Here is a 118440-nt window from a genome sequence, read left to right as displayed (position 1 = left end):
AAAGGAGTCAAGCCTTGAGCATGTCACCACACAAACCAAGCGCAACTCCCCAGAAACAATCATTGCAACACAACTCCAGGCAAGGAGCTAAAAATTCCCCTCGGGGGGGGGGGGGGGGTAGGAAAATCTCTGCAGTTTACAGAAGGGAAGCTTTGCTCCTGGTGATTGTCTGTTGATAAAGACAAATGGGCTTCATTTTCCATTGAAAGCAAGCTGCCAAGATCTCATCCAAGATATTGTCCCATGGCTCCAGAGACCCAATTTGAGAACCCTTTGAAGGAGCTTAGAAAAGGTTGCAGAAATGCTTGCAAATAATTTCTACCACTGCCTTCCCTCATCACACCCAGGCTTGCACACAGCAAGCAATACAGTGGCCAATTATATTGACAGCGTTTGTCTAGCAGATGCGTTTTCACTGAGTGAGCTGCTGCTTTCTAACAAAAAAGTCCCTCTAACTCGGATACGAAAAATGCCTGGTTGCTTATGCAGCTTATTTGTTGTAGCCTACGCCCTTTTCTGCAGCTTTTTTTCCATAGTGGCGCAGTTAAGTGCATTTTGATTCACAGTATTGAAACTTCACCCGGATTAAAACTAAATAGTTACGGCAACAATTCGTCTCGAGCCAAAGCAATGCACCGTATGCTAACGTTGGCCCACGGACCATTTGTTCAATACACAGGTAGAACACAGGAATCTTGCTGCACACTCTTTGCTCCCTGTATTTTCCTTTTCCCTAAAGAGGATTTGTAATTTCTTGTATGCTGCTTAAAAAAGAAATCTGGAAATAACAGTATGTTTTCTTGGTTCACAACTCTAGCAGGAACGGAGGAGCGTCTGCTGTGACAGGAGGTGAGCATGGAGAAACCTATGTCAAATAATTCAGACACGTTTGTGCTCTGTGTAAAAATGAAGACAAAATCCCTATAATAGATACTAATTTTCCTTGTAGGGAATAAAGATCCTCTGAAGGCAGGACAAAGTCTCCCACTGATTTTGGTAATGGCTTGTGATCTAAGCTCCCCTCACCCAGCAAAACAAGACATGAATAGAAACGTTTTTGCCTGGAGGTGGGGAAAAAGCACTGATTAGGAGTAACGAATGCGATAGCAAGATAGCATCTATTCTTCTGCCTCAGGGAGTGCTGTAAAATCAGTGCCCAGAGCCACAGCCAGTCAGTTTGATCCTCAAACTTAAATTTAAGATACTAAGGGGACTCCCATAACTACCATGGAAAATTCTTTGAATTCTATTTTGTAGTTTCAGTTAAAGCTTTCAGAAACACAAATAAGGATATTTTTCCTGGACAAATCTAGGAATCCCAAGACAACCGTGAAAAGAATCAGAACATGAACCTCGTCGTAACTGCAAAATGAGCTGACAAACATAAGATCATAGAGAAACAAGCAAAAATTGTATGAATTGCTGTCAATGGTAAAACATTTGTTTGACTTTGAAGATACGTGTTAACAAGAATAACTCTGAGGATGATCTCCCCTCCTCTTCCAGAATGTGCAGACCATAACGCAGGGTTTGGCTGCCTCTTCTAACTATAATTTTAGGGCAGCATTTTTAAAGATGCTGCATGTTGGCTTCATTTCGATTCTCATGGAGACAATGGAAAATTTCAATGGGGTCTACATGTGACTAACGTGGAAAGCATTTCAGAATTTCTTTGTTAAATTTCCTCCTTTTCTGCCCTATTATCCTGGCTGTCCAAGCTTTGAGCACACAGATACATTGAACCAGCTCCAAGAATCTTTTATACCTTTTGGCTGCTGGCTGTTGCCTTCCAGCAGAAGTCAGGCATCTGGAGACTTTGCTGATCTGAGCTTTAGCTCAAGCTTTGGAGACTGGATTTGTAACTTTGTCTGAAGATGAAAAGGATTACTTTAACAGTGTAATATTCAAGAGCAATAGGCATCTTTGCTCAGTTTGACATTGCATTGATTGGTGTCACTTAATTTCATCTCATCCCTGTGGAACGGTAGCAGTCAGGATGCCAGATTTAATTTTGTATTTGGTTTTGCCAAATATCAGTTTGAGCTGATATTTGAGCCCACAAATACCAGCTCTGGTGAATTTGGAGTCAACAGTTGTCACCGGTCTGCAGTCTCCAGGTCTCTCAACCCAATAGCTAATTGTACTGAAAGCATGTAGAAATTTTTGTCTGAAGTCTGCCAGAGCAGTTGGGGTTTAAGCCATATCCGTAGCAGGGCTGCCATGCTGGCTCTCCCAGCACTTCCCTGAAACAGGGAGCTGCTGAAACAGCATTACAGACGCGGCAGGCGCAGAACCGCTCTAGCCAGCCCGCGTAGTGGGCAAGTGGGGTAAACAAGCCCAAACTTTCCCCAAACTTGTAAATACTAAATCATTAATAAGCAATAGCATAAAACTACACAAAAGAGGAAAGATGCTGGCAATGTCTTCTTCGCTCACGAGCAGAAGCGACCCGAGGTGGCGAGCCAAGGTGGGCAGGTGGGAAATGCTACAGAGCAGGGCACAGCGTGGCAGCCGCGCTACCCCGCCAGGGTGGCGCGAGCCCAGCGCGCGGCCTCGGAGCTGCCTCCGTGGAGTCACGCCGGGACGCCTGCGGCTCGGCAGCACCGTGCGGACTGGGAGGGCACCGAAGAGGAAGGCTGCCAGCGAGGAGCAGGGAGGTAGACCTCAGCTGGTCACCGAGTGCAAGGATAACTGAATCCAGTTTTACCTGTGATGATGTTGATGCACTTGTTAAAAACAAGCATTTCATTGCAAAGAGATTCCCTGCTTTCCTGAGAACACACAGACAAGAACATTTCTTTTCTTTCTGTTTTCCTAATATTTCAACAATACTTAAATTAACAGTGAAACAGGTTATTCTTATTGAATTTGTTTGTGAAGCAAATGTCATGGCCTCAGCTTAAATGTCAAATGTCATGACCTCAGTTTTCAGTAGTTTAAGAAAAAGAGTCATTTACTCCAGTTCATAAGAGCAAGTGAAAAATTGTAACGTGCAATATTTCTGGAATACGGGGCTGGTAAAACCAAAGGATTAGTACTAGAAAGCTGTGCCTGACCTTTGAGAGGCTTTTTTTTTTTCCCAAAGATGAACTAAATCTTCAAAATGTACATCAAAGCAATAAAATTTCAAACCACGGAAATGCCGTTTTCCAGCAATTATGTTTTGCTATTTTAAAAAAATCATGTAAACAGTATTAGTTTTCTATTTACAGCACATGATTCTGTACTCTTTTGCTTATCCTCTTTTAAACATGTAATTATTGTATATTATAACTGCACATTAATATCCTCTATTGTACATAGTTCATTTTAACAAAATAAATGTGTTACTAAGTATTTTGACAGCATCATTTGGAAAAGGCGTTCTGCTCTATTTATTTTCCCAGATGCGATGCGAATCGCTTACATCTTGCAGGATGTTTCAGGTAGGAAAGATATGCACAAACATGTAGGATTGCTTCTGGATAGTCCACGAACCAGCTGCACCTTCCAGTGTCCCCCCACAACAATGCAGGAAGTTGAACAAGAGGTGACAATGCCGAGGTCTGCTTGGGCTCAGATGTGCTCTTATTGGGAAACTGATGCTTAGCCAAATCCTCCGCAGCTCAGAAGCATGGGAACATGCAACTGCGGGACCTGCTGGTCCGGTTCCCCAAAGGCACCCAGCCTGCAGCTCCACTTGGGTCCCAGGGTGTCTGTCAACATGTGGTTGGAGATTGTCAGTCTCCCATTCTCCAGCAGTATTAAGATAGTTGTTTTGTTGCTCCTTCAAGTACAACATTACTGTTGTTTTTTTTTTAATAAAGGGTACTTAGCAGAGGATACTGTCTGAGGTCTCCACTGTCACAGCACCATCAAAGGATTTTTTTTGTCCCCTGAGTGAATATTTAAAGGCTTTTAGAGAGGAGCTAGTGTGAGGCAGCCTCGGAGATGCTGGAGCTCTCTTGGTAAAGCAGCTAGGAAAAGCATTAGCCCAAGCACTAGGAGTTTTGAGGGTAGTTTGTTACTCTCTGACAAACCTAACACCTGGACAATAAAAACCTCCCACAAATGCTTACTGATAGCAAGGAAGACGACAAGTTACATAACTTTCAGCCAGACAGACAGGGCAGGGGGAGGCTGGAGAGGAAGTGAAATGCTTAAAGGGATGAAGAAATGACAGAAGGAAAGACAAGTCCTTAAGTGCTGGACTGGAATCAAGAATATGACCTGCTCCGTTTCTCCAGGGATTCAGCACAGAGATGTGGCTCTTGTTTAAAAAAAAAAAAAAAAAAAAAAGAAGAAAAGAAAAAGAAAGAAAAAGAAAGAAAAAGAAAATAGGCTGCCTTTGTTACCCAGCTTTTCCCTTCCATTGATTTCAAGATCAGAAGCAATCATATTGACCAGTTAGTCTGGTTTTCAGTTTAAGACCATAAATCCCATCACTGCTGAATGAAGTCTCTAATACTGACTGGGCTAAAGCAAATTTCATCAGAGAAAGACCCGCTTCAGACTTGCCACGCTCCCCCAGCTTGTGAACCTCAGCAGGCTTAGTCAGCTTCTCCTAGGGCAACTCGCTCTCAGAGCAAGGACAAAAGGTTGCAAGGTCTGTTCCTAAAAAAAACAAAGGCATCACAGCCCAAATCCCCAGCTACTATAAACTGATACATCCCCAGAGGAGTCAGGACAATTGACAAGAGCAGAGCATGAGGCCTGGAATATGTTTTATTTACCTGTCCCTGGAGGAAGCTGGCGTTAGTCACCACACTTACTAAGGCCACACCAGGTCCACGAAGAAGCGGTGTGGAGGACAGGTCCCTCTGTGGTTAATAACAAGGTGTCAAGTGCATCCTCCAGAGCACAAAGTCCTTAAACTGCTGCCTGCTAAAGCCGGGCGGCAATAACTTGGGAAGGACACCTCTGTACAGGCCCAGATGTTTACACATTTCCTTGAGCATCCGCTACCGGCTGCTGTCTGGGACAGGATATTGGGCTAGATGGCCCTTTGCTCCAACCCAGTACGACAGTTCTCATGTTTTTAAGCGAGGACAATGAGAACGGGAGGGAGCTGCCTATCCCATCCTCCTAAAAGAAAGCCAGTCAAGGCAGGAAACACTGGTCCAGAGCCTCTTCCTGCTCTCCCTCTCACTGTGAGTAATTCATCTTTGAGGACGAGGTTAAAATATACTCCTGGCTGATTTCTGACATGCTCCTAGCTGGATGCAATATCTGCTGCAAGGGAAGAAGGGGAGTTGAATCTCAAGACCCGGTGGACCCCCAGCAGGAGTAAAAGCACTATCATTTTCAGTGTCCAGAAGGGAAACAGTGGCACGAAGAAATCCACTGAGGAGCCACTGCTCATCCGGCAGGTTTATGGAAGAGCCAAGACCTGAATCTGAGTCACACAACTCTTCTCCATATCTGCACCTTCCCCTTTCTGAGCAGGCAGACATAACCATCTCCCCTCTTACAGAAAGCCATTCGCTGCAACAGATGTTTCAAGCCAGGGGTTGCAGCTCTGTGAACGGTTCAACATGAAGGCTTTGTGAAGGAGGTAGAGACTCTCTGGTCCCTGCTTTGCAAAGACAGTTCTCCCAGGGAAGTCAAGTTCCCTTTATACATTCTGGAGTAAAATTTCTTTCCCTTGTTTCTGGGTAGTAAAAGCAGAGCCAGATTAAGCATGTAAGGGCACATTGCACTTTTAAGAGGTTCACATTGCAATTTGTGAGGATTTTTGACTGGTGCTTGTGGTCAGTGTCCAGGTGAAGGGGATAGCCAAAGTGCCACACACAAGCACTGGGGAGATGTAATATCTCCTTGGCAGACGTAATATCTAAGGTCTGATCGCCTCTGTGACAAACACTCCTCGCAAACTGGTACAACACAGACAGAAGGGTCGTTCAATTGCCTTGGATAGGTGGGAAGATGGAGTTTAAATCAGTGGCTTTAAGGAGCATTAAGGTGCCCCTGAGGAGATGAAGGCAGCCTGGGAAGGGGTCTTCTCACCCCTTGGACCACGTGGGCTCTTTTGATTGCCCTCAAATTTTAACTTGGATGTAACATCCCAGCTGCAGCATAAAAGAATGTGGAAGTCAAAAGAGCTGATTTCAAGTGCTGAAATTGGTGAGAATTTAACAGAATGACTCTGTAGGGTAAAAACTTCTGAAAAGAGCCCAGATTTGCAATTATTGGCAGCAGGAATGAAGTTGGCTCCTTGAAGCTTACTGTGGTATGCCCCACGTATAGGAATCCAGCAGAGCTCAATGAAGAGAGATGTTCAAGTGAAATGGGTTGGTGGTCTCTGGCATTCATGGTACTTTTGTCACCCACAGCAAATCCGCAGCCTCCCCATTCACTTTCGCTCTTCTCCTTAAAAGATCGTCTAGAAGTGTTAGCTTGGTTTCCGGCAATACATTCTTCCCACTCCTCCTCTTCTGCCTCCCGGTCTGGCTGTTACCGCATCAGTCAAGACCTTCCTTCACATGTAGCAGAGCTTTCTTCTAGGCAGTAGACAAGTTTCTACTGCCTCGCTATATCTGGGTACGGTCCATATTTCCTGCTGGCTGCAAAGGAAGTTTGCCACTCTCTAACCCTACCCCTAGTCCTGGGACCGCAGCGCAGCCAGACTCTGTGAGAGAAATTCAGCAAAGCAAATGACTTCACATCAGCACTGAGGAGATATTTTGCAGGTGTTCACATCTCTGGCAAAGAGTTTGCAGCAGCTTATACATGTTCTGAGTGAGAAGCCTCTATGCATAAATAAAGAGGGACACGTTGCTTTAAATTGCTTTCATACTACGCTTTTGGGGTTTATTAAGGACACAAAATAATTTGTAGGTTTCCCATGATAGTTGTGATGCCAGTAAGGTCAATAACAAAACTGGAGAGATTGTGAGATGCAACATGACACAAAATGCGAGGACTCTTTAAAAGGCACTTAAAATCACTATCAGCAGAAAACTGCTACTGCTGCTGTTTAACACTGCAGTCTCTATTCAGGAATTCCAGAAGGCAGAATTATAAAATCACCTCCTTCCTACCCAAACACAGTGCAGCTTTCACAATTCCACAGACAAAAAATTAACAGCAACTAATACATTACAGTTTACATTTAAAAATCTGTCTCAGTGAGCACAGGACACTTAACGGAAATTTCAAACGTGCATCCCTGGAAATGAAGGAGACTGCTTCAGAAGAAAAGGCACTTAACCCGGGTGCGAATGCAGGTGCTGATATTATTCTTAGCAGGAATCCTCTTCTTACGGCTATCTGAGAAGCCATCTTTGTATTATAGGCTCCTGTGAGCCTCTCATACTTGGCAAAATTTTCATGTTTTCCCAAGATTCCCATAGTGTTCAGGGGAGAAATTGGGGAAGAACGAGGATCTGTCCTCCTCCAGCTGGGAACCAGAAGACAAAGCACTTATATGGCTATGGCCACTGAGGGGCTGTCATAGCAGCTCCCACATGTTTCCTAGTTTATAATACTGGGTCTGGAAAGATGTGAACCATCCTTTAACATGTTTGGTGTCTTCCCTGCCCTGGGCCTGTTCCGGGCCTGTCCCACCTCCTTTGGCCACGTTTTGGGATGTCAAAGACACAACTCCACAGCTCTCCTGAGGGAATTCCTCGCTCTTCTCTGGCTTTCTGTGCATGTTTCCTTCTGAAGAGCGGGCATCCACGGAGCTGAGCAGCACAGGGAAGTGTGGGAATACCCTACGCGGACCCTTTTTTCCTGCCACCTTAGTCGGGCCTCACTGAAGCCCAGCCATGACAACTGTATTTCAGGTTGATTACCCTTTAGCTCTGGAAAAGGTCAGGAAAGAATCTCTGGGCTATGCAGAGTCTCTGATTTTACATGAAGTCAGTTCCTCTCTTATCCATGGACAGAAGCGGGATGAGAAGAAATGCAATATTGATTTTACAGATTGAATGCATTTCTCTCTTTTTTTAAGGAATTTTCTCTTGCAAAACAAGAATTTTTCAACATAATAGCTCCAGTGAAACCACTGAAATATGTGCTCAACTGTAAGTCCACAGATACTAAGCAAAACACTTGCTCGTGAGCTTAAGTTCTTGGCTGAGTCAAGGCTTAGGTTGCATTCATCCTACTTTCAAGGCTGTAACTTCGACACCGATTTCCATTTCATTGGCCCTAAGGCCTTTTCTCTGACAGCTACACCTGACAGACCTCAGTCTAAAAAGAAGTGATAAGGAGGGGGGGATGCTGCTTTTTGCGTTTACATTCCTTGGAAGCTGTTAAAAACTGAAACAAATAAAGAGGTTGTTACATAGACCATAATGCCTTTGTAGCCAGTTTCCACCCCTCTGTGACCGGCTAGTCCACGTGCACGTTGCGCATGAAGAAAAGTCACATACTGCAAAATGGGTATAAGGAAGGGAAACTGCATCCATTTTCTTCCATAGGATTTGCTGTTGCAAGGCTGTATACTACATTTCTACATCAGCAGTGCTTTACACAACAGGATGGGGAGAGGTGATTAAGCCTCATCTGACCACAAAAGCCAGTGAGTAGGAACATTAGATTTGGGGATCAAATTCCGGACTGGCTCACACCCTCTGTAATGCTGGAGGTACCAGGGGTATAAAACCAGGGAAGTATTTGGCCCATCCTAGCCAGACCTGGGAAAGGAGAAGTCAGGCGGTCTCACATTCAGTAGTCGCCGTGGAACAGACATCGCAGTCGCAGCGGATGGCCACCGGGTACGTGTAAAACGGGTCCACGTTGGGGGCACACCTGGGCAGCTTCACCGTCACCAGCTTAGTCTCGTTGTAGGTGCAGACACGATGGTAAGCCTCAATGTAAGGTGGCTCCAGCACCGGCTTCTGTGGAGGAGAAGTGTGGCAGCAGGCAAGAAGCAAGACAAACATCCAGAGTCTCAGTACCCTCAAGACGATTTAGTGTAAATACAGGAGTCACTGGATCAAGATGGAAAGGACTATGGAAATAATTCTTAGGTTGCATCCTCAAATACCTGCTTCTTGGGACCCTGCCATAAAGGGGATTGGGTGTAAGCGTATGTGCGTGCTTGTTTAAAGCGTGAAGTTCCAGTCAAGGCTGCCTGAAGGAAGACAAAAGCCTATCCAAAAAGCTGGGGTTTAGCAGAATGCTAGTGTTTCAACCAAATGCACATGCTTGCCAAAAGCAGCTGCTTCCTTCCAAAAGCATTGATTTCCCATCAAATAAAGTGCTTGCAGCTGGAAACCCTTCTATTTGCACAGGCTGCCATAAGACATGAGGTGCATCCAGGTGCCAAAAGGCTGGGGGTTTTCAGCCAGACCCGTCTTCCCGGTCAGACTGCACGTCCTACAAGGCACAGCGCCTGTGTGCCTCGGAGGATGCACTCAAACAGCACCAGCAGAGAAGGCTGTAGCTCTTCATGAGAAAAACAGCTTGGCCAGAGACCTTAGACAGCAGGATAGGATAGGAGCCTGAAAGCCCTGAAATCCACACTCTCGTGCATCGTCACGGTGGCATTAGTTTCGATGAAAAGTGAGTTTTTCCAAACACTCCAAGGAGGGACAAGACAGACAGGAATGGGAGCCACAATAATCCCTTGCACAGATAGGGAACAGCATAAGGTAACACAGCCAGGATGTATTTTAATTTTTTTCTTTCTTTCTTTCTTTCACTCTGTGCTGTGTAAAGGGCCTACCCTGGGAACAGAGAATGATAGTAGAGGAAAAAACAGAGAAATGTCCCAGCAGGAAGATATCCAGACACCCTTCCTCTTATCAACCCCCCATTCATGCATATTGCAGGCCTTTTTAGAAGCTGTTTGAGCCTACAACCAGATGCATTTAGCTAAACTACCTCCTGATAGTATTTGCAGCGCAGTAAGGGATTGTGCTAGGGTTGTGCTGTCAGAGGAGCTCAGGGAGCGAGTGCAACGGGGCAACAAGGGGGCCCCCGAAGGACCCTTATTCAACCGGGGAAATCTGGCAGCCCGTGGCCTTTCCTTGCTTCCCACGAAGCAGTGAAAGAGGAGGGTGAGAGCTGGCACACAAGCCCTGGCTCCTCCTCCTCTGCTCAGCTACAGACAGTCCTTGCCTTTATGTGGACAAAATCCCTCTGGAGTCACTGGTAGTTTCCCTGAATACTTTAATCTGGGTCGGGCCCCTTGAGCCTTTCGGTGGAAGAAAAATGAAGTTAGTCAGAAACTTGTTCTCTGAAGTGTGTGCAGACTTACTTATGCTCGTTCTTGCTCTCTCTCCACACCCCCAAATTAGCTCCTTTGTATTTTTACAGGACTATGATTTAAAACAGGACCAAATTAGAAACTAGACATTATCTTTGGGATTTGCTTTTTGGAACAAAATATATTACCCATCAATTGGGAGCTCCATCTTAATCTCAAAGGAATTTTCTTCCAGTAAAGTAATAAAGGCCTTCTCTCCTTAAGTGTTTAAGCTGTAAGAGGCTTTCAAAATGCATAATAAGAGTATTACATAACTGCTTCATTAATACTGTCACATGATGCACATCCCTCTCTGAGAAAGTGGAAGGAGGGAGGGAGCAATTTACAGCAAAGTGCTCAGACGCTGACAGCAGCGACGAGACGGGCACTGAGGGGAATACAGCCCTTGCCTTCATTTGCACCTCTGGAAAGCCCCACGCTCTCTTGCCGTTACTGCTGTTTATGGTTGGCACAGCTGCAGCTCTGGGATATGAAACCAGGTCCCATCTCGCCCCTAGGTGCTGCACACACATGCACGGACCTGTCCCTGGAGAAGTTCTCCAGCGGGCGCAGGGATGTGGTAGTCATCCAGCTGGGTGCCGAGGAAGCCTGTGGCAGAGCCAGGAACCCAACACAGCTCCTCTGGGAGCAGAGCCCTACCACAGGGCCACCTTCTCAGCTGCTTCGTAGGTAGCTGTAAGCTTTAAGGGATATCACACCCCACAGGAGTTAGTGCCAGCCAGCTACCCTCACCCCCATGTCCTGGGCAATCCTCACCTCCCACGTCTGGCAGCGGCCCCAGCAAGCATCCGTGGTGATGCGCAGCCCCTTGCAGCCGGGCTTCTTGGCCAGGAAGGTGAACTCCCGCACGGCGCAGCCAATGAACGTGCGCAGGTTGATGCCAGAGGTCCTCAGGGCACTGAGGCAGCCCACCAGCAGCAGGAGAGGCAGAGAGCCCAGGACCAAATGCTGGAGCTTCATCCTGAGGCAGAAGAGAGGCAAGAAGGGAGCTGTGAGAGGTGGCACGTCTTTGCCCCAAAGGAGGGGCACATGTAGGAATGAGGGGTCATCTCCTCCCAAAAGGCCAAAGGCTCAGTGAAAAGGTCTGTAACAGAAAGCAGTGTCCGACAGACTATCCACACAGGGCAGTGGGGTCTGAACCAGCCAACGCTTCAGACACGTACTGCAAGTATACCGTGCAACACATGCCTTCCTCGAGTCCGAGGTGGGTTGTCCTGAGCTTGCACCAGGCCAAGAGGCCTTTGGTTGCCCTCTCCAGGCACGCACACCTTGTTGGTGTAGGTCTCTGGCAGGACCGGCCCTGGTAGTGGCAGTCTAGAGGGTTCTGTCCATCGTGCACACTTACAGGGAGCTGGCAGGGTCCCTATTTTGCCTCATGGGGAGAAAGCACCACGGCTGCAGCTCTGTCCATTTAGCAGGGCTAGGCCTGCAGATGTCACGTGCACTATGACCAGGGCATCTAATCCTAGATTTATCCTACTTACCTTTTAGCCTAAGTTAGAAGCCAGCCGCTTCCGAGTTCCAGCTGTAATCTCTGGAGAGAGATAAGCACCTCCAAAGACTGATTCAGATACTGGAGTTACCATTTGCAATACCTTGAGTACTAGACTTGTGCCGGGTCACTCCCAGGGCTGCAGCCAGAGAGAGCTGAAAGCAAGCATCAGTTTTCCGTCTGGCACACACCACCTTCCCAGCAAGCTCAGACCCAGCCAGAGCTGCTAAGCTGTGAACAGAGCCGGCTAGACAAGGAGAGACATGGCCAAGGTGACCAGAAAAGGATCACATTCCTCATACTTCCAGGTAGCCCACCCCTGGCCAAGTCCCTCTGATATTTGCTGTTTTTCTATTTTAAACTTTTGATGAAGAAAGCAACCAGTGTCTCTGGTACAACTTTCTCTATCAAAAAAAAGACATGGGAAGCAGCTCAACCCTAAGCCACGAGATCATTCTGTACCTCACATACTTGCATTGCACTTTAAAATGTCCACATACAAACCCTATACTTGACGTTTAACTTGGAGAGAAGATCAGCTACTGAATATGGCACATAGGCTTTTGTGCTTTGGGCTGTGTCCTCAACTGATACGTTTAAGTCAAATGAGCTTAGCCCCCCTTCTGCTTTACTGATGTTTGTGTCTCTAGGCTGCTATTAACACAAACACTTAAATTTGCTAAATCAGAGTTTTAAATCAGTACATGGAGTTTGCTACAGTGAGCCCTTCATATATGCGGCCATGCATACACTATAGTCTCACACATGAATAAACCAGTATATGTTTACATATGAGCTTCAGAGTAGAAAAATACTAAAAATCCCTAATTTTAATAAGAGACATTTGAAACCAAAAGAGACAAACTTCAGAACAGATTGAACACTTACTCTTTGCCACTTTAGCAAAACTCACTGCTTTATTCATGAGCAGGAGCCATGACATAGAGCAAACACAGAAACATACTCACCTAACTTGTCAGAGTCAGATCGCCTCTTGCGGTTTTAAATTGCAGGTGGTGTTTCAGAGTCAGAGGACGAGCAGGAGACCCACACGGCAATCTTTATCAGGTTTGTGCTCAGTAGATCTCCTTAGCAGCTGCTACTGGGCTGCTTAATTGCTCACATTTATAGACAAGGTCTCATCAGTCAAGGCAAGATAGAGACAGATCCTTACATGAACTACCCAAGACATCAAAGACATTCACCCAAAATCAAGTCTCTCTTTTCCAATGGTGGTTAGCTTAAAGGGTATTGTTTCGTAACATAAGACCTGGAATAAAAGGAGCATCTTGGCGAGTGACATAATTTGAGTGAAATAATGAGCATGCACTGGGGCAAAACGGATCTTCTTTTCCATACTGGAATTGCAACACCTTTGTAAGGAGACTGTACGCTGGCACTGAAATAATCATTATCCCCTATTTAACAAGTCATGAGTGAACACCCTGAAGGAAGACTTTGCAAATATTTGTGTGATCAAAACCCTAAAGTTATGTCAACTGCATAAGACCTTCTTTACTCAATTGCTCTGTACAAGCAAGGGCAAGGGATGGGGGGAGGAGGCGGGAGTTTGCAAGAAAAGGAAAAGTTTTCTCGGCTAGTCAGGCAGCTGTCACATAAGTAAGCAGCACTGCGCAAAGGAAATCTAGAAATCACGTCCATTGCCTTCACCATGCAAATAAAATTTTCAGCTATTTATAGGGCAGAAAGAAGCCGAGAAACCTTGGTACTATGAAGATCTTACTGGCAGCAAGTCCATGAAATACAAGTGGGCCTGAGAAGTGCAGCCATATGCTCAAGCAGAGACCTCAGCCAAGTCCCCTCACTGCCCTGCCACCAGCTCCCAGCTGTACTGTGATTTCCCATTGCTGCATGCTCCAATTCCCAGGCGCATCAAGAAAAGGTAAAATAAGTGTCAGGGATTATGGCCCCCTCAGGATCCTGCTGTTAAAGAATAAGTCCACTGCGATACAATCCAACCCTGAAAACAGAAAACATTGGGGGAAACCTTGATTTAAACAAACTTCATCCTACAAAGGTCAAGAAAAGAAAAACAAACAAAAAAACCCAGCACCTGCTTATGTCCAGAAAATGAATTTCTCCTCAGACATAAAAAAGTGACTTCTGTGAGTCTGTTAATTTACTTTATGAGAATTAAATGTATATTTTTGGTGAGTTATGCTCCTGCTGTAACATCACCTAGAAACCAGTGAACAGACATTGAATAAATGCAATATTGAGACATTCAGGACCAGACAACGTATATGAAAGAGGTGTTCTCCCTTTTTCAGGGTGGATACTTGATCTCTCAGGGTACTTGCTTCACGTCCAAGGTCAAGAGCATAGATTTGGTGCAGTAGCAGGATCCATATTCATTCGAACTCCTGGGAACCCACAGAGTGCTTGCTTTGCTGTGCTTCCCAGATTTAAGCAACCGCTGCCTGTTTGTTTTACCTTCTGCTATGTGGCCCTGGTCAGTAAATTACACTGGTTACAAGCACACACACTGACTTGTAACAGACTTCTCGTTCACCTCTGAGTTGTGCCTTTTCTGTCTAAATTAGGAAATGGTGCATGGACGCAGTGGAAAAGGGAAGCAATTCTTATTGTCTACAGTCAAGCAAGACTCACATGAAATCTCTGGACGTTTTGTATAAACAAGAGATGAAACGTAGCAGCAGAGTCTAAACTGGGCTTATGAGATGCTGGTGTCTGTGCCAGCACAACCCAACCAGACCATTATCTTAATTCTTCTCCTTCTCTCATCCTTTCCCTCCCCAAAGTTACCCCTTTTAACCATGTACTGTTAATGCGGCAGCGCAGGAGATCCCTACCGGGGCTCATGCTTTATCATGTGAGAGAGGGAGGAACAAAGAAGAGAGATATACAATTTTTCAAAAAAATAAATAAATAAATAAGAAATTAGGGGTGTAAGGGAGGTCGGTATTCTTGCTCATTATTATTCAGAGTCTTGTTAGCAGCAAAGGTGAGGAAGACCCATCAAGCAGGATGCTGGAAGAGAAGTACTGAACGGAGTCCTGGGCTGCGCTCCCATTTATTTTGCTTGCTACTAAAAACAAACAAAAAAAAATCAAAGAAAAGCACTGTGTTCTTGCAAGGGCTCAGTAAATAGGCCTGATCACCAGACATGTCCTGGACACCTTTTCCCCAATTGAAACAAAGAGGATATGGGAGAGGCAGTGGGTCCAAAGTCAGATCATACCACAGGGAGACCAAGAGGAGCAGTCAAATTCTTGTCATTGGTCTAAAAATAGCAGTGATTTTTCCATTGAAAATTAAAGCTTTTTTGGCTGGCATCCTCCAGCATGCATCAGAGTTCACGTTGCCTGTTTGGCTGTGCAGCTGTAGTGGTTACAGGCTCTTCACTGCCCTCTGGGTGCAACTCCATGCTCAGACTTTCCCTATCTCCTCCCCCCTGCATGGAAAACAGAGCAATACCAGATGCTATTCACTTCTACACCACATGAAGCTCACACGTTAAAATTATCCAGACTGATTAAGTAATATCAACACCCAGATTCTCTGCTATGTAGGGGATTTTTAATTCCATCTCTGTCTCTCAACTATGAGCCCTTCAGCCTCAAGCATGCCCTAACACATTTTGCCAACTGTTAACCATCTGCAAGGATTATTTATATTTCAGTAGGTCTCAAGATATTCCAGGCACCATGTATCTGTCTGTATTCTGATTAATTCACAATTCAAAGAGAGATACAAGCAAACAGTGGGGGCAAAGGGGAGAGCTGATACACAAGCAGAGCAATATTAAAAATGATTATGTTAGTACTTTGTGAAGTGTTTGGAGTAGGTTAGAAAATTTAGCAGCACTATTCTGAAAAAAAAAGTTTTCCAATGGAAAAAATAATTTTTCATATTACGTGTTGAACTTCTGGTTTCAGACTGAAAACAGACTTTTTTTTTCATCCCAGCACCTCAAAAACCTCTGGGTTTTGCCCCAGATTTCTCATTCTCTCTAACAGAAATAAAATTTTTCACAAAATTTTAAGGGAGCAGGTGGAAAAATAACCAACAAAACATGTCAGCTCTTAGTTCACCAGTTCTCTTAGTTAACAGAGCTTGTGGAGATCTTGCAGGTTATCTCGAAAAGGGCATTTGTAAGTAAAGAGGTGGAAGACAGCATGGAGAAGAGAGGCTATTAGGAAGCTGAAATAGTACTACTCTGCATATTGAGGTTGAAGGAAGCAGACCATAAAAGTAGGCAAAGAGGAACAGTAGGAACAGGCTGTTAATGGACTAGAAGTTTGAACTGGATCAGCCACAGGAAGGAAGCAGAGATGTGCTATCTAATGAAACAGACCAAGGGAAGCAATAATTTTGCTTGGCTCCATATAGCAGAATCACAGAATGGTTTAGGTTGGAAGGGACCTCTGGAGATCATCTAGTCCAACCTCCCTGCTCAAGCAGGGACCTCTAGAGCATATTGCCCAGGATCACATACAGGCGGCTTTTGAATATCTCCAGCGAAGGAGACTCCACCACCTCTCTGGGCAACCTGTTCCAATGCGCTGTCACCCTCACAGTCAAGAAGTTTTTTCTCAGGTTCAGATGGAACTTCCTGTGGTTCAGTTTGTGCCCGTTGCCTCTTGTCCTGATGCTGGGCACCACAGAGAAGAGGCTGGCCTCATCCTCTTGACACTCCCCCTTCAGATACTCGTACACGTTGATGAGATTGTCTCTCAATCTTCTCTTCTCCAGGCTGAACAGGCCCAGCTCTTGCAGTCTTTCTTCAGAGGAGAGGGGCTCCAGTCCCCTCATCATCTTTGTAGCCCTTCACTGGACTCGTTCCAGGAGTGCCATGTCTCTCTTGTCCTGGGGAGCCCAGAACTGGGCACAGTACTCCAGGTGAGGCCTCCCCAGGGCTGAGGAGAGGGGCAGGATCACCTCCCTCCACCTGCTGGCAACACTCTGCCTAATGCACCCCAGGAGACCATTGGCCTTCTTGGCCACAAGGGCACACTGCTGCCTCATGGTTGTCTTGCTGTCCAGCATGACTCCCAGGTCCTTCTCAGCAGAGCTACTTTCCAGCAGGTCAACCCCCAGCCTGTACTGGTGCCTGGGGTTATTCCTCCCTAGGTGCAGGACCCTGCATTTGCCTTTGTTGAACTTCATGAGGTTCCTCTCGGCCCAGCTCTCCAGCCTGTCCAGGTCCCTCTGAACGGCAGCACAGCCTTCTGGTGTGTCAGCCACTCCCCTCAGTTTAGTATCATCAGCAAACTTGCTGAGGGTGCACTCTGTCCCTTCCTCCAGGTCATTGATGAATACGTTGAACAAGACTGGACTGAACAAGTACTGACCCCTGGGGGACACCACTAGCTACAGACCTCCAACTAGACTCTGCACCACTGACCACAACGCTCTGCGGTCTGCCATCCAGCCAGCAGTTGTTGCAGAGAACTACATAGGTGGTTGGCAGGCCAAGAAGAAACTGGTAGCTGTCCAGACAGGCCAGGCCAGAGATATTTAATGCAATGGACACAAGAGAGATCACACAGAGAAAGCGGTAGTAAAACTTGTGGTCAGTCTTAGTATGTGAAATAAGGAGGAGTTAAAGATGGCTCTCACCAATATCTGGAAGGGCGACCGGGGGTTAAAACGTAATGGAAAAGGAGAAATGGAGGAGGAAACAAGGTTTGCTGTCCACATACTCAGAGGAGCAGGCATCCGAGAGAGGCTAGGCTTCGGGTGAGAATGGAGCGAGTCAGAAAGTCAGCCTTGTGACTATCAGGGAGGAGAGGAAGCTATATATGCTAACTGTAATTTGATGAACTCACCTATAAATAAATCAAGACCAGACTCATATTTTTCTATACCAGCTTTATCTGCTTCAGACTTTCCTGCCTCAATAGTTTGTTTACTTTTTGCCAGTAGCTCTGTACAAAAGATAACCTTTGTGTCCCAAGAATAGCGTTACAAACAAGTACATTGAGATTCGTTAATCTACCCTCACAGCTGTTGCGTATTTTTCTTGGAATGTGACTTTCTGTCATTTGCTAAATTTCTAAAGAACATGAAGAATTGATTTGGAAAAGGACAGACAAAGTAGGTTTAACCTTGAGAGGGCACGGCTGCTCTGTAAATTAAAATCAAAGGAAGCAAGTAAAGCTCTTACAAACACTGTGACAGAAATACTTTCAAGCGTTAAGTACAGAAAGCACAATGCAGCAATCAGGAAATGTATTCTCAGACGGTAATTAGATAAATGTTGACTGGCCCTGCTAACAATGGGACACCAGCCCCAACTGAAGGTCTCAGGCACACAAACCCACTCCTCCTGCTTTAAAAGACTTTTGCTCATTTCCCTTCCTGAGCTTAACACAACACAAACTGGCAACAGCTGAATGAGCCTTCCGGGTGAGAAGAAAGAAGTCAGAAAAGAGGATTTGTCAAGCCTGCTGTGGAAGTAAGTCATGCCACACTTTGTACTTAGCAGAATGACCCATGTTACAAAAAAGCTAATTATTTCTTGCTGCTTGTCGGGGTATCTGTGTTATGAATGGCAGAGTGGTCCAAGGAACACATAGCAAAATCCAGTCCACATCTGGATTGCTATGAAATAGCACTGCATTGACTACAGCAATATTATAGTTGATCCAGTACTGACACCAACTTACTAGCACTGCTGTAACAAGGAAACTGCCAAACACCATTCATCACTTCCTAACATAATACCAGTGAAGATAAAACCATAGCAAACAAAGTTCAGTTCGATAACAACCTGATTTTATCCAATGTAGGCAAGCAGAAGATAATCTGTTTTATAACTGGTGTACATCTACTAAAATTGCTGTTTTATATATTTATACATTTGTAAATTGACATATATATAAATGTATATATTTATATTTTTGTATGGTACTTCAGAAGGATGAATCTCTCAAACTTTAAATACTGTGCAAAGTGTTTTGGAAGAAAAACTCAGAAGGAAAGATGTAAAGGAAAACTGGAAGTTAAGAATTTCCGTGGAGAAGAAAAGGACAGGTTTCAACAAAAGACACCGTGATTCAACAGTGCAAGGATAGCCACAGTTAAAAATTTAAAAAATGACCCAGTAGACCAGTTTGCCTGGCATCTGTCCCAGTGCCAATATTGATGCAGGAGCTTGTTAATGAAGAATGAAAGGGTAGAACTATCAGAAGTGCTGGCTAACATGGTTTAGCAAGAGATAGGCCTTTACAAACAAACAGGATTCAATTTTTTTGCACTATCACAGCTTTGACCAATACTAATAACTGCACAAAGGAAATTTTCTGAGATTCTGGTGAGGGCTAGGATGGTCTGACTCTATAGCTCACCCCTCCACAGTATCAGTAAGTCACATGTCGCAAAGATTAAGAGATGGTTAACTCACATTTCCCAAAAACTGACTGGCAGGAGTTAATTACCTGAAACAGGGAAATTCCTGGGAAGGTCCCTGAATACTTAGGAATTGTCATATATACAGTGATATTAGAAAAAAAGGAAAATAGGTACCTGGAACGGATGACGACAAGAGTGAAGGCACAACTCCAAACGCAGCCTGTGGAATTCCTTAATCGTGGTCCTTAGGAAAGTAAAACAACTTCTTAAGGTTGCCAAGCCTTTTCTCTGGGTAGATGTATTTGTCAAGCATAGTTTCTAGTAATAGAGAATAAAACACAGCTTAACTGAGGGGGAAGTGGATTCCTCTCCTTGTTTTACTAATGCCAGATTTACAATACGATTAGAGCTGGGAAAAAACGTGGGGGAAAAAGTGTCAGTTCTCCAGTGTCTAGTAAGCGTTGCAATAGTACCGCAGCCTTTGCTCAGTGAGGTATTAACGTGAACCCTACCAGGCCACCTGTTTCCACAATTCCTGAAAAATATTAAGCCCTAGCAATCTGTCAACGTTGCTATAAGCAATGAAAGGATTCAACAGATATAAAAGGAATTAAGGTGAATAGACTGACAGAAAGCCCCACTTTTCAATACAACCAGGACAGAAGTGCTATAAGCAGCAAAATAGATGATGATTACTGTTGAGAGATGATAGCATTGTGTTGTGCTTTATATTTCTAAGGATCTGGAATGCAAGTTTTAAGCTCTATTGCACTTATTCTTGTGCTTTGTTTTTGCCTTTATCAAACCCGTACTAATAATTAACTGTGAATATCACACACTATTTGTAACGAGCTTCATGGTTTTCACACCCTCTTTGGTTAGATTAGTCTGTTAGGCTCATCGTGTTCATTTATGGCCACAATTCTGATCTCATTCAGTTCAGTGTAATTCAAGAATTCAAATCTACTAGAGTCGCTAAATGTTGACACGGGTAAGAACTGGGCGCTGTAATTGTGCACCTTGTAATTATCTGGAGATCTGCTCTAATTTCACTGCTACGTGAAAATGATTCTCCAATAAATGTAGATGCTATGTAAATTATATGTGACTGACAATAACCAATTTAACTCAAATCACTTCTGCATTCCATAGCTTTCCTCTAATGGTCTTCTGAAAGCAGATTTTAAGCTTCTATGACAGTCTGGTGGGCAATGATATAACCCCCTTGATCCCCTCCTTTGAGCTCAGCAGTTGAAGATGAAGCTTCTTATTCAAAACTAGCAAAGTTCAAAGATACATTAGCTTAATGCATTAATTTCCCTATTGTTTGTGTTCAGTGCACTGGAAAAAAGACACCTCATTCAAACATGCATCACCACCAGTGTTACTGCTCAGCAACAAGTTAAGTTTACAAATCAGACAGAGCTAGAAGTGAAATCTCTTGAAACAAAATTATTTTCTCCTCCTTTGAATCCTGTTACAATAAACTCATAGAACTATTGAACTATTCAAAATCCAGTCAGGAAATGAGCAGGGCAATGAGTAGGATTGCAACGCTGGACTTCAGGAGAGCTGACTTTGGCCTCTTCAGGGACCTACTTAGGGGAATCTCATGGGGTAGGGCCCTAGAAGGAAGAGGGGTCCAAGAAAGCTGGTTAATATTCAAGCATCACTTCCTCCAGGCTCAAGATCAGTGCATCCCTCTGAGGAAGAAGTCGAGCAAAGCGGGCAGGAGACCTGCATGGATGAGCAAGGAACTCCTGGCAAAACTCCAACAGAAGAAGGAAGTACACAGAACGTGGGAAAGGGGACAGGCCACTTGGGAGGAATACAGGGACGTTGTCAGAGTGTGCAGGGATGCGACAAGGAAGGCTAAGGCCCAGTTGGAATTAAATCTGGCAAGGGATGTCAAGGACAACAAGAAGGCCTTCTTCAAATACATCAATAGCAAAAGGAAGACTAGGGAAAACGTGGGCCCGCTGCTGAATGGGGCGGGTGCCCTGGTAACGAAGGATACAGAGAAGGCAGAGTTATTGAATGTCGCCTTTGCTTCAGTCTTCACTGCTAAGGCCAGTCCTCAGGAATTCCAGACCTTGGAGGCAAGAGAGGAAGGCTGGAGAAAGGAAGACTCTCCCTTGGTGGAGGAGGATCGGGTTAGAGATCTTTTGTCCAAACTTGACATCCATAAATCCATGGGCCCCGATGGGATGCACCCACGAGTGCTGAGGGAGCTGGCGGATGTTATCGCTAGGCCACTCTCCATCATCTTTGAAAGGTCCTGGAGATCAGGAGAGGTGCCTGAGGACTGGAAGGAAGCCAATGTCACGCCAGTCTTCAAAAAGGGCAAGAAGGAGGAGCCAGGAAACTACAGGCCTGTCAGCCTCACCTCCATCCCTGAATGCTGCCATTCAGAGGGACCTAGACAGGCTGGAGAGGTGGGCGGAGAGGAACCTCATGAAGTTCAACAAAGGCAAGTGCAAGGCCCTGCACCTAGGCAGGAATAACCCCAGGCACCAGTACAGGCTGGGGATTGACCTGCTGGAAAGCAGCTCTGCAGAGAAGGACTTGGGAGTCCTGGTGGGCAACAAGTTGACCATGAGGCAGCAGTGTGCCCTTGTGGCCAAGAAGGCCAATGGTCTCCTGGGGTGCATTAGGCAGAGTGTTGCCAGCAGGTCGAGGGAGGTGATCCTGCCCCTCTCCTCAGCCCTGGGGAGGCCTCACCTGGAGTACTGTGCCCAGTTCTGGGCTCCCCAGGACAAGAGAGACATGGCACTCCTGGAACGAGTCCAGCGGAGGGCTACAAAGATGATGAGGGGACTGGAGCACCTCTCCTCTGAAGAAAGACTGCAAGAGCTGGGCCTGTTTGAGCCTGGAGAAGAGAAGATTGAGAGGCGATCTCATCAACGTGTACAAGTATCTGAAGGGGGAGTGTCAAGAGGATGGGGCCAGCCTCTTCTCCGTGGTGCCCAGCAACAGGACAAGAGGCAATGGGCAGAAACTGAACCACAGGAAGTTCCATCTGAACCTGAGAAAAAACTTCTTCACTGTGAGGGTGACAGAGCATTGGAACAGGTTGCCCAGAGAGGTAGTGGAGTCTCCTTCCCTGGACATATTCAAAAGCCACCTGGACGTGATCCTGGGCAATATGCTCTAGAGGTCCCTGCTTGAGCAGGGAGGTTGGACTAGATGTTCTCCAGAGGTCCCTTCCAACCTAAACCATTCTGTGTGATTCTGTGAAAACAAATACAAGAAGAGTCCCAAACCTCAGATAGATAGGCACATAGCCAAATCAAAGTTTACACAGCCTAGACCCAGACAGTAACAGGCGAGAAGTCTCAGCAGCAGAATGAACCAAATCTTCCAATCTGACCCCTTTGTACCCTCTACAGAAATGTGGATCTCAGCCAACACTTTAAGTTCTCAGACTATTTCCAGTTTAAGCTCCTCACTCCATTCCCACCGACTTTAACAAGGTCTCTGCGGGTGCAGTCATCCCACTTCACGGGACCAGCAGGGCCACGGGGGCATACGGCAAATACAGGTTCCAGCAGGCCTCTGAGAAACAAACTCTGCTGGACCTACTTAAGATTTTCTTGGGCTTCTCTTTCATCCTTTTGCCAGAGTTTTCTCCTTCTAGCAGGGAGCAGAAGGGAGCATGTGTTCATATTTCAGCCACTGCAGTTCGCCAACCCAGCCCTCAACTGGCAAAGCCACCACACAAGAGGCTGAGCAGGCTGAGGCGCTGGCACGTTACCCTCAGCAGCCCTGGTTGGGGAAGCAGCAGAGAGGGCAACATCTTCACCCACTGGGCACAGAAGCCAGACCCTCCTCCCCTTTCAGTAGAAACTAATGTTTTCTCTACATCTCAAGGATCCTGTGGCAATGAACACATTAACAACTGCAAAATAAAAAGTTACCTTACTAATGTGAGGCCAAAACCAATATATTAAGTATGTTCTCACCAAGGGGCTTGGAAGGTTTTTAGCAGATAATCATTTGGAATATAGAATTTGGCAGAAAACTTTTCTGCCACATTCCGAGGTCATCCAGTGAAAATCTTGAGGGCAGAGATCATCTTAAGGACGTACAAAGTCATTAAAAATAAAACCACAAAAAGATTCTCTAATATTGCACAACAGAGCAATAGCTCTGGCAATAGCCAGCACCAGCTGGCTGCCTTTGGTCAGTGGAGACTGAAGGATGGCAAAAATCAAATGTCACCCTCCTATAATCCATGAGAGGTTTCAGCAGTGTACAGGTTACTTATGAGACAGATTAAAGACCAAAGCTGTGGTATCTGTCATAGCACTGGTCAGGGCCAGCAGGACCATTGCCAGAGGCAGCGCACCAAGCACACCCAACCGGGTCGCTTCCAGGGACATCTTAGGTGCCAGTGGGGTTGCCAGCTTGCTGCTGCGTACTTTAGCTCACAGTCCATCTCAAAACCCATCCTAGAAACCAAGCAAAGAGCAGACACCCTAGCGCAGAGCAAACCGTCCACGTCATCGCACGTTTCATGGCCTGCAAAGTGCCAACTCCAGCACAGAGTGAACAAATCCATGGCAAGATGTTCACACACAAACATACAGGCTTTCTGGAAACAAAGCTCTCCCCCAAAGGGGAGCAGCTCTATGTGATTGGGAATACTCTGCTCATTATAGTTCATAACTTACTTACCAATTCAGAAATTATATTTTAGTTCTGATGTCACAATAATAAAAGATCTTCATCTTCTACTTGAACTGAAAGTTCAGGTAGGAGCCAGTAGTCTTCTGCATACAGATTAATCGATACAGATTAACTGAAAGAGAACCACAAATGCAATTTCATGGCGCTATTGCTGTACATCTCTGCTTTTCCTCAAGTATACTTTATATTCAGCGGTCTCGGTAAGCTATGTCTAATTTAATCAGATTAGACAGATAAATCCTGATAAAAACAAAATGCTTTTGTTAGTTGAAAAGACTTCCAAACCAGAGATTAATTTATAAAGATCCGGTGGTCTAACAGGATAAGTTTCCTGCTTCACAGGGTTTTGTACTGTATTTGGTTCTAACAAGTTCTGCTATGTTCTACTATGTTCAAAGGTCAAATGTTTAAATCACGACCCAGTGTAATAATTTCTTGTTTTGCTGGCAGCTAGCATGTGGCAAACAGACAGCAAAATCCAGCTGTTTAAATCCTAAATCAGCCGTTTGAGTTGAAACCCAGCAGTGAAATTACTAAAAGGTATGTTTTCACAGTAGTGGCCAAAGTATACCGCAGGGATCCCCACTCAAGTTGAAATATTGAAAGACTCTGAACCTCTTTGATAAGTAAAGAATACAACATACAGATGTTGCTTTATACGGAAAACACATTACAAATGACTCACAGAAAAAGCTGGAAAGATAATAAAATGTTAATTTGGAGCCTATACATAAGTCCAGAAAATTAAAGTTATGCCTCACCTTTTTAATTAGCATCAGCAATGAGTATAGTAGGGGACCAGATGTCCTTCAGGCTCCAGAAGAGCATGTGCAGTCACGTAGAACTGAATTTCTGAACCCACGGGCCTTTCCTATTGCTCAACAGCAGCACGCACTAGAGGTGAGATTTTCCGGAGTTCAGCATTGGCCAGACCTCCACTGACACTGAAAAGGGAAAACTAGCCTGGCTCACCCCACAGAGATTGGCCCTGGGGTGCTGAAAAGGTATCATTACATGTACAAACAAACTGGAGGGCTACAGTCAAACAATTATCAATTTTCCTGCTTTGGGAGGTCCTCTCTGCCCAGCGTGGAGAGTTTTGGCGGAACTAGCAATGTCTCTCTAAAGAGATCTATCACATTAACAATTCTGTACAACAGAGTTTCTGAGTCTCTTTCAACTGAGAAAGCACCTAACAATTTTTTTTAACGCAAGGAGCTTCTCGTAACAGTGATGCCAGAATGATTAAAATTGGATAAACTTTTATTTTTCCCCATTTTGTTTGTTTGATTACATGTGTAGGATTGTGTCCGTGCAGGTGTTGGTTTGAGGCAATGGTTTCACAAACCTCTTTCTAATGTATTAGAAACAGACAGTGACTCTAGGCTGATCAGCAATGATTTCACCCAGTCTCTCTCCCATACCAACCCAAAGGCAGGACTGGAACGAGAAGGATTCTTCGTATCACAGAAACGTGGGAACTTCAACCCACAGTCCAAAGAACTCTGCTTTGGAAGTCGATCTTGCATCATTAATGTCAAGGAGATTTTATCAGTGATGCCACTGGGCGCTGGATGAGGATCTTGATATGTGCCTAAAGAGAGATCGTGACATTTCATCCGGAGATGCTTTTATTCAGAGTCTCTCCTTTGCCAAATTTGTTTGCCACATGGAAGCAAGAAATGATGGGAGGCACAAAATACAGCTCCCTGCCCCTTTTGTTACCCTGTCTTGCGCATCAAACAGGAGGACTCCAACCTAATCCCTCCTCAACACACACACACACACACAGGGCTGTTCAGAGGAACAATGCACCTATGGAGAAAGGGGGTAGGAAAGGTGACTTCTCGCCACTTCTCAGCAAGCCCTTCCCTCCAAAGTCCTATTACCTGGCATCACATTTCATTTGGGCTACCACTGAGGAGATGTCAGATGCGCTAAACTCGCATCAGCCAAGTGCTTGGCCTCACTCAAGAAACTATTAGCCTGAGACATGAAAGTAGCGTCCAACCACCAGAACGGTATGACGGGTAGTCGAAGCGAGAGATCCAGACTTAGCCTTTGACTGACACGGCTACGACAACTCCATCCTGCCACTCTTGGGAGAATGAAGGAGTAACGACTTTGCCTGGATGTAGACTGATCCGACACGCTAAAAAATGACTCGTTTCCCTAAATTCTTAAGCATCTGAGCATCCCTGAAGGAAGATAAATGTGCAGTAGATTTTACTTGGTCTTTGCTTTAACCTCATCGTAGCACTACCAGTTATAAAACTTTGTTCCAAAAACCTCATTCTTCCCCAGTGTCCCTTCTCCTCTGCAGGTATGGTACAGAGTAGCGCGTTTCATGCAGACTAACTTCTTCCATGGTCTACAAAATGTCAGTCCTCTTCCATTACGGTATGCCAATACAGACAGTATGTACCCTGCTTCTTAGCACCATGCTGTTAAGTTACATTGGTTAATTTCCACATTTTTCTCACACCAAAAACCAAGTAAGCAGGTTTTGCTCAAGACAGTTTCTTTTAAGTACGTAACAATAACCGAACGTCTCAGAGGGGAAACAGTGGCTTAGTAACATTGGTCATAAAATAACAACTGCCTGTGCACCAGAAAAGGGTACTTCCCCTCACTGAAAAACAAAAAAGTTCCTTTAAATCTCCTCAGAGCAGAACATCATATTTTTAACAATGGTGCCCTGTTCACAACCAAATTCTTTTGCACACAGACTTTGTGTCTAGACAGCCGTAGAAACACTACCTCCACTTAATGTCAAGGGAGTTTTTTGTGTGTGTTCTTAAATGTTGAACTGCGTGTTCACCTACTATTCTCAAATAATGCAGCATAAATTTATTCAGGTTTTCTCTAGAGGTGCTGGGCGCATCTCTAAGACACGTGGGAAGTGAAGTGGGATTCCACGTTCCCTCTGAAGCTTAAACACATTAAAGCTTCCTACAGGTCATACAGCTAATATGCACAGAAGAGCAGATGAGATTAACAGGGCAATTTTACTGCAGGAGGAGGAAACCGAGTACACATCACTCCTGTTTGTACTGTCCAGTTTCCCATACAGACATGGCAGATTCGTCCAATAACCTCACAGACCTTTATTTCACTCTTGTTGACAGCAATGTGACTTCATCACTGACTCCAGCAGGAACAGAATTAAGTCCTGCAGCTTCGAGAACGGCTGTACTTATCTGTCTCATCACGTTTCTGTACTTTGGTGTCTCTGCTGAGGCGGCCTCCTTCATCCAAGCAAGCATGAGTGTGCCCAGGGTAAAAACATTAACATATTCCTTTTTTTTTTTTTTTTTAAATCTAGCTAGTGCTTTGGATTTTTGAGATTAACAAACGGAATCCCCTCCTGCACAGGGCCAAATTCTGTTCAGGACTAACTCACACAGAGTCACAGAACAGTTGAGGTTGGAAGGGACTTTTGAAGATCATCTAGATCACTGGTTTCCTACATGTTCTCTTTTCCTCATCTCTGAGCATCTGGTTGATTTTGGATCATTACCTACTTGCTACGTCCAGCTCTTTTAAAACCTCATGTCAGCAGAGCAGAGGACTTCTTCCTTCTAGGAGGGCCAGGCAAGAGGCATGACTTGACCTGTTGGGGGTCCAACAGGATTGTGGCTCATGAGAATATGAGACCTGGAGGACAGGAGGAGCAGGCTCAAAACGAGACAACTACAGCTAATAGGTACATGGGGTCCAAATTAGAGGCACATGGTTTGGGGCTGCAGTGGATGTGGCAATGGGGAGCAATTGTCACCTCTTGAGGGAGGGGAGAAAGGTTGGGGTAGGGTGAATTAAAGATGCTCTCTGATAAGAGGAGGAATGGGAAAGCAGTGAATGAGAAAGGTGCATGCCAGTTTGGGACAAGGAAGGTTCAGGAGGTGTTAAGATGCCAAAGAGCTTGGGGAACAGTTTTGGGAGGGGGACAGTGAGACCTGAGGCACAGGGGTGGGTGAAGACTGCCACGTTCGGACCCTGGGCCGGGGCGGGGGAAGGGGGGGACCAACACACCCACCTGGAGATGTCTCCCCTTTTCCCTTTCCCACGCTCCCAACCTATGGGCACAGTGCTGCTTGATACCCTTCTTCTCCCCATACCTGCCCCATCCTCTTTTTGCAGGCAAAAAGATGACCACCCCACCTCTGCAGACTGCTAAAGAGATGTTTCCAGGCAATAAGAGGTTACTTGGCAAATGTATTGCCGTGAACGAACCGACAAGGATAACAGAGGGGCTGGACAGCCTGTGAACACACGGAAAACAGTTCATGATTACAGTACGGGAAAATATATTTCAAAGCTGTGTTTTGGGGACTTCAACCATTGCCAAGCCAGGCAGCATAGACGGAGAAAAGCCAACATGGAAGTAAGGTCATACAACTTTAACTGACTTTCAGTATTTCCAGGGCGAGCTTTAAACTACTGCCTCTACACCTTACCTGTGTTTTGCACCTCCTGGGGACTGGAAAAGAGTGTTGCAAGGACAATGCTTCTGTTTCATCTGATTTTTCGTTTAATAAAGCCCCGAGACCTAATACTTTTCCCAGTTCTGCCTTAGAACTACCCTACCACAAGGTATGAACGTTGGTCAAACAGTTATCCCACAAAATCAAGCTTGTGTGAAAAAGACAGCGTAAGCACTGGAATTTGAATTATTTATTACCGCAAGACTTGATTTCATGCTAACACTCCCTGCTGCATTACTGATGCAACCAAAACAGGATATCCTTCATCAAGGACTAATCGAAGCCTGATCAAAAGAAATTACCAGACTGGTTTGGTAATTTAGAATAAGAAAAGAGAAAGAGAAAGCTGTTTCATAGCAGCGGATTTAATAGGGATATAAAATATGCTCAACTAAAAGAAAAAAGGAGTTTCTCAACAATCTAACTAATTTAGTTAATCTTTTTTCCTAGGCACTGAATTCATAAGCTAAGTAGGCTCCGAACACACCTGAGTACCTTCTGCAAGATACAGTGCTCCTGCGGTTAAATGCTTGGGCCTCCTTTGGTTGAGTCAAGCAAGTCCGAAGCTCTTAATATAAACAACAGGGGTTTGCTGTTGTAATAGCATTCTCATAATCCAGGAAAATAGCCTAATATCCCTTTATGGTAAAGTTTCCTACGGAAACAAAGCCTGTGTTATCCTGCCATGTGTACCTGCCTGCCTGCAGTTCTCCTCTTCTCTCCACAGCTTCTGCACTGGTTAAGTTCAACTGCATGTCAGAGAGTCCCTGCCTTGGACACAGCTCCTGCAAGCCGTTCTGAGAAGCCGTACCGGAGAGGGACACCGGACACCCGGCTTCATTAGTTCTGCTGCTGTTGGACTGCCTTGGAGAAAGTTAATAACGCACGCCCTTTGCGACAAAACCAGAGCAAAACTCAGAGAAACGTACACTCATGGGAAAAACCTGATGGGCTAAAACGCCATCAGACACAGGCAGCCACCTCTGCTCTCCCATGTTCTGCAAAAAACTACAAAACCAGCAAGAATTCTTGCACACGCTTCGTTTAAACTGTGCTAGTGGGAGTGAGCTAGGATTCAAAGGGCTGAGAGAACTTATAAGGAGCTAATCTTTGCTGATATTAATCTCTGTCACCTCTAAAATAAGGCATGGCATATTCTAGGAGATTTGGGGAATATCTGGACGTTTACTTCTGGAGGGCACAAGGGAGGAGCACTAAGGATTTGGCTGTAAGGGGAACTTACCTGAACCTTTTCTGGAAGCTCGGAGCCTGAAAGCAGTTACTTCTTTCTCTCATTTGGCTTCCATGTTGCGCCTATTCAGATTTACCATCAGCAGAAATATCTCTAGAACAAGAGAAAATAGAAATAGGTTGAGGTCGAGGGAGTGGCGGGGGGAGAAAAAATCATTCCACGTGTAATCTTTATTACAATAAACTGCCTCTTATCTCCTACAGCTTTAGCTGGTCTGTTGCATTTATTGAAGCAGTGTTTCTAAATAATGGAACAAATTCATAGAGCATTCATTTACATAGCATAGAGCATTTTCAAAGTATATTAACAACAAATTTTCTCTCAATCTCCCATTTTGCACCAGCCTGACTAACCAAATAGATAGCAGTGGGACCCAGGTGATGAGTCTTAAGTCTTAACACCTTAAGGTGATCATTTTAGAGGAAGTTAATAGATTGAAGGTCATCACGGAAATAGCATTTCAACTGAAAAGCTCCATCCCAGTTTCTGCTAAAGCAGCAAGAGCTCTGAGGTCCGGTTAGAACAAGGCTCCAAAGAGCCACCCAGAACCTCTCAGCTCTTTAGCTAATACCAACATAGTTGCATCTTATGGGAAGCAGGTTGTTCAGATAAGGCCAAAACACCCGTTATTCCATGGCCACCAACCCTGGTCCCCTTCTGACATGTTTGAATAGAACACCAAATTTCGCTGAACTTTAGGTCACTGCGAGTCTTCACGCTTGAGTCTGAGGAGCCTTGTGGCGGCAGGTTGGCATCACTTAACGGCACGACGTTAAAGGGAGGGCAGCAGAGTTGACTGCTTTACAGAAGACAACTTTGTTTCCTCTGTAGTCCTAGGAGCTTCTTTAATCTGGTCAGAATTGACATTTGGAATCTACGGTGCAATCACTAACCACGTGAACATTTACTATCTGAGCAGCGTCACGTATGCTTGTGAAGCAGCCTGTGGACTAATGACTAATTACCACCGTCTGAATTCCACCTTTCCTGGCTCCAGCAAAAGCACTGAGCGTATTTTGCCAAATTTCAGTCTGCTTTGAGATCCAAGAGCAGACTTTAGCCTGACTAAGAAGCCTGAGATAGAGAGTGTAAAAAGCAGATGCTCATCCTTGTTTACAAAAAAAAAAAAAAAAAAAAGCCATCACCACCAAAAAAACGGTGCTGGTATTGATATTTAAGTTATACAGCTATTTTTCTCTTATGCACATTATCTGCATAGCCAAAGCGATTTCTGGAAAACATATAGGAGTCATCCCATCGTCTTATGGGCAATAGATGATCACAAGCTCCAGTTCTACGCAGTAAGTTTTGCAGAATTAATATTAAGAGATATCCAAAACTGCACTGGACTGTTTGACCAGCTTTATGCCCACAGATAAACCATATCTGCTTGATGAGAAGTGCTAGGGCGAATGCAAAATTTCATCCTAAATGGCTGAAGGTCTAACAGACAAAACCATAGTTGTTACAAGAAAATTGCTCCTACTACTAGAAGGGTCCAGATCAGCTGTGTGACTGCTGGGAAAAACACAATGAGGCAATGAGAGACATTGAAATGAGAGATTTTTTTTCAAAACTGACCATAGCCTCGTGTGTCCAAAAAGGCTTTGAAGGTAACTGCTGCCTTTTGTTGCCAGCGGCTTGTACGCATCCTTGTACCAAGGCAATGTCTTTCCTTCCTTAATGTCAGGCCAATTATGCTTGAACTTTGTTGTGCTTGGGTTGGCAGGTTGGCATATCTATCCTCAATGCACCACTCCACTGTCCAGATGCTTTCTAGAAATATTGCCTCTTGGGTTGTTGCTTTCTCTGGAGGTGAAGTGCAGAGTCTTCAGACACAAACAAAAACTTGCCTCATTTCTGTAACAGGATTCAGAAGCAGTATAGAACATTTAACTGTGCTCCCGTTCTCGTGCTCTCTTCTGAAGACCGCCCCAGATTCAGGGATAATGCAAAAGTAGTTCCCATGCATTTTCAAACAGGTATCAGAGGTATGAGTCACTGTCCAGTAATGCAAAAGATGTTTGTTTGTTTGTTTTTACCAAATATCGTAAACTTTTCATTCTTCCAAAATGATCCCTAACCCCTCGTGCTATCTGCAATTTGCAGGAAAAGGTACTGAATAGACTAAATTATTGAGGAAAAAAAAAAAAAAAGAAAAAAACAGGAACAAAAATATAAAGTGTCAGTATGACATTTTTCATGTGACAGGAGCTTCCAGAAAAGTGTGCAGTGGGGTTAGTTATGTTTCCCTTCAAGGTTTTTATTAGCAAATCCACTGTATTTGCTTCGGCTTCAGCATTTAATCTCTAAATACATAGCTTTGAATTCATAATGCAAGACCGTCTATCAGTTTCTAATTTAATACCTAAAGTACTGCTTTACCGTACATTAAAGTGGTAATTGAATCCAGACGTGGGAATAGCTTTTATCTGCATACAAAAGCAGCTTTTGCAGGCCACAGACCTCTGATCCGGGATCCAAATTCAGTTTAAGATAAAACCTGAAGCTCTGCTATTATATGAGAAATCAAAACATTCCTTAGAAGGAAACACATAGGCAAAAAATAAGCAAAGAAATTATCATTACGAAAATTAGGAAACTGCTTTTCAAATTCTGAATTCCAATCCTTTAAAGGTTGTTTTCTATTTTCCAAGTACAAAAAACAAAACCTACCCTGAAGGCCAACTTAGTGCAAGTTCTAATGTTAATTGTTTTTAAGCAACTTAATTGGAAAATACTTGCCTTGCAATAAACTAAACAAACTTTGATTTATACATGAGGGTGTTAAAAAGTGATCTGAACATTGTCTTACAAGTACTAGAGGGATTTCTGATAATGAGCTCTTCTAACAAAGGCATGCAAGATCCAATTGCTGAAGAATTAATTTGGTAAAATTCAAAATTGAAATAATTTTTAGTAAATAGGTTACCGGAATAATTCATCTAGACAACTGGCATTTTAAAATCAAAAGCAGATGTACAGAACGTACATTGTCTCCAGTTTTATTGCAGCATCCATGCCTATTATGCTCCTGTTGAAGCTGTGCATGAACACTATCCCTTACCAGGCTCTACTTGCAGTTCTCTCCAGAGGGTGTTTCCCACGCAAGCGACCAGCTCGGGCATCTCTTGATGAGTCTTGTTCCTTTACCAGCTGCAAAGTATAAGGCTGAAAGGGTTCAAAAGGATGCTGCAGACCTAGTGCCTGTTTTCCTCTGTCCACTGCTCCTCACTTCCCTCACCAGTTTGGTTGCATGCAGTATAAAGATGCTCATCATCATAGGAGGGCCTTTAAAAAAAAAGCCCTTAATGAAAACTGGGAGTTGACAATGGTAATTCTGGCAGAAACTTGAATTAGCACCTCATCGTTTAGGTGTTCTTCCTCACACAAGTATCCTTTCACTTAATACATAAGAGCAGATATCTGATAGCTGGAAGTTCACTGCTGAGAAGGTACATGGAGTTTAGATGGGAGGAGGTAGAAAAAAAAGCCAAGCACCTGGAAAACACTTCATTGCTTCTTTATTTAGATGCACCCACAGTACAGAGCCTCTTGAGCATGTGCAAAAGAGGAAGATTACACATTTATAGCTGGGAGCACCATTGAGTTCGAGTTTCTTTGATACCATTTTTAAGAAAGTAAACTATTTCCAAAGAATTGACATTTGAATCCAAGAGCTTAAGACCTGCTTGCACTTTATCCAGAGGTGGAAGATACCTTTCTTTTATTATTACTTTGATGTAGAGTAGAAGACATTTTCACAGTCTGGTTAGACCAGTCTATATATTTTCATATGCACCTTTTAATATATATAAAAAAATGTTTCATTTTTCCCCCCTACCCACAGATAGTTAAATGCATCAAAGTTTAAAAACAATAATGGACCAGAGCATTCCTATGGGGAAAAATGAACTTTTGCTGCCCTCTCCTGCTTAAACAATGAAATGCTAAAATATTAAGAGATCTATGACTCTAATGCTAACCTTTAAACAAAAAGCATGACAGGTCATTCGCTATACTACAATCAAAAATAGGACAACAACAAGAAATGAATTGGTACTATTTATATGTGAAAACTCCTCATCATTACATGAGGTTATGAATACAACATATTTACAAGTAAGTGATCCAAATAACAAAAAACCTGTATTCAGAGAGGTCATGATAAAAAGTGCGTGCTCCTGTGGATAGGAAGCAACACTTGGATAGAAGCTTTGAATCAATATTAGTTTCATTCTGTTTCAAGATCCTGTTTCACACACTTCAAAAAATGAAAAACTAGGGAATATAAAATCTGCTGTGGATACCAACTAGAAAAATCTAATTTGTGGCTCAATAGCTGCTAAGTGAAGCAGGTGAGCAAAAAAAAAAAAAAAAAAAAAACAACCAAACACATGTAAATAAAAACATTCTTCCATTCTCCAATCTTGCACGCTGTCACCTTTATCTTGTTTTAGGGCAACTGCTCTGCGGTGGTATTGTTATACAATTAAGAAAAAAGGCATCTTTGTTTTCTAAGATAGATCTAAAACCAAATTATTTGGGTTTTATTTGGGGGGAGAGGAATATATTCAGTTCTTTCCCTCTTCTCACAAAACAATAAAGAGGTTTTAAAAAGCTCCTAATATATTTTTATTCCCATAGTGTGTAAGAGAGCCTGAGGCTATACTTACACATGTGTAAGTACAGCTGCTGCAATTCTTACTCAAGCAGTTCTTAGTTAACAGCCTGCATTTTTCCATATATAGGAGATAAAAAATAAATTAAATCCTTTTATCTCTGCTAATAAAACCAAGATTAAATTTACTGTAACCCCGCAAGTGAATGCTCCAATGGCATCAGAATACTTTTATTTAAAGCATTCCAATGTCTGGAAGGGAGACAAAAAACACTCAAAACCAATGAGAAAGAAAAACAATAAGGGAGACCTGCAAGATGAAGAAAGCAATGTGTGCTTGATTTAAAGTATATGAAAGTTGTTTTACAGTTGTTATATCCCCATGACCTGATGCAATGCCCTAGTATTGAAAATGTAACTCTTTCCTTTTACCAAACAGTATTCAGTCCTTTCTCCTGAAACCAATATGGTACAGGACACGAGCGACCACCCAACAGCTGCTGTAAGAGCAGTTAATAAACACATTTACACAAATAAAAGGTAGTTTCTGGAACTCAGGAAGCAAAACGGAAGCATAATTAAATAGATGCACTGATCACACTTGGGCCCATACGCTGCCTTCTTCTTTGCCCGAAACTCCCATCGATACCAATGGGAGCTCTGTACACAACACAGCGGCAGAATATTGCATTTGGGTTGCAGCAAGCAGTGGATCCCGGGGGTACAGTCATATTCTGGGGCAAGTGCTTCTTCACACACATCGCACAGTGCAACCTAACGTCACATCAGCCTTTTAGAGTCTTGTGACTAATATCACATTGTCTCATTCCGCTTAAAGAAACATTCCTTCTCGGAAGTGATAAATCATCTATAAACTTTAGATACTCCCCACTATCCCCACATCAGAGGTAACATCAGAGGTAACAAAATATTGCAACCCATCAGGTTCTCATCAGTTTTGTATGATCAATACCAGAACGTCATGTCAAAACCAAAAACAGTTATGAACAAACAACACTCACCTAAACTCTAAGTACAGGACAAGGTGCTTTTTCTAATGTCACATTGTTGTGTTTTACGCCACCAGGTGGAAAACATTAAATTTTTTTCCTCCATTATATCTCAATACTTGACAATTCAACACAGTCTTCAAGCATGAGTTTAAGTCCACGCTCTTATAAAGCATGGTCATTTCACACGAAAATCACACTAGCAAATATTTTTTGTAACAGAAATAAAAGACTGTCAAAATCAATGGGCTAAGGGACATGATTTGTTATAAATTTATTTAATCTTCAGTATTTCAGCTTGCACCTTTGCTTCAGCAATTTAAAATAAAATGTTTCAACTATGACAGTAACTGCCTAATTTACATTGCGTCCCAGTCAGTGTTCTTAAAAGAAGCTCATATTAATCCCATTAAACCATGTTGTGTTTGGTGTTGCATATGACTAGTTCCACTTTTTTTCCCAGAATTAACAGTGTCAAGTTTTTACAAAATTGTTGAGTTTACAACATTCGTGTGCGCAGACCCAGGAGTACAAACTGTGACCTGATAATCCTGAAGCAGTCAGTAGTCTAGAAGGGAATTCTTTTTTTCCTCCTTTCTGTGCCTGGAAACAAGAAAACTTCAAATCCTACTGTATATTTAAATGGTAAGAAGAAAAAATATACAAGCTTGTATCTATATTGTATTTCTATCAATGGCAACAGGTCATAAATTCATGTTTGCAACTATCACAAAGACTCATGAACACCAAATCAGTTTTATACTGTAAATACTGCTCGATTGATGGTTTCGGATTATCAATTCACTGTTGTCATGTCTATAACAGTTCAAAAACATCCTGGAGAAAAATCCTGAAACACATACCTTTCGGTATATAATAATGCAACTGCATTAGCTAAATATATACTGTACATAAGTCTTATCAGCATTTTAACCTACCAAAGATGTAAGATTCCACTTTCAAATACAAAGCAGATAGCCAATAATGTATACTTATAATACAGCCCTCTTCTTTTTGTTTTTTTTTTTTGTCTTTTGTTTTAAACAATTTGGTCACAATGCACCTTTGATATAAAAGCATTTTAAACTTTATTATTAATACTCAGAACATTAGGATTTCCAGAATTTTTTTCAGTAGCATTTGTAGAACCACTTTTGGTAACAAATACAGTAGTTAGGAATGAGCATCCAGATGAGAATGCAGAAGTATATTATCCAGAATCCTTTCCAGCTAAGACCATAGGGCTGGTGCTGTGATGAGTAATAGTACTAGAACCACAAAAACACTATAGTATGTTTCTTAGAGGCTACATCCTCTTTTGCTGGAACACTTTATAAATACATATTAAAAAGTAAGGCAACAACTCCAAACAGTCCAAACTGCTCGCTCACTTCAATTTCCAATTAGATCCATGACCACTGGAGATCAATTTCACGCTTGCACTGTTTAGCGTTTGTCTTTATTCTTTCAGAATGGTCCAATAAAACATACTAATAATTTAGCAATTAGTATTTCTAAAACAGCTCTGGTATGCATGTCCAATGCCATTTCACTAATACTGGTTAGGTACTGAAATCCTGGGTGTTACCACTGCCCGTTTTTAAAGGATTGCGGACGCTAATTTGGATTTGCAATAAATAGGTGCATGAATCCAAGGCTCCCTTTCCTACTATGTTTATGACCTATTGGTTTCTCAACTCCTAATGTTCAAATTAAAGAAGCACCAGAGATAGCCTGGTACTAAGAATGCTCACACCAGTAAACAAAACTTTATTCAGGACCTATATTTTTCAAGGCCCTGATTTGAATGGACATTCAACTTATGACGATGTGCAAAAGGAAAAAAAAAAAAAAAAAAAAGTCAAATTACAGTAAAGTTATCCAGAGAAGGAGGATGTTACACAAACTCATAAGGAAATGACAGTCTTTTTTCTCTTTTACTATAAATACACTTAACAGTTTAGCAGAAAGACAAGCTAAATTTTAAGATTGTTCACATTTGAAAGTTGTATTATACTCTCTGCTAACGATAAATAAGGAACAGGTCCTGACAATGGAATTTGACATCGCAATTTTCATCAACAGATCTTTGAAGACGGGTTTTAAAGAAGGGTTAAAACAATGATTATGTTTGCAAAGTTCTGAGAAGTCCATCTGCTGTCCAAACTTTGGATTAAAGTCCTTATTTTTTTCCTTTACTTAGAGACAGGTATATACAGTGCTGTTGTAATAATGAAACAAATGTGAAATCTACTGTAAAGTTGCACAATACAGAAAACTGTTGCTCCATCTTCTACTACATAAATGTGTGACTCCACAGGTTAATAATGCTGTTTCGTTTTTTCGTTAAGTTGGAATTATTCCATCACGTCTAAGACCTCTCTTTAATTCCAAATCCTCCAGTTTTTTCCACAGTTCTTCACGCTCTTTTTCTTTCTTCTTCTCACTGACAGATGAAATAAAATGAAGAGTTAGGAGAAGACTGTAAAGTATTTATGTAGCAAAAACATAGTTGACGTTAATTAGCAGCACTAACTTTGTTCAATACATCTGCAGTTCTCCTAATGTATATTTAATTTTTGTAAATTGTGTTCACTTAGTTCTCTGCTTTTTGCTACCTACATGAATACTGCTAAACAAAGTAGCAGGAGAAAAACGTAAATGTAATCTGGAAAAATAAGAGCGCCCATAGTCAGTACTTTGCAACACAGAAGAAAAAAAATGCAGTGGAATTTTACTGTGGATCAAATATATCAAGATTACTAAAAACTAACATTTCCAGGATTAACTTACATTAAATTATTTTCAAGTTTATTTAAGAAAGCTATTTTTAATCTTATAAATGACAGCCGCTTTCCAGAATGAGTGCTCCCCCCTTATTGTTTTAGAACCACTTATACTGATTTGACGGGGCTTTCACATAGCTCAGGCATTAGCCAAAGGAAAGCTCAGTTACAGGATGTCCTTCGATCAGTGCTTTACTCTTTTTTCCGTAAAGAATTCCTACAACAAAATCTATGTGGCACTTGCTTTAACGGCAGACTTTATTGGCCGACTGGATTAACAGCAAACCCAATGGTTGCTTTACCTGCATTATTTGCTGTTTAAGTTTCCTGTCTTTGCCACAGCTTGCTTAGAGTTAATGTTCCTGATACTGCAAGTTTAACAAACAAAACAAAACAAAAAACTTTCCATTTCTACTAAATCACCTTGCAGGTTCAGGTCCAATGCAAACCTAACAATTACAGACATACAGATTCTCTCACCTTGTCACATTACAGAATTTCTGAAAGTATTTCAGTAGATTAGAAACTTTATTCCTACACATCTTGATTCAGTCATAGTGCCAACAACTAGCTCACTCAATTTGAAAATTCAATTTCCCAAGAGTATTTTAAACATATAAAAAATATGAACAACTCACAAATAAGTCCCTGAAGGAATAGTTTAAAAAAAAAAAAAAGAGTATTTAAATGTAAATGTAAAAGAATAAGTGAAATGGCCCAATATTTTCAGGCTACTTACCAGTTATTTATCATCTAATCATTATGATGTATAGGCGTGCTTACTAAAAAGCGGTCAAAGGATGATAACCTCAGCCAGCTTACCTACTTGACCTATTATAGTCGTTAATACCAAATATACTTATCCACAAGCTTTAAACGGTATAAAAGCTACACCTTGTAAATGCCGTTTTACTGAGACGACCGAGGTTTACTGGATGCATTAAGGTAAACGTCCCATTTTATACATTCAGATATTCATACATTTTTAAATGATTATTAGTAAATAAAAATGGTGAAACAGTCAGCACCAGCCTTTTTAGAAGAAAAGATGTCAGTAGGTGCTAGAAAAATTCTTTATGCCATTCAGTCAATAAATTTCAGCCGTTATTTATATACAGGACATGCTACAGCACTGTCTGATCCTGTTAAATGCAGAGTGCCTCATCTAAGGTGCAGGGTAAGGGCAGCATCCACTGATTTATTTAACTTGCAGCTGAGGCTCCTCAGTACATGGCTGGATTAGATGCCCTGTCCTAACATTCTCTGCCTTTTCCACCAGAAAACCATGCAGCGTGGTCTCAGCTGCGTTATCAGACTGAGCCGTATTTGTCAAGGCCTATTTAGAAATCATCTGCGACTTAGCTCACATATAGATCTAAGCCTCTGAGAGTAAAACGGTATATTAACAAACTAACCTAATCATTGCAGATTTTTCCTGGAGAAAACTTCTTATTTTACAACAATAAAGCAGAAGGATGGACAGTGTGACTCCAGTCACACAATTAAAAAAATACCATGGCCTCCAAGAGACTTTAGAGGCTATACTAACCTAACAAGGTCTGATGACATACAGTACCCTTCGCTTTGCTTGTGGGAACCCCAAGTCACACAAAAGGTATGACTTAAACGAAGTCGCAAACTCCCCAGAGTTCCCAAAGTTTCCTCATTTTTTTCACCTGCTGCTTTGGATAAGCTGAAATTTTAGACAAAGGTTGACGCGCTATAATAACAAAATGAAGATCAAGGAGAAGAGACAAAAAACATTTTACTAGAGCGCAACTAATGACTGTATGAGTGGTACGGCTCTAACAGGTCCTGCACGCTAGAAGATTCAAATACAGCAAGACCTCTGAATTCGAATAAGAAAAACTGAACGGGTTGAGAGGTGCCTCTTTGCTTTAAGACCACATCTAGCCTAAGAACAGTATCTTGGAAAACCGTATCTTAGGATTTTCCCTCACATCTCTTTCCTAACCTCAGTGTGACTCTTTTGAAGTCTTTAAGCAAAATGGTATCCCTAAACCCTTGTTTTTCTTTCATTACTGAAGATCTTGAAATGTTTAAGCGTTTCGGAAGGTGGAGCCAAAAGGAATTCCACAGGGAATGCAGATTCACAAGCTATGCAATGGGTACTGTATTTCATAAGGGATAAAGAACCATCTATACACGGTATTATCCTACATCTCGCAAGAAGGCAGCTAAAGAGCATGCAGAAAGAAAATGAGGCATTGTGTCAATTACGTGTGAGATTATGCAATTACAGCTGAGTGTAAGAGAAAAAGTAAACAGCAGGCCTTATGCACAGCTGACAAAAAAAGCTTTAAAAAGTTACCGCTGACGATCTGACTTGTAAGTGGCTGTCAGCTCGTCAAACATGGTGCTGTTCATTTCCATGAATGCCTTCAACACATTGTAGACTAAAGCCACAATAGCCCTGTGAAACATTACAGAAGAAAAAAGAAAGGAGGAGTCTATTAGTTTCAGCTGAAATCACATGGGAAAGTACAGTATCTTCTCTTACCAGCGTTTCTGGGGCTGATTCTGCTCTTTCAAGTATGACAATGTAAATCCTTCAATTTCAGTGAAACTACTCTTGATTAAAACATTTGAAGGTGAGAATCAAATTTCATTTCTCTACTGATTACGTAAATAGAACCACCCAAAACTCTAGGGCAAAAGATGACAGCAGAAAGCTATTACATAAAACTGCACTCTTCCCTCATGCTGTGTAGCAACTCTGAATGCAACCCCAAGGATAAAAATCATCAATGCTAGCGTAAATAATAGAATTTATACATGAAATGGGAATGATTCATGTTTCCTTAAGATTTTTCTATGAAGCTGAACGTTCAGTGCATCTACGCAAAATACAAGTTCGGATTTCAAGATTGATTTCTTTGTATTCATACCTTCCGTATTAATTTTTACTTTGGTACACGGAAAACAAAACAATCTTTAAAAAACACAAATCATTTAGGTGAGATATGGCAGTGTATAAAGCAGTGTATATATAAATATATACACAGTATCTACTTTGCTTATGGCTGTCCCTGATCCCAGGCAAGAGCCAATATACCACAGCTCATTTAATTCTAGTTGTTTAATTGCATAAAAGTGACAGGCATATAAGAAGAGAAGGTGTATAATAATTTTTTTAAGCATTCAAAGGCGTTCTATCTCAAAAAAGTTCAAAAAAAAGGAATAAGTGGATTTCTCTTTTAAAGCATCTGACTGGATAACTAACTTAAACCTACTGGAATTTCCAAAAGCAGACGGATCTGCCAATAGCCTTATTATCTAGAGGTCAAAATTTCCTTCTGGCAGTGCTGAAGATAAAGAAAAAACCGAAGCAACTAAAAGGGCAGCAGGGAAGAACTGAATATGAACAGCATACAAAGAAGCTGGAATGGATTATAAGTCAAGAGATCCCAGTTCCTGACCCCCTCCCCACTACGGTCCTTATGTCTGGACATGGGGCTGCTTAGGAAATGCCTTTTCACCCAGGAAGTGGTGAAGGAACCTTAGAGGAGACAGGAACCTTTGGAGCTAATCTAGATAGCAGATAAACTTGTGTCTGCCACCCCCTGCCCCGTCCCCACTATTTGCCTCTTTCTACATACTTCTGTTGTGTTGCCCGCATTTCAATACGTTCTTATAAGAATAAATATACTTGTAACTATCTTCTTTACTTTACATGTATCTTAACCTGGTTTGCGTTTCTAAGATACTCCTGGAGCAAGCACAGAAACTTGAGGGATTGGGGAGACGCAGAACATAAAGACAAACATTTTAAAGAATGAAACATTTTACAAATGCTTTACATTAAGGACTTAACAAAGCAACTGGGACCTGAATGTAGCACAGTTCATTAAAAACGCTAGGTTTGCTAAATGGTAACCACCTTGGCTCAGAAATACTCTTCAACCAAAGTACAGAAAATGCAAAATCAAACTGTAATAGTATTTTCCATTTAAAAAATTTCCACTAGGTTATTTCGTAACAAAAAAGAAGGCCAAATTAACTAGATTTCAATATGAAACAACTGCTGAGTAATACTGCGCTTAGCAGAACTGCTGTATTCAAATAAATTTATAAAAAACAACCCAACCTAAGAACATACTGAAATTTATATGCTTCATAAATGTTTAGAAAAATGTGGTATCAGAGGTCTACCAGAGGTACCAGCATCATCCACGATGCCACAAAGACTTATTAACGCCAAGTGATACTCATCTAGACAATTCATGATCAAGCTTATGACGTACCCCAGTTCATAAAACACTGCGTAGGAGAAATGCTTGATGAGCAACACTGTCTTCAATAACAATGCAATGTCTAATTTCTGTTCTTTCCAACTTACGAGAAGGTTTATTTTTATCCCATAAAGTACAAATCTTTGTGCACATATCATATCACTTACAACATTTGGAGCCAAGCTAGAGTATAGTCTAATTTCCATTGGCATTAATAGAGCTGCACCTGCTTGTGCCAGCTTTGAATTTCCATCATTCCCATTCAGATGTTCTTCAGCAGACACTTCCTAAGTTGACTAGTTGTTTGACAAGTGGCAAGATAAAATTTAATGCCAAAACTTACGGATTCCAGTGTTCTTTAGAAATCCTATAAAGACTGGAAAACATGATGGGAAGTATAACATTTGAATTCTCCTCTATCAAACTCATGATGTATTCATTATTCCAATAATACAGCGCTCTCTCAGCCACCTTTGAGTCAGAGGAATAAAATATTAATAGGAATTCAGATACCTATAATTTTTGTAATATTCTGAAGTAAAAACAAATCACATGAATTTAACTGCAATGAATTAACATGAAATCATTAACTTCGGAATTAAAATTCTATTTTAATCAGTAGCATAACATGCATTAATGGAATTAACTTTTTACACTCTGATTCAGATCCTGCAGCACCCTCTCTTTCTCCTGAACAATATGCCGTCTCCCACCGAAGGCCAGCTGCAGACACTGCAATACTGCTGCAGCTTTGGAGGGGAAGGGAGAGAGGAAAGACGTCTTGCCTCTCCATTCCCTCAATCATGTAACTTTGGAGTTGGAAGGAAGACAGCAGCAATGAGGGGATCAGAAGGAGGAGACAGGGAAAGCTGGGCTGTATATGGATGCCGGTAGCTGGGCTGTATATGGGGGAAGAGAGTGGGAAAAGGGAATCACTGATCTAAATTTTGCTGAAAACAGACATAGTCAAAGGAAGATCCTAAGAGAGTCACACCAGCCTTTGTGCCAGGGTAGGTCACACAGCTTAATAGCTTAATATGGAGGCACTGCAGACCATGAATCCCATCTCTTCTTCATATATGATTGAACCTTCATTCCTATTCACCCTCCCTTCTTTCTGTCATGCAACTGGGCCTGCGTGAAGAAGAGAGGCTACGGGATCCCAGAACACTTCCCCACTCTTAATTAAAACAAAATCTTGCATTACTGTCACCTCTACTCAGATATCCTTAGAGAAGGAAGCGGGAAAACAAGAACGCTGCACAATGCTGCACTGAAAAACAGAGCAAAGACGTTCTCCTGGGCCTATCAGTCCAAAGGCCATGGGGCAAGTACCTATCATCTACAGCCAGGAGGGCTCAGCATCTGCTTGAACACAGTTTAAGGTCTTATACGGCTCAGAACTGCAAATTCCATGCTGTAGCCCAAAATGAATCTAACCTGTCACTCACGGAGCTCTGAACTGAACTCTGAGTAGTTCAGAAAAGAAACCTCTACTACAACATACCTTTCCAGGGAAAAGCCAAAAGATTAGTATTTTAAAATCGTGTAACACAAACTAACATTTACATTTCAGGATTTTTTATGTTTGAAATTGAGACTATACATTCCTATATAAACAATAACCTCTGCTACTACTGACCTGAAAATGAGGGCTAGAAACACACTTGGCAATTTGTTTAAACAAGGGTTCCTGGATTTTGACAAATTGTGAAGGTTCAATCACATCCAAGATTTCCTCCAGCTCCCCTAGGAACATGACCTGAAGACAAAGAACAAAGTGTTGAATTTAAAACCTTTGAATTATCTTGATCTGCAAAACCCTGTGTACCCTCAATATTCCACTGCTTCAGGGAGAACTGGAAGCCCTCACTAGCTCTACAAGACTCTCTTTAAAAATAAGTGATCAGTTTAGCTTTTGCAGTTTCTGGACCTGACCTCTTATGGAGGGGAGGACAAGCGTGTGCAAACGCTGTATTGAAAGGTAAGTAGTAATCGTCTAGAACAAAATTCAGAATTGTACCAGCATACGCAGGCTGAAACCCCAGCCTTAAAGAGACAGAGACTTCGATTCATCAAGGCTTCAACTCTATTAATTAAGGATAGTCACTTAATTTTATCTCCTTTTTGGAAGTAACATTCAAAATAACAGTTCTGCTGTTCATCAGGGAAATTCAGATTTGCACAAAGAATATGAAATAAATATGCAAAGGTCTGACTGTATCCTTTACATGTTTAGTAGGTAAATGCCAGATAATAAAACATCCTTTCATCACCCCTGGAAAAATAGAATCCTTGCAAATAAACAGTTCCAAATCTAATAGAATTTTCCACTCTATCCTCACCATATTTATTTTCTCCTTTCTAAAACAAAAAGATATTATTTTCTTTGCAGAAGAACCAGTGTTTATTTTGCTAACAGAAACTATGGTTATGAGGAGCTTTTCTCTTCACAGTCTCTTCAGAGAAACTACGTCCAGAAAAGAGGATTCAAGCATGGACAATCGCCCATATGAATTAATAACAAGATCCACCATAGCATGTGGAATCTACCTGGAAATATCTAGAAATTCCCTGCATGTTGTTTTGTAGAATTATTAAACTCCCTCTTACTTCTTGTTAACATTAACATATCACTTACCTCTTTCTGACTGCAGGTTTTTGGCCAGAATTTCATTAAACCTCTAATGACCTAAATTAGAAGAAAAAAGTATTCATATTTTTATCTTTCTCACCAGAGGCTAAGCCAGATGTTTAAGATACAAGAAAGTATGAAAGAAATATTTACTGGTTCTGTGAGCGAGGGGTCTTTCTCCAGAAACTGTACTATGCAATATGCCAACTGTGAAAGAGTAAAGATTTAAGAAAATGGAGTTAGAACATTTTTTAATTAAAAAAAAAAACACAAAGAGACATTAAAAAAACAAGAGACTCAAGGCAAGATGTTATACAGCTTTCTCAGATTGCACCTGGCTTTAAACTGAGATGCAAAGGACTGTGCATATTCCAGTTTATAGCAAATTACTGATAACATACTTCAAAAAAAATTTAAGGTCACAAAGTGGTAGACACAATTTAAAAATCAGAGGAACTTGGAATTCTAAGTACAGTCATATAACCAATACTTTGAAGATTTTGTTACTCCTTGAAACTGCTTCTTTTACACTTTTTGTATATGGGCCAAACCATAGAAACTCTCACAAGATAAGCTGCCCCAGCCAAAATCTAGCATAACATATTTAGCAAGCAAGGCTGCGTCAGCATAAGACAGACTGCACTATGTGAGATCAGAGAGAAAGGCAACAGGTATCACTTATCAGAGGAAAAAAACGTCATGAAAGCAGAACGTACAAAAGAACAATGTGTTAATGTGAGGGAAAACACTGAAGATTAAGCAAAAAATGAGGGTGTTAGTATTCAGAAAGTTGTTAGAATGAAGAAGAGCCTAGAGAGCAGCATAAGACTAAGAAGCGCAAATATTCTTTTGGGACAGGGAAAGGGGCTGGATGGAATGGGGAAGGCAGCCTTCGGAAAGAAGCAGAGAACAAAATCTAAGGAGAGAATTTAACTACTATACACAAAACCCAAAAATCTTACAGATATACAGAGGTTATGCAAATTTTCATTTTTAATTATCTAACCAGAATAGAAGCAAAACATTTTTAATACAAAACACATTAAAGGAATAAAAAACAGCTATCACATTTTTCCACTTGACAAAACTTTTCCCCCACCTTTTTTGTGCTAAGCAATTAAACTTCCACAGCAACTAAAATAATACATCATTCTAACTGAGCAGAAAATATTTTTATAATTTCTACCTGTGCATGGAAGAGTGATAAACTCCTGACAGTATGTAAAGGAATCAGGACCTTCACCAGAAACTGTTTATGCTCTGCCTTAAGAGGTAAAGCAAAACCATTGATAATACTAGAAATTAGAAGAGAAATATTTGTTAGTGTTATCATCATAGAAAACATATCTGAGGTCTGAACAAGTACTTTCTAGATTAAAATAAGACCAGCTCATGCTATTTGTGCTGACTTTTGTCCTTCTCGATATTAGCAATGCAGTATATGTCTAGGTAGCAATTCAGCTCTGACCCAAGAATAATTATGTAAACAGCTGCACAAACCTGTTGCCAAACAGATAAGACACTGTCTGTGTGGTCATTCCGTGTATACAATGTGTTCTCGCATGATTAACAATTGAACTTACCAGAATTAGATTCACTTGAGATATTCACACTGTTTAGTGTGCTTAAAAAAAAAAAAATCTGCAGCACGTTAAGGATGAAGTCCGCAGGATGTAACACAAGGAAAAAAAAAAAAAAAAAATCAATCCACCACTTTATGCTGTAAAACGCATTCAGCTATATACTCCTGGCAAAGACCTGAGAGAGACTGCGCATGGGCTTACAGATGAGCACGTGCACACATCTTTTTTCAGAATCAGGGCTTAGAGTAATACTTTTTCTGAATCTGACGCTATTCTGACGTGTCCAGAAGGAAAGTTTGAGATAATAAATAAGGACTCTTTTACCTTCCTAAAATTTCCAACAGTTCAGCTACGCCATTGAAGTGTTCAGTTTCATAAACAAATCTAAAAAAAGAAAAGTTAAATATAAGTAATATATCAGTTTCCCAAAACGTTCCTAAGAGAAAAGTATCTTCTCCCACAACTTACCGTAGAAAAATATTATTAATCTGTTTTCGGATAAATGCTCTAAGACCGAGAAACTTGCCATAAATTCTGTGCAAGACTGTTTTTAGGTAGTCCCTTTCTCGAGGGTCTTCACTGTCAAACAGCTCCAACAGCTGAGTTTAAAGATAAAGAAAGAAATGAAACAGTGGCTTGACTTCATATTTGACAAGTATTACCCACAGACCTCTAGATAAAAGTTATGTTCATGCAATCATATGCATGTGTGGATATGATATTTATGTTATCTAAGATGTAGAAATACGGTATTTAATATCTGATGTAACCTCAGTACACCATCACGCAACTCAGCTTATTAACCTCCATTTCAAACATAACAAATCTTTGGCAATCTTCAACCAACCAATATACTTCAGATTAATTAGCACCTAAATGTTGCCTTCCTTCTCCAAAAACATAAAATGAAAACAAATAAAAACAATTATTTGCTCTCACACAAAGGAAGTGAGACAATTTGCCTATTGCAACTCCATCATTCCCTTACTCTGTAGAACTAGAGATTCTCATTTGCCCTAATAATTTGCCCGCAAAACTTTACATCAAGGTCACATTTTTCTAGTTGTTTGTAATTTATATTATGAGCTCTTAAGCCTTCCAAGTAACTGCACGGCCTTCATGTTGTGGAAAGACTTGACACTAAAGTCTGTGCCAGCAAAGGATCTGCTGTCATAGGATCTCCGGCAATCCAGATGAATCAAAGAATTAGGGAGGACTAATCTTGCATGTTGAACAAAACGTTAACTTCATTATCCAGGGAAAAAAGCCTGTACTAAGAAACTCTTAAGTAAGACTTTAAAACAGTGAAAAAAGACTTAAAAAATAATAATGAGGTACTCAGTCAAACCAGAATACCATCCAGTGTCTTTGTACCGTACAAAATATATCCTGAAACACTGAAATATGAAGTTGCTTCTAAGAATCAAATCACTAAGCGAGCAACAGGAGTATCACCTATAGGCTTTGCGTTCTATTTGCCTTGAATCTTCTATGACAAAAATATGAACTTCCTCCCACCATTCCTACCCCATCTTTTTTGACAGAACAGCATAGGTTATGTTGGAGGACATCTGGAATGAAATAGAAGATGAAATGAAAAAAAGAACTAGCAAGTGCACGGGAAATAAAGAAATTTAAGGTAATAATCATAGGCAATCAGCATCTATCTTGCATGAAAAACAAAGCAACTGGCAACCAGTACCTAACCTATAAGAGGAAAAAAAGGTAGTTTTCCAAACAGATCTCATAATCGTACAAAGAGAGTGGCGCACACACACACACACAGAACACCTACAGCAACGGTAGAAAACAAAATTATCTTAGACTTACAAATATAAAAATTATAAATATCATTAATACGTTTAGTAACCAATTTCCATGAATGACTGGAGAGAAAGAGAAAGTAAGTTCTAATTTAATTTCTACGCCAAAACAAATTACTTACTTCCTGAGCTCAGTGCTTGTACAGAACCTGAACTATTTCACAGCAATCAGTCAGCAATGCCTTACTGAACAGATCTGTGAAACAGGTATTTTTATGCGATATGACTAATACCTTCCGAGTTAATTAGAATACTGAAATTGGGTATAGTCAACCATCAGCAGCTCTTGTGCATGCAAATACAACATAATCTTCAACTATGCATCCAATTTCTAACTTACATGCCTGTTCTGAAGTGTTTACATGAAGAAAAAAAAAGATTTTACGTGTTTGCAATATGACACTTCTTACAGAGGTGACAATTCCTAACGTAAAAAAAAAAAAAAATCTTTAAAATGATGACATAAATTGCAGAATTTAAAGCAACCTGAGATGTCCAAAAATCACATGAGAGTTTATCAGAGAAAACTGCTGAATCAATGTCAGATATCCAGACAGATGGCCCTGTGCTCTCAGAAATGCAGAGCTACTACAGTTAATAAAATACATCTTTTTTTTTTTTTAAATAACCTTAACGACCATGTCTTAACTCCCCATATTCACATTTTCACAATATTTTACTTTAATTACTGCTTTAAGTATTATTACTACATTTCTGCAGAACTCTACTTAGCAGTGGCCAGATGATGCAAAGTAATGTAATTTTATTTTTGTATGGTACATTACTTTGGAATTCATTCTAACATTTTATCAGTGTATGTATACTACCTGATCTCTCTCAAACTGCTACACAATCGGGAGGAGTTGGGAGCGGGGAGAAAAAGGAAAAAAAAAAAAAAACAGTTCAAAGTTGGTAAGTTGTCTGGGATTCTGCTTTGTAATATTGAGGTTCAGGATGGATGGATGTGTTCTTCATCACTGTTTTGGGAGTCTCAGTAGCTTGCAATGAGATCACGCCATCTTTCCCTTGCAGGAAGGATCAGTGGTCGGAACTTCACGGAGAAACTATGAGGTTTCTCAAGTGCCCTCCGGAGGTTATACACACATTGCTTTGTTCAATCAGCTCTCCAGTTAAATAAACAAACAGCCACCTCATCCTTCTGCAAATAACAAATTTCACCCAAAGACAGCAAACAGCTGGAAACATTTAGGTATTTAATTTTCTTATTGAATTGGTTTTAGGAGCAAAATATTTACATTTCCAGTTCTGTTATACAGATCCTCTGTGGAAACACTGCTCACCTTGGACTCCGTCTCTGATTAAACAGGCACGTATTTTGATACGTCCAATTTGCTGTCAGGTTTCACCCATAAAGTCTTATTTTAAGTGACAGGCTGCAAGATTTCCATAATTCATATGACTATTCTGACACTAACCATACTTAGAAATGCAAAATAAAATTTCCCAAAAAGCAACCTACAGTAACACATATACTTATGGAGGTATTTGAACAGCATGTCTCTTAGCAACCACTGCCAACCATTTCAGACTGTATATAAGCAGTTTTTAGAAATGAACAGTTATACAGTTAAGTACAACATTCTGCCGAAAGCTGAATGCCAGTAATACAATAGTATTTAAAAAACAACAGCAAACCAAAAAAGCAAACAAAAGAACCCTTTGAAAACTGCCCATTAAAAAAAAAAAACACCTCTCATTTTTACATACAGGCCTACTCACTGCTAAGAAACATTAAAGTTTCTCATATTTTAAAAACAAGTTACAGAAAAAGTTGATTTTAAAGATTGTCACAGTTGTATTGTTAGTATCATGAAACAGGATCCAGCAAATACGCTCAGTGTTACTAAGTTTCAACTTGGTTTCCAGCGTAAGTGATCTGTCATAATCACAGTTCCTTAGAGTTATTCTAGACAAGCGCAAAAATGTAATAAAAAGTGCAAGGACATCCAAGTTCCAATAGGCCAAACTGGACCGCACAAACCATACAGCAGGAACTTCTGAATTCTTGAATTTCTTTTGACCTCTAATATGTTGTATCATACTTTTTCAGGTAAGTAGCCTTTGAAGTCCCATACTTCTCTCTTTCAGTAGATACCATTCTTTCATTTAGTGGATCATTAAAGGGTAAGAGGATCGAAAAAATCCTTGTTTTGGACCCATTGTCCTGGGCCAAATTCTAACAGGGATGAACACTCTGAAAAGGCACAAGTGAGGAGGATACTTCCACTCATGACCAACTTCAGCAGCTCATACCAGGAATATCTAGAAATGGCATCTTCAGATTTGGGAGTAGAACACAAGCATCCTTTCTAAAGCACTCCTGCCATACCTAAAGCAAATAACATTAGTCTGAGAAAACCTGCCAACAGTGATTTCCCCTCAGCATATTCTTACACCTCCACCAGCTACTGGAAGACCACAGACTGGTGCACTCGCTCACTCAAATCAATGTTTAAACGAGCAAGAATGAAAACCCATCACAGAGGTTTGATGCAGAAGAAAAAAATGCTCATTTGCTTTAGAAGAGGGATAAAAAAGAAAGTATTTTCCACCCCTAGAGTGAAGAACAGCTTGTGATATTCAGAATGAAAGTGAAGTCCCTTCCTAGGATCTTTGAATTTAAGGACAGAAATGGCGCTCTCAGGAGCATTTTTCAGGTATTCTTTATGTGATTAATGTATAAGGACAGCAAAAGCACTGCTTTTATGCCCTGGGGAATCTCAGGGAAAAATAAAAGCCCCACGATGAAAAGGTGAGAGAAAGGTTTTCAGAAACCTCCTGCCACTTCTAGTTTGGCTTTTATTCAAGTCTCAATGCCTACGAAATTCCCTTGCCTAAGTAAGTAGGAATCTTCAGAAATGTCCTTGATTTTAAAAGCAAGCTATAGACTGCAATGAATACCAAGTTCTTCCTGACGCTTGGGTACCACAAAAACTCACGACAGGTGTGAAAAGCGTAAGACAGGCCATTGCTGACAGCTGAAGAGAAAAGGCAAAAGATCTTATCCACGATGCTTCCTGGCTCCTTGCAGAATGCATGTGCCTTCAACCATCTCTGTTACAGCCCCTGTTGAGGCCTGGAAGAAAGTTCTTCAAGAGCGAAGACTAGCTATGGTAGTTTCAAGCAAATAATGAAGCATACAAGAAGCACAGCTTGTACAAAAGGAAGAGGAAGATGAAACGTGTGTAAAATATCTGGCTACCATCTGACTGACTGACAAGAGGCCATCTCTTCCATTAAGCCATACTGATGGCAAGCAAATTACAAAGATAAAGCTTCCGTTCTTTGCCAACGTTGTTCATTATTGATGCTTCTTCCACTATGCTTTCAATACAGCTTGAACTTTACATGGCCTTTTGATTTACTTCCTCCCCAAACACTATAGCATCAAATTTTTCAGTACTGCTCTGGGAACAGGTTTGTTAATGAACTTCTGCCCCTTTCGCCAGCTCTCTAGCGGAGACGGAGAAAAGAAATACTCTCCCTTTCCAACAGAAATATTTTAAAAATATTAAGCCCCATTAAAACTGGGGTTTAAGTAGTCTCTCTAAAGGGCAGCATTTTTAGTAAACCCTTAGTAAACCTCGTAGTAAACCCTTCGTTTTTCAATAGCTATAGTTTTAACTCACTCCCATAAACAGTAAGTCGAATATTTTGATTAATGTGTTAAAACCGGAGCCAAACTAAATATCGTATGTATCTATAGCAACATAGACACATATGCACACACAATATCTCCCATTTAATTTGAAAACTTTTACTGTAAATGCTTGTTTAGCCTTTTTCTGCTGCAAATGAAGTTACAGCTTCAAATTTCAAGCAAAAATCTTTCAAACACTAAAAGCAAAGTGAAGCCTGTAAGAAAACCGATCCGCTTACCTGCAATACAAATTTCTGATCTATGTACTTTTTGGCAATGCTGGGCTGGAATTCTTGGCTTTCCAAAAATCGTATGAAAAACTCATATACAAGCTACAAAAGAAAAAAAAAAACATGCTTTAGTTCATGACTTTATTATTTTACATATCTCCCTAAATTCTTTCTCTAGAAAAGAAAATACTAATTTTTCCCAGGAGCATATGTAAAAGATTCTTCTGCTTTATCAAATTGCTACCTTAGAGTTAGAATTAATTACATGAGCTTTGTAAGTTAGTTTTGCTTGTTTAACTCCAATCAGAGACATTTAATTACTAAGAACAGGCACTGCCACCTTGTAATGCCTGCTGTCATCTTGTAAAGCTTCCTAGAGTAATTGGCAAGCACATTTTGACTGCCCTCCGAACTGCTGAAGTCACATCAAATACAGAAATTGTGATTCTGAAAGGGCTAGTGAAACAGTTGGAAATTTTTATTTTAAATTGGAAACTGCTTACTGTAGCATTCTGCTATAACTTGAAACAAAGATGATGAATACAAAACAGGATTTAATCAGGAGAGCCTAACTAACTGCACAGGTCAGCTTCAGGGCTGCAGAATGCTTGCTTGCTCTCATGCAAGTCCATCTCTGCCTGAACTGATGCATAACAAGAAAAATGTATGTATCAGGCAAAAAAGAAGGTAAGTGAAAGAGGCACTACCCAGGCCTCATCAGACAGCAACTCTGACCTGTCACTGACCAGATGAGCTAGCCAGCTACCAATTCCCTCTACTGAAACTCTTCAAGAAGAGTAGCCATAGTCAAGTCTTTTCCCTTCTGGCTTTTATAGGTATACATACTGAAAGAAGAAAGGAAGCTAAAAACTATATTTTAAAACAATTTTAAGTTTTTCCACGCAACTATCAATATACTGCAACATCGCTGCTGCTATGTGTCAGTGTTCTCTCACTTTAAAAGCAAATAATAGGAAATCAAAAAAGGGTGAGGGAGTTTTAGAAATACAGTATGGAAAAGCACTTACATAACATACATTAATTCAGCAGGAAATCAATTCCATCAGCTCCTGACAAATACTTAGGTGGCTTTCATTCTCACAATAGCAAATCATCCACTGGCTTAGAAATTCCCTCATCTGCTTGTAAATATGCCTTTTAAAAATACAGCACTAGTGTCAATGAACATAAGATGAACAGACAGAACAGCCTGTGCTGTCTCCAGGCAGGAAAAGTTGTTCAGAGCTTCCTTGAAAATTCTAAGTTTCTTATTTTTGTGAGATTTAAATATAAATGAGGGGAGAAACCTGCATTTCAAGAGATTCTAAATTCTGAGAGAACAAAAGAGTGAAACAAACTTCTCACAGGCAAGGACTGCACATACAACTGTGAAATCAAATCCTTATTTTAAGTTGAGATCAGTCATGCTCCTTTGCTGGCAGAAAATCCCAGACTCCACAAACTGTTACTCAGGCAAACTTCTCCTAATTTACCTGTGGTATAAGTCACAGTCCTGTCTAACACAGGTGGGATTTACTGCAATAGCACCAATGCTGCTGACTCTCTCCAAAATTACTGTATGCTCTTTGTTCAAAGTATCTTGCATTGAAACTTGAGGTAGAAAGGGAAGAATGGTATACAGCAGTGAGCATACATCCTGCCACAAACACCTGAAAGCAAACCTTGTTAGGGGAAGAGTAAAGGGGATGGAAAAAACACTAATATGCAGATTCTAACTTTTTTTCTACTCAGCAGCCAACACCTGTGTGTTTTCTGTATGAAAATTAGCTATTCTCAGTAAAACAAAACTGCTAACAAGATCATCTCCATACTGTTCTTGCGGAAGTTGCTGGAAAACACTTGTGCACCAGAGCCATTAGGAAATGGAATTAATTTTTAAGTCGATGAAGAGAATCAGAACTTGAAGAATACCATCAATCCAATCTTGAAAGAAGGCTCTAACATTGCAAATTTCAAAGTACTCTCCTGTCTTTGTAGGTACTTTATTTTAGCCCAGAGCAATATTAAGGGGGAAAAAAATACAATTCTGTTACTATATCTCATAAACCCATTCCGATTCACAAGTGAGCAAAAGCTGTGGAAAAATATTAAATACATCAAGCAATGATAAGGACTACTTCTCAGATAAATGAGTAGAAACCTGTAAATGTGGCCACGATGCCTCCAAGGTGGGCTCATCTTCTTCTGGATCAAATTCATTGCTGTCACTAGGTGGGAGAGTTCTGAATATATTGCAAGATACCTAAAAAGTAGGAGGAAAGAACGGTGAGATTAGTTTTTTGAAGTAGTACTAGGTATCAGGACACTGTACGTCTAAGCCTACGCTGGGTGCCCTCTATCAGCGTCACATAAGGAGTATTGCTTTTGCTTACTGGCTGAGAAAGCTCTTTAGAAATGGTATAGGTCTAAGGAGCATTTCACCTTAACAAACCTGACCCCTGCTCAGCTTTCCCTTCTCCAGGTGTTTTTGCTTCTTTTTTAGTGAAATCCCAGCACAGCCCAGTCTGCCATCCTTTTTCTCCGCCACTTCTCAGATGAGGTCATCGATATCAACAGGTCTCGAGGGCCATCACTGGGTCTGCAAGCCACTAGGCATGGCCGTTTTCAAGGTGTAAGAAATGCCATAAACATGTAAACATTATAAACGTTTGCATGCAACAGTTATTTTCCTCTGCACAGGGAAAATATTAACGGCATCTGCTTAAGGTCTCATCTGTCAGCACGTGTTATACTTGTCAGTGCTATTCACACGTTATGCACCCGGACACTTCAGGCCAACTACAAAATTTGGTACTAAATGCAAGCAATAAATAGTATTTGCGTGTCACTTATCCCATATTTTATTTCATGGCTAGTTCGCTTTGCTTAATCTTATTTAGAGGTACCTGGCAGAGACTGCTTGGCATTATGAAGCTCATGCTATCAGTGAAGGCTGAACTGAAGTGCTTTCCTGGGTTAATTATACTGCTGAACAGAACGTTCAGCTTAACATGCAGCAAATGTGATAAACGGCAAACATGATGCAGGGCTTTTTCGGCACTTTGAAGGTGATGTTGTGCCGTCTTTGCACTCTGCTACTGCCTTTAACCCACCTCTAAGCTGGTTAATCAAACAGGTGGGAAAAGCAGCATGTTACTTCCTAATCCCTTCTATAGACGACTCCTACTGCTTTCTTCATAGTAGTTCAGATAAACTAAAGTAATTAAGAAAGTCTGTATGGTCTTCAACATTTTTATTTCTTTTTCTAGTCTTTTACTCCTGCAAATGTGTTAAAGTTAATCTGCAGGGCATGTTTCCAATGTATTGGCAACTTAATACGAAAGGCCATTTTAAGGCTAAAAGTTTAAATACATTTCAAATACTGATAAAAACAGGTTGAGAGAATGAAGTGTTAGAAGCTGCAAGACAAACAAGAGATCCAAACGCTGCACACATGAAAAGATGAAACAATGAAAAACAGTATGAAAGTACATGTGGTGCATATTCACTGAACATGGGAAAAAGATTAAAAAAAAAAACTAGCTAAATGAAGAATAAACGAGGTAAACCAGTGAGCATGGAAAAAAAGAGGTCAGATGGGTTTCTGCTTGGACTTTTTTCTTCTAGCCACAAGAGGGTGCATTTCACTACAGTTAACCGTAGGACATACTTTTGGAGACGCCTTCACAGTATAGGTAAATCTTGTTTTCAAGTCACATGGTTTTCAATCCTAATAGATACAGCACTTAGCAGCATGGGCTAATAGATACTGATTTCCGTCTGCCCTATGTGCATACTTGCCAAGTGATTACCAGCATTCCCTAGCAGATATTCTCTTTCCCCCTTCGCCAACTTTTTCACATCTATTCATTCACTTCTTTCAACACCCCCCCACCCCCCCCCATGAAAAGACATTTCTGGTGTCATCAAGGTAAGTCAAATGAATGTTCTAGGAAGACAGGCAGAACACAGTTTCCCTTTCCCCAAAGATATCTGAGCTTCTCTTCTACTCACCCTTATATCAAAACGCAGGTAGAAGAAGAACAGGATCAGATTTAACAGGACTAGCTTTAAAAAGCTCAGATTTGTTTAGAAGGAAGAAAGTCCAAAGGACTCCAGAATAAAAAAGGGGAAATTTTTTGGTGCTGTGGATCTGAATATCTGGGATATTGCAATACTTACTCAAGTATTTTTGGTTAAGGCTTCACGTTCGAAAGTTCTAGCTTTCTCCAGATTTGGACCAAAATAGAGAGCTAACAGAACTAAAACCAGTCTGCAGCTATTTTTTTCTGCTTTAAACTTCATTTGAAACGACAAAGAAATTCTTCTGCAAATTTAACCATACGTTAGTTAACGACATTTGTAGCAATACATCTGAGAAGACATAAGTATTCATTGGTTTTTATGTTTTGAAACTCCTAGAACGAATATCAAAGTTGAAGCATTGCACAAGCAAAAATTGAAAGGATAAGTGCATGTTGTCAGAATGAAAAGATAAATGAAGATAAATTCCTCTAAGACTCAGATTAAGTCAGTGCAAGTTTCACGCAGTTAGTGCCTGGGCTTTAACAGCACGATGTAGCAAGGCAGAACAATAAAGGTTTCAGCAACTGTTAGTTAAGTGCCAGCACTGACACCTGAATCTTAGTTTCATAACAAAACCAGTCTGATTTCTCAAGAGTATGCATAAAGAAAAGGCCAGTCTCAAGGCAACTCAAAGTAACTGAAAAGCAGTTTGTTGCATAAACATAGAGGAATAAACGCAGAGCAAGTTAAAGTCCCGGTACACAGTTTGTTCTCTCTAATTTTCCTTTTCTCTATTAGAAGTAAAGGAAAGTTATATGGAGACAAAACGTAGATATTCTCCTCCGCGGAACAGAGAGAACAGGTTACCTTGGGATATCCCTTAAAGATAATCAAAATTTAAAAAAAAATAATGTGTGCCATTGCAGTTGCATTAATTACCACAGTACAGCACAACAGCTCATTTACATGTGGCGTCAATTTATAGCAGGCTTATCTAAATCAGTAGCCTCTGGGTGGCTAATGTTTATAAGCCTCTAAAGGAGAACTAAAGGCCACAAGTTCTGCCATGCATGAAGTGCCCAGCTGTATGTCAGAGACCGCGACAGCCATCGCACAGGCACGGGCAGCGATGGGCTGCATCAGCTCTGCAATGGGTCATTTTTCTCCAGTAGGCATAAGGTAGCTTTCTGGTATTTATCCCTAAGCCCAAGCAGCCTGCCAAAATTCCTTCAGCTGGCTGGCTGAATCATTTCTCTTCTGACCTCTGTTGGATCATCAAGCTAAAGGACATCCCTGGCAGCTTGTAAACAGACCTTGATGATTCCCCTCCCAGAGGCACCCTACATGACTACGGGTGGATACTGACTTGCGTCTCCCGCTGATTAGGGACACCTCCAAGCTCAGGTGATGTTTTTGCACGACAACTCTAATATTCTAGAAAGTAGTACTACGACAAATCTTCCCTGCTATGTCCTCATCAAAGACACCTGCACCCCATCCGCCGTGACCGTCCGTTTCAAGAGGACACATCAGCCTGGGCACGAAAGTGTACAGCGCTGCCTCCCCGCGACGCAGAATTTGAAGGCCCAGGTGCCAGAACCTGATCTAACAAATCGATAAAATCTGCCCCTCAGCATCAAATCTAAAACTTCCCAGATCAAGTGGGAAATGGCAAAACAATTTATTTTACATTGGAAACCTCCTAGCTCGATGTCGGTTTGTCACAACACACAGCCAGGCACAACTTCTCTGACGAGAGGCAAGGCAAAAACGTTTCTAGACGATTATAAAGAAAACTATACTCAATAATCAGTGACAATTCCTTAAAAAGCAACAAGTCAGTCAAAAATAAAAATAAAAAAAAAAAAGGGAAGGCTGCTCTGAAACCACCCACAAGGAATGAACTAGCTGTAAGGTCTGGAGACAGCTGACAACTGGCACCTGCCAATCCAGAAATATGAAACTATGAATATACACTTAAAAGTAACAAGCTTTAAGAAAGTTCAGATTTTATCACAGCATTTATGCTTGAAATAACTTTTAGAACAGGAAGGGCTAAGAGGCTTAAACCTGACATCAGGACTAACTTGGGGGGGAGGGGGAGGGGGGGGGGTCTTCCTTTTGCCCCTCACCGGAGCACAATAAAAATCACAAAGCTCTAACAGAAACGCTTCACAAATTCAATTTCAGCTCAGTGCTCCTGTTCCACGCTGTCTAAAACAAGATTTTATCAGTAATAGTTTTCCTGAATGGAGTCTGGAATGAAAATAAACATACACCCAGGAGGCTCAAGCCTACACAAAAGCAGGATGAATGAATCCCCACTTAGTTCCCAGGCAACACCTGTTCCTCCATCACCAGTACCCGGAACCTCCCCACAGACCCCTATATAGGAGAAACTGAAGCCGATCATCTATGCACATGCAATATTTCGATTCTTGTGCACTTTGACAACATAGAGAAACAATATAAAGTGACTGGAACACGGCTGAAGCCATTCCGACAGGCTGAGATGCCAATGCCAGGGGAGGCAGACACTCCGCTTATTCCTCTGAAATACATCTTCAGGTGTGGTTTGGTTTTTTTTTAAATATCATTCGTGGATTTACCTATTTTAGAGGCTAAAGTGACTACTGCAGTCACTCAGCTCTAATCTCTCTATCCCATTACATTGCTCCCAGAAGAGTGACTGAAGTACATCCTACAAAAAAGCTAATTTTATCTTAAAGACTATAAATGACTCTACCATCTCCTCTGTCCTGAAGTTTAACTACCAGTTTGTCTAGGGCACAGCTTCTGACTTCAAGGTTGAAGTTGTCTAATTTCCATTGGTTCTTGCTCATCTGTGAGGTCTCTTCTACATCTGATATACACATAAAGGCATATGCGGTCTGCATGTATACGTACGTGGGTGTGTATTTATTTTATTTACACACACACACACAAGCACACAAAACATCTCTCCACCTCTCTGCTGCTAAATGGAAAGATAGCTCTTAAACCCAGGTAGAAGTCTGCTTGTTTTTTTTGAGTTCTGTGATTATTTTCGCTAGCTTCCTTCGAGTCCCCACCTGTGGGGGAGTACACACTCCCAAACGTATTTCAGGTAAAAATAATAATAATAATAATAAGCCAGAGCACTTCCCTTTTTTCCTGGATATTGTCTTTTGCATTTATCAACATGAGCTTCTTTGAGCAGTGCGCTCCATCAGAAACTCATGTTAACATAGTTATCCACGACGTCCAAGCCTTTTTCTGCACCACTGCTTGCCAGAGTACAGTCTTTCAGGGTTTAATATTAGGTGGCTACATTAAAATGTTAAAATTTCAACTTGGCTACGTTAAAATGAAATACGTTAAGACTAGGAACACAGTCAATAATCCAGGTCACTGAAACAAAGAACAGTCCTCCTCATCTTTTCTTGACCCTTTTGTCATCTACAAATTTAATCAATAACCTGAAAGAGTTTAGCTCTAGATCAGGGGCTCCTAAACTCGTTAACTTACCCTGAGCCACTTCAGCAGCGGCAGCACCGTCCACCCATACAGACGGGCAAACGGTTAAACTGAGATCCTAGGCTATGCCTACACTACTGAGCAGTGCAGTGCAAGAGGAGCAGATTTACAGAACGAAACAGCTGGTGCTCAGGTGCTGAATGCCCACGCTATATATTTTTGGAGGGAGGAGTTACTTCCTAATGATCCCACGGAGTGGAGCCCACTCGCAGCTGGAGAGCATTAGGTTACACACCTGGAAGACACAATTTACCCAAAAGAAGTCTAATTCGCAGACCTCAAGACTTCTGGGACAAGCACCAAAGCGCAGTAAGAGTCCGCTTTAAAAAGCACACGCACGATCTGAATTCGAAGTGCTGGTGCAGACACATCCGCAGGCAGCTTTCGTGCAGGCTTTCGCTGCAGGAAACCTGAGCTCTGAAATCCCACTCCAGCTCCCACAGACCTGAACCCGAGGGTACCCACGAGCAACCACCCCGTTCCTCGCTATCTCCACATAACTACATTTTGATGTTCCAGTGAACCAGTCATTTATCTAATGTGTGCCCAGCTAGTTCTGTACAATACCATTTTAAAAATCAAGTTACCACATAGCAATATCTCAAATTTCTTGGACATATTAAGGGGCACAGTATCGATGGAAAGAGTCCCCATTTCTAGAGGGGGCATCAGTTCAAGTGAAAGCCTGCGAATGCATCAGTTTGAGGCACTCTAGTCAGTATTACAAAAGCAAGACTATCTCAAACTCCAAACTGAAGAACAAAGCAAAAAAATCCAAAAACCAAGAAAATACCACCCCCCCCCCCCCAGAATATTCATGCTGTGCTTCTAAACAGGCACAGTGGTAGAAAGGTAGTATTTAAGAAGATAATGTGGCCAAACTGGGCAGGGGAGAGAGATATAATCCTCTAAAAAAATTTTTTTTTAGCTGCAGTGAAACAAGCACTTCTTCAGAGTACAAATATTTTGCCAGCTTCTTTGCTTTGTATCTAGTTTCTGAATTATTATGCAGATAAAGTCTGATGAATGAGGACCTATGTAACCACCAGGAGGAAATTTTTTGTACTACATGTACAAAAAATGGAATAACAGAGAATCTAACACAGGAATTTGGAAATAGTGCGTAAAATAAACCAAAGAAGTTAGATTTTTGTCCTGCTTCTACAGCTCTGATGACCCTCTCAAAGAAAAACAGAGGAGAGAATTTAAAATATGAAGTGACTTTTAGCTAGGTTTGTACACTTTGATAGCTTGCCATGTGAAAATTTTAAATGCAAGCCCATCTTTTAGGTCAAAGGATAGTGCATCTTCATTTCAGCATTTCAGATGGTGTCAAAATAACCTTTTCAACTTCTCCTAACTCAAGTTGAGTTTTAGATTAATTCATAATATTTTACAGAATATCTGAAATTATTTAAATAATAATTTAAATTTCACATTAGAAAAAAAAGTCATTCCTTGTCAATTCTTAGAAGAGCATACGTTTTTATTTATTCTACTTGAAATGACATTCGGTATTGTATTTCTAAATCTAGTATTTGAAACAACAGGAACATATGCAAAGTTCTTTTTTGAACAGAAAAAGGTAAGATTGGATATGAGTAGACTTGCATAAAAATGTCTATCCAAGAACAGTTTAACATGAAAAACCTTAAATAGCATGAACATTTAGCAACTATGGTGTCATACTTAGTCATAAGCAAAGCTACAGAAAATAAAGAAATTCTTAACGCCCATAAAGTCTAACAAGTAGTGTACAGCCTAAAGAAGGTTCCTTAACAGGCTAAAAAATTCATGGCTTAACAAGGTATTTTTTGTGTTTAAGGGGTCTGTCACAAACTTCTATCTCTTTCACTACAAACCTGTAGTGAAAAGAATGCAATCTCTCTAGATTTAAGTCAGAAAAGAAATCTGAACCTGATCTTTCCAATGTAATTTTTGGCATTTATTTGGGTATTCATTCACAGCAACTTTTGTTCTGTCTGTGTTGCTCAACACCACAAGACATCTAATATGATGTTTGGTTTTGACTATAGAGATTCCAGTTTTATTTTAGTTGATTCTTCATTACAGAAAAAGAGGACTACAGGAAGCTGTAGCCATTTTTGCACTTAAAAGAGAGGAAACCAAAGTAACATCCCATTCTGTATTTCAAAACCGTTTCATTAGCAATCTCTCATGGGCTGGCAACCACCCTTGGATGCAGCATAAACACCACAGCAAACATCTGGGGTTAGGTTTACAGTTTCTAAAGGAGCAAGTGGGGGAGCTGAAATGATGCTCACCAACAAAGAAATTCACCCAGGTTTTCCAGTTTAACAGCCTGCCAGTTTTCCACATCCTCATCCATTTGATCTTTTAAATAAAAGAAATCAGTTTCCTCAATCTATGTCTTAATCCCCAGAAAACACAAAAAGCTCTACTACATACACCCTGTAGGATACTGCAGATAATAGCAAACATTTATTTCATTCAACTACTAGTGCTTAATCTACCGGCAAAATCAGCATCATTAGTTTAAGCATCCACATTTTGCTCAGACAGTAGCAAATTTTAGATTAAGTGTCCAATTATTGGCTCGTAAAGTCATATTACTTGCATTTCCTTCTAAGCAGAGTGCGTTTTAATTGGCAAGGGCCTTTTTTCTAAGACTAGCCTAATTCTAAAGAATATCACATGCCCTTCTAAACAACACATCAAAAATGCAGGCAAGTGCACTGTGCAATACCCTTCTGAATAAATGTGCCTAGCTTATGTCCATTAACACAAATCCCAGCCACTCTTCCCATCAAGTGATATTGATAATACTGACGAGGCCACGGTAAGCTTGCTTTGGTGGCCATTAGTAAATTCGATTTTTTTTTTAAATAACCAATAACATGCCAAACGCTTATGTATATGTGAAGCTAAAGAGAGTGGTTTGAAAGAAGCAAATAACATCCCCCCACACACCCACAGATTGACAAATAACCAAGTCACTTCACATTTAGCCATATACAACATCATCACACGCATATGCGAACAAGATGAAACTACATAATATTATGATTAGGGATAAAGGTCCTAATGGCACGAATTTAGGATGAGTACTAGTAAAAAGATCCAGAAGCTGAGTTATGCTGGTTCCTCCAAATGAGTAATTTTCAAACCATTGTATCATAAGACCACAACATTTAAAAAATAATTAAAAATCTCAAGAGTTTCTACACAATTTTACCAGCAACCTTCTTCTATCCCAGTATCTGTAAAGTCAAACTTGTTTTGGGTCATAAGCAGAAAAGTTTACAATGCATGCACTTCAGAAAACTTTAAAAAAGGCTGCTCTATGAATATCATTTCTTCTGACATTTTAGATAATTAAGACAAGAAAGTACTTTAGCCATTAATCCTTCTTTATAAATACGAGTACCTTCTTAAATTTCAGCTTCAGCCTGGTATGCATTTCTCTGTGCTCTTAAAAGATGGCACAGCTTGCAAAACAGCTTCCTCCTTTTTCCCCTATACAATACTTCCCTTCACCCCCAGATTGCAATGGCCCAAAGAGCCAAGGAAGAAATATTAATTTCTGGATTCCTACGTCCCAACCTAGAATTAGAAGCAAGTGCTAAACATAACAGGGAGGAGGCCTTCCGAAAGGGCAAAGAGCTTTTCTGCTTCATTTTGATAGGTTTTAAAACACTGGTCTTTCAAACAAAACACGCCACAACTGTGGCGGGCAGTCCGCGGGCACTAATTCGGTAAGAATATAAATACTGCTGTTTTCTTCTGTGTCATGACAGGTTAGAGCTTGTCAACTTGACAGGCCGTTTGTGAACGCAGTTGGAGACCTAAAAGAAAATCCTCAAAAGCAGATAACAGTGGCAGTTGCACAAGAGAGCTGATCTCAGGCTTAGGAAGTCAACTGTGTACGGTTAAGTTTATCTCAGTTGAAGAATACGAGCGCTAGTCAGCTTTAAACAAGAACATGCACTTTTTGCAAAGGACAAGAAGTTACACCAAACTTAATGCTACAGTTTCACTCCAACAGCAGCGACTTGCTGCCCACAAAGTGGACTAACGTATTCTGCTGGCCAGGCAACACGTGATGAAAGCTCATTAAAACAATGTTAGCAATTCTACCCGCCCGTCCTCCACAGCTGCACTCCAAGTATTACCAATCAGATAACCTACCTGTAAAATACAGAATACCTGCAACACACAAAATCCCTGATGACACAGTTTAGCATAAACACTGCATTTAGCATTCACGGGGATGAGTGACAGAAATCATTCATGCATTAACCATGGGTTCACCCACGTGAATTCAATAGCAGAGCACAACATCCTGCTCACATAGCATACAACCACCAAAGTGTTTTCTGCAAGAGCATGCACATTAAAAACATTGCAGGTTGCAATATGCACAATTAAAGTACTCCAGCTTCTCCCTTTTTAAAACATTTTTTTCAATAGCTTACACACTCATCAAAGCAAAGGTGTCTGTGGCAGGCTACAGCTCCTTAGAAAACTAAAAAATAAAAAAGAAGCAATTCAATCATTTCTCAGGAAACTGTATGTCCACTTCCCTAATTACTTTTGCACCTTTTTATTTGTAAAAATCCCACTTCACAGTAAACTCCAAAACCCTTCTACACTGAGAAAGGGACTTAGGTTTAACAGAGGAATCAGAGCAGCACTTTATGAGAATCCATGCAAATTTGGCCAGGACATTAGCTCTAACACGGTCCTTTCCAATTGCACACATCACTTTGACCATGATTTTCCCTGCAACTGCTTCTCTTAACAGTCATGGGCCACTAAATAGCTACACACGGGACGCAAGCGTATTCTCAGTCTTGCCCTGCTTAAGTACCCTCACAGCGAGGGCAACCTGTAGCTTCAGTTGAGCACTGGAGCCCACATACAAGGCAGGAGAAAGAAAGGTGAAGAAGGACTGATGCAATGAAAGGGTCGGGGAACATGAGGAAACAAGACAGACCACTTTCCCATCACAAATGAAGGGGGCTGAAACTGGAAATTCCTGAATCTCTACTAGCAAACAGCTGTGAAATCCACCAGAAAAATTCACTCTGTATCTTCACTTCCAACAACGGCTCCATACTGGAGTTAAAAACTTGTTTTAAGTAAATTATTTATACCACTATTCCTATTCAAACAATTTAGGCAATGCTTCATTTCCTTAAGATAAAAACACTCTTGTGCATCAGCATCCATGGCTGCAGGGACACAGTAGGGACATGCTAGCAAAAAGGGATTGTCTCTCTCAGTTCATGTTAAGACTCGCAGTTTATATTCCTGATTCAAATCAATCTTCATGAGCAGTTACAGATCAAGTGTTCCTCATTTTCTGGGAGCGCAACTTAAAACAGCACTAATCTGCAGAGCCTTGATTCTATAAATATTGCTACAGCGAACAACTACAACCAAAGTCAAAGAGATAATATGACCTGAACAGCTGAAAGGCTAAAAAAAGAAAAAAAAAGATCAAACAAAAACAACCAAACAAAAAAAACACTCCCAAAAGGTGGGACACAAAATGCAAAGTAACCGCTTTTGATAAAGTTGGGTGTGCAGCAGGGTCCTGTCTGCACAAGGCCTATGTCATTTGCTCATCTCAAGAGGTGTAAGGAAGACGAAAGTAACATTTGCAGAGCATTTAGATGCTACAGTGCAGCACTCGCAGAAGAGTGTGGCAGCATACTAGTAATTCTGTATTCAGACCAATGTGTGAACGGTGCATTAGACCACATGCTGAACAAATAATACAGCAGATGAAGAGCGGTTCATTCAGAAGACTGGTCCAGAACGGGAGGCAAAAAAGGAGGGAGGGAGAGGGAGAAGGAGGAAGAATCTGATCGCATAACCATAGACTTTACGAGACGGCATACACACAAAGAAGCCATAGTAAGATTTCTTCCATACATCCTTAATTCTGTTTTTGTTCACTGGTAACTGCTTGACTATCCTGTCACAATTTTCAGCTGTTTTTAAATATTACAGACAAGTAATACGTCATGTATCTGTGTGCCAGAAAAGAAATAATGAGAATATATAACGCAGGGCAATCTAGTGAAAAATATTCATGTTTCTCTTACAGCACGTAGCTAGTGGATTCCGTGATCATACAGCGCCATTAGAAAACCATTACTAAATCTATATTTAACTAATTGGTCTTCTGATTCAGATAACAGGTTATACTATCACATGGTAGTATAAACATTTTACAGCAATGATTTATCTCGCAAATAGCAATGAATATTCTTCACAACATAGCATCTGGTGCTAGTTTCATTTTTACATTGAAAACATTATTATTTGACAATTTATAAATACAAGGTATGGCATTATTATTGAGCAATCTTGCTGACTCTTTAACTGCAGCTGCTATGAATCTACAAAATACAACCATGAAATTTTCACATCTATGCAACATTTTTAACATTTATTATTTAAAAGTAATTACCTGTACATACTTTTAGCTATCTTAGAGCTTCAGTACACACTCAAAAGCTTGGATAAAGTTCAAAGAAAGAAAAGAAATGTCTACAAATTACTCCCTTATTTATATGTGGGGGGGGGGGAAAAAAAAAAATCTCAGATTTTATGGCTGCTGAGGCAATAATCCAGGTTTCCTTTCATACATTTCTGGCACTACAACATCCATTACCTATTTGACCTTCATTAAGTATATATAAAAATTATTATTTTTGTCTTTGGAGAATTTTCCCCAAACGATGTCTAGCAGAAAATACAAACCAAAGGCCTCATTTAATCCACCTACTCCAGGTTTCAATTTGGCTCACAATCCATCATGGGAATCGCAAGTGGATTTCAAGAGACCACGAGAAAGAAGAAACTCACCATTCTAACTACTTCAGGGTAAGTCTGCTCTGTCAAACAGCCTCTGCTTATTGTAATGTAGTCCACCAGTTCATTAAGAGTGGAGCGCTTGTATTCTTTCATTTTAAGGTCTGAAAGCGTGTCCATGAAGTCAAAAATGACACAGCACTGTTGAAGTTTCTTTAGGAACAGTTCAGGCTGCTCTGAAGATGGAACGTCTATGAAACAAGAAAGGAAATCTTTGTGAGTCTGGCATCTCTTTATATGAAACAGGAATTCTTTTTGAAGATCACTTTCAAAGGAAATCAGTATTCATACAATTTTCGTAAAACAGAGCTCAGAGTAACGAATGAACCCCTTTATAGGAACCGTATTACTATTTACTCTATGAGATCTTGATCATCGTGTCATAACAGTAATTTAAATATTTGCTGTTAAGAAAATAAGGTTCACCAAAAAAGGCCAGGTCTAAGTACAGAATACAAATACAACCATATTTAAGATTTAATTCTACAAAACACCACTAGTTTCACTGGAGGCTGACATTCATCAGCTTCCACTCAGGATAACAGCCATTGTTAACTTATACCCTAGAGAAGGAAGAAAGAACTGTCAGATATATCAGGTTTTATTAATTTATACTTCCAAAAATACTGCATCACTTACAGCTCTATATGAAGGCATACATTTAAACTATAGCTCCGCAAACAAATTTTCAGTCTCAATCCTTACCCCCATGTTGAGAGTTTCCGTAGTAAAATCAACTGTTATTTTACTAGAAGACAATGAGGATTTCCTGCTATATTACATAAATGTAATATGTATTAATAGCAACATTTTCTCACAAAATAATATGTGCTTGGCCAATAGAGTAAGCAGAAGGTACTACTTGCTTTTTTCACTCCGTTTTCTAAATTCTTAGTGGATAAGAGACTTAATAAAATAATAAATGGAATGATAATTTCTCTCTTACTGGTTTGTTAGTCTACCAGGTACATCAAAAGAAAGCACAGAAAGCTTCGTTTATCCAGCGTTCACGTACACAAGAGGCTAATGTTAACAGAAAAGCTGCAGAAAGTAAATACGCATTTTTATTTTGAAATACGTTCTCAAACTGGAGAGGACTTCACCTCCTTCCATCTGTATTTTTTCTTTAAGATACAAAGCTCTGCCAGCACTAAAATCCAGCAAAGGATCCTCCATGCAGCAATGCAACGTACAAATGAAAATCTGTGCTGTTTTCAACTAGAAATTTTTCAATACTCTGTTAAAAAAAAAAATTTTTTTTTCGAAGTTCATATTTCTTAAGACTTGCACATGCTAGCATAAAAGCCAACCTGAGACAGAACTTCGCATCTTTCAGACACAGAGTTTGTCAAATTAAGGAATACGCGGTAAACTCTAAAGGCTGAAGAATTTATAGTAGTTTTAAGGACAAAGCACCCTGAACCTGTTTTAATTAAAATCATGTACAGAAGTTACCAATTTCAAGTTTGAAAGATCTGTGAAATATTAAAAGGTCATTGTATTTAAAAGTACTTTTAAATATTGCATTTTTAAAAGACGTGAGGACCCCGCGACACTTCACATCCACTCTCCGCATTGCTTAATCACTGAAATGAATAAATATGGATTGCAGTACAAATAAATATTCTATGTGCTTTTTGATCTGACATGGTAAAGCACAACAGTCTATTTAACCTTCTTTCGCTTACAGCACTGCGGCAGTTACAAGATTCAAAAGGTTATCACACTGTTTCCCACAAAGAACAAAGACGACCTTGCCTAAGTTTAATGGACAATACAGGCAGCACGCACCAATCTCATATTCATTCGGCTAAGCCCTGCAACAGCTGGGTCCAAAAAAAAAAAAAAAAAAAAAAAAAAAAAAAAGGATGCTGATGACACCACACTTCATATGATGACACCACACTTCACATCATATCATCCTTTTAATTGTCCACCACACATTCCCGGAGGCTTTATTCATCTGTGGAGCAGAAGATGCAAGGAATGTGGTCCTCCGAAGCTCCAACAAGAAGAGCTCTGAAGGAGAAGAGTTCCCTTTGCAAAAAGGGGCAGGTAACAAAGCCCAGTCATCCACTTAGCAAGTCACACACACACACACACACACACTCACTCACTCAAAACGCCTCACAGCCGACAGTGCTGAAATTCAGGGCAAGTCCAAGGGTAGGAGAAAGTCATCAGCCCTGACCCAGTGCAGAAAAGGCCATTTGTCCGAGTGTCCTGTCGAAAGCAGGAACCACTCCGAAGCCTGGCAGGAGATAACAGGCCTGAAGAGGTGTTTATGAGAGAAGTGTTTACGAATGGTCATGTTACCTCTTTTCTTGATTATCTTCCCGCAAATAGTGTAAAGAAGGAAAATGGAGTCCAAAGTTCACTCTTTTACAGAATTAACAGTCAATGAACAATTAATTAACAATTTCCTCCAAAAGATATACTGTAAATACAAACTGGAAAAGAGATACAAGCGCAATTGTTTACTTTTCAAGAAGAGTATTACATTGAATTGCAGCTTGCGCTTTCTCACGCTATCTGTAATCCACCATATAACTTTACAACGTGTAAGTGGTATCAATAAAACACATGATGTCATACAAATACAGCTTTTTTTGTTTGCAGTTTTCTACAGCTTGCATGCTTTTGCTTTGGCTGCCAAGGTAAGTACATGCAAGAATACACTACACAAAGCAAATGGAGGCTGAAATCAAATGGAAATCCATTGAGATTCAATTCAAAGCAAGTTCTACCAGACTAAAATGGCTCAAGTTTATGCTCATTTTAAGGCTGTATCACTGTTAAATATAAAATAATTAAAGCATTAAAATAACTTATAAAACCCTAAGGTTTTTTTCCTATTAGAAAGCTATGGGTGTAGGGAAAATAATAATTAAGTTCCTCTCAAGAGAAACTAGTATACGAACACGAGATTAATTTCATGGCAGCCTTACCATATTAGCAAGCTATGAGCACTAAATGAATAAACTCTTTAAAAAAAAAAAAAAAAAAAAACAACACTGTTCTGGTCATATCCGCTTTTCTTTATGAAGCAAATTGCCACTCACACTACAAAATAAAATTTGCAAGAAGTTTTCATGCAATAATAGTTTTAATTGTTCTTGGCAATTGGGCGTTTTTTAAGAATGAGGTAACGCCTGAGCTGTCATTTTTTCCTACCTGGCAACAAGAAAAGTCTCTGAGGATAAACTTTTTTGGGTGGGAAGGGAGGACAGAATATGCATAGCATGGGAAGAGGGCAGCAAAAATCAGTAAAATCAGTTCTCCATGTTCTCAATCTTCCCACAAAGACCAAGTAACTGCGGGGGGGGGGACATTTTCCTTATTCCTCTAACCCCTCTTTCATAGGCATACAGACCTTATTACTGTTTAATGAAGCAACTGGACATGAAACACGTAAGTGATACCCAACTCATTACACATGTCCACAATTAGCTGATGAAAAACAGCAAATCACTGTGCTCTCAGCAGATGGATGCTCAGAGCTTTCAATGAATTCTGCAACATTTTACTCTTGTGTTAACAAACAGCCAAACATTTAGGCCCCAAAATTTAGTAACCCTCAATATTACCATTTTATTTGCTCCCAGTTAAAAGAAGAGGAAGTTGTGCAACTGCTAAAATAAATCTGTGTAAAGTAAATATTCAGAATACTATAATAAATCTATACAAGTAAAATCAAAATGGCATGACTAAGTGGCATGTGGATTTATGTCCAAAGCACATGAGAGAATACATTTATTAAAAACAAAATTTAAAGAAAGGTAGGCTTCTGTCTGGATGACTATGGGAATCCTCCTCATTTTCAGAAAAAAGTCTTCCTCACAAGTTAATTTTCAGGCTAAAAGACTTGTCAGTTTTCGCTTTACTTATTTAAAACACAGTACAAAGTTTTTGATAGGCACAGAATATTCAAAGGAGAGCTCAGTGCGAGCAAGTACCAATAAATTCAGAAGATAATAATCAGAAACATTAACAAAATCAAGTTTAGAAAGTGATCAGAAAAATAAAGATAAGTCATTATAATTTTTTAGGCATACAGACCAACAATTGCCACTACAACTGCTGAAATACTAATTCTAAAATTGCCAAAGCAGTTCCGTTCCTATCCTAATCCAATCAGCCCATCCTTCCTCCTCCGTCCTCTCTGCAATCTCTGCCTTCTGTATCCTTTATCAACTGAAGAAATCAAAATCTGATAGCATACTACAACTTTCTAACGGGAACACATGTAGAAAATACTCATGTTCACACTACAGACACTTTATACTTTATAAACTTTGCACTTCATATAAACTTATAAGCTATGTACTTTATGCTTTAGTTCAAAAAAGGCAAATAATTTAGACATAACTAATTTTGGATCAAGTGGAAAAGCAAAACTATGCATCAGACTAGCAAAATGGCATCTAGGGAACTGAGGTTGGTTCTAAACATACTTCTCTGAATGGCAGTGAAAAATGGAGGAGGGGAAGGCACTGAACACTGGGATCAGTTCCCTGAGCCACTTCATCCTGGAGGTTTGCAATGAAGGGTATAACGCCAGGGAGTGAAGACTGCGGAGGGGATGGAACTGCTTAAGCCAGCACTGCAGCTGCAAGAAAAAGTCATGCGACTGCAGACATAAGAGAGAAAAGGGCCTGGAATTAGAATAAAGCACAACAAATGTTGCAGATTGCAAACCAAATACTAAGTAAAAACATGATATGCCCACCGATTCTACCCTTCACCCCAATATATGCTTTCAGAGCATTAATTAGTAACAAATATGTTACCAAAATGCTGTCAGAGTAACTATCATATCCAGTATATAAATTGCTGTTATTAATTAGCTTGAAGACAAAGTTCTGCATAAAAAACTAGCATCATCATCATCTTGCACTTTAGCAAAAATAAGCGGCACTTGCTTAAACATGAAAAATAAACACATACTAAAATTACAATAACATGTCCAAATGGGAGGACAGAGATTAACATTCTTTTTCTTTTACTTGCATTAGTTTTAAGAACTTGCTTATAATTTCCAAACACCAGAGAACTCCGTATTACTCACTTCCCCATCAACTGAGATTGTTTCCTATATTGTTTCCCTATCAACTTAATGAGGTATTAATTCCCCAATTCTGCTTCCATTTCATTATCTTGCAGATATTTCATAAATCTGGGATTAGGATATTGCTACTTAAGTAAAATTTCCTTGTGCCTAAAAAGCTCTAAAATAACAACAACCACAAAACCCTAAAGAAAGGAACGCCCCTGAAAAACCAGCAGTGCCCTGCTGAGTCAAATCCGCGGTTCACCAAGCCCAGTGTTCTGCCTCTAACAGCGGTCAAACGCAACGCTACTTGGAGACAACGGGCCACGTTCTATATCCATCTTTTTCCCCTAAAGTGCAGATACGTACACCGATGACCCACCATACTACACAGAGCATTAAAATTATTACTGGACAGCCAAATAGTTACTAAACTGGCATCACAGAAATTTGTGTGCCAGCGCTCTTCAGATCCGGTAGATCTAGGTTACATGTTGAAAGATATTTTGCTAATTTTCCAATATCCAAAGATTTGAAAGTTGTTGCTCTTTTTTCCTTTCTTCTATAGCCAGCTTATACGTATTTTGTATGCCACGTGCACATCCGCACCGTTATTTCTGCCAAAGTTATCGCTGACACATGGAAAGCAACAAAATCTGGAATACTCTCACTCCGCATACATCTAGAGAACCACGTTATGAGGGACAGGATTTATTTTGTGTGCATGTTCTCAGGTCTATGTTGTGTTCCTGTAAGGAGAACGGGTCAAGGGGAATCTGGCTGGAGAAATGAGTCGTCTGGAAGAATTTTCTGGCGACCGGGGAGGGGAATGGATTAAGCTTGCTGCCACTCGCTAAGCCACCAAGTTAAATACAACCAACTATGGAAGCAAGGACCTATCTGCATAGACAAATTAGGCAGTCATGCATTAATCTCTTCAGTTCTACATCTGTCCCCAGAGGTCACTATGAAGTTTCCATTTTATAAAGAAGCTAACTTTCTATTTTTTATTCAGATAAAACTTGCAAACTTGAATTAAAAAGCCTTTTTGGTCTTCTCCGAGTTGCTCACTTCAAGAGAAAGTGTCCCAAAACCTAGCTCAAAACTCTAGTTAACTCAAGACCTGTCACACACATTCCATCACACAACAGGCTACGCTCTTCACAGCAGAATATTGGTCTTAAGAGGCCAAGAAGTACAAATGTTTTCCCTCACTTTCTTACACACACTTCTTCAGAAAAATAATCACTAGCCTGCTTACATTCATTTAATTTTCATGACTGGCTGTCAATACTATGAATGCTTTGTGGAGTCAGTAATTATTCATGTGTAATAGGTGGGTTTTTTTAAACTATTTCACCAACTTGTTTCCTATACTTAATAATTGTACAGGCAGGACAGCGTTTAGGCACTGTGTTCCAAACATATAAAGTCTAACTAATATCAACGTTATTCACACAGCAATAAATACAGTGGGACAAACTCAAGCGGACTTTCATGAGTGAACATTTTAAAGAAAAAAAAAAGGGGGGGGCACAACATTAGTATGCTAATGTTTCCAGCACATTCAAAATCCACAGTTAGCAGTATACCATAGTATGTGCTGCACCACTTTTTCTGATAATCAGTGTCTCTTCAGATAATCGGTCATAAAATTGAGAATTTTTTCCCCAACCATAAAGCTCTCCTTGATCAAACTGAACAAGTTCTCACCAAGCGGGAGTCTCCTGGGTAGTTCCCCAGGGATCTCGGATACTGTGACTCCCTCTATTGTTTGCTGATACTCCCCGACCCTTTACACAAGAGCTCTTCCACAAGCATCGTTTTGCCAGTCTGAGATGAGTAGTCTGAAAGCAGTATAGGGGTTACAGCTGATTTGAGTCTGCACGGAATAGAATTACAAGTAACAGAGATTGTAATCTCTCATAGATGTACTTAGGCAGGTGCAGTGCCACAATTTCACAGCAGTTATACTTTAAAAAAAAAAAAATTCAAACCAATTCTTTCTTTACTCATATACATAAAAATCTTACAGACTTCAGCCTCTTAATAGAATACACAGAGGAAGGGCTGCTATTTCCTTCAGCAAAAGACCAAGAATAAAAGCAAAATGACAATAAAAAGAATTTCAATAAAGGATGTTTTTAAAGCTATACTTGTAAGTTTTGTTGAGCTTATAGAACTTCCATTAAACTTCTTGCCTATTTGCTCAGTAGGCACGGTACAAGCTACAATTCAGGCCTCCTCACATGCACCAACACACCACAATCCACAGGCCTGGCGGCCCAGGTTTAGAGAGGAAAAGATTCCTCTAGGCTGTGCTTTGTCAGTCTATGACCAACTCTTCTTCATCACATCACTGGCTTTGTCAATGGCATCTGTAACGTGGTCATCTTTCAGTCTGGAAAGGGACCAAGACCACAAGCTCATTTGCCAAAGCGGCTGATGAGACGCACTGAAATACTACTGCATCCACGCTTGGCACAAAAGGACTGTGCTAACGCAAAATAGCAGTGTGGATATGCCACCTTCCAGGGAGCAGAGAACTTCCAATGCGCCCTCAAGGTTTTACAAGTTCTGGATACCCCTACTGACCATTAATGTTATGTGATGAATCCATTGTGAAACAATTTTACATCAACCTGTTGAATATCTCGGCTAATAACAAGCAATCCAGGGATGATAGAGAGAACGTTCAGAACTTATGGGCATCTAATGGAAGGTGGGATTACCGCTGTACGTGGGTATACTAAACTCTGCTGCTCTGCTGTAGGTCTTGTCAAAATACAGAGACTCACAATATATTTAGTAGCATTTGGTGTCCTTCACTGTGCTCACCTAGTACTAAAAATTACTACTCAGTAGTAACTGTGTCTTTGCACAATGCAGCAGCAGTGTCTTCTTCCCTAAGAAAGTTGACGACGCTTTTCATCCCCTCCGCGTTAGTCTTCAGTTCTGCAATGAATGGGAAGAGGAGTTGGGCCTAACCGGAATAATCCAAGATGGTCTAAGGTCTATCTACAAGTACCTTCAAGCCAAAAATGACCCAGGCTAAAGAAGACAGCAGAGAAGGTATGGAAAAGCATAAAAATGGCACAGGGATTTCAATTAAGAAAAAGTGACAGGAGCAAAGAAAAACAAGTAGCTGAGCGTGCCAACAAAAAAAAAAAAACAGAAGTGTTGGAAAAAAAGGAAAGCAGCTGTGAATATTGTGAGAAGATCAGGAGAGAGTGGGAAGGCAAAGATGGCAGAGCAAAAGCAAACAAAAAAAATTAGACTAAGAGAGAAACAGAATGAGGTAGGGCATAAGCAGATTTGGAAAAGGTAGAGGGGAAAAACTGGCTGGGGAATAAGTAACAGAATGAAAGGAGTGAATGTTTTTAAAAGGAAGTAATAGGAGCTCAAAGTATTTAAGGAAAACAGGAATGAATGAATTAGTGGTTAGGACAGCTAAGGGCTGCATTTGATTAAGCTATCACATATCTGGGGATTCCTGATACACTGTGACATCTTTAATATATCACCATTACAATATTTAGGGTGAGTTCCGCCTGGACATGAAATCCAAACTTCAAATTGCCTATTTCAAATTTTTAGCCCCAAGCTGATCACAGATTTTATGTTTGCTTCCTTTCTCTCCCTCCCTTTTTTTTTTTTATTAATATTTCAAAAACAATGATTAGGGATATTATTTTTTAAGTAGAGGAAAAAAAGCTGGCAAATACACACATAAACGTTATTTCAATTTCCTAAATGGAACACGCAGCATAAGATCCCCAAATAAGACAAAAATACTTTGCTGAAGCAGGGAGAGTTATTGTAGCCAATTCTCCTGGACTGACTCAAGTTTCTTTTACACTGGCTCAGAAAGTTTATGCTAGTTGTGTTAAGTAGGTTATTACAGAACCGCACTTTCCAAGTAGAAGTTAACCTCCATTCGGATGAGTCAAAGTCACCAGGTTTACTGAACTGTCACCAGACAGAGCTGCTGCCCATAACTGTCCTGCCACTTGAGGACACTGAACTGTGGTCCTGAAGGAAATATCAGGACACTTTTGCCACACACCTCGTGGGTAACTTCCCACCATTAGAAAAGACATAACTGCTCCTTTTCAAGGTCTTCTCAAAGGGCAAGAAAAAAAAAAAGGCTACGGATTATTTTAAATGCTCTTAAAAAAATAGAAGCTGCTCATCTTCTATTTTCTGAATTTATATGAACATAAGCATAAGTCCACTAATAGGATTTTTTTTTTCCCCTCTTAGGCACAAGCCAGTTTAGCTAGGTATGTAAAACCCACCCAACAGTTTGCTGGGAGACAATGCTAAAATCTGGTATGCCCTGCTTACGCTTTGGAGCTCTCTGCGCTGTGTCAGAACATCCTTAGATTCAGAATCAAAACACCCACAAACCTAAAGCTCTCAAAATGTTAACATGATGCTCCACTACAAACACAAAACTTGGGGTGGGGAGGGGTTGTTACTTTGCCCTTAGGTTTCTTGGCAGTCCAACACTAGCAGCTAAGACGACAGTATTACTCCTTCCACCTTTGTTCGACTCAAGTTAGCTCCGGCTATGTTACCATGGGTATCTCCATTGCGGCAACTTGTTCTGTAGTCGCTGTGGCAAAGTACTATGTTAATGTGACTATGTTGCTTCTGGCGTTATGCCAGTTTGTGTAACTCCATGGTTTTGGTCTCTACCAAATAGGCATATTCTAAATGACTCCTGCTCCAGGTCTTCTAACAACTGAGACTACAATACTAAATTTCGCCTTGCCATCTTTGAGGTTTAGCTTTGAAATACGACCATACTTTGATGCTTTAGGAATCTCTTTAAAAGAAGAAAACAGGTTTATGCCTAAAAATGATTCTTTCCAAATATTTTCTGGACAACATTGGCTGACAACATTGTTCCCTCCTAACTTCTCAAGCAACGTTTCCCAGTCCTGGTTTCCTGAAGCAGATCACCAAATGTGGTCCTGTGGGGCACTTGCACATGTTATTTTTACTTATCCAAATTGATCACCCGATAATTACTGGAGTCATTTTATACCCAACTTCAAATACGCTCGACAATAAAAACAAAGGAAAAGATACGTTTAGTCAGAATTAAACTCAGGTTTTCCAGTACCTCTTTGAAAAGTAAAAGCTACAAGTAGAGCAAATGCAGAACAAGCTGAACTTAACAACTGAATTCCTTTCTACTTGCTCAGCTCCTCTACCTCAAAACACATTACAAATACCAGAGCCAGAAGCACCATACAGAGACACCTCATCTTCCAAGTGATTTCTCAAATTATGAAAGTCGAACAAGGGTACATGATCAGTAACTTCGTTCCCCACTGCACCAGCCTACTCCTTTTGTCCTTCTTTCCATTAAAATATCTAACAGCCCTTCAGGCTGCTTTCCGATGTGTATTTTTAATTGTCTAGCTAGTCTCTAGGACCACTATCCTCCTCCATCCATTCCCAAGTTCTAGTAGAGTGCTGGTATTCCAAATGTCAGTCCAGATACAGGTCCTGGCTCATTATTTCAACTCTGTAACGCTATGCTCATATCATTTTTATCTTGTATTCTGTGTCTGCTAACTTTATAGAGGATCATGGATTGCACCACAGCTTCATCTTGTTACAGGGTATGCAAATTTTCTCTGTGTGGTAATTTAAAGATAAATATCAGAAAGTGGCAAGACTGGCAATTCATAAGGAACGTTTCATGATTACCAGGTTCCTTAGACAGCAAAAAAAAAAAAATCTAAAAAACAGAAAAATGTTTACAAGTTCTAGACTATTAGGAAGCACCTCTATGAAAAAACACCATGGCCTGCTGACCTAAGACAGAAGAATTAGAAGAATCCTTAGAGTAGTACCATTTTTTTGGTAAGATTCTTATCAGATCACAAAAACCTTTCCATTTTTACTACATGACACAAGAAGGTTTTGTTCTGTAATGACTATCAAATATAAGAATATAAACACATCACAGACATCATATAGTTACCTTGCATTCTAACTGCAGTCACAAGGCAATTCAGGACTTGCATTTGAATTTATTTGTCTGGTACATTAAGTACATAATGAAGTCATGATCAAATTGTATGGCTGTATATGCTTCCTGTAAGAGTGCAAAAATTACACCTTCTCAAGTGCTCTGAAACTGCTGTGTGCCCAAATGAAAATATGCAACATTCATTTCGTTCACACTGAAGGACTGCGGAGCTGCCCTGCGAAATTTATTCAAAAACACTTAGATGCTTGCAAAGAATTGAACCAACAGCATCTGAAACACAGACTTAACTCTCGAACCAAACGGGTTCACAACAAGCACCAGGAGTGCTACTCTGCTTGATACTGACCCACTAATTTATCCCAGAAGTCAAAGGAGTACTTCATTCTCCAATGAACAGAATTAAGTGAGAACTATTTCATATATAAAACCCACTGTTCAAGAGCTGAGGCCGATATTAAACAAATATTCACACGTTATCCTAAATAACATAAAGCTATATAAAGTTATCTAAAGCTACGTATACCTTCAGAACAGTTGAATGGAACTCTGAAAGATATAACTCCTACTCCCTCCGCATTTGGTAGCACAGCCATTTATCTTTAGTCAATAACATATTCTATTTATGCTAATTTATCACAATAATCTCTCAGTACTTTCCAGTAACGGCCTAAGCAATTTGACTGTCCGTCATGTGTTTGCTTTCTCATTCTCTCCAAAGAGGGAGAAATGTGTGTAATGGAGTAAGAATTTTATGGAACTGTATACATAATACAAGGTGTCGTGTTCATGGAAAAAAAAAAAAAAGAGTAAGATTTAATAAACATACTTTGACATTAACGGGGAAGCAAGCTGAAAGAGTGCATCCTGCAGTCCCCAAAAGGACCCCTCAGAAAGCTCTGCTGCTGACACAGGTTTCTTCTTCTTGCACAAGTTCCAGCATGACAGAACAGCAAAAATATTGGTTTGGCACTTCATTCATTCAGTCTTTTAAATACTACAGGTTCAGCCCACTGAGATCCTCTGAGAGTGGAATCAACACCTGAAACTAGGTCCAGCGTTATATCAAGAACAAGCCAGGGTGCAAGTCAGGAGGAGATGCGTCTGCGAAAGCGCGTCCCTCAGGAACACTGACGCCAGCATTAACCACTGATCCGCATTTCCCAGGCACCGACAACACAATCCTCGCTACGTCCCAGCTGAGCTGCGACAAAACCCAGGAAAACCTGAAGGCACGTCCTGATCTACACATGGGGCTCACATCTCCTTGCCAACGGAGAAAGCAGAAAGCAGTACTCAGAGGTGCTTTGTGACGACTTTGCATCCACAAGCAAATCACATAGCTTACTTTTCAAGAAAGGAGGTTGCCACATCATTCCCTCTTCAAGTTGTTTTCTTTGCATAAGGCCTTCTAGTATTCAGGCTCAATCAGCTACTCTTCAGATACGGTCATCTCTAAGGCTTAGACTATGTTATCCAACACCTTACGGCAATAACTCAAATTAGTCAAGCTGTTAATTACGGGAATGCCCTTTCACGTACTGCCAAGCCTCGTAGATCTGTCTGAATGGCAAAAACAAACGAATCTACTTAAGTATTTAATTTTGCTTTTGCGATTATTGTAGAATTCTCCACATTTGCTGGTACACAGAAATATATCCCCATACTAGATCATTTCCATGGCAATCTTGTTTAGGTAATTGAGGATCTGGAGTAGTTCCACAATAGAGAAAAAAATACAGCATTTATCATCATTGCTATTATGCAATATTCCCCACTAACCTGTCAAGTTATTCTGCATTGTGCTGGGTAATTTATGTTATTGGCATTACTATTAAATATTTCTATGCAAAAATATCCACTATCCCTTTAAAAATTGGATGCATCTTCTCCATCACAGAATGGCATATCTCAAGTTACCCATTTTAAAGCCACGTACATGAGAGACTCATTTACTAGTAATTATCATTCACATTTAGGCAGAACAGAAAAATGAACTCTAAGTACAGTATGTTTGCTAAAATTTGAAATCCAAACTAGAATATTAGGCCACTTTTTTTTATCTTTTGAAGAGTAACTTTTTTTTTTTTCCATCTGAATATCGAATAGATCAGATATTTTATCTTCCCAACACAAAGTTCTAGAGAGCAAAGACCTCATTTACAAATATCTTTATCTGTCTAAAGAACAACCCTTATCATATCCTTGCAGTACCATAATGCATATGGAAGCTTCTTCATATTATCTTTACCTCTGACCTCTTTAGAAAATGCTAAATAAAAAACTTTTCTTTCAACAGAACACATTTGCCTGCATGGACGTATGCCGATTCATTGCAATTTCTGTCCCTCAGAAACGCTGCTATCACCCAACTATACCTGACAATCCCTGGGCCCTGGCATCTGAAGTGAATTTCACTAGAGACTATCTAGCCCCTCTGCAATATGACCATTGGTCTGTAATTGTACATTATCTTTAAAGACAAATAATTGACCCAGTGCAAATAAAAAGTTCTATAATAAATTGTTAAGATTCATAAGCAAGTTCAAGACAACTGAAAAACTACACAGATAAGGATGTCACACACCCAATATAACCAAAGACAGCACTTTGCTGCACATTAAGAGTCACTTTGCAAAACTTTATTAGTTTAGATTACAAATATTAACAAGACATAACTGGGTATTAAATATAATTAATTAAAATCTTTCCTCTGTGGTTACCAAACATTGCTCTTCAGCTGCTACCCTCTTTACCTCCCTCCAAACTACTTATCAGTTAAGCTGTTTTTATATTGAAGATGATGGAAACTAGTTTATCAACAATATTCACCCTTAGCTATACTGTGGTTGCAAAAGTCATCTTCAGTTAACGCTCTGTCCTTTCTGAAGTCAAGGCAGTGTTACAAAAGTTTATTGGAACCGCGATTTCGCCATTGCACTAATTGGCAGAAAGCGCTGCTTGCTAATCACGAAAAGGAAGAGCAATCTCAACAGTTCTGTATTCCACTAAAAATTAATGGAGAAGAAACTCAGCAGGAAAGTGTGCATTTTGCAGGCTTACCCATATTGCAGGTACAAGTCTGAAAGTGCCTCTTGATAAGTGAGCTTATCCAAACACACTGCTGGTGAATTAACATAATTTTTAAAAGGCATTTTATAGTGTCTTTGCAGCTACAGAGCACGGATCAAGAAAGGATTATATATAGTATAGCAAACACGCTTTGTATCTGACCATAAGAATACAGACATCACATGTTCTCCAGCTTGCCCGTACATTTCGGGAAATATCAGAGTATCAGGAAAAACTCTTAACTTATACATATCCTCTGCATATTAAAAAAAGAAAAAAAAACATTCTCCACTTTTAACTAGATGTTAATAAGTCTTTCTTGCCTTCGATATTTTTCATGAAATATCAAATTCACTAATACACTATTAAATAATATTACAAACAGAACATATCATTTACGATTAAAAATGAGCATTTTAAGTAATTACCTCCATTGGACTGAAGTTTATCAACAGAAGGCACAGAGCATTCTGCATCCTCTTAACACTACCATTCAGCCTGTATCAGTGGGCACATTTACAGATGGCCCTTTCCCAATCCAATAGCCAACATGCAGTCAAAGTAGGTCAGCAAAGAACAAAAGAGTTTTAAAACTATACCAACCGAGCAGCTTCAGTATCCTACAGAAATGACAAAGACGGACCGTGGAAACTGCTGTAGTCACAGGATGAAGTTAATAACTGCAAAATACAATCCCGCACCATCCTTATCACTGGCACACTACTCAGTTATTTGGTCTTGGAGACTCAGGCAGAAGTCAATTCATCACCTTCCAGCAAACGTACTGAAGCAGCACTTGTGCGTGCATTACTCTTTCCTCTGGCAAAAGCATTAAAGTATGTCTCAAATACGAGACCCAAAAATCTATTGAGCTTTACACTCACTCCTTGCCATTTTAGAGGATGTTATAGCTTGTTTCATTTTAATATCAATGCCAGCATTACCCCTCTTGTTAGTAGGGAGGGAAGAACTCAGCTCAGACTTTCCTGCGGCAGCACTCGGAGACCCTGCAGTTTGAAGGTCGGATTTTTCATTAATTCCTGCCATTTCTCTGGGCCGCTCGTACCTTTTGCATGTTTATGGAGTCTCTCACAATCATGTCTGTAACGCTCCTTTCTGAAGCTTGCCTCTTTTGTGTTGCTTCTCTCGGTCGGCAGCTGAAGACCTTCTCCAAAACAGCCCCCAGCTTCCCCAAATGCCATCTATTTTTACCTAGGCTGCAGTCTGACTCCGGATGCTGCTAATTGGCCCCTTAGTCACAACTGGAAAAGTAACCTAGTTGAGTAACTCCTTCTGAGCTGCTGCACTGAGGGATCTGTATGCCTCATACTTGCACTTCATCCAAATGAGGAAACTTCCAGTAAATTTATTCACATGCAATATGAAGCCCGGAGTTCTATATAAGTTAACCACGTTTTAGCCTACAATATTCTGTAGCAACTTCACACACTTTCTAAAGTAATGACCTTCTTGCACCAGAGTTTTATACAGCTGAAGTTCTAACACCTTGTGAGAAAGTACTACTTGAAACAGTAGATAACTGCAGCGCTAAATATTAACTCTTCTCTGCTTATTCACCAGGCATTTTTGGCATGCGTTACCTAGCCAAATATGCAAACCTGCAAGGAGCTACTCAAAAGAAATGACAGAAAATCCCTGTAAAATAAGATTTTTAAAAAGTGAAACAAGCTTTTAAAAACTCAGACTTACAAAGAACCAATTCTGAAACAGGTGTTTTTCCATACAGACTTCTTTCTTATACACATGGTATAAGACAGCTGGCTTTACAATACTATTAGCAAAGTCCAGAACAGTTACAAGGTAATGTTTCAGACAACTCAGGATGTCCTTTTTGCTTCTCAATCACCTTACTAATGGAAAGTTAAGTTACAGCACCTTAGAATTTCTTCCTAAATACTCTGTTTCTGCGTACTCATTGAGCACGTTGGCAGAAACGGGAAATACAGACCATAAGAAAGCAAGCCTAGTCAAGCAGCTTTCACTAGGAAAGCACAGGGAAAACTAAACAACTAAGTGATCTAAATTCATATAAGCATCTTACTGTCTAGACATTATAGTACCTTATTACTCTTCTAGAGAGCCAAAATCAAATGCTGAATATTAAAAAAAAATTAATTCAGAAGTATAGAAAGTAAATGAGAAAATTAGCATTTTAGAAAGAGAAACCGACTCATTTTTACTAATAAAGAGCACAGTCATCTGATACCAATATAATGAGTCCCCTCTAGAAATTCTGAAGTTACCACGGACAAACATATCAAGCATTTTTGACAACACAAATGCAGCTACGAGATGTACTAAACATCATCTGTAAAAACTAAAGCAGAGCTTTCAACAGAGTAATAATCCTGGATTCAGTTAAATACTGGCAGGATTAAAACTCTTCACTGGGACAAAAAAAAGATCCTGTTCCACCCCATAAAGACTGTACAAGCTGCCAAGAGCAAAGGGAAGGGCCTTCAGCTGCGGATCATTAAAAAAAAAAAAAAAAAAAAAAGAAAAAGTGTTTTGGAGAACACACCATCCGGTAAGACGGTGCTGTACTTTTTCCATGGAGACCCAAGAGAACTTTAAATAATGTATTCTGCAAATGAGGCGCTGGATGTTTCTAGGATGGTTTTGCTACACCTCTGAGAAAGGAACCTTTTCACTTGAAGGCACAAAGGGTCTGCCTTAAACGTGATACTGCCAAAACGAATGGACGCTTACAGCAGCCTGCAACGCTTCCCCAGCAAACCACCGCACCACTGCGCCCCCCTACTTCTCTTTCCCAAATTAGAAGGAAGTTTACTTACTCTTTTAAAGAAACAGTTCTGTACAGCTGTGTACAACTGTGATCCAGACTGAGGCCAAAAGTAACAAAGCAGATAAAAACTCAAATTATATTATACAAAATATACTTTTTTTTTTTCCTCCTCTTAAACTGGCTTCAAATGTATGGTGCCTGAAAGGCGATGAGGAATTCAGGCTTCCTCAGGGCACTGTGCTCAGGGATAGTCACTGTATAGTGAGGAGTGCACAGAGGGACAGCAAGACCCTGTACGGCAAGCAGAGCCCATCAGGGGGCCTGTTTCAGAGCCCCAGGCAACCCAGGCCCTCGAAGCTAGCCCAAGCCTCTACCTCTCCCTCCATCTCCAACTTCCAAACCTCAAGGAAAATGCAGGGGAGCTTCTAGTTGTGGACTGAACTGTGATGGGACAGGAAGACAGGGTTATTCCCAGTTACATATCCACATTCCTCATGGGATGGGTGGACCAAGCTGAAGCTCAGCTCCAGCTAGCCCCAATGCCTGGGCTCAGCCCCAGGAGAGGAGCTGGAGTCACCTTACGAGGCGTGCATCCACCCAGCGCTTCTCCTGACCTTGGACTCACAGGTCCCTACTGCCCAGGAGGCTTTTCTGCCATGGCAGTGTAGCCAGACCTGCCCACCGGAGACAGACAAGCTCTCCTGAGTTTTCCCACTCAGAGCAGCCGCAAAGTGGCCCAGTTTGTCCTCTCTTACTCCATGCAGCCCTACCCGAAGCCCTGGCGGGCAAATAGCTTTCCGCTGTTTGAATACAAGACAGAATGGCATACAGCAAGGTGGAAGACACAAAAAAAGGCTGCTCGTTAAAGGCAGAAGAAAAAGGCAAGTTCTTATGCCTCGGGCACTGCTCTTCTGGCTGAGAATCCTCCCCTGGGGCATTAGCCCCACCTCAAGGCACTCACAGTGCCAGTATTTACTCCCAGCCCTCCCTCCAACACCTCCGATCATCTGTAAAAAAAACAATTTCAGAAGGACTCTTTATGCAGACGACACCACGTGGAAATGCTAGCCCCAATATGGAATCCGGGACTGCCTCAAAACCCGCCTGCCATTCACCATACACAAAGTTGGAAATTCAACCAACTCAGACAGACCGTGACAGTTTACGGGTCAGTATTTTTGACTAAAGTATTTGTAAGGCTATAAAAAAAAAAAGTATTTTTGTAGAATAAAGTACTTCACGAGCACAATTTTGTTCACAGACAAAAATTTATCATCATTTCTCCACATCCTCACTATCCCCAAGTAACAGAATACTCAGTACACCCTGATCCCTGCAACCTCCGCTTTTTTTTTTTCATGGTATTAAACATTAGGAGGTCCTCCGAGTTAAAAAGCTTGAGAAAAAGCAGTTTAGATAAGAGAGCAAGCTCTGTACTGGAAACTGTTTGTCTACAGTTGTATTTCTCTCCTCCTCATTTGCAGAATAAATTAGCTAAAGCAGAGCTCTGCTCCTCTGTACTTGGACCGTTTCCGGTATGGAGCTAGCTCTAACATCTCTCCTTGCGCTGCAAGAGATATAACCTAACTCTTTTTATAAACAGGTCTTTCCAGTTCCTCTTTACTTCCTGATTCTACATGTGAGCAACAACTCCCTCTTGGTTTTCCCCCTTCAGTGATCATCCTGCCTTTTCTTATGACTGCTTGACAAACTCCCATTGACCTTTTTTGGGAAAAAAAAAAAATATATATATATATACACACACACACAAAACTTTTAAACTTCTATTCTTAAAAAACAGTTTTTTCTTAATATACTTAATAAAATCACTGAAATCTGTAGGAAGGGGAATTTTAGAACTATTTGAAAATAAATAAAAACAAAAAACAAAAACTGATGACTGGGAGAAATGTTTAAACTATAATAAATTTAACCTCTAACATTTTCTGAATGTCCAAGGAGTAGACTATACAGACTAACAGATGGTGTACCGCATTACTGCTGGATTGGTATTTTAAAATTAAGCTTCATGCACCATGGGTTTTTTATTAGGCATAACAAACAATCCTGGTGTCCATTCTTAAACTAAACAGAAATATAGTATTTTTTTTCCCTACAAAGTATTTAAAAAGACATGACTGGTAAGAAAGTGCCTTCACATACAAACTTGGAAAACTGTAATTCTCCCTTGTCTTTAAAAAGTCAATTCTGCCTTTATTCTGCATGTAATTGTCTGTCTCCAACTGGAGGAAAACCAACTTGAGTCCTGGCATGTTCAGTAACAACTGCAACACTGGTCTTAACTGAAGTAAAAAGATGTGTGAAAAAAAAAATACATGCTGCAATCTCTCTTTTCAATTAAAATATAAATATATCCACGTGAAATCAAAATCCCTTATATAAACAATTAAATTCAAACTTCCTCAATGTCACATTACAGTCCCTCTTCGCTGAACCCACTGAGCTCAGCCCTTGCCTTTTACTGTCCCCACACAGCACGCCGGCCAGGGTAACACAGGCACGAACACGCACCCCCCTCCCCATGCCTACCTTTAAAACGTAGCGCCCAGTTCAGCAATCCTGAATCAGACAGAAGTGCTAAAATAATCAAATGACATTTGTTTCTGAGTAACACACAAACAGACCTTCCTTCGAAAAGTTAGGAAAACCTGCTACAGCGCAGCCCCTGATCCTGGACTTCCTCCGGGCTCTCAAGGCCACCAGAATTCTGAATAGAGGACCAGGTCACAGCCGTTTTTAATTCCCACTCACTGCCTTACAAAGCTCATCACACATATGCAAACAAAAGGCAATAAGAGTCTATTATAGAAAAACTAAAGATCAGCTTTCCTCAGAACTCCAATGCTTTGCCACACTAAGTGTGGAGAGAGCATTTTTAAACGACACCTGTCAAAGCAAGTTTACTGCTGCTAAAGATTCTCGGTTATAAACCAAACCAAAAAAGGATCATACTCAAAATTTAGGAGTATCTAAAACAGAAGCAGTATAGGGAAAGCAAACTGCGTAACAAAAAAAGTTATCCTTTCATTACGCGTGAAATTGCACGAGTACTTACTTAAATAATACCTCAGGAAATCCATTTTTTAAATAGATAAGAAAGCATCATTAAAAATTTAAAATGTATTTTTTCAGCTCTCTCCAACTTAGAAGAGCCTTACCTTCATAACAATGCCCACCGGATTAACATTGTTCCTCTCCATTAACGTATCACCATAAAGAACATACGTCCTTTTAACACGAGTGCTTACGGAAGGTATGTTTAATAGTCAAACGCCATTCTACCGAGTGAATTACATTCATAACTGAATGGTGATTAACACCAAACAACCCTCACACAAACAGCACAGCAAATCATTCTTTTCAAATAGCCAATCGTTAAGAGCAAAACATGCATGCTTTTCAGTCCTATTAGAATCAACTTCCTCCCCACCCATTTTTTTATTTGTTATTCACGTATTGACAGGAGCACGAAAACTACTTCACAGAAAAGTCATCTCTGTCTTGAAAGAAGCTATTCTGCCTAAAGATGAAATACCATTTATGAAGGGAGAGCAGGAAGAGCTTCTTTGAGTAAATGCAACTTATTTCCTCCTTTCATTTTTTTAGATACTTCTTTTAGCCTCTCATCGTTTTATCTGTTACGAAACGCCCCTCAACTACCACTAACTCCAAAATCAAGCCAAGCGACTGGTTTCTACTGCAAAACAAAAAACGTCACCCAGAAAAAGACAGCAACGCTTTGAATCGCAAGCGATTCACAAGGTTCGGTGTCAGCATCTGAGACAGTGAGCAAGTTTAGTTTTAAAATTGTAACTGAATCTATTAAAAGCAAATTAAGGAAAAAACAAACAATGAATTTGTTTCTATTTTATTTTCATTCAAATTCATCCTGTAGCGCCCCCCCCCCCCCACCTTTTATCCTTCCGAACCACGACAATTGCCAGGGAACTGTTCGCTTACAAATCGTATTTTTCCCCAAAAAAAGGGCTAGCAATGTCCTTGAAAGACCACATTTGTAAAGTGGCAACAGCCCATAAAAGAAAGAAAGATCACTTTATTAAAGACTTGTTCGGAGACAAGTTTTTAAGTTGAAAGCAGCCCTGCTGACAGGTTGCTGACCGTGACAGCGCGCTCGGTTTCTGCTTACCCGCCCTGGCTCTTTAAGCAGGTCCTGACGTAGGAATCGTCCTGCGGAGACTGCTCCCCGGCACGTTGCCTCTTTACTGTAGTCTCCAACTTCACTCAAGTTTTTGTATGTAAACACACGCTAGCCGGAGTCCTTTCATTATCTGCCTAATCCCGGCCTGTTTGATTACTGTACTGTAATACCAGTGCCCGGGTGAGCTTTCATTCCCAAACTATGTCCACCCCGAACACAAATGGGGGAGTGCCAAACAAGATGAGTAAGCAGCAAAATATGACAAGGCATGAGTTGTATTATTAATATTCCTATCTATCATTAGTTACAAAAATGAGGGTTTTGTGCAGCCAATAGGCACCATGCACAAAGCTCCTAGACTTTGACACACTTCCAAAATAAGAGTAACTATTTATTTCCAAGTATTTTTCCTCTGCTTTGACAGCAAACTGTGTTTCAACATTTTATAAATTACTTCCTTTTTCAAACCCTACCTTGAAACAACTTTGGAGGAAACCCTTCTTTTAAAGGGACAGGCTTGAACCACAACTCTTCGGTTTCAGAGAACAAGAGCGTTATCACTGCTCAACAACACATGCCGAATGGCTTTTACTTCAGCATTCACTGCTTGTATTTAAGTATTTTTTAAATCTCCACAAATTTAGGATTCATCAGCACATTATGTTTCATATCCTCAAATTTACAAACAGAATAAATAAAAAATAAGTCTTAAGGTGTTTCTATAAAAGAGCCATGACGCACTTATTTTTCATATTATGAGCATGTCTGAGGTCCCACTCATTTCTGCGAGGGTAGCCACTGCCTTTCATCTTGTAGCATCTGCTTGACCAGTTTTAAGACAGTTGTTTGGAAATGGAAAGGCAAATGTTCAAGAAGGGCAAAAATTAATGTAAGGACATGTAACACATCACAATACACTACTGCATGTTACACCACAGAATTAGTGGGAAAAGTATGATACTGAAAAGTACTGATGGTTTGTCCACACTGACATACTTCTTGGCTCTATAAAATATCACTTCACAGTTTTGGGAAAATAAGTTGTTGAATACTCCCCAAGATTTTGACCCACAGAAGGGAACATAAACATACTAGGCAATGGCTGCTGAACTGTTTTCAATTGAAAATGAAGGTCACATACGCTCATGGTTTCAGTGTTGTCATTAGTGGTAAAGAAAGACAGGAGAAAGGGTATGCAGAGGCAGTTGCACTCAGGTCAGGCAGCAGGAAGTGAGAGAATAAAGAACTGGAACCCAGTTTCAAATTATTTTATATCTACAGCAACACATCTACTTTAATAAGGCAGGGTGAGGCTTGATAAAATGCACTAATGAGAATAACTGGATTTGATGAAGTAACAAGCTGAATTATGCATTTCAGTTAAAAAATAAAATCAAAACAGCACACTACTCTTAGGAAGGAAAATGAATTTTGTGTAATGAAATAATGAATTAAAATAATGAATTAAAAACAGAATAATTAATTTAAAAGTTTTACTGCTTAAAAAAATTCTGATTGGGAAGGAAAGGTCTTCACACTAAAAATGAACCAAAGAAGCAACAGCGTTGCCAGAAAGACCAGGCACACCTGAATTTCACTATGCACCGTCATTACCTTTAACCAACACTTTCAGAAAAGTTTGCAGCCGTTATTCTCTGATTTTTAAAAGAAAAACAAGAAGAATTCTATCAGATTTATTTCTATTAAAATAACATTAGATGAATCTTCTAGTTACTTAGCTGTAATAAAAGCAATGAATCCTAGAGAGTTTGCATAATGACATGCCTAATTTTTTTCCTGTTTATCTCAAACTAAACACAAATAACATTTTTGAAGACTGTCGCTTTTATGTTGTATTACTCACAAGATATTAATTTAAAAGAACGCTGAAAAATGAAACGATTCAGACAAAAGCATCCATTAAGTTTCGATGCCCAATCTGAGACATCCCGATTTTTCTGAATGTTTATTTTCCACTACATAGTATGCAGGGCTAGTTCCCACCTACTTCACTTGCATTCGGAGTGATCATCCATTCTGTAAATCAGGACCCACTGACTCAGGCTGAGTAGCAAAAAGAGCAAGCAGTTTTGAATAATTAGCAGAGCATCACCCAAGATACACAGAGCAGAGGAAAGGGCAGGGCTAAACTCCTCCAAGGAAATATCCAACTTTTCTAAACCTTAAAAGCCTCCCTTTTCTTCCCAAATCTCCTAATTAGTTTCCTACAAACCTTCAAAGCTTCCAAAACAAGCAAGGCTGGGGTCTCGTGCAGATTTTGAGAACGGAAAGTTGAAAAGGATCACCCGACCACACAGTCCAACTGTCTCCGCCAAACAGGCCGTAAGAGCGGACTCAATGAAGTAACCCTCCTTGTAGTAAGCCTACTAACTTGTATTTGACTAAAAAAATAACTTTTAGAAAAGTGGGGGCTCTTAATTTAGAAGAATACAAAGGATCTAACACCTCTAGAAGCAACTTCTGCCAGCATCTAATTGCCCTCCTCGTTAAAAGCGCATGCCTAACTTCTGGCTTTAGCCGAAAGCGTTAGCTCTTATACTTAACCAGGATTTTCTCCCCATAAAACACTATGATCGCAGCCCCTTCTCAACTGTTTTGATAAAAATTCAAACCAAAATCTTTTATGCGTTGCATTATATGGCATTTTCTCCGGTTCTGCAATCATTTCACAGGCCTACATCTCTCTCGTTCTCCTACAGCCCCTTCAAGTATGCCAACTCCCCAACTCCGCGCTGTATCCCAGTACTGATCTCACCAGGGCCACGTGCAGAAAGAACACTGACCCTCCGTCGCAACCCTGAGGAAGCAAATCATGCTCTGCGAGGATGACACACGCGCACTCTGGTTAATCACAGATGCTAAATGCTTGATCATTTTTAATTATGATAGCCCGATCTAGCTGTTACATGTTAAATAATTCTCCACAGGCTCAGACTTCTGCCAAATCTGGGCAGATATTCATGGCCAAAGCAAAAACCTTATCCAGGTCACAAAAACCACCTCTGACAATTGCCAAGGTGACCGCAAATATTTTTAAAGTGAATATTTACAATGAGCAGGGGTGTTTTTTTCACCCCATCTACTCTTTAAGAAATAAATTTTCTGAAATTTTATAAATTTTGGAATTTTCTTTTAAAGTGGTGTGTATTGAAAAATTTAGCTGAAATAGTACATGACAAAATAGTAAGCAAATTAAAAAAAAAAAAGAATATTTTTATTATATCTGAATTACACTTTCCACTAGAAGCAGAGCTGTTAGCCAACTAGATCAACACAGATTCTGTGACAAAGCTTTTGTTTTTTCTTTTGCTTCACTCCGGAGGGGAAAAGTATTTCTTGGGGTTTTTTTAGATAATTTTTCAGAAATCTCCTAGGTTAGTTAAATTTGTCTACAATGAAATGATCATTTCTGGAATAATTAGGCCATGGAAAATTATACTTTTCATGTAGATCCAATCAAGAGATTCTTGTTCATTTAAATATTATTTTCTGGCTGTATGTGAAGCATGGACAGGACATGCTGAAAACGATATTGTTCTCTCTCCCCCCACCCCACTCTCTAAAGCACCTCCTGGAAGCTTTAGGCACACAAAATTAAACATACTCCAAAGGTACAAAACATCAACAACGCAGCAAATAGTCAAAAGGGATGAAGAATCAACTGTCTTCTACTGAAAATGCTTACACCCACACATGTGCAAATCTGGCCTTCTGAAGTGTGTGTGTGTGTGTATATATATAATCTCAATTTTTATATAGATATAAATTTTATTTTTTATATATATATAATTTATATATATATATATATATAAATTAATTTTAACTATTTAATAACCCAGCACAGAGATCCTGTAATCAACTCTACGTAGCTGTGAAACAGGTCATAAAGGGAATTGCATTTAGAAATGAATTAGAAGTTCATGCTTTCTGCTTAAATTAACTACTGTGCTCCCGAGCAATGGCTTCCCTCAGCCTTTCGCTACGTTTAGGCGTGCTGTACAATAGCTTCATACAACAGCAGCAAGGGGAGAAATCAGGGTCCAGCTCCCAGGACTGTGAAACCTGTAGAGGCCACTCCAGGGATGAGGAAGGTGCCAATGAGGAAGGGTCCCTGCCTTGGGCCTTAGGCAGAGCTCTGCAGGCTCGCAGGAGACGCTCCGGCCCAGTCCCTCGCTAGTGAACAGCGCTCTCACCTCCCTCTTCTGCTCTGGAGCGTCTTCGCAAATGTAGGAGTGCAAAACAAACCCGCTAGGTAAATTTTTACACTCAGAATTTTTTAGGTAAGTTTTCACAGTTCAGAAAAGACATTAGTACCGGCAGATACGCTGAGCTTTCTGCAAAGTTTGGCAGACAACACTACACTGCTTTTCAGAATTACTCCTTTTTAAAAATGAAAGCGAAAATGTTGCATAAGCCGACACAATTTACCAAAAAATTTTAAGACAGGTGGGAAGAAGGGGGGCTTGATTTGGGGTGGTTTGGGGTTTTTTTTGTTGTCGTTTTTTGTTTTTTTCTCTTCTTTCCAAATTGCTAGCAAAGTATTTGAAGCTGAGCTCTACTTTATATTTGTATACATATATATACACACACACATACATACACACACACACACATAACTTGAACAGCAAATTACATCCAGATAATAAGTACACTTTTAAACCAAAACTTTCTGCTGTATTTTTCCCAGCAGTTCTTCCAGTCATTAAAAGGTTTTTAGGGAAACTTAAACAGCTGCTCAATATTTTCAAGCCGTTTTGGTCCAGGTAGCATCTGCCAACCTCTTAGCTACATTTAGTATCCTCCCACAATTGAAGCCTAGCAGACTTTTCTATTGAGACTTAAATCAGCAGTCTCTTTGTCTCCATGCAACTGCTCTTTTACTGAGAATAGTGTGGCAAGACAGAAAGCATAGTACAAATTTAAGCAGTGAAGTTGATGCCCTGGTAGACAACTTCTAGTCTTCCAAAAGGAAAAATACAAATTCCCACTTATTTCCTCACTGGAAAAATTAAAAAAAAGTTCTCCTAGCGCTGGAAGTCACTCTGCAGTCCTCGCTCCCCGCAGCCACACAGGTGCAGCAGCAAGGGCATATAAAGATCCGATAAAAGACACTTAGCTGTTCAGATTCACATCCTGCCCTGTTACCCAATTCCCGTTCCTTCCAGAGAAAGGATTAGATGGAATCATTTTTAAAGAGAAGCAGCAGACAAGGACCATGCTCCTTTACACAGTTTTTTTTTTTTTTTTGGTAATAAAGGAAATCTCTGCTCCTGCAAATAAGCTTCCCTGCAATTTACATCTCCTTGCAGGATTCTGAAAAGTTTTATGCATGTGCAGTCTTGAAATTCCACAGTAACTTCTTCCTCCTGTTTCGTATTATAAGAACTTGGGGTTTTTTTTAATATTATGCATGTTCCCGGACATTTGTAAGAATAACAAACATCAGCACTGCTGTTCCAGGTTTTCTGATCTTCACCCTCTTTCTATAATATGAAACCAAGAAAATTTGTGTTCATCACTGACTACTTAACAAAAGAACTGGAGAAGTACTGGTGATGTACGAAGCCCTGACTGCTATGTAGTTTGCCCTCATTAACAAAGATCTGTGCGGTGTATGTAGTTTAATATCATCGCTATTCCCCCACCGCCCCCTAAAAACCTAAAGACCGTTTAATATCAGATTTTTTGTCACTAGGCAAAATGAGAAATCCATTGTGCCTCAATAAATGGTACCTAATACCCTAGTACTAGAGAAATACACTGACTTCCAATTACTTACTCTATTTAGCTATTTTCAACTGCTGTCAATTACCAAAACATATGAAAGCAACAGCAGCACTTGAAAAAATAAAATCAACAAACTTGCATCTAATGCTCCTGGAAATCAATACTGACCTTAAGAAGTGCTGCACCTGAAATTTACACACAAAAATAGCGGTTTCAAATAAAGTTGGTTTGGGTTTTAATGAAAAATCTTCTGCATTTTGCTAGCTGATTGTTTATCGCTGATCTTCCCTTCTTCTCATACTTGGAAAACACATATTTTATCGAGTCAATCAAAATACACCCACCTAACAGCACTAATAATTCTGTTTAAGGGTCACATTTTGCCTGTTAGCAGGCCGCAGACAATTTTTTCAAAGTTTGCTCTCCTCCGTTACTCTAATGAAGCAATCAGAGCAGAAGCTCTCTGTGCAATCCCTGACAAAACCAACACGCCAAACAGTCAAAGAACACTACTAACCAGTACCAGAACGCACTCGCTCTCCTAAAGACAGACTTCTAAACACACACACACTTGAATCCATGGCTAAATTTGTTCTAAGTAAGTTAACGCATCCACTCAATGACAAGTGGCCAAGGCTAAGAAATGTGCACTCTGGTTTCTACCTTAATCATACACAAAAAGGTAAACATTTGTAAGTTCAGTTCTACTTCAGAAAATAACCACACAGAATCAAAATAAGATAAATCCTTTCCCTCGACCCTACTGGAGATGTTTTAAGATTAAACAGGTTGCAAATTCTATCTTTAATTTTAGCTCATTTCCATATATGAAATCCTATAAAACTCACTTGGCTTGTTCAATCCATAAGAAATATGAGTATTTCATTTTTCTGACTAATAATTTCTTCTATTCGGTATTTGTCAAAGTCTATCAATACTGACTTGAGAAATCAAATTAATATCTCCAAATTTTATACACTTAAATTCTGCCTATCATACTACATTCTTCCCTATTCCAAAGACGGTAGTTCTGTAAGAGATGAAGTGGATTAAAGACATATTGAGGATTATAGATTATGCAGTCAGAAAAAACACGGGCAAGTATCTCAAACAGCTGACCCTACGGAAAGGAATCACATTCTGTTCTCAAGATGATATACAAAAATAGAAAGCCCGTTCCACTAGCAAAATATTTACTTAATAATTTATCATTTAAGAACTACTACTGTACAAACTAAAGTATGAAGACAGCATATTGAAATCAACGTGAAAGCATACAGGCAATGATTATAATATAGCTTCAGTTTCAGTTCTGATGGGATCTACACAGATTGCCCTGTTCCAACATGAGAAACAAAAAAAAAAAAAATCACGCTTCTGTTTTCCCCAAAAGTCCTACATTTAAAACTTATTCGATTTTTTTGGACAGGAGAGGCAGAGAAACTGAATACTGCCTAGAATTCGGGAAATAAAAGGACAGAAACGTCAAAGTATCCAACTGGAAAACAACGCTAGCGAGATATAAGAATCAATTCAGTCCACGCATTAGTACCTTCATTAACGATCTATAAGACTAAAATAGCATATAGATAACATGTCCTGATGATGTTAAATAGGGAACTTTCAGTAGCAGTAAAGTCAGAAATAATACGGAGGAACCTAAGCAAATTCCTTACACGGCCAGAAAATAAAGTGAAATTCAGTTTGGAAAAACACCAGCCGATACATCTGGGAAAAACAATCCCTAATACAGATATTCAACAGGCATGAGAAACCTGGGAAATAACAATGCAGAAGAACGGCATTAACCTCAAATGCTGCACGAGTTCAAAAGGGGAGGAAGGCACTGCCTGTCTAGCCACTGAGTGGGGGAGGCTGAACTACTTCCCTTTCACCCATTGACTCCTTTCCCAAAATGCAGCACGTGCAGGTGGGCACCTTATTCAACTCTCTCTGCTGTAGCTCTGGAAGTGAGATAGGTCCAACTGCTCAAAACATTTAAAAATACACGGGTAAAAGATTATTAAGTATTGAATGCTTTATCTATGAAGCACAACTGTAATGAAAGAAACAGTCTGTGTTTACTACTTCCTATCACATATTGCCATAAAGCTTTGTCATTAATTTCATTTGAAGTATCAGGGTTTTTTAACCCGTAAGTGTAATATTTATCCAAAAACAAATGTGAAAATATGTTCACTTCCCAACATTTTGCTTTTTATTGACCATGAAGTTTTGGCACATTTCATTGCAAGTGAAATAACTTTGAAGATGCTGGCTTTCAAATGAATTTTTGCTATGGTTAGACGCCTGTTCACGCTAGGATCAACTGTGCAAAACACGGGGAGACCAACAGCATACTCATGTCAAATGAGGTCACGTCAGAATTTATTCTGAAGGGCATGTCAATCATCCTCTCTGCAGAATCCTTGATTAAGAAAGTTTCTGCGACAGGAACGGCTGGTCCTTACCAAGCAGGAAAGAGAAGCAGCAACTCACTCAGAGATCCAGATAGACACTAGACACCTTAAAACCTGTTTCTAGCCACTTATTTACCTCTGTTTCTGGATATTCTCAGCATTCCTTACTCAGGGGAATATCCTAAAAGTTTAAGAAAAATACATTTTACATTGCTTAATATAAATTAGAATCGCACTCTCTCTAATCCCCCTGCAAACTTCTAGAACCAACTCAGAACCATAGGCAGACATTGTAAGAATGATCTGGATTTTGAGTTTTCTTGGAGCCGGCTTGCTTGGGGAAGGGGATATCCACCTGACGTGTTTTAACTGGAAGGATCTATCCTAATTGAGAAATTGAGATCTGGAGACACCTGAACCAATCCTTAAACTTCTCACCCAAGAAACAACGTGCTCCGAGTACTGCTCCCTGAACTTGACCGCGCTCGTGACGCACTTGGTAGAGTAGAGGGAACAGGACACAGGAAGAACAGAAGAGGACCAGACTTGTCCTGGGAAGTCTGACACGTTTCTCCAGCCTGTGGAAATTCCTACTACAAAGGACAAACAGATAGTGAGATAGTCTGAAGAGATCACTAGCTCTGTGGTTGTCTTCTTAAAAAAAAAAAAAAGAGAGAGAGAGAGAGAGAGTGAGACAGACAGACTGCATCTTTTTTTGCTTATTCTTTGGGGCATTTGTTTTTTCTTTCTGAAATCGAGGAACAGTGAGAAATTTCTCTGTGACCTGAAAATTCACTCTGTGATATACTAACAGGAGGATGGGGTAAACATAACCACAGGCATTTTGTTGCTTTCTCCTTTCCTTGCCAGGTCTCCTTTTGACTAATCATAATCAAGCGTCTAGAATTTGTCCAGGAGCCTTTTCGCTGCTTAGCTTACGTCTAGCCCAAAGTATAGATTCCTTTTCTAACATTAAGGGACTTCACTGCGGTTCTTTTTTAGCTGTGTCTAACAAGATTTAATCTGGCAACTCAGAGGATATTCTGAACCAGTCTACAACAATGGACGCTTTTTTGAGTTTATGGCATCCAAAGCCTAGGCTAAAAGCAACCTCAACACATTCTCTACTAGGTCTACCACTGTACCTTTGCCACGCAGCATATTCTGAGGCAACTAAGTAGCTTTTCCAAGACCCAAACCCATGTCTCAGAAGCTTAGCCACAATCTCCATCTTTTGAAACAGGCACTTCTGGTGCTACCCTTCTCAGAAGGGCTGACAACCACCTCTTTCCACTGCATCCAGAGCCAGCGGGGCCTTTCTAGCCCTAAGAAGGGAAACTGGACTAGGTTTTCATCTTGACTAAAACCTTAAGGTCTAGTTTTTGTCAAAAGCAGAAACAGATTTTTGCTAAGACCTTCTACTAGAAACAAATGACAGTGGCAGGTATTTTCTCTATTTTTCTGTCTTGCCTTTTCCACCTTTTCTGCATTTTAAAAAAAGATGAATACAAGTTTCAGCCACTGCAGTTTCTTAGCATCAGGGTTGGGTGGGAGGGTGCCTCTGTCTCTTCTAATAATAAACAGAAAAAATCAAGAAAGTACATGGAGGAGGAAGGGCAAGGAAAATTATTGCATGAATACAAGAGAAGACTCTCTCTTGCAGTGATTACTGCAACAGAGGCAGGATGGAGCCGGCATGCTCTTCGCAGGGTGGATCTCTATCCTGACAGGCCTCGTCTTGTCTCCATATGTGCAAACAAACAACCACTGTAACAGACTGACGTATCTTAAGAAGATGAACAGAATATTGTTTTCTTTTATAAACACTGCTAATTTTATTGTACTAAACTTCAATAGCCTCTGCTATCCATTCCACGTGGAATGCTCGTTTTTACACGTATGAGCGAGTTTTATCACCCTCTTGTGGAAAAGTAAGCACATGATATCCCTCAGAGGTTGCAGAACGAAGTAGAAAGTGGAGTAACGAAGACAGTCATAAGGAAAGAGCAAAAAAAAAAAAAAAAAAAAAAAAAGAAATGAAAAGTGTGGGGTGGGGGGAATAAAGTGAAAAATAAAGAAGAACAAAGATAATGAGTAATACAATATCACCTCAAGCCAAGTCTTCAAAATATATCCCAAAAATACTATTTGAAAATGCCAAAGATAACAAGCTGCCAAATTTACTCTCCCTTGGTAACATTCACAGTATTCAACAATGAAGTTATCGTCACTGAACTGACTAAAATATTGTCTTGGCTGTAATCATCATCTTTTGCCTCTTTCTTTCCACATAGATGGAAAAAGTACATTCTCTAAAAAAAACAAATTAATTGCTCAAAACTGAAGTCAGACAACACTTACTAGATCGATTTTATTTTTTAGAAAGAGGCTGCATACATCCATACCCCACGGTGGGAAATTTTTAAGTGCACAGCACATGAATTAAACTTGCAGAGAAAACTAACAGAAGTTTATGAAACCCCGTTACATCCTCTTGGTTAAACAGTAAATAAAAATAAGACTATATAATTATCCTAATCTTGAATCATCCTTCCATCAGTTTCTGACTATCCCCAACATCAGCTTCTAATATTTTTAATTTGACTTGCAGTAGTCCTCCTTTACAATGTAATCTGTGTAACAGTATGTTCAAAACCTTGAAAGCAGCAAACGCACAACTTTACTGTAATCTGCATTGTAAAACTTGAAAATTCAAGTTTGGTATGAGCAAACAGAATAAACAGGTAAGGAAAGCCAAGGTGGCATTAAGTGAGACTCATGGCACAGCAGAGATGCACAGAAATCCCAAATAACAAACGGGTAGCTCAGACCAGCTAGATACCACAAGCATGGTGAAGAGAGTAATGGAAGATCTCAAAGTATCTCCAAGATTTCCTGAAAATCTTCCAGCAATGCCACAGACCACATTCAACACAAAACAATGTTATTTCTTCTCCATAACATTAATCTTTTTTCACATTCTTCTCAAAAAAGTAAGAGTTGCAAACCCCTTAAAAAATAACAATTCCCATGACAGATCTTCGTAACCATATGATAAAAGAGTAATTAAAGAAATAGGTTTCCCTCCTACCGCATAACAAACTACATTTATATCTAGCCACTGTACACAATGATTATCCATAAAATGGATAAGTCTGCAAGTTTTATTTATTTCACTGTTTTAATCACAATCTGATGGGTACAGTAATTCTCCAGCCAACCTACAATTGCAGCTTAACCTTTATCTCCATGAAGGTGTTACAGTTTTCTGATAAAATTACTGTATTTGACCGCTTAACTATTATCTCTCACTGGGTGTCAAGTCCAAAAATGAATACTTTTACCATTAGGAACACAGAGACTTATCTGCATTTATTCATCATTCCCAAGATGCCACTGACTATTTACTTCAGCTTCTGCAAAACATCCATCAACTAAAGACGACTACATCTGTGATTGATGTTCTGTAGCAAGCTCTATCTTTTAAATTCTTAAAATCTTCAACTTTAATGATTCAAAAACATCAAATTATGTACAAACTCTTTATAATCAGAGCGACTGCTTGCCTCCACCTCACTTATAACTTGGTCAGTTGCAACGTCCAACATTAAATTATTAAAACAAGCTCTTTGGATCAGGGAACACATGAAGCCCCTGTTGCAACACAGCTATCAGTACGTACAGTGATGTGCAAAAGACTTCATAGCAATTTGCAACTCTATTTTTTTCTTTCACCAGGATACCCAGAAAGGATCGCTATCTCTTCCTCACCTTCTGCCTATTTAACCAGATATATCAACTCTGTTAGACTGTGTTGCCTCTCTGCAATATACTCTGCAGATCCTAGGGAAAGTGCCACACACTTGATATTCTAGGAGAACTACCACGGTTAAGCATCCATTATATGGATCCGAAAGGAAAAAATGATGGCAAAAATTAATAGATGGCGTAAATGCAACATAATTGGCGTAAATGCAACATAATTATCCTATTTATATAAAAATGTACTAATGAAAATATCATAAAATGCCAAAGTGTTTCAAAAATGAAATTATTATATTATATTCTCTGTTTTCAAGCAATATAAATTAACATAATGGAGAACTAATCAGCATGAGACATACTGTGACTTGAAATATAAACTTTCTATAGAAAGTTGAAAAATACATTACTATATAAAATAAACCTGGCAACATACACATTTTCAAAATTACATACACACAACTATCTGCTAGAAAAAAATTATTAGCCAAAAACCTACAACAAGCCACTCCTGCAAATCATTAGTACTTCTGATTAAAACTACTCCTCTGTAGCTTGCCTTCAAGACTTCCCTCCAAACAAGTTATTTTTCAATCAAAGTGCAACTACTAAGCCAAAAAAATTTTGACACTGGTTCCTCGGGCAGCTGTCTTAGCCTTTGAGAACGCTTGGTACAGATGCTCTAATGCTTTTTTAGCAGAAAGCCACATGCAGAGAAGCTACCAACCCTTTGCGGAAGTTCATCACCATTTCAGTTCTGCTCATTTAACTATTTGAGAATACACTGCATAAAGCACATCAGTGAAATTATGAAGGTTAAAAAAATAAAAAAAATTAAAAAAGAGAGAGGAGGAACGGGAAGAAGCGCAACTCTGGTTGTAACGATCTGGTTTACACTGCGGCCCCATAAATACCTGTCTCAGCACAAATGAGAGGCAGCGAACTGTGGTGTAAGCTTGGGAACTTCTCAAGCAAGCTTTGCCACCAGGAAAAAATACCTCATGTAACTGCATCTGCAAGAAAGACTGACGCTTGCAATCACTGAGGGTTCAAACGAAGATAAGCCCTGCCGTATTCACCTTCTGACACAAAACTCATAGCGTTCGACAGATCATCTTTAACCGTTCATGAAATAAAGCGCGTTCATTCGCTGACATTTAAGAGTTAGGCAGCTATCACGATTATGAAGTTCCACTACTAATCATAAATGCCCAACCCTACAAAAACTCATTGAGCTCCAGGAGTCCTCTCAAGTGTTACATCTAAGTATTTTGGCAAGACTGAGCCAAAGAAACCATAACAGCTTGAATGAAAAAATGTAGGGGAAAGAAAGGTTATTGTCCTCCTCCAACTCCCAGAAAGCACAAATGATAATGCTTTCTTTTTCCAGGAAGGCACTTGCTTATAATGGATGAACACTAAGGCACTGCCTCCTAACTATAAAGCTTTACCAATGAAGGGAAGTAGTAGCTCATAATTCACTAGTAAATATTGAAAAATTGTCAGAAAACAAATCAGCTCAAACCTAGATTTATATATATGTGACATTAAATGTGCATACATATATACATATATAATGTGAGTGTGTGAACATATATATTATACACAATTTACACACACGTTATAAATATACAAACATATGCTTCCCAGAGATATGGAAAAAACGTACTTTTCACAACAGTAAAGTTCCACATCATAATCAATTATAAAGGCAGCACTTATACCTCCAACAATCAGGTATACTCTAAAGAAATAATTGCATGGTGAAAACAGAATTTACATTCATCAAAGCTACTCTGCAAAAGCAATATAAAAGAAGTACTTATTACAGAAACATAAGGGTGCATTACAGACCCATAGGGTTACACTGGGCCATAGAAAACTCCAATATTATTAGGCAAATAAATATGCTTGGAAACATATTATAGAGACACACTGTACAAATAATGACTGAAAACATATGTTTTTGATGACGGTAAAGTCTAGATAGTCCGTGGGAAAATCTCCAACCCTAAATAGACTTACAAGCAGATAAATAAATAAATAAAGACAAATGAATGTAAATATCAGTCATTAGAAGAACAGGGCTAAGTATACAGAATTTCTCACCAACTGCAATTTCACTCATGTACAGTTAACATAAAAAGGTATTCCTTTACTGTAATCTTAACCTCAAGTCAGCATTTCCTCTACAGCACAAGAATTCTAATTCTACCAAACTGCATTCCAAATGTGGGAGGCAATAACTAGCACAGAAAATTTCAGAAAGACAGAATTTAATTTGTATATGGCCCTTTCCAAAACACCAAACAAATACACTTCTGAAACAGCCAGAAATCTTCAAGATTACTGAAAAATTAATTGCATGACCATCAGATATTTTAAAAAACTAAAAAGAAAGCTAGACATCTCTTCAAAAAACAACTGCCAAGAGCATGAGAAAAAGTGAAAAATGTAATCGTGTCCGACGGGAACCCCACACAGCTTAAGAACTATATTACATAACAGGATAATTCCTTCACCCTTTTGGGACTGTGGCCCTATTCTGAAGTCTTTACGCAGCGACAGCCAGACTTACTTCAACCAGAAGAGCAAAAGTATTCAAAGTACTTCCAGGACTGACGGTTGATTCACCATTGATTATGTACAGCACAAACCAAGTCCCAGGGTATCTTCCAGGCAATAAATCAGGAGCCCTGGGTTCTATTTCCAGTTACGGCAATACAGCAAAATTTGATTTTGAAAAGTTGTAACTAACATGTCCCTACATTCCCATTTATCAATTAGGAGAAAGTATCTAAGCTTAGGTATTTTATTAATAGTTTACTGATATTTGTATAGCTTTCCAAATTTGCAAGTCCAATTTTGCAAGTGGAGAATAGCACAGGACTGACAAGCAGTCAATCCCCACAGAAGTCAACAGCAAACAGAGGTTGTGTCTTTCTTCTTCTACTACTCAGAAAATAATAACTATTTCCTATAAGTACAACTCTGAAGGTTGTACTCATAATTCTGAAAAAAATATTACGAAATCTTTTTTTTTTTAATCTTACAAGAAAGAAGATTTAAAAAAGATCAAATGTAGCTCATTTTGAAAAAGAAGGCAAACGTCTTGCAGTTCACACTTAGAAAAAAAGTGTTTTGAAGTTGATAGGATTTTTTACTATTTAGGAACTTCAGCATTTGACCTAAAGATAGACTTCATAAGAAGAGATTATAATAAAATCTCACCTATATGGAAATAACATAATATGCAAAAGCAAACAGCAAGTGCAAAGAGATTTTCAGTTTATAACTATGCAGTGTGCTCTTTTGTTGCCACTACAGCAACTCTTTAATGCCATGGAAACTATCTGATAAATGTATTAGAAGCTCAATAAATTTCATAATGTTGAGGTAGAAAAGCCATTGCTATTGTTGATAGAGAACTTCTGTTACTAGTGCCTACTTTAAGGAAGAAAAATTATCTAAAAATAAAAATTATACTTTGAGCTGAAGCTTGCTTTCAAGCTAAATACACACAAGTTTTAGAAAACCTCGAAGTAAAGTAAACTAATTGTATTAGGTCACTGTAGAATGTGGGAGAATGATAAGAAGCAATAAGGCACACACCTTGAAATTACCAAAACGGGATACATGGATTTAAAATTTAACCAATCTTACTTTTGGATGGTTTGCTTAAGCTAATTTACGCCTTTTTAATTGGTGGGGGGGGGGGGTGCATACTGTGAGTTACATGCTAAATTTCTGTCCAATTTCTCGAGACGCTAAATGTGTATTCATGAGGCATGTGATCCTTTTAAGACATCTGCATGCAAGTCTTCATGCCCTGGACACTCCCCTACCATTACAGATACTGGTAGGAAAATGAATAAACTCCCCCTTCCCCTTTTATGGGTGGTACTGAAATTGGTCCATTTTCAGGTGTCCAGTATTAAAATACAGATTTTTTTTCCCAATCAACTGTTTTCCTACATTGCACCTCCACTGATCTACCTCTAAAGACTTCCGAGTTAAAAGTATATCTATTCAAAATGAAAGTAAAATAATCCTCTAGCAAATAAGACCAGCATGCAACGCACACAAAACACTAACTCCGTGTTTAGAACAAGTACGATTTGAGGCACACCACCAACTGATGAACAAACCTGGGCTGTGTTTGACTAAGGCACAGAGATGGAGGTATTCATTCCCAGAGAAGGGCCCCTCAATAAGACTGCTCTGCCACAAACCAATTATGTAGGGTACCTCCTAGCCCCGATGATAGCAACAACTTCTTTAAAAGGAAAGTCAAAATCAAAGCCATAACACAGTGTAAGATACACCAGGCAAAAGCATGGAAACATAAATGAATGCGAGATAGAAGCATATTTAAGAGTACACATATTGAAAATGTAGGACTACTGTATCACAAATTCCCATGTAAACTTTTTTCCCGTTTCTCTACACTGGAAACAAAGGAAAAAAGGCTGTTTTCAAAGTGTTATATTCAGCATTAGCCATATAAAAAAGTTAGATAATACCAAATTATATTTGGTTACAAGGTAATAAATGCAGATATAATTAAATTATCAGAAAAGTTAAGCTTTTACAGCAAGAGAACAGAGGAGCTTTTTGGTTTGTTTTTGAAAGTCTTAACTCAGTCCAGTTGAGCCTCAGAAGGCATATCATGTTTTACACATACATACAATGCTTATTTACAACAAGCTAAGCAACACACACACTTTTCCTAATTACAAAAAGACAGTAACAACTTCATTCTTCTACACTTCTTTAGCAGAATAAGCAATACTGAAAATCCCACAGTTGTTCTCATTAGATTTCCTAGATTTAATGAGGTTATCATTAGATTTAGGATAGTAAGGTTATCATTCAGACTTGTACATAACATTAAAACGGATCTTCTCTCTTCAATTTTTTTTCCTGAAACATTTTTATTACTAAACGAACACAGCAGCTCTGACTTATCTATTTGTTTTTGCAGTGCGTTCATGTATGCTCACAAAAAGCAACAGATTGCATTAAAACCCTACCAAAACAAGCCTGTATAGTCACTGTATATGACTCTGCCCCTGGGGAAAGGAATGAGAGCAGATAAGAAGTGACAGATGCGTAGTCACATCACTTAATACACTACTGGAAGGTGCTCGAATCATTATGGTGACAAGCACAGTATAAAAACTTGCAAAGAATGGACTACACATTTATCTATTTTTCTGCATGCTTTATTCTTGTAATCACAGAAGATGCTGAAGTTCATAAGAATCCTGCTCTGAGAGAAGAGAGAGCCTGCAAACGTCAATATACAATACACTAGAAAAAAACAGAAAGGAGCATAGCACGTATGTTTTTGTTTGCAAAGCCCCTCCCTTATGAATATAAAATACCTTTAAGGTTGAATTCAAGACCTGTCCTCTACAGATTGCCAGCACTAAAATATTTTTAAAGAGCTATAATTAAACTCTAATTTAACCCAAAACAGTAAGTTTAAATAAACTTGGCAACTGTAGATCTCAAAGTTCATCTCATTTTTCGGGGGCTTTAAAGAGCAATCTTGCTAAAACCCCTTCTCTTTTTTGATTTGAAAGGCCCCAAAAATAAGGATAAAACTGTAAATCATGTAGTAATTGGACTGAAGCAATCTTCAAACAAGTGACTAGTCCTGTAAGTGTGAACCTAAGAGTTTAAAGGATCAGGACTTTCAAGCAACTGTCTAAGAAAAGCATGACAAATGCAGGAGAAAAGTGTTTTCTCACTTCTTTCAGATTTAATAATCCTAAAGGTTTCAAATATCAATGTAGGTCAAGAATATTTCTAAACAGTAGCATGATTTTTAACCGTCAGTGTCCTTTCAGCAGTGCCTCTGCTGCTTCAGATAGGTTATTCAGCCCAAATCCAGCAAATTAATCTGCACAGGTAGATCCTGTGCCTGTGGGAATCCGCATTAAGTCCAAGCGGGAAAACTAATATGCAGGGTCAGATTCTTAATTTGAAGCTGGACCACTGTAACTCATTATGACACTAATCATAAATGTCTCATCAACACACTCTGCCCCCCATCTGTTTGTTTTATCTTATTATAGTTTTATATCTCAATCCATGGGACTAGCTACAGTAGTCAAATTAAACACCTGCATATGCTTATGTTTCTGCAAGATCACGTCTTTAGACGAGGCCCACATTTTTGATATGCCTGTGCACACGCCTAGTTTACTCCTTGAATGGGACTACAAAAGATGAAATAATTTTAACATCTACATATTATACAAACATAAATCTAAACGTTTTTCAGCGACTTAGCCATTTAAGCCAAAGGCCAAACTGCGTTCACTGTCTGAAACAGAGCCATTAGCATTTTGAAAGAAACTATCAAAAATTACCTGCAAAAGTATAAAATTGAACCGTAAAATTACTGCAAAAAAGCTTTGCCTCTTTATCAAACCTTCACAAAACAACTAGGAAGATTCCTAAGAAGAAAATTCACTGAAGACCACAAAGCGAACACCACTGGCTCTGGCAGAGCTCGAGTTCAAAAAATGCTGCAGGCAGGGAAAGTGTTATGATGCGGTGTCACTCCGGGCCTGTTCTGCTCTCTTACTCCCCTCTGCAAAGCCAGTCATTGTCAGGGACAAGAGAGCGGGCCTAAAGAGACCTTTCTTTTGACCCAGCGACGTGACTTGTACACTCTTAGAAGAATCCCACAGAAAGAAGCCCCTAGTATTTTAATGACAACTCCACTAGAACAAATCCTAGAATCCCTGTTCTATTTAAATTAAAAGACATACATTAGGGCGCGTGCTTTTCTTTGTAACCACTCTATTCTTATGAAGAAGCAGGGTAAAGAAATTAACCAAAGTGCAATTACATATTTATTATGCATTTCCATTCTCCGATTACCAAACGTGTCAAACAGGTAGAGGAGAGGGGATGCGAGAAATGTACACACCTACAAAGCAAGACTGGGGCAGGCCTAATACTAAACCTATTAATCTTAATATTTTTCAGAATTATCAGCACCAATATCAACATCAACTGCGCTCGCTTTCCTTACTTGTAACAGCAAAGAACAACACTGAAAAATTTTCACATAACTACTCAAAACTGTTCCGAATTCAGCGTTAAACGAAACATTTCTGGAAGGTGAACAACTCTTCCTCAGCAGACAGACATGCTTCTGAGCGATGCTGCTGGCCCCTGGATTTGTACTAAAATTCAGTGACAACCGGGATTTAGGGGAAGCATCCAAAATATTACAGAGGGACTGGCACCTTTTCAAGAGTAGTATGCTGGATCACAATTTTCTTCTTCAAATTAAAGGGAAAGAGGGTAAATCTGCCAGCAGAAACTCACTGAGAGCTGGGAGATGCACTCTCTCAAACCAGTAGCGTCTTGCCTAACACCTTATTGGAAGCATCTTTTCCCTTGAGAGGCTGAAGCTCATGGGACCTTTTGATTGCAAAATCTACCAGAAGCCAGGAGCTGGGAGTTAGGCATTCACAAATGTTATGAGAGGGGTCCTAGCTCCCCAGCCCGCAACGCTTTGCTCTAGGTCACTCAAGATACGCCTGGGGCCTGCATTAGGCACCAGTGTCACAGGCTGCAGACCCACATATTACAAGGGAAGATCCTAAAAACGATGCAGTTTTCATCGTCTCACAAATCAATTTACCCTTACCAAAATTACTGCTGATTTAGGTCAACTGGTGAGGATTCACAAACTCAAATATTCACACACAGCTTGTGTGCTTTGGTAATTCAAGCCATGGTATGGGTTAACATCAGCATTTAAAACTTCCACCAGTATTGCAAACTACTACCACACCCTCAAGTCACAGATAAAATATTTTGTGGAGCTTAAATACATACATTTCTGGCATGAAACATTTCTCATTACTGGCAAAATTTCTCTGCAACTGCTGGCAATAAAATACTTTGAGTTTACAAGTCAGCTGTAAAGTAAAAATTTGTTATTTACTAAAAAACATTCTTGATCTTACCTTTTAGCAGAGGCAGGGGAGTTAATTCAATAGGCTTGCCCTGAGACCTAAACTGGGAGGAGCTTTGTGACCTCTTCTGTCTGGCTTTTCTGACGGACTTCCTAGAAAATCCGTCTACTTTATCCACTGATGGAGGAGTAGTTGGTGCTGAGGACATATCCCTACTGAAAGAAAACAAATATTACAAACATATTCCCAATGGATGAAATGGATATAGATCAACTTAAATTTTCCAAAAGCCTTCCTCTTTCTTCACCGTTCTCCTTCTAACAACTCCTCTAGACAGAAAGTTAAAAGAGATAACCCACCAACATATATACAGGCTTTATGGAATAAACCTAATGGAACAATATTGTAATACTTCTTTTCTCTCACTTGTTTTATCTGCATCTCCAACTCGCCAAAAATCCTGCAACAGGATACATTCAGACCTATTGCTGACATGGTTACATCAATAAGGAATTCATACACATGTAGACTAGACCCACAACTGAAGCCTTAAAAAGCCTTTGTTTTTCGGGACAAAGTAACTTTAAATTATTCTATAAGGCACCGTGAGTGCTAAATAATGAGTGCTCAGAAAATATGAATAATTTTTTGGCATTAAAATCATCAGTACGTATCATCAAAACAAACATGACATAGAAGAAAAAAATCCATTTATTTGCCACACCAGTACATAAGATTTTATAGAAATATAATAAAGTAGAGCAAAAAAAAAATACTGCTGTGCTTCAAAATTTCACTGACATTGACAGATTTCACATATTACTTCTGTATTCTCCATTTTAGAAATACTCAGCTTTTGTACTGCGAGTCTCTTTACACATAGGCTTTCCACATTCTAGCATTTCTATAATAATAGCAATGTGGTAGCTGTAAGAGTCTAAGGGGATAAGCGAGACAGGGTTTGCAGGGAGAGGCAGGGAGCCAAAAAGAGTTTCTGCAAGCAAAAGTTTGTTTGTTTCCCAACTCTATCAGCTGGTCTAAGTAGTAAGTACTGCTTCTTCCTAGAAAACTTGCCTTGATAATACTGCCATAGCTGATTCCATACTACTATGAAACACTGAAAGGAAACATTTAAACAGTGAATTCACCCATCCAGCGATTGTATTTACCAGTCTTGCCCTGTCTGTCAAAAAGGCCTGCAACATCTCAGTGAAATACATGAATAATACTTAAGGAAGAGACGACAGGGGGGATTTCGGCCTACGTATTTCAAGCAGCTATGCAAACAGTTAACTTTACCAGCATTGTGCACCTCTGCTGAGAACTACTCACACTAATAACATGAATATCATTAGCAAGAGCAGTTCTGTTGATTTCAGTAGGGCTACACACTCATGCAAAGTTAAGCATCGGCATAAGCATTTGCAGGATCAGGGTCTTAGAAAACGTCCTTGGAAAGCATTACTCATCCTCAGTGTCTGTTGACTTCAATTACCAAAGTGACTCGAGTGCTAAAAGGAGTTGATTCCACAAGATAGAGAACATTTCCAAGTACTTATTTTATTAAAATATTTGGTTACTGTTATGCTTCATAAATCATTAAATATATTGAAGTGGACGTTATTTGGATTGATCTTTTGTGAGAAAAGATTTAGAAGCGTGATTTATTGTGATAGTGTAAACAAGTTTAGAAAAATAAAAGCTGTTTAATGCAAAATTATACAAATGTGCACTAAATCTATCCAGAAAATGGAAGTATAAACTCCATAGCTCCTCCAGGGAACCATGCGCAGCCCCCAGATGCTGAACTAACGCAGCTGGCATTACCACAATGAAAAAAATCTCATTTTATCTTTTTGATTTTTCCGAGGTATTACTTCACTATCAACTTACACTTTCTACATTTAATATATGATCAGCAACACGATCTTATAACTTCACCAGCTCTTATTAATCCACTGAAAAAAATGTCACCATCACGAGGGCATCCAGGCCCCAGCCAAGATTAATAAATAAAAAAGTCAGAAAAACTGAACTAGAATGGCCTGTACTTTAGCAACCCGCTTCTAAGATGTCAACAGTCCTCTAAAAGGCATATAAAAACAGTTACCTGTTACATAAGCCAAATTCTGGAAATAATAGCAAAAATATATACTTAAAACCTGAATCTGTTGGCCCTATTTCACCTCCTCAAAGAGAGTCTTCATCTCCTCATCACGTGCATCACTGAAGTGTAACCATTTCTGCAGAAACGTCTGCGCTCTCTCAAAATGACATTATCCAAAAAAAAAAAAAAGGGGGAAAAAAAAAAACCAACAACACGGACAGGGACTAAAGTAGATCACTTAAACTGCAGGATCATTGTGTCAGCAAGCAGCTTTACTGACACTTCCCTGCTGTAAATTTAGTAACAGTTTCCCTCACCTGCTTTATAAATTATTGAAACCTAATTCTAATTCAACAAGACTACATCCAGCCTAACAACCTTACAGTAAACACTGATCTTTTTTATTCATCTCTCCAAATGAACATTCGCTTCCCTGAATATGCAACTGTGAGATACAGTCTTCTCAATGGGGGGGGGAGAAAAAAAAAGGGGGGGGGGACGACGGAGGTTATTTATTGTGTGCGGTGCGAGTGGGAAAGCTGCATCCCCGGCCGCCGCTCCGCCGAGACGAGCGTTGCTTGAAACAAGGGATCTTGTTTTATTCCTGAAGTATTTTGGTAAATACGAAGCCACGCACATCAGAGAGGCTCGTCCCCGAGGCGGGGGGAAGGGAGGGGGGCGATATATGGAAACGCGAGTGGATGGGGAAAATGCCGACGGGAGGCGGCCGGGGAAGGGGGACGAGGGGCTCGCGGGGCGCCCGGGCAGGCGGCGGCCCCGGCCCCGGCCGCCTCCCGGCGGGCGCTGCCGGCTGTCACGGCCCGGGGGGGGGGGGGGGGGGGGGACACGAGGAGCCGCCGCAGCTGGAACATGTCCTCCCGCCCGCAGCCCCCCGGCCCCGGCGGCCCGCGCCGCCGCCGCCGCCCTGCCGGGCACGGCGCGATGGAGTTACCTTGACCCTCCTGGTAGAGAAGCCGGAGACGGGGGCAGGCGGCGGCGGCAGCCGGGCTTGGCGGAGCGCGGCCGATGCCTGGCGGCGGCGGCCCGAGTGTGGTACGCGCCGGGCTGGGGCTCGGGCTCGGTCCCTGCCGCGGCGGCGGCGGCGCAGGAGCCTGTAGGCCTCGGCGGCGTTGGCGGCCTCCCCGGCGCAGGGCGGCGTTGGCGGCGGGTTCAGGCTGCTCGCGCTCCGCTCAGTCCCATGCACTCGGCGCGGCCCCCTGCCTGCGATGGCTGCTGCCTCACTCACATTCCCGGCGGAGCCCTGCGGAGGGGCCCTGAGGCGGCGGCGGCGGCGGCCGGGGGGGGGGTCGGGGGCCGCGGGGGGAGCCGAGCGCGGGCCGAGCCGAGCCGAGCCGAGGGGGAGCGGCGGGCGCGGTGCGGGCGGCCGGAGGAGGAGGAGGAGGGGAGGGGGGGGTTAGGCCGGGCGGCGCGGCGCGGCGGTGCTGCGAGCCGGAGGTGGGGGGGGGGGGCGGCCTCTGGCGCCGGCGGCTGTCTCAGGTGAGCGCGGGGGCGGCGGTGGGCGGCGGGGTCGCGCTCCGGCTCGCTCCTATTGTCACTCTCAGCGGGCTCCGGCCATGGCACTCACTCACTCGCTCACACACACACACACACACACACACTCCGTCGCTCACAACCGAGCGTGCTGCCGCCGCCGCCGCCCGCCCGGCCCGCGGCCCGCCCCCCGCGCCGCCCACCGCTGCCTGCCGCCGCCACGCGCCGCCTCAGTGGCGCCGCCGCCGCCATCATCGTCGTCGTCCCCGCGCCGCCGGGCGGCGGAGGTGGGAGCCCGGCAGCGCTGAGGTAAAAGTGTCCGCCGCGGGGTCCGCGAGGGCTCTCGGCTCCTTCCCGGTGGAGGGCTGCGGGGGAAGAGGCGGGGGGAACCGGCGTCCCGAGCCCCCGCGGGGCCTCGGCAGAAATAAAACCGCCTCCGAGAGCGTCGCGTCGTTACCTGCTTCGCCGCCCGGAGCGAGAGCTGAGAAACGCTCGCTTGGTCGGCGGCGACCGGGTTTCTGCGCCTCCTTCCTGCCCTGGCTGGAGGCACCCGACGGCAGCTTACTGCCTGCCTTGGTTTTTCCTTTTTCCTTCTCTTTTTTTTTTTTTTTTATTGTTTTTCCTTGCAGGATGAGTAGCTGCCAGTGAGAGTGAGAACTAGCATAAGCTCCTTTTTTATTATTATTATTTACTTGAGTGACGGCTTGTTGTTTTTTTTGCTGTTGTTTTTTTCCAAAATGCAACTAGAGAAGTTAACGTGACTGTTGGGCTTAAGAATATCATCCGCTGTTTCCCCTGTGTTTCTGGCGGAACAGAAAGTCGTCTGAGCTGCTGTGAGATGACGCAAACCCTCACCTACCCTTTTTTTTTTTTTATTATTATTATTATTATTTTCAGGAAGTGAGCTCAGTAAGAGCCTTTTGAGAGCTGGTTGCTTTGATGATGGGTCAGCCATCTCCTCCCTCACCCCCCCATTTTGTGCAGGCCCTGGCATGCCCAAACCCTCTGAAAACCACTAATCCTGCAAAAAGGCCGCTAGCTTTTAGCCAGCTCAGCTTCTTGACCCAGCTCACCGCTCCAGCCCGCGAGCACCGCGCCGGCATGCTGCAGGACGTGGGACTGGGCAGGCTCGATTGAGATGGAGCTAAGCTGCCATGAAACCACTTTCAGAATTACTAATTCTCATCCAGGTAGGTTCCCTGGCCCAGCTCACTTTTTGGCCATCAAAGGAGCCTGGAATTCCCTTGCTAAAACAAAAGCTCCCTACTACTGAAGTGTAGCTGCAGTGGACCTGAGGAACAGTTTTACCTCGTGTCTTTCAGTACACTTCTTGCGTATTTGAAGAAGTATGTTTCTCCTAAGTTTTACTGCCAATAGGCTAAGCAGTTCTGCTTCTTTTGAGTCTGCCCTTCTGTGCTGCGCTTATTGCACTTGCATGCTTATTTCTCCCCGCTATGTTCTCTCCAAATGGCTCACGTTTTTCTTGAAGTGCAGCACCCAAGAGTGGACGCAGTGGTACGGGTAAGGCCTCAACAGCTCCAGCATCTGTTGTGTCGTGCCTGTCGCAGACTGTGTTCCTGTTTACACATGCCAGTGCAAATACTTTCAAGACTGTGTGATCTGCTCACAGTATTACTGGCCTGTTTTATCCTAGTGTCTGTTCCAGCAGATCTACCAAGCCAGTCGTTTCCCTCTCAAGTAGACAGTACTGCTGGGGAAGTTATTTAGTCAACAGCTCTGATCGCTGCATTTTTGTTACTGGAAAGATGGGCAATCAAGCACTGAAAGCATCTTTTAAAATAAACTTCCACAAGATTATTTTTCAAGTCAAAAAACTTAAATTTGTTGTCCTTTGTAAACCAGCTGCCTTTCTCAGAAGAATTGTTATTTAAAAAACAAAATTGAGATTGAACTGTGCCAAAGTTACAGGATGACTTTGTAACTCTAATTTAAGAGAAGAGATTAGTATATATTTATATATATTTAAAACTTTAAGTCTTCTTAAACCAGTCTAGCCAAAATAATCTAAATGCATCTGGAAGCAGAGGTCTGCCCCAAAGAATGTAGATCAGGTTGGTTGGTTGGTTGGTTTGTGATTTATTTTTATAATCATTTGAAATTTGGCAAGAATTCTGTAAGTTCTTGCTGCCCCTGCGCAGTGGGGGACTGAACTTGCAGATCCACGTATTTTGCTTTGTTACATATACTTAATTCTACTTAGTTCTGTTTGTCAGTGTCTTAATACTCAAATGTATTTGCTGTCCTGTGTGTTTCTTTTGATCTGGACTGAGGAGTGCATTGAGCAGCTCAAAAAGTGATTGATAGCGTACTATATAAAAAGGAAGACTGGCTTTTTAGGTGAAGTTGAGCACGTTATTTTTGATGGCTGTACTTCAGTCTTCCCGTCTGTAAAATGAGATCCGTCGTTGAAAAAACACTTTAACATCTAAAACGGAACCATATGATTTAGGAATTTCTCATTAAAAGAACTGTCATGGTAGAAGAGAGAAAAATCAGACTAAGTTCACTATATCCTGCATTCACAGTTTTTCACTTTTCATTCTGCTTTTGTAAAATAGCCATAGGATTAGTTAGCTAATCCAAGTTAGTAAATAACGCATTCAGTATATTTCTTATAAGAAAAATGGTGTATGTAGTATGTTTTTGCCCGTCTTGCCTGAGTAAAACATTTTTATGGTGTATTTTATATCTGGTGATGTTTGTATGGTAATTAACAACTCAAGGAAAATGTAGGGTTTACCAGTGAATAAGCAAAAATCTTACTTTATCATTTGACTAGGAGTCTTTCCACAGTTGCTTTCCCCTTTTTTCCAGGTTGCTTTCTCTTTTGCACTTTGGTCGCTTCGCTTCCATCTGTAAGGAGATGTAAGACTGCAGCTGAAGACCTGAATGTAAAACTGCTAAAGTTTCAGAGGGGCACAGCTACTTGTCCTTCTCCGACTCTATGTGTTTGGTCTATATTTTGTAAAACTTACTATTGTTTTACCAGAATTTGATTGCATGAATCCAAGCAGTGATTGAGGGGGGGTAAAAAAATTAATGGAGATAACTTTTATTCCTGCAAACTAATATATGTGTAGCTATCGTCAGTTAAAGTTCACATGACCAACATCTTACGTATAAGTTTGTAGGCTTATCTATAAACATGCATGCATGCAATGCTTGCAACCCTTCCTGAAGGTCTAGAAATGATGTTGAGGATAATAGAAGTTGTATTGATTATTATTCCTCTGCTGTCCTGAGTCCAAGTGGGACTAAACATGTTTTAATACTTCTGTTCAACATTCCATGTGATCACAGACGCAAGACAAGAATATTCTTTTCAGAATTGCACTGCCTTACTGTTCTTCAAAAGAGATTTTTAAAATACAGCTTAAAAAAGAATCTTCATGGTGAGATGCTCACTAGGTATTCACTGTCCCTTTTGGCACCCACAGAGCCAGAATAGCCAGAATTAGAAGTCCTCCAAAACAAAGATTTTCAAACTGGTGACTCTCAAGAGTATTCTGCTTTGTTTGACTTCAGTCATACAAAAAAAAATGCAAAATTATAGATCATCTGTTGTAGCCGCACAGGCGTGAGCATAGAGCTCGCTTCCACATAGGCTTTCTGCTCTTTACGTAGAAACTTTGATCAGGCAGAATTGCTAAATAGATACCACTGTGGAAGTCCTGCTCTATTGAGTGATAAACATAAATTGATTTAGCGGAAGCTTGTAAATGCCTCACATACTACATCTGACATGTATTTGTCCACAGTAAGGGTCGTATAATGCTCTGTAAAGGATCTCCTATATGTCAAAAGAAGCATTATCATTGGTACCGTGGGATTAGTTCAGATATTCCCTGTTCCAATGCTAGTAAGCAAGAACAGACTTGATATCCCCAGAGAACTAATTACTCAGACCAGCAGTGAAAAGACCAGAAAGAGAAAGTGTTACGGAGGAAGCAGCAGTGCGGTTTGAAGAAGCAAATCAGCACGTGAACAAGGCTTTTCTGATACATCTTTTAACAAAAATGAACACAGTGGAATAGTGCATCACAGTAACTGTCTGGCTCCATCAGTTTGATTGAAACGGCACAATCTGAGATCTTTTGTTTACTGCTAAATCAAATTCGCATCTGATGAAGAAACAGTCTATTTAGTGTGTTTACACTGCAAGTGACTTTTGATTCTTATGTTCTATGTTTGTTTTGATTAATGGTATATCCAACTTATGAGCAATGCTATAACTGCAGTACCAGATTTCTGCAGTAATAAGCCGATGCTTATTATATTTGCTGCTGCTCACAGTAGTCTCAGCTATGCGATAGCACTGTCGGTGCTCTCAGGAACCGAATTCCTGATGCATGCGTGCCATAAGGCTTTTAGGGTCATAGACACAACTACCAGAACGGGAACTAATTCCTCCCCTCTGTTTATAGACACTGCATCATTTGAAGTCTGTCTCTGTAGTCAACACGGTAAGATAACTAGGAGCTTGCTTGCCTCTGCAGCTGGCTAGCTGCCTCCTTCTATCACAATGCTGCTTTTGCTTATTCTCCGCTACACTTTTTTGTTCTTCTTTTGTTGAATCCTTCCCCTCCCCCAGCTTCTTAACTTGCCATCTGGCCCCTGGTGCTCCTTTTAGCATAGTTTTCCATTTTTTGTTAACTTTCCTTAACAGCCTGTTACCTCTGCTATCTTCAGGTTTTGCTGTGTTTTCCACAGGCCGTTTCCCCTCTCCCAACTGCCGTTCCTCAACTGCCTCCAACTTGCTGGTTCCAGCACTTCCTCTTTCCCTTGTTGCAAGGTTCTGCAGGGTGGTCGAAAGTACGCATGGAAAAAGAACGTCACACCATGAGTTACCTCATTCTCTGTACCATTGTGGTATGTCTGAAACCCCCGTTAAACAAGATCTTCTTTAATCAGTTTCTCTGCTTTTTAATAAAGTCTGCTCGTTTCAGGTATCTCTGTGCATTATAAAATAATGTATACGTTGTTATGATCTCCCCAGATAAAGCCATTTGCCAAAATCCTCTCCTGCAGCCCAGCTTCCTGCGTCATCATGCTCCAAAACAAAAAAATAAAATGGATAAAATAACAGTGGGTCATGAAGGTATCTAGCTGTACTTTCCAGATCTCCCGTGAGTTACGTACCAGTTTCCCTCCCAAGCTTGGTACGTCTTTCTTGGTTATCAACTTCCCATGTGTTCTGGGTTCTCTTTGGGTGGAGGTGAAGCCCGCCTGTAGGGTATTACTGTCATGTAAATATTTTAGATATGTGTGTCAGTAATAACCTATGATAGCAGCAGCTGATACACATGAGATTTTTCCCAAAGTACAGAGCCCCTGAGGACTGAGTAGACTCAGGTAAGAAGAGCTTTGTTGCAAAAGAGAGCAAGCAAGTATTCCTGTTTTATTTATTAAGCTTATTTTATCTTCTTTATCTCAAGGTACAGCTTTAACCCAGCAGATACTTTTGATTTAAAAAGTTCTCAAATGATAGCAAATTAAAACACTCGTTTATATTCTATAGCTCAGCTCAGTGTTATAGGGAATACTTAACTTTGCCTTACAGCGGTTAACTAAGTTTAAAATGCAAGTCGTAATGGGTTCCCAAACTTGCAGTGTGAAGCCAGTCAGAGGAAGGGGGCTATACAGGTGCCTAGGGTACTTCTGCAGAGCTTTTGAATAGTTGATTAGAGAAGTCTGAAGCAAAACTAGTCGGCAAGAAGTGGCTGCGTGTTAGTCACAGGTATAAATATAAATACTCATAGGAGTCTGCTGTGTGAGCCCAAGTGCTCTTACACTGAGCAAAACAAAATAAAGACTTTGAGAGGGAGCGGTGTGTTTTTCAGCCTGAAGTCTTGAGGAACATAGACAAAATCATGGCGGGGAGGGGGAGAACGCTACAAGTAAACTGCAACAGAGGCAGAAATCTAGCAGCAGGATGAGCTTACCTCACTGAGGGATACTGGCAGTGATGGCCGCTTAAAAGAGTGTTGTTGGTGAGGCCCATAAAATAGGCTTTCTGTGAGTGGAAAAGCAAGATATGGAAGAATTTGCCAGCAACATTTTAGACTGGAGATGGGATTATAGTGAAGGAAAGTCAAGTGTTACTTCAGAGAGGCATCAGCCTGGAGAAGTGAAAAAAGCAGGCAGATGAGCAAAATGCCTTCTTTCTGTGAAAGAAATACCATGTATAATGATGTTTTCCGTAGAGCAGTGATCTCAGCTGAGAGGAAACATCATGCTAAGGCCTGGCAGAGGCCTCAATGTCGGACGTACAGACAGCCAGTTTATTACGCTAGTAAGGATGGTGTGATGATACTCCTACATCTGAAAAAAAAAGGATGGTTGCTAGTCTCCCAGGCTATAGCTGTCAGGAGCTGAACTACTGAATATCCACCTTCTATTACCTCATTCCTTGGCTCTTTGACAGTGCTCCAAGCAGTCCCCTATGAGATAAGTTCACTGTAAGTGGGGACTGGCCATTAGCAGTATGGATGCAAGCCAGTCAATGCTGCTGTCCGTTCCCTGGCGGGAACCTTAGGGAAACGTTGAAGAGGAATCTGTATGAACCATGCTGAAATAGGAAGAATGGGGGGAAAAAAGGGGTTATGAGGGCATTTTCTAAAATCCTCCCAGATTCACTGTCAGGGTTAAGGAAAATAGGTAATTTCACCACTGAGAAAATGACGTGAATGGGAAGGCTTATCAGTTTTTATGACACCATGCAGGAATTGTAGACACCGTATTAATGATGACTAAGAAGGGGCATGTCTTCAGAAGAGACAGGAACTGAAGCTGAAATAAGAAAAACTATGTATCCCCCAAAAAAGAAATAGACAAAGTGATTAATTTAGGTAGAAAATAGCAAAGAACTGCCTAAACGATATTCTGATTAAGCAGACCACACAAAATTAGATAACCACGGCAAAAATGGTGTCATGTGCAAGTGCTAGAAGTCAGAAAACTTAGTTGAAGACGCTAGAACATCTCCCTTTAAATGAGAATATTGATAGAATGCATTTTTTGGAAACACTGAGAAGGAAGAGCATTCAAGTCCCCCAGTACGTGGCTGACAAAAAGAGACTAGATTGTTAAGATTAGGAAAGGAATATAGAATAAACTGGAAAACATCATTATACTATTGTACAAATCCATCGTGTATCCTTTGACTCTGTGCAGTTTGGTATACACAGTATTTAAGAAAAAGAATGTCGGGAAAGCCAAGAAAGAAGATGGTTTGGTACAATTCCCACACAAGGAGAGAATTCATATCCTGGGAGTCCTGAGCTTGGAAGAAGAAACTTGGGGCTGCGTTTAATAGAGGTCTGTCAGTATATTGCATGGAATAGAGATGATGAATGAGTGACTTATTTTTCAGAACTGTTTTGTATGATTTGTTCTTACGTTATCT

General features: G+C 40.5%; 2 protein-coding genes across 12 annotated transcripts; both read right to left on the bottom strand.

Annotated features, from left to right (window-relative positions):
* Window positions 1-6760: 6760 nt before the first annotated feature.
* On the bottom strand, window positions 6761-29547 carry GPHB5 (glycoprotein hormone subunit beta 5). 3 transcript variants are annotated; one of them, XM_009670705.2, is made up of 5 exons: window positions 29445-29547; window positions 23706-23829; window positions 19203-19346; window positions 10955-11159; window positions 6762-8825 (listed from the first exon to the last, which is right to left on the bottom strand). In XM_009670705.2, the coding sequence occupies exons 4-5, from the start codon at window positions 11156-11158 to the stop codon at window positions 8637-8639; spliced, it is 393 nt and encodes a 130-aa protein (XP_009669000.2). In that variant the 5' UTR covers window position 11159; window positions 19203-19346; window positions 23706-23829; window positions 29445-29547; the 3' UTR covers window positions 6762-8636. The 3 variants fall into 3 exon arrangements, with proteins under 3 accessions (XP_068800175.1, XP_009669000.2, XP_068800176.1); XM_068944074.1 differs by lacking the exons at window positions 19203-19346; window positions 23706-23829; window positions 29445-29547 and adding an exon at window positions 12659-12970 and having other exon boundaries at window positions 6761-8825; XM_068944075.1 differs by lacking the exons at window positions 19203-19346; window positions 23706-23829; window positions 29445-29547 and adding an exon at window positions 12659-12970 and having other exon boundaries at window positions 6774-8822.
* A 3413-nt stretch (window positions 29548-32960) lies between these two features.
* PPP2R5E (protein phosphatase 2 regulatory subunit B'epsilon) lies at window positions 32961-111610 on the bottom strand. Of its 9 annotated transcripts, none has more exons than XM_068947339.1 (14): window positions 111472-111610; window positions 107468-107631; window positions 66459-66655; window positions 54217-54318; window positions 52065-52157; window positions 46810-46940; window positions 46666-46725; window positions 45945-46053; window positions 44912-44965; window positions 44765-44815; window positions 43766-43885; window positions 42467-42594; window positions 40203-40304; window positions 32961-37530 (listed from the first exon to the last, which is right to left on the bottom strand). In XM_068947339.1, exons 2-14 carry the CDS (start codon window positions 107622-107624, stop codon window positions 37431-37433), a joined length of 1404 nt encoding a protein of 467 aa, XP_068803440.1. In that variant the 5' UTR covers window positions 107625-107631; window positions 111472-111610; the 3' UTR covers window positions 32961-37430. The 9 variants fall into 9 exon arrangements, with proteins under 9 accessions (XP_068803440.1, XP_068803437.1, XP_068803438.1 ...); XM_068947336.1 differs by lacking the exon at window positions 111472-111610 and adding an exon at window positions 110476-111133; XM_068947337.1 differs by lacking the exon at window positions 111472-111610 and adding an exon at window positions 110476-111133 and having other exon boundaries at window positions 107468-107628.
* Window positions 111611-118440: the final 6830 nt, after the last annotated feature.

The sequence above is a fragment of the Struthio camelus genome, chromosome 5 (genome assembly GCF_040807025.1).
Source record: "Struthio camelus isolate bStrCam1 chromosome 5, bStrCam1.hap1, whole genome shotgun sequence".
Lineage (NCBI taxonomy): Eukaryota > Metazoa > Chordata > Aves > Struthioniformes > Struthionidae > Struthio > Struthio camelus.
The sequence above is the reverse complement of the archived record's forward strand: the minus strand, read 5'-3'. Positions and strand labels throughout refer to the sequence as shown.

Bases quoted from the DNA above. Each gene is read 5' to 3' on its own strand.
- GPHB5 (XM_009670705.2), bottom strand. From the start codon at position 11,158: ATGAAGCTCCAGCATTTGGTCCTGGGCTCTCTGCCTCTCCTGCTGCTG. The intron at 8,826-10,954 runs GTGAGGATTGCC...TCTCCTCCACAG, and splicing joins GCCGCTGCCAGACGTGGGAG to AAGCCGGTGCTGGAGCCACC.
- PPP2R5E (XM_068947339.1), bottom strand. From the start codon at position 107,624: ATGTCCTCAGCACCAACTACTCCTCCATCAGTGGATAAAGTAGACGGA. The intron at 46,726-46,809 runs GTAAGTTGTGGG...TTCTTTTTTTAG, and splicing joins ATTAATAATATTTTTCTACG to ATTTGTTTATGAAACTGAAC. The intron at 46,054-46,665 runs GTAAAAGAGTCC...TCTAATTTCTAG, and splicing joins CTGTTGGAAATTTTAGGAAG to TATTATCAATGGTTTTGCTT.